At 40.1% G+C, this 125,313-nt stretch overlaps 4 protein-coding genes across 5 annotated transcripts in view; 1 reads left to right on the forward strand and 3 right to left on the reverse strand.

The window, feature by feature from the left end:
* The window catches only part of camk1a (calcium/calmodulin-dependent protein kinase Ia), a gene marked incomplete at both ends in the record, with an annotated part of 13,645 nt that extends 7,247 nt beyond the window's left edge, over positions 1 to 6,398 (forward strand). Inside the window, 10 exons of one of the 2 annotated variants that reach the window (XM_083939514.1) lie at positions 2,116 to 2,247; positions 3,187 to 3,261; positions 3,772 to 3,910; positions 4,014 to 4,140; positions 4,546 to 4,621; positions 4,702 to 4,814; positions 4,913 to 4,991; positions 5,337 to 5,424; positions 5,562 to 5,755; positions 6,338 to 6,398. In XM_083939514.1, coding sequence (XP_083795640.1) covers positions 2,116 to 2,247; positions 3,187 to 3,261; positions 3,772 to 3,910; positions 4,014 to 4,140; positions 4,546 to 4,621; positions 4,702 to 4,814; positions 4,913 to 4,991; positions 5,337 to 5,424; positions 5,562 to 5,755; positions 6,338 to 6,398 — 1,084 coding nt within the window. Of the gene's footprint in view, positions 1 to 2,115; positions 2,248 to 3,186; positions 3,262 to 3,771; positions 3,911 to 4,013; positions 4,141 to 4,545; positions 4,622 to 4,701; positions 4,815 to 4,912; positions 4,992 to 5,336; positions 5,425 to 5,561; positions 5,756 to 6,294 lie in introns of both variants that reach the window. The other variant, XM_083939513.1, reaches the window with a different exon arrangement.
* A 3,623-nt stretch (positions 6,399 to 10,021) lies between these two features.
* Positions 10,022 to 15,226, reverse strand: LOC310965803 (actin-associated protein FAM107A; the record flags this gene model as incomplete). Its single annotated transcript, XM_083939556.1, has 6 exons — positions 10,022 to 10,126; positions 11,672 to 11,828; positions 11,916 to 12,099; positions 13,586 to 13,628; positions 14,755 to 14,816; positions 15,178 to 15,226. The coding sequence occupies 6 exons, from the start codon at positions 15,224 to 15,226 to the stop codon at positions 10,022 to 10,024; spliced, it is 600 nt and encodes a 199-aa protein (XP_083795682.1).
* A 376-nt stretch (positions 15,227 to 15,602) lies between these two features.
* On the reverse strand, positions 15,603 to 18,871 carry LOC310965633 (protein FAM3C). Its single transcript, XM_083939337.1, has 9 exons — positions 18,792 to 18,871; positions 18,611 to 18,709; positions 18,469 to 18,510; positions 18,250 to 18,373; positions 18,090 to 18,148; positions 17,212 to 17,262; positions 17,005 to 17,089; positions 16,798 to 16,924; positions 15,603 to 16,672 (listed from the first exon to the last, which is right to left on the reverse strand). Exons 1-9 carry the CDS (start codon positions 18,802 to 18,804, stop codon positions 16,565 to 16,567), a joined length of 708 nt encoding a protein of 235 aa, XP_083795463.1. The 5' UTR covers positions 18,805 to 18,871; the 3' UTR covers positions 15,603 to 16,564.
* A 1,885-nt stretch (positions 18,872 to 20,756) lies between these two features.
* Positions 20,757 to 79,589, reverse strand: cfap20dc (CFAP20 domain containing; the record flags this gene model as incomplete). The annotated part of the gene is made up of 19 exons (XM_083939557.1): positions 20,757 to 25,235; positions 25,360 to 25,471; positions 25,562 to 25,668; positions 26,853 to 26,884; positions 28,817 to 28,841; positions 28,998 to 29,107; positions 30,041 to 30,135; positions 35,960 to 36,021; positions 58,814 to 59,062; positions 61,474 to 61,833; positions 69,430 to 69,752; positions 71,387 to 71,491; positions 75,950 to 76,096; positions 76,936 to 77,083; positions 77,210 to 77,324; positions 78,278 to 78,350; positions 78,441 to 78,534; positions 79,376 to 79,465; positions 79,569 to 79,589. 19 exons carry the CDS (start codon positions 79,587 to 79,589, stop codon positions 25,221 to 25,223), a joined length of 2,283 nt encoding a protein of 760 aa, XP_083795683.1. The 3' UTR covers positions 20,757 to 25,220.
* Positions 79,590 to 125,313: the final 45,724 nt, after the last annotated feature.

A 125,313-nucleotide genomic window follows, 5' to 3' on the forward strand; every position in this document is an offset into this window, starting at 1 on the left:
AGTCTTGTCTAATGATCAGACTTGCACATTAGCTGTAACTGTAACCATACAGTTCAGATTAACAGCTACAGTAGCTTCCTGTCTTCCTCTTTCTGTTGTTCCTCTTCCCAAACCCCAGGAGAGCCCACCCCTACTACGTCTCCAAGTAGAAATTACCAACTGGGTGCTAAATTACAATGTGTCTCACAGCAACAGCACATAAGTGTGTGCCCAATTTTTTCCTTTTGGGAGCAGCATAGATAAAGCATGGATCGGTAGACGGCAGTCAGCACTCCCACAGTTTGGAGAAGCAGGCGGCAGTCCTGACAAGGAGGCTAAAATATGTAGGGGGCAACAGCTAAACGTAGCCGCCTAAAATATGGGTGACTTTGGTGAACCCGAAATAACCCTTTAAAATACGACACATAGTCAAGTCAAGTCACAATAACATAAACAAACTAACCAATCAGGGCAGCAACTCGTAAACAAGCAACTCCAGAGTTCTGGGTAAAATCATGTTTTTGTCTAAGGAGTCTGGTGGCTTTGAAGAGAGCATAGATGTATACCACACCCCTCACAAAGGGCTGTTTGAAGGCAGGGTAAAGCAGTGAAAATATTCTAAATATAGCATATATTTAAACAGATTTTTTATACTATGTAGTCACCTCAAACTGTTCCTTTAATAGAAATTAATTTAAATAATAAGTAGTTGAAGCCCTGTAACTAACAAAGCTTTTTTACAGAAACAGATTGTTTTTATTTCCCACTATAAATTCACATGTCAATCACAACCTCTATCTGTTTGTCTCCCTGTCTTGGCCCATTGAACCTTCTATTTTAAACAGCCAATGACACTAAATAGATCAGTAATTGATGCTCCTGACCCTCTGAGGAAACCATGGCTGTAAACTCTGCAGGCTTAAAAACATTAAAATGCTTTTATGGGTCGATGCAAATTGGAGCGTTATGTGATTTTGCACTGAGATTATTTTAAGGACTTTTAGAAAAATGAAACGGTAGATGTGTGTGAGAATCGTCTCTCATCATGTGCATCAGCTTTACAATGCAGACATTTCTGCTGCACTGGTTCGTTGAACACAAGATGGCCATGGTAGAAAGCCATCTCAAGGATTATCACAGATCCACACTGGGTATTTATTATGACATGATGGGAGGAGGTGCACTTTTAGGGTTGCACAATAACTATTCTGCTCTGTAATTCATTGCTAATAACCATTAGAAGCATGAATAAACAGAAAGTGAGAGAGATTTGCATGTTTGTTGTTTTCAACAGAGCTGTGGAGCATGTATCCTTTTATTTAAGGTTGCACACTTACAGTAAGTGAGGTAAAAATCCCTCACATGCGTCATAGTGTGACAGATGGAAAAGAAGAGGGAATAGCTGCTATAAACAGGAACATTGAACTCCCATTGTGTATTGCATGACGGTGCTGTTTCACACGCATGTAAAGGATCCCTGTGGTTGCTAACAATGTTTGTGTGTTCAGGCCTCCTCTTGAGCTCCCTCCCACACTCATGTGGGAAGACTGTGTAAATACACTCTATTCTCCATAATGCAGACTAGTCTCCCTCAGAAACAGCATTTACTTTATCTATTATTGAATAGAATAAAAAAAGTTTCTTTTTTTTGAAGCAAGTAATATTACTATAAATGTATGTATGTGACTGTTGCTTCACCTCATGAGAATTTTCTTGGCCCCAAAACTCTGAGTAATGTCACTATTTTGAATTATTCATCTCAATGCCACTCTCTCTCTCTCTCTTCCTCTCTCTCTCTCGCTCTCCCACTCTCTCTCTCTCACACACACACACACACACACACACACACACACACACACACACACACACACACACACACACACACACACACACACACACACACACACACACACACACACACACACACACACACACACACACACACACACACACACTCACACACACACACACACACATACGTTAGCTCTCCTATCTTGTCTATTTACCCCCACACTCCTACAGTACACATTTCTCCTTCATTCTCTAACGTGTGCATCTGTGTGTGCACGTGTGTGTGTGTGTGTGTGTGTGTGTGTGTGTGTGTGTGTGTGTGTGATTTCATTGCCTGTGTTTCAGGGGAGCTTTCTCAGAGGTGGTTCTAGCAGAGGAGAAGAGGACCCAGAGGCTGGTGGCCATCAAGTGCATCCCCAAGAAAGCGTTGGAAGGCAAAGAGAACAATATAGAAAATGAGATTGCGGTACTACACAGGTGAGGTCACCTCAGCTCCTCGCGTCAGCTGGTGGTTTGTGTCCAGCACTTGGAATGCATTCCAACAATGCATTCAGATGCAAAATATATGCAGGGGGTCAATTGAATGGGTGACTAAATGCATGGTGTCAGTAGAAACAGTAGGATTGTGCACCGGAAATGTCAGGAGTAATGAAGATAGACCTATTTTTAGTGTCCCTGTTGCCATGGCAACAGCACACAGAGGCAGAGGTGGTGTGGAGTTCCCCGCAGCAGTGTACTGAAGAAAGAGAAAGAGACATAGAGGGTGGAGAAGCAGAGAGGGGGGTAGGGTAAGAGAGATATGGTAGAATGGGAGGAGTGGAGTTCAGCTCAATACTTAAAGTCATCATTAAATAGATTAGAGAGTCACAAGAGCGAGAGACGTGAAGAAAGTTCATGTGAAAAAATACAGAGGGATTCTCTGTTTCTAACACATATCACACATCTCAGCTGCTGATGTGTTACAGCGATGGTGGTTCATATGCTCTCAACATGACTTGTGAGCCAAGAGAGATGCTCAATTGTCTGTTGGTCGGTTAACGATCCAGTTCTATCTTCATTTTTTTTTGTGTGTGAGAGAATAGTATTTGTTATTCTTTCAAACAATATAGCCATAATTTCTAAAGCTGTTTTTTGTTATATTCCAGCAGCATAATACTGGTCATTATTGTTCTCAGCATTAGGTTCTTACTGTATCCAAAGCGGTTTGATCTGAAAGGGACGAGGAGGGCAAACAGTTTTCATCCTAATTCACTGCTGGGCTTTGCATAGAAAAGTGAGAACAGACAGCTCTAAACTTGAATTATGCAGCAACAATGCCATCTGGTGACCAACTTACAGTAAGCATGAGAAAAAAATGGCTCAATTGAATATGCAACATATTCTAAGTTACCTGTTTTGTCCATTTTTCTTTCTCAGAATCAAGCACCCTAATATTGTTACGCTGGAGGACATCTTTGAAAGCACATCCCACCTATATCTTGTCATGCAGCTGTGAGTTCTTCTTCCTCTTTATTTTACACAAGGGCCAGTTATATTACTGAAGGTGTGCAATTAGCATGCATTATTACTCTAAAGATTCAGTTTAAATTTAAAATTGATTAATCATTTGGGGGTTTGTACTGTTTGTCAGACAAAACAAAACGCCTTGTGATCTGAGAATTTGTGACTTTTTAAATATTTTAAGTAATTACATTAACAGTTCAGTTAAGACACAGTATTCCTGTTCAAGATCAGGATCATGTTTTCCACATTCTAGTATCATATTGATTTATATATATCACATGACATGTATCATAAAGTCTGTATCAATTGAAATACTCAAACTAAACTATTTTATACACAATTCGTTTAAAATCCAGCCTGACATAGTTGGTAACTTATGTATACAGAATTTAAAACAAAGTTCTGTGGTTTGAACAATATTTGGCTGCACAGCATGAGCCCAAATTCAATACAAAAACTAGCGCGGCTTAGTTGTTTTCTATGATTCTCACCTGGCAGGGTATCTGGAGGTGAGTTGTTTGACAGGATTGTGGAGAAAGGCTTCTACACAGAGAGGGATGCCAGCCAACTCATCCACCAGATCTTGGACGCAGTCAAATATCTCCACGATATGGGGATTGTCCACAGAGACTTGAAGGTATCGTTGCTCAGGGAAGACAAAATATAACAGCTCAATCTGGCTTTCTGTTTTTCTCACGTTTGAAAATCCTCCCCTTTTATCGCTCTTCTCGTCTTTGCAGCCAGAGAATCTGTTGTATTACAGTATGGATGAGGACTCTAAAATTATGATCAGTGACTTTGGACTGTCAAAGATCGAGGGAGCGGGCAGTGTCATGTCCACAGCCTGCGGTACTCCTGGATATGTGGGTAAGGCATTTATTTCGCTGGTCAGCCAGGCTCTCTTCCCCTCCCCCCTCTCTTTCGTGTGCACTTAACACTTGCTTTTTCAACTGATATCACCTCTTTATTCATTGCGTTGTGAGAGGCTCTTTCACCCACTCCTGAGTCTATTGCAGGTGTTTCACAAGTGCTCTCTACCTGTTAAAACTGACCTACCAGAACACATGGTATTACCCAAAGGTCAAGATTACTTGAATTCCCCATTGCTGCTCTGAATGTCTGCTGTGTGTGTGTGTGTGTGTGTGTGTGTGTGTTGTGTGTGTGTGTGTGTGTGTGTGTGTGTGTGTGTGTGTGTGTGTGTGTGTGTGTGTGTGTGTGTGTGTGTGTGTGTGTGTGTGTGTGTGTGTGTGTGTGTGTGTGTGTGTTTCACAGCTCCAGAGGTGCTCGCTCAGAAGCCTTACAGCAAAGCAGTTGACTGCTGGTCCATAGGAGTTATTTCTTATATTCTGTAAGTCTGAGCTCGTTCGTCACTGAGAATGATGTAAAGTGATAGTTTTCTATTACTGAATATATACATCGCTCCTTCAGGTTATGTGGATATCCTCCTTTTTATGATGAAAATGATGCCAAGCTATTTGAGCAGATCCTGAAAGCAGAGTATGAATTTGACTCTCCATACTGGGATGACATCTCAGATTCAGGTACTACCAATTACTATAAATATGTACATCAGGTTCAACGGTGAATACGAACACATCCGAGTGGACTATTACACCATGAACTTTATTTTTGTTTGCAGCCAAAGACTTCATCTGTCACCTGATGGAGAAAGACCCTTTGAAGAGATATACATGTGAGCAGGCCCTCCAGCATCCATGGTGAGAAAGTAAAAAAAAAAAAACTTTAATTTGATCATTATGTAAACTCACACTCATCCCTTTGGATAGGGTTTGTAAGGCTGAAATCTTTTTGGCAATTAGTTAATTGAAAAAAACTGAATTTTATTCATATTGTAAACCATTAAAGTAAGCAATGGTGTTGGTTGCAGAATATCCTTAAAGTGGCCTTAATGCCTTAAGATAAGAGGGTGTGTATGTGTGTGTGTGTGTGTGTGTGTGTGTGTGTGTGTGTGTGTGTGTGTGTTTGTGTGGTGTGGTTGTCTGTAAGCCCTAGTCTGGTGCCTCCACTGCCTGTAAATTCTCCATATCGTGCTGACTTTGCAGGATCTGCGGAGACACAGCCCTGGACAAGAATATCCACGAATCTGTCAGCGCTCAAATCAAGAAGAACTTTGCCAAAAGTAAATGGAAGGTCAGTGCCTTGGCCTGCTCAAAGAGCAGCATTTAGATTGGCAGGAGCACATTTTGTACTCCTTTGCTGTTTTTCTCCCTTAGTATCTGTCAGACACAGATGGGTTTTTTCCTTCCTCTGTCTCTCTTTTCATATAGCAAGCATTTAATGCAACAGCGGTGGTGCGCCACATGCGGAAGTTGCAGCTGGGCACTAGTCTCGAGGGACCCAGTCAAATTACTCCCACCAGTCCTTGCCATGGACATCTGCTCCCAGAGGAAGAGGAAGAGGAAGAAGAGGAGGAGGAGGAGGAGGAAGACGATTTGGGAAATGGGGAGGAGGAGAGCTGTAAGTTATCAGTTCATAGTGGATGACAAAACAAGCCAATGAAAGGCATTACCATGGACTTTAAGAAACTGTGATGGACATTTTTTTCTTTTACTATTTTCTGACGTTTTATAGATTAAAACTGCAGTATATAAAAATCCAAACTCAAAATAAAACAAAAAAGGCTTTATTGGCTAAAGTCTCCCATCAAAGCCTAAAATAGAGCCAAGAGGAGGTGCAGAAGTCAAGTTTTCTCTCAGAACACACACACACACACACATATATATATATATATATATATATATATATATATATATATATATATATATATATGTATATATATATACATAACATGTTGACAGATTATTATGGATTTTTACCCACCACAGGTTTGATTGAATAATCCCAAAAATAAAAGGTAGATTAATCAAGAATGAAATCGTTGCAGGTCCAATTTAGAATGGCCACAATTATGGGAATAATTGTGATAATAACACCCTAGTTGAAAAATACCAGAATTTCCCTTTTACTTCATATGTTTCTGTTGTTTTGCTTAATCTCCAGTGTCCCACTATGAGGACGGTCGCCGTGGAAGCAACGAGGGCAGCACAGATCGGGACAGTCTGAGAAGCTGCACCTACTGCTGTAGGCCAGCCAGTCGTGTCTGAGCACAACCTCCCGTTGTCATGGTGACATCGTATCCTGGAGCGCCCAGAGCCCGTCCGCTCAGAGCCCGTCCGCCCAGTCTGGCCAGGAATGCAGAGTAGTTGTCAGACAGTGTCCACCAGAGTGCATCCACAGCTAGCAGGTCAGTGTCACAGTGCGGAGAAACATGCTGTAAGTCTTTGTCCAAAAGAAAAACAAATGGAGTCTTAATCAAAGAAGAGTCAGAGGCCTAAAGGCAGTCTTCTCCATTATTTTTGTTCTCACATTATCCGTCACATCTATGTCTTATCACAAGTATGGCCTGTCTACATCCATCTGACTCACACACTCTACATTACTGGCAGCCTTCTCACAAAACCTGGTCAGACAGGGCACACAAAGAAGAGGGGAATGATTTCCAGAGGGAAATACTGAAAGCTACTCCTGCATGTCTGTATACCTCTTTCCCACCTATGTGACTCGGCCCAGTCACTTCCGATGCCACTCGTCCATTTGTTCTGTGTGATCACTCTGTCTTTTTTCTCATATTAGGTGTTTCTGTGCTAGAAGTATTTTTGGTTCAATCCTTTTTCAGAAAAGTGGAGGGTGATTCTGGGGGTTATGGACTCTATATTCTGGCTCAGACTGGGTTCGTGAAGAACGGTTCTGACCTGGAGCGTCTGCATGCTTCTGTTTGGGAAAACATTGAATTGTATGAATCTCAAAAAGAAGACTTTGGTTTTGTTTTGTTTTGTTTTATGGCTGTTTTGTTAACCGAGGCTCAAACTGAGATCCCAGAATGTCTAAATCACAGGAATTTGGACGTTCCTTCGTGGGCTCACGTTACGTTAGGAGGAGTTATATTGAAGGCGCGATTATATCGAGAATCCACTGAAAACGATCATATTAATATTCTGCTCATTTTCGCTCGTGTCTATTCCTGCCTGCTGTTAGTCTCTGAGTCTTATACAGAGCCGGAGGGATCTCAGTCTGGGTGCTCCGCCTGCTCTGTGCTGTGCACCTCTAGTGGAAGAAGTTTTGGTCTACTGTTTGCATGACCTGGTAAATATGTTTACATGAATGATGATCAATTAGTATAAACACACATGATTATTATTACTCTGTTGTATTGAAAAAATGACGTAATACTGTAATTTTGAGCTATATAATGTGAAGTGAGTAACACCAGAAGTAATGTTGTTGACAAAGTACAACACAGCACAGTGGATTTATCATTTGCATTGACTATGATGGCCAAGTTTCTACCTGAGTGACATTTCTCTTGTACTATGGTTTATTTACAACTCAAGTATTTTTTTTTCAGTCTGTTTTCTTGGCGATGCTTATGTGGAATCTGTTTATTCCTCTCTAATACCCAGGCACAAGCAGAAAAAATATATACATATCCTAATTTTACACAGGTGCCAGCCGCAGTAAAATAAATATCACAGTGCTGGAAGCATCACCTGTAGGCAAGCCTTTAGTTTGCAAGCTGTAACTTTGTCCTCCTTGGTAGATGAACTACGCTACTAAAGCCATACAGTGAAGTGGTGACGTTTTACTGTTGATTCAGATATGTTGCCATCTCATATATAAACGCCTCAGATGACTGGTGGCCATGTTTTGGGACGATATTTAATGTTAAAAAATAGCCTCCCTGAAAATACTTTTATCCAGATTAATTAATTATACCATACCATTGTTGATTTAAGGTATGTCACAATGACACAGTGTCATATTATTACTTAGCTGTAGAGATAGATAAAAACTTTTGTAGCCCACATAAAACCAGTTCCCTCGATATGTCAGTGATATTTACAGGTGTATAGTACAATAAAAGAAGGCAATCACTCTGGATTTTAATTGTGCAAAATATGCAAACTGTGTGTGAAGGGCTTCATGTTAACTGTAAGATAGCCAGTGTTGATTACTTTGATAACCTGGCTATTCTTTGTTTGGTAATGACCTTATATTGAACTTTACCTGGAATTTATTTCCACTTTGCTGTGTTTTTTTAAAGCTTGTTTTACCCGTTATAAACACATCTAAATGCATAAAGAAACACGTGTATATTATATATATATATATATATATAAATATAAGTATATATTGTATATCCTTTTTTGTAAAAGCTGTTTTGAGCTACAAATGTATGGATGCAATGCATCATGGGTTATTGAACAAGATGTAAGAAAATACAATGATTTGTACCCACAAAGATACAATTGCAGGAAACTAAATAAAACTTCCCTGTCTATGCATCGTGTGTTCTGTCATTATACAATAAGTTTACTTTTAGATGTACGAGTAAAACATTGTGTTCCAAACATATACAAACTGATGATGAATTTGAAAATGTGAATGCCAATTATTTTACCACTACATAATCCTTCTATTGACAAACTGACTGAGCAATATGCAAAACCAGTGATTTCAAAGAAATCATTGGAAACAATGAACATGTACAATGCAATGAAACCCAAACAGCAGCTCTGTAAATTATAGCCTCGCAATAATAAACTAATATTATGGATTGTGTTGCTTAGTGTTGATGGCTGTCCCTATAGAGATGTAGAACCCTTTAAAAGTACCCTCATTATTTACCCTCACAGTTTATGTTCCCTAATTGCCATAAATATCAGTCTAATGATAGCCAGATACACCCATTGTTAAAACCAAGGTATGACCACACTAAAACCATTTTATTACCCAGCTGTAATTTAAAAACGTGCTGTCAAAGTCTTCATTTCCTGTCATTCACAATCAAATAAATATTCACAAGAAACTGGTGTTTGGGAGAATTTGTCACAAGAAAATATTTCAACGTATCCATTTCATGTTGTTGAATATCTATTAAATGTAAATATTATTGAGGGGCAAACAAAGATTTTATTATTAGTCATCTTGGAATTACATGTGAGTTGACATCAGACTAATGCCTGATTGTTCAATACACTGGTGATACTACACTCCCGAACATTTTTCCCAAACATACAGTAGCTAACGTGGCTGTATAACACATTGACTTGCAGGGGAAAGCGAATACTCCTAAAACACGTGGTTCATCAATAACACTTTGTGACTCCATATTATACTGACAACATAAAAAACTAGAAAAATGTGTGTCTTGTTGAGAATTATAGAAACCGTAACGAGACATATCATTACAGACACATTAAAATTACATGAACTATTGACACATATTATGTTTGTGTTTGTGTTTATATTATGTACTATGCAAAATTCTGTTTGCATAGTGTGAGAAAACCACCACTTTTCAGCTGTTATCATGGTACATCTACATCATCATCCAGTAGTCTAATTCAGCCATGTAGACTTAAGGACTTTACCCAAGATGAATTACTAATTTATTTTTCTATCCATGTGCACTTTGATTTCTAAAATGAAAAAAAACTGACTACTCTTTTAGTACCTCTTGTGCACCTTTGCTAAGTTAATCCCTGGGATGATCTGCAGCCAGATGTCTCGCTTGTGTTCATCATGAATGCTGTTCGGCATCATCTATTTGCTATTATCCTAAGGTGTAATAGGGAAGATCAGCCTCTCAACCCAATCACTTATTCCAAACGGTCCATTGTGCTGACCTCAACACAAAACATGCACATACAATGACAAATCACAACTGTCACACGTTTTTTCCTCCTGCATCCAACACTGCAGTTCTTCTAAGCGTCTCTTTTACTCTGAGGAACTCTGGCCCCTCTCCCTGTTGTCCTTTGTCTCTCTCCAGCTGTAGAGAATTGAAAAAAAATTGAAGTTCATATGTGAGGCCCCAGTTAACAAGCACAATCTTCACAAATATTTTACGAATTTCTCAGCTTGGAGCTAATTCCCTAAAATAAAAGTTTTACAGTTTCTTTGGTACATTTCTAGAACTTCGAATTGTGCTTTTCTCAAAATAACTCACAGCACGTCACAACGGAGTACCTGCAAAGCCTCTCACTTAAATATTTGTTAATAAATATCCCATTGTCATCAGAATCACAAGATATTGTGTCACTGTTTGCAAACAAGACCGTCCAAATTCTTAGCCATGTTGTCAATATACAGTTTTTTTCATTAGCTTTGGCTTGATTCTTGATTGAGAATTTAATAAAGATATTTCAGTATTTCACATTCTTTGGCTTACATGTGAAAAAGAGTAAGTACAATTGTCTGCAATTTACACAATTACCACTTGAAGATGGATTGTTGATCAAAACAGATGAGTTGATTCTGAGTGAAATTGTCAATGTCTCAACTAACTAAAAAATTATTTCATAATCTTAGCCATCACATGGAAAATAATCCATGCAATATACATGTAAATAAATATATATTCCATAAATATATATATGGCCTTTGCAGTGCAAACCATGTACACACTGCCCTCTACTGGCTGACTTCAGAACAACACGACATCAATCATCTGTGAAGAAATAATAGCATTTTTATATGACTCAGAACCGTTAAGCGGAGACACAACTGGCAAATTGGGTAAAAAATGGAACTAATAGATAATCACAATTAAACTTCCCCAGTTTACTACTTGCATTAAGGCAATTGTTGTTGTTTTTTTTTTTACAAGTTTTCTGAAATTTAATGTTTAAATAAGCAAATTATGTATGCCCTAATTTGCATACATTCCAAGAAAATAAATCCTTAAATTGGTTAAAGCCAGGTTCAAATTTCTTTAATTTTGTTTACAATTTAGAGTCAAAGGTTATTTACAGAGGGCTGTTTGTTTTCTTTGATCTCTTTTCATCACTAAATAAATCAGAAAATGTTGTCAACAGCCAAATAAAATCCATTTTCAACATGTTTTTTTAAAGGGACAAAATACGAGGTTATGAATTATGTATGAACAAACTACTCTGTAAAAAAAAGTTTGTTTATAAGTGCTGCTGAAATGGATTTCTGGCTCAGAGTGAGAAAAAAACTCATTTTGAAAGACACTGCAGGTGAATAGGGTAAACATTTTTAATAGATACTGCCATGAAAACATTTCCACAGTTGATTACTGTTTTAATATTTTTTTCAGAGATGTTTTCTAAAACGTTTTCTTTTAATATGCAGATGATGCATTATCTAACGCTAACAGTTTGGTGTAATATAAAAAAACCTGAATGTGTATTTGATTGTTTTCTTACCAAAAGTTTGACAGAATTATGGAAGCAAAATAGCCTCATTTTTGCCTGTAGCGTGTCACTTTGTCAACCAGTACTATGATTTGTTAGTCAGCTGTGATGTCATCTTGTGTGAAAAGGGGGGAGGGGGGTGTCTCTTTGTAGCAAACCTTTTCTAGCCTCTGCTGTCTCTTCAACAGTTCCTGATGAAGTGGCGATCTGTTTGTCTTTGCCTCCTCCTGATCCCTGCTCGCCTTCATCCTTTGTTGCCATCTCCTCTTTTCTAAAGCCCTCTGGAGTTCATTCTTTCCTTCTTGAGACACTCTCCTAGCAGACACACCAAAGGACTTTATGACTCATATAAACACTGAAAGTAAAGTGAGTGTTTACGAGTATATGTGGGTCTGTTCCAACCTCTTGTGGTTCATCTGCAGTTCTTTGTGGAGCTCCTGATGACTCTTGGAGGCTGTTAAAGGATTGAGAGGTTTTTGGGGTCTGATGAGATTACAGCTCTCCTCCTCACTCTGTAGATAGGCCGGAGATTGAGCCTGAAGCTCTGAGTATCGTTCTTGGTGTTCAATTTGGTTTGTCTGCATTACTGAGAAAATGAATAAACAAAAAAACATATTTACAGTATATATTTTCCTACGAATATCATTTAAGCTTGCAACTTTATCTGAGGTTTTCTGCTAAAGTTTCAGTATTATAAACACATACTATATAGCAGCTTTCAGTGATTCTGCAGTTAAGATAAAGGACGCAACCCACATCTGAGAGATCATATTAGAACAGAGACAGTGGTTATGACAACCACCCATAACCCCCTGTTTGTATCAATTGCAATCAATCAGATGCAGCTGAATGCTCCAGAAAGTGTCCAATAAGTGGACCCCGAGCTTACAATTTAGCCAAAATTATATCTTTAAGGTCGATATAAACTTCAAGGTCAAGATAATTATTATCTTGGAACACTCTTATCATACTCATGCGGCATGTGGTGGAGTGGTGGTATACATGATGCTTATTCGTCTGACTTAAACTAGCTTCTTTCTAAGCCCCAGTTAACTGAGAACATGCCACATTAACACGTGGAGGAACACTCACACTTCTATGAAGGTATTTACAGAACTCTCCCTGATATTAAGACCTCTGGAAGTATACGGATGACATGACTTTAGTGCAGAATCTGATATCACAAAGTGCAGCCTCAAATAGACTTGAAATGACCTGGGAACCCTGGTGTACATTCATATGAAGAAGCTACATGAACAGAAGTGCAGCTGAAGTGAGTGTTGTCAAAACAGACTAGTGACCTGGCAATCTTTTGTGAACAACAAAGTTATTTGACTGTCAAGATGTATATGTAGGGACATGGCTTAGGGACCAGAGGGTGGCTGGTTCAAGTCCAGCAAAGCCCAATTGTCAGTGGTGGAAGTAGGATTAAGATATTTTACTAAAAGAGATATTTTAGATTTTTTTGAAGGGGGGTTGTACTGTATGAGGCACTGTAGGCCTTCTTATCGTAGGAGTCCCAACACGGAAGCAAAGCGATGTACTGCTGTGGGTGGGGGCAACAGCAAAATGTATTTTAGCTACCTAAAAAGGCTTGCTTAAAGAAAAATCCATATCAGCTTAAGAGTACACCATATTCACAATATTTGACCTTGACGTCAGACTGAACTGAAGCCGTTATCTATGTTCTTGTTAAAGGCTCCATTGACAAAAATAGTAATTTCACCCCGCAGAACACAGGAGCAATATTTGCGAGAGGTTTGCTAACATTAGCAATTATTAGCCACTAAAAGTTTTGTGTTTTGTTTCAATGTCCATAGTCTTGCTTTAAAGACTTTTTACAGACTTGAATGTTGAATGTCATAGGCAAATGGTTTATTGACAGCCACGTAGCAATATATCGACTAAACATGTTGTGGCTGACCCTTTTACTCTTTAATGACAGTTAGAATCAATATCAATGCTTCTTCAACAAATACTACTGTGAACACCTGTGCTTTAGGTTATAGAACAGATTCACCTATCCTGCTACCCCCGCCTCTTTATGATAACAATTATAAATAATCTCTCACCAGACCAGTTCAGGTGTGTCTCTGGATAATGTTGGAGATCTCTCTGTCAAGAGACAAAGTCAACGACATGTCAAATGGAATATTAACAACATAACCCTATTATATATATTGTTTTTTTTAGTGTTTAGAAATAGTTTAGACACACAATAGCTCTCCAAATAGATAGAAATCTCTCAGTCCCGTCACCAATGCAGTTTCACACAGATGGAAGCTTGAGCAACACAAAGCCGTATTATGATACTGACAGACAAATGAAGTGACAGCTCTAGTTCCACATGTCCAGTGAAGCGAGTACCCTCACTGGTGAGGTGGAGGACTGCCACCTCATTAATGACCACGATGAAAAAAAAACACAGTTTAATTCCCACTGAGATTCGTATTTGCTGGAGTTTGAGCAGAATTAATAGTAGAGGCAAGAATTAGACTAGACTGCTGCAGTGATTATTTCTGTTCTGTTGTTGATTTATTGTGAAGAATGTGAGGAATATTTGAATGTAGAAAAACTAGTGGCAGACTATCAATCCGTGCATGTTACATAATGTTTGTTGTAGACTTGGCATTAGTTGCAATTCAGCTGCAGCATGTCTGGGCATTTTCAAACCCAAAACAAATGTAGTAGCAGAAGAAATGCATTCAATATTCAAATAAAGTTCAAACAAAATGATGACAACTCTGCTGCTGAGGGAAGAGTCATGCTGTTTGGCTAATGCTCAGACAGTGAATATGGTGCAGGGAAGAATTAATTGGACATGACGGGGTAAACACTCTCCAAGGCCCACTCTCCAGTGTTGGCAAGGCTTTTTTATTTATTGGATAAAGACCTGTGTTTGGTTCAAGTATTCGTTGTTTTGGGGAAATAAAAGGTAGATATAACAGTGATAGATAAATCTACTACAGGAAAACTATTAGGTCCTGCCAAAAAAAAGCTTAAATGTGATCAAGAGTACACACTTTATGTATCATTTACAACACAAAACATGCTGTAACATTTGGTTTTTCATTATCTTCCAGTCTCTTAATCTTCTCCAACACACAATGCATGCCAAGGAAGTATTTTTACCACATGGATGCTTCTGCAGGATTATCTTAACACGACTCAAGTAATGATTTTTGTTATGTCTCACAGAGAAAGACCAAAGACAATGAAGAATAAAAATCAACTAATTTACCTTCTTTCCATGGGTGACACCCATGTCCTCAGTGTGAATCCAGGTTTCTGCACAAACACCTCCTAGACTTTCAGTGGACAGAGTTTCAATAATAACTTGAGCTTACACTCTCTCTCTCTCTCTCTCTCTCTCTCTCTCTCTCTCTCTCTCTCTCTCTCGCTCTCTATCCCAGCAGCCAAGGACATCAGAGAGAGGAACCCGTTCGGTGTTTTTGACCAATGATGATTATCTCAGAGAAGAAGCAACCAAGAGGAAGACAAACCCTACAGAACAGGACAGAAGTCCTGGAAAAATATTTAGTGTACAGTACAGCAGTGATGGAAAGTTAGTGACTAAGATCATGAAATCAAGTACTGCATAGAAAGTACACTGCAATGTAAATAATGAAACCTGTTGTTCCCAAACTTTTTTTTTTTTTTTTACCCTTGCTGTTATTATTCTCTACTTTCTCTATGCTCATGTCCTTTGGCATTATTCTAATTTTATTGTCCTATTTACTTTTCTTTCGTAAGCACTTTGTAAAATTGTTAAGGTCAAGTTATCCAATATTTCACAAGTCAAATGTGCTTCCATTGAACGTAAAGAACAAAGTGAGAAATACGAGATAAACTGTAAGCACAAATAATCCTCCACCCAGAAAAGTATTGTTCCTTTATCCCAGAGCGACCAAACTGTTGGCATATTCTATTACAATTAACATGTCAAGTCAAGTCCAGTCAATTTTATTTATATAGCCCAGAATCCCAAATGACAAACTCACAATCCATACAAAATTCTTAAACCCTTGATGTAGGATGGGGGAAAACTCAAGGAGGCTCCAGGAAGAGCGACAGAGAGATCAGCTAGAGATCTTCCAGGAGGAACAGACATGCAATGTATATTGTTATACCAACCAACCACTCTATCAGGTACACCTGTTTAACTGCTCATAAACTCGAAAGAAAATCAGCCAATTAAGTGGCAGCAACTCAAGGCAGCTAGGAATATAGACCTGAAAGGGCAGGGGCTTTCACAACATACTTTCTGAAAGTTCCTGCCCTTTTCCCAAACAGTTTACAATGACACCTTCTCAGATGGTTATGTGTAATAAAACCATCTGCCTGAACAAATGTGGTGGAACCATAGACTGTATAAAAACTGGACGTAGCCTCACCATCGAGGTCCGTTCTCTCAACTTGATACAATCGTACTTGCCTACAGGAGGACGTATGTCCCTCCCCCAACGTCGGGGGACATACGTCCATCTGGCTGACATATATATCCGAGGAGAAATGAGGGCCAGCTGCTTGCTGTCATTCATAAAATTTAACCTCCAATAAAATAAAAACTAGCCTGGTGCAAAAATATTCACCCCCACCCTCAGTGTTGTCATGGAGATATGACCTAAAAATACAGACTAGAATGTTTTTTATATCAGGCCTTAAATTGGTTTAATTATGCTGTTAAAACTGCCTGTTTAACATGGGGGTCAGTGAGAAATTGCTCTATTATGAAACCTGCCCCTAGTGGCCACTCGGCAAACTGCAATTTTTGGTACTTCGGTATTGGATCAACCAGGAAGTCGCTGTGGTTGGAGCTTGGGTGGAACAGGAGATTTGCATCATGGATGTGCAGCCAACAAATCTGCTGCGACTGCGGGATGCTATCAAGTCAATATGGAGCAGAATATCTGAGGAATGTTTCCAGCCCCTTATTGAATTCATGCCATGAAAAATGAAAAAGTTCTGAGTTTCAGGAGGAGTGTAAAACCAATCGGCGAGGCATTATTTTTTTACAGGGAAGTCTCATATAAGTCATATTCTTCTTTTCATCATAAAAGCCTTTGTCCGTCAGGTAGGATCCTTGGGAAACAGCCGCCCACTTCCACCATCTCTGGCCATCCTTCATAAATGTTGGTCTTCTGCTCATTAACAGCTTGCTGATAGGTGATCAGGGCAGAAGACATTTGTTTTGCCATCAATTATCTTGTTTTTTTTTCTTTTACTTCTAGCAAATTTTAAAATAGATGTTCTTTTCTGACACAAATAGAACAGGCTCACTAACCTTCTCAAAGAGGCTTTTGTTTTCAGTCCCTGATCTCCCAGCAAACACCCAGCCGTCTCTGTGTTTCACAGACTTGATCAAAGTGCTTCCCATTCCGATGAACACCTCCCTCATTTCATTTGTCATTCTGCCAAAAAGTAGTAGAGAAGGGTCAGGTTGTGTGACAGAAATGGTTTTATCTGTTGAATTGTTGAGATTGAGACTTACTTTTTGGTCACATCATCAAATGAGGCCACCAACACAATCATTCCAGGTTTTATCTCCTTCAGGTACGCCAGGATGTCTTCAGCATCTTTCGTTAGAGTCATTTGAAAGAAAAACAAAACAAAACAAAAAACATCATTATGAGGTTTCAGTTAACTTTAAATTGAAAACAAGATTGAAATTAAAAACATTAAAAAAATAAGCTCTTACTTCCATCTTTCATATTAAGGTAGCCAAATTTTTCCACAATTCCATTTTCACCTGAGGTGGAAAAAAAACACACACAAACCGAACAAAACAAGATTGACTTATGCAAAGTGCCTCAACTATTCTGGAGCTTTTGATCATATGATATGATAATAATAACTTTATTTATATTGGCCAGCACCTTTAAAAGCAGTGCTTTGACAGACAAAGCAGAGCAAAAGCAGGATATAACAACAGAAAAGCCAAACAGTAAGGCCAAACTAAATCAGGACAAAATACAAAAGACAAAAGATTCAAAACATTGTAGAGAGGAAGAGTAATATAAAAACAATGAATAAATACAAATAAAAGAAATAAAGGTGATAAAAAAACATAAAAAGAGGACGTCATATAAAAGAAAGTCTGTAAAAATGATTTAAAAGAGTTCACTGATTCAGCAAGTCTTATCTCCTCAGGCAGGTTGTTCCAGACTTGTTGTCAAAGGCACGGCCTCCTTTAGATTTAAGCCTCGACTTTGGAAGGGCATCGTCTGAAGATCTGAGGCTACGAACTGCCTGGGGTCAACTTTTTCACTATACAGCTTGGAGCCAGTCCCAGTAAAAACTTTAAATCAATTCTAAATCGAATAGGGAGCAAATGGAGAGAAGCCAGGATTGAAGTGTTGTGATGTTTTATGAAAGTGACTTTTGAAATGTTTGCTTTCATTAGCACTTTAACAACTTCCTCCCAGATTTCATCTGCTCATGAAGATCATGTAGTTTGACTGAAAGCTCCAGAACGACTAATTAAAGGGCCTCAAATCTATTAGCAAATGTGAATCTTTTAAAGGAAGTCTAAAATTAATTACAGTAAACAGAAAAAAAATCTGTATTTCCACTCACCATTTATCACCACAATGTTCAGTCCTGGTCCCACATTATTCAACACGTGACTCATAATGCTGTTGAGATACCAATAAGGTTGAGTTTCACACAGTTAAGTAAACAACAGTAAACATTTCTATCCTTAGTTAATTCAGGTACCACCATATAAAACACACACATTTTACCATCAAAGCAGATCTTTGGTCCGACAACATTAGCTGCTCCACTGCGGATGTGTAAAGCAAAATGTTCAGGGGGACAGACTCTGGAGAGGCTGCACTTTGGCTTGGGTGCAGTTGTGACTGAAAATGCAGATAGAAAAGCAGTACTGATCTTGCAGGAAGTCACACATAGAGATAACGTAGAAGTCATGTAATGTTAGAAAGACTGAATTTACCTGTTTTGAATGTTGGTTTTATTTCATCTTCGTCATTAAACCCTAAAATAAAAGAATGAGGGCCGTATTATTAAAATGTGAAAAAAAATAATGTTGGACAGGAGCTCATGATTTATGATGGAAAAAATAGTAATGAGCTCACCAAGAATATTTCTTGCTTTCTTCTGCACATCAAATGAATTGATGGCCATTCCCAAGGTTATTAGGAGGACAACAATTACAGTAGCGAGGTGCAAAACAGCTGTCGACCACAAAGAGTTAATAGATTGGCACACATAAAATCAAAACGACTAAAATGTTTTTGAAAGAAAGTTAAATCTCACCTCGATATCTCATATCTGCAATAAGCTTTTCAGCTCCTAAAAGGAAGCACTAAACCTTTGAAATGCACTTCAAGTATTTCCTGTCAATAAGAAGTATCGTAGAAACAGCAGAGCTTTGGTGTCATCTGCTAATTCCTACAACCATGTCTTGTGGGACTTGCGTGTTTGGATATGCAAAAAAAAAAAAAAAAAAAAAAAGGTGTCAGCTCTCCTCCTTCTTGTGCTACAAACCAGGATGTGGTATTATATATATATATATATATATATATACACACAAACACACCCACTGTGAACTAGATTATCAAGTTTCTCTCTTTTACAGAGTCATACATGTGACAGTATCCACCTGTAACAGATACTGTTTGTGGTGGACAATACAGCTTTGGAAACAGCAGATTGTCTTTAGCTGGTGTGCAAACCAGAACCTGAAACCTGGAGAGGGAATGACATAAAGAGGAGAAAAAAAGGCCACAAGCTTCATATTTCAAATTGGATGCGTACGTCAAAAAAAAGTGTAACGAATCGTGAATAATGAATTCAGTTTTCTATTTGTATGTTAATCCCATTTGATGTCTGGAGTTATCTGTAAAACTGCTGACATACAAAAAAAGCCATGGAGGATTAAAAAAAAGTCAAACTCTCACTAAAAGGAAAGCATGAAGAATCTAAAAAGAAACTAAAAACAGCATGTTACCCTTATTTTACCTGTGTTTATACAGGTTAATGTCACATAGATTAAATCTTGTTTTCCAATGGAATTCTGGTCAAGAGGGAGTCGGTTATTTAAAAAAACACAACATAAATGTAGTCTATGTTGCACGTGTCAAGACATAAGGCATTAAAGTCTATATTTTTGATGCATAAACAACACTCTTGGCACAAGATTCGCTAACGTTCAAATAGTGAAAGGCGTGGTCACCCCAGAGGCCAAGCCCTTGTGTCAGTAAACATTTGTCCTGCTGATCCTTGAACTGTAGCTGAGTCCGAGCTTTCACCTGCCTCGAGGCCCTCCAAACTAATATAGCATTTCCCTGCAGTAATGGCAGTAATGTACTGATGTTATGACTGCTATCAAAGTTACTGTCGCTGGATCATAATAAGGTCATAATTTATCCATGAAGAAACAGTTGGGTAGCTGATCAGGGAATTAAAGCCTCTGCGTGGCTGTATTTTGACAAATGAACCACACATATACAGAAGGCTGACAAATTACAGAAACAGCCAACATAAAATGTATTAAATATAAGTGTCAGTGCACCACATTAGCATAAAACTAACTGAAATAGTAAAGTATTAAAACAGGCTCAAGATTATTTCATCTTAAACCCCTTTAAATTTGAGTTTATCTCAATTAATCAAACAAATTGCCTCACAATGAACACAGGGCCTTTGGGGCCCCTAAAGGTATGGGGCTGCCCAGTCGGTCCAGCTTATGATAACTCAAGTATACCGAGAGAACAAAAGGCCAAATTTGAGATCAACAGTAAATGTGCATTAACATTAGATGTTGCTTGGAAACAGTGGTGTCAGAAGTAGTCAGATCTTTTATTTAAGTAAAAGTAAAAATGCCACAGTGTAGAAATATTTACAAATCAAAGTCCTGCATTTAAACTCTTACTTAAGGGGATACATACCCATTTTACCCATTTTTGCTACAGAGACAGGCAAAACACCATTCATCTGAACACAATGCCCACATCCCCATGCCACAGACCTGGGTTAAAAGAGACAGAGTATCTCTTTAATTAAATTTGCATCAGAGTGTACTTAATGTACCAAAAAAAAAAAGTATATGGCCCATCTTAGAACAAAAAAGGTTGTTACAGAAGGGATTTTGCATGTTATCACTCCATAAATCCTAAAAAATACTGCCAACCGCCTGAAAAAAAAAAATCAATTTTGCCATGTTTTTAGGAATAAATGTTGTATAAATCAGGCTATGAATGATATATGAACAAACCCCTCTGTAAAAATCTTCAGAGCATAGATAGGAATGCAGCTGGAAACTCTGGTGTGTGTAAGAGCTGCTGAGATTTGGAGATTTTCGGATCAGAGAAAACAGCTTTTAAAGACATTAAAATTATAGGGTAAACATTTCCGTCTACACTTATCATTTTATATGCTGCTGGGTAGTTTAATATATAATATTTTATAATTCATGAATTGATTTTGACACATTTTGGATTAATAATCTGAATTTGTAAAGTAACTAAACTAAACTAGTAACTAAACGCATACAATGGAAATACTCAAGTACTTCACACCACTGGATACATTGAATGCCATGAAATATTTTCCATTCTGTCATCCATCCAAACCTTGTCAGTGACTCACTTGTTTTTAGTGGTCTTGTAGGGCTGTTAGTGTTGACAGGGTTTACATATAATTTTGCAGCATCTTAACGCCTTGATTCCTAATATGGTGTAATACTAAAGAGGACCAGCAGAGGGTCTATGTGTACCACTTGTAACTGATAAGAGGGAACATGATGCACTCAGAGAATCTTGACTAGTGAACATCTTAGAAAGAAAAAAGAACATGTTTGTTCCTTTTTTGTAAAGAATATGCCTGTCCACATAGAAAGGAATAAGAAAAGAAATTATTTCCTTTCTGATAAAGTACAGATGCTCTTCAGAAAGGAGAGAGAAAGGAGTGTATAATGCAGGTTCATGAGTTTTACAGAACAAGACAACCCAACACCTCAGCCGGTCCACAGGATGAATATATTTAATAAGCAACATATTTTTCAAATGTAGACCCACGATATAAAGGTATACACCGTAGTCATCATTGACATCTTTTATCCCATCATCAGTAACTTTAGAGCAACCCTTTCATTAGATGTTTGCAAAATCTACAATAACATAAACAAAGATAATAAACCCATAAGTGGACTGATGGCAACATATTCCTCTGCTTAATTTGTTGATCAAACAAACAAGCACACATCAAAAGAGACACCATAGTGAAATAATTTTCTTATCAATGATTAATACGTCTGAGCTGTCACCACCATCCGGTAATGTTCAGTCTTGACTCTCTAGATTTGTGCTTTCTTTGACTTTGTGGCAAATGTGGCTATTAAAAGAAAACATCATGCAATCACTCTTCCTAGGAGCCATTAAAGAATCAGTGGACTCTGAACTCTACAGCAAATTTACTTTAACTGGGTTAATGTGAGCATGAAAAGGGAAATATATTTCAAAGGGTACTGGCCAACTGGCAGTGTTGCTGCAAGTCAATTACGGTGTTTGAAATATCTGAAATGTCAAAGCTCCATGTGATGCTTTGTAGCAACTGCTTATTTCATAACTGCTGGATAATGATACTGAATGAATGCAAAGGTCTCTATTCTCTATAATGCAACAACTGCCAATGAACTGCATGTATAACATTACCCGCGAAATAATGCTACAACAAACAAATCAATTGGAGGTATATGAACATGCTTTACTTGAAATACTTCTCCACGCCGATTATAGACCCCTTGTCGCAGCCTTCTGCGTCAGATACTGACGTAATCTCTATGAGCAAATTCTGCATGTGAAAGTAGAATCTGTAGGCAACGGTACATTTGTGTAGCAGAAACGGTCTAGTTTCCATTTGTTGTCTGAGTTGTATTTACCAATCACGTGTAGTCAAACTATTAGCGGGATCCAAGACTGATACTGATGCACAACATCTGTACAAGGCACTCACTCTGAGAAACTCGGATTACAACACACACAGGGAGAGTGACTCTTAATTCTCAGGACTACATTACTCCACTATATAAATACATATTAAATATTAGTTTTCTATATTAATGTTCAGTGAGTACAGCTCCTTCTTTCCTCCCCCAAAAACACCCCCATAGATCGTTTCTATACTAGCAGTTCATCACGACTCAAATTTATGTTTATAGTGGTGGCTATAGACTTCCAGCATACTAATTATGATGAGGGCAAAGGAGGAAGTCAGGTGACGTAGTATAAGGAGCAAAAAAGTCTGCAAAGGGACAAGGTCAGGGTGGATGGATGGCGGGTCAAACAAACACAGGACTTTCACCGAGGAGACAGCTGTTCGTCAACGTTAACTTATTTTAACTCATGTATGTAAATTAACTTGAAAATCATGTAATGTATATAGGTTGAGTAACGTAACAGACTTATTTTAACACAAGTCTTCTCCGAAATCTAGCCAAGTAGGTTTGTTATCTAAACCTAACCCAACGGCAAACTTTCCACAACATTAACGACATGTTTAAAACTGCGTCCGTACATGTGAGAATGTGTCAATCTGCTGCCACGAGTAGGGGCGCTAATGTAAGAAAGGCTCCAATGGGCAGTATTGGAGGGTAGGCATGAATAACCGATGTGGTCGCGGATGGGTTGGAGGAATGTTTTTGACTTTTGTTTTTACCTCGTCAATCTTTAATCTTGCGTGTATTAATTTGCAAATAATAGCAGTAACATTTTAATTCATTAGATTCTGGGGATTTTATCAAGACAAAATGAATCATACATTTTTATTCTTAAGTTAACTGACTTTTATTTTATATGACCAGTGAAATCGTGAAAGATTTGGAGAGAGAAGTGTTGATTCTCTGTGGGATCAGCAGTGCTAGTCTGCTTTTCACATAAACAGAAGGCATTTGATCAAGGGGCGTATGGGTTTGGTTTCTGTGAGGAGGGCAGAAAAGTTACTTCCAAAAAAAAGTTATCTGAGAGGTGAAACGCAGGGCAAATGAAGTCCCATATTATTTACAACTGCTCCATAGGCTTATTGCTGTCAGTATAGCATATTATCAGCTCCTCTTTAATAACAACTGGATTTTGACAGCTGTGACAGTATTGCACGTCCATAAAGCTGGGGGACTGCAGCAGAGGCCAAGATACAGTATCCTCACTTTTAGTCCTGAAAACACTCAATCCTACATTTCCCCGAAAAGCCTATATATTTATGTGTGTGTGTATATATATTAGGGGTGTCCCTGACTTTTTTTTATAATCGAATCTGATATATCACGTCTTGCCTATAGTCGACTAATCGTCAAATAATTTATTTATTTTTTGCTCTTGAAAAACCCTCTGATCCAGGCTGGTGAGCCATGGACTTGAAGCAGACAGCGGCGGTTGCACGTGAGTCCAGCGCTGCACGGTCACGCGTGTCAGGCAGAGGGTTACTGAGAGATATGATTTCTGATAGGAGCATCTTATTAAAAGTATTTGTTGTTGGAACATAAATGTGTTTTGTTTGTGTCTTTCTTTGACAATAGCTGACGGTATATTTAGAGCTGTAGTTTCACTTTCACGGTGCTGTGTCAGACTGTGTCGGATTGAACGTCTATAATGAAAAACAACAAATGGGCAAATATTCAAATTAAATTATGCTGATGGTCAAACAGTAGCAGACTGTTGTACTTCTGGCGCACAGATAGATTTAAAGCCCAGCCAAGATGCGCTCTGACGGTGCAGGATCCTGGATAGAACAATTTAGTCTAAGAGGGGGAGGGGGTTAATTCCGCACACAAAGGAAACAGATTAAAAGCGTGAGTTATTTCTACGGAAGCCCTAAACGGTCATACATAACATACATTTTAATTCCTCATTCATTAATAGGCTTATATTCATACCCAAATAGGCTATTCATCATGGTTTTTTGGGAGAAACCAAGCATCTATATGTAAAATCAGACATTCAGCACCCACAGAGCCAGAATGGAATAATTCCTTATTTCATAACCACATTTTGCGACGATTCGACTGTGAGATTGGCAGTTGAATCAGGCTCCTCGGAGCGAATCGTCGAATATTCGGGATCACCCCTAATATATATATATATATATATGTGTGTTTGTATGTATATACCTGTATATATGTCTATGGCATATATTTATTTTGTCAGATTTAAGAAACTCGTCCATAGTCACAAAATAAATTATACAACTGTTTTCACAAACTGTGTAAGAACTTTAACCATCATTGACACGTGACATCTTCAGTGTCAGTAATAATACAGATTAAACACAACATTTCACATTAAGCATAAAGAAATAACACTCAGACAATGTGCACAAATCCAGAAACATAAACCACACTACACTAGCTGATTAATCAATTGGTCAGTCATCAGAAATTTAAATAAGGTATTTTGGAGCTGATTTGATCGTGGTTACAGTTTCTAAAATATGAGTATTTATTGCTATATTCCTCGACTCAAAATATATCAAACTCAAGATTTGGAGGTTTTGCACTGCTGTTTGAACAAAACAATACTTCTGATGACATGACCATGGGTGGTGGAAATTGTGATGGTTTATTTTTCTGAAGTTGTGTGGAGCAAATGATTAATCTTTTAGAAAATAACCATCAGCTGCAGCCCTAAAGCATGCAATTCACCCACAGTAAACTCTATTTTAGTCAGTCCAGAAACATCCACATCTTGAGATTTATTCCAGAAGATCCTGTCACAAGGAAAAAGAGAGAATTACAAAATGACATGTGAAGTGATGAGGAAAGTTACAGCTGTGTCTGCCTGTATTGTGGGGCGTATGAGAGCTACAGTCAGGGAAGCCATGATGCACTGACCTCATCTGACTCATCTCCCACAGAGGGGGGCCCCCTGTCACCTCCCCCCTCTGTCACTGCCGAACCCTCATCCTCCATCCTCCTCAGCTGAGAGTATCTGTATGTTGCCTCACTGAAATAAAGTTACGTGACAGACAGGGATGATGATTTCCTTTTTTACTGCAAATAATATAATTTAAGCTCATTACCAAAGTCTGCTTACTTGACTGGGAAGCAGTATTTTCGGATGATCAATACAGCAGCAACTATTGCCGCTGCAGAGACAAAGATCACGGATGCAATTATCCCGGGGTGAAGCCTTAAGCGGGCCTAAAAAGACAAATGAATCCAATAAGATGCAACAGTGTGGTAGTTAAAGAGACCATAAACCTTACAGCTCAGTTCATGATGTGTGGCTCAGATAAAAAAAGAAAGAAAAGAAAAACTTGCAGAATATGACAGCTGAGCAGTGTGTGTGTGTGTTTGTGTGTATCACACTGGTGTTCGACCCAAAAGCTCAACAGCAGGGGTGTGAATCACAGACCAAGCAGGAAAACAATTGTGACAATAAATGATAACTCACATCAGAACTATGATCACCAGCCAATATCTAAAGAAAGTGCTATGCATGAGATCATAGGTAGGAGTAGATGACTTTAGTCTTTGTAGTGACAATTAGGATTCACACAGCCCAAATGCTATGATTCACAATTAATCACACATGTGAGGAGGTGCCAGATATGACAATTATGAAACTTTGATGAGATATCAACACTTGTAACATATCCACATTATATTGTTATATTAACACGTTTTTGGTCAGTGTCCTTCCCTTATGATACTTTATATTTCTGTAAATTGCAGTTGAAAGACACCCTTCAGTGCCTGATCTGTAGCTGCAGAACGTACCTAGACACTAAGGTTGTCATGGATACCAGAATTTAAACTTTGACACAAGACTAGTGTAAAAAAAACACAACTTGATACCTCTTTTGATACCACGGTAAAAAAAAGTTCTTGGCACACAAAATAGGATAATCAATCAATAAAGATAAACAAAGAGCACAATTCAACACAGCTGATGTTTAATCTGTGCTAAAAATCTGACTGTAGATCTGCTTTCTTTTGAAGTATGATACTTTTGTTACCTCGCATGAACCCATAGATACATATGACAGGTGCTTCAATGGTGCAATAAACAAGAGACCCTATCACATTAAGTGTAGCCTATTTTTCCTTCTCTGAAATGCATCCATTTAATAAAAAAAAACGCCAGCCTACGTTTGATTCTTCGAAAAACTAAATAAGAAAAGCGTCGCCGTATTTCTCCTTGACTACTGTATGTCATCAAGCTTCACGTTTAACATAATGGACACACTGTGGGCTTCTGACACCACGATCATTTTAATTATTTGTATGTATTTTGGCATTTTCTGAGGTATGTCTGCAAAACAACGACCATTGCAGCAGCAATTTCACGGATCTAACCGCCACGTCTTCACAGACTTATTTACCTGTTGTGTTGACATCCTTGCGACTTTAGAGCCTGTTTAACATACTTTCATCACGGGACATTAAAGCTCACAACAGTATGTCCTGTTTAACTAAAATCAAGCCCTAAACTGGTGGGGGACAATTGAATTATTCAATACAAACGTTTTCTGCCTGACTGCGCTGGGCCAAACGGCCATGGTTGTTTACTTCCGGGTTGCTCTCACCTGTTGAGACGCTCAATTTCCACTCCCCCTTTCAGAAAGTGTCATGAGGGCTGCGTATCGCGTGGCTTTCAGGCTTGAAGTTTCTGCTGCACAAAATACTTTTCAAGTTGCCAAAGACACTTAAGCATCAAGTTCGACTTCTTTTGATTTTCAGAAACAGGAGCCCATTTCAGTGGATGATCCCTTTGGCAAAATTCCTGGCTCATACATAAGATGAAGCACAAATATCTTGTTAAGTGCAAGACTGTGTAACATATGACAGGTGCTTGAATACAGCATGTGTACTCCTCAAGGTACAATTTCTAGACCATGTTTATGGTGGCATAGGTTCAAATGTTTTATTTGGTCTCTAAATAGTTGATTTCTATGCACAAGGTCTTGATTTGACAAGTCATAGCTCCTGTGAGTGGAAAAAAACAGTGTGTTGTTTACTTCAAGTGTTTTTCTCCAATTATTTTGTGATTAAATGCAGTCCTTGTCACTGTTTTGATTTGCTGAAGGCCACCTGATTGATTTTTCTCACTGGATCATAATTGTCTAACCCATCAGATGTGCGATTGGGGTCTGGCCTTTATACTTTATACTTAGCTGACACTTTTATCCAAATTAACTTACAATTGGTGCATTCATCCATTAAGATACCAGCCACAAATCGCAAGAATCATGCAAATACAAAAATAAAAAATCATCTAATCAGTAAAAGCTGCTTCAAGTGCGCAACTTTAGAAACAAGACAGAGAAAGTGTTTCTTTTCTTTCAATATTTTTATTGATGCATGGGCCAAGGTGCAGTCTGAAAAGGTGAGTTTTCAGTTTGTGGTGGAATAAGCGTTGGCTTTCTGCTGTCCTGATGTCAGTGTAGGGAGGTTGTTCCACCATAGCACAACATAAATCAGTGTGCCTGAGGGCCAAAACTCATAAAAACTAAAAATGCATAGTGTACAACACTGCTTTCACAAATAATGAACATTTCTCTAAAAGCTCATAATTGTGTAAACTGTCCATATATCAGACAAAAAAAAAAGTGAGCCCTCTGACCCGGGCCGAGTATGCTGGCTCGGCCAGTGAAGTTTTTGATTAAAGCTACTCGGAATCACAATGTGATGAATGGATATAAGCTTTCTCTTCTTTAAATTTCATTTATTTTTCCTGTCACGCTGAAGAGACAATTAATCTCACTCAGGCTTAAAATGATGAATCAATCTCGTATCAGCAGCTCATCAGGTGTGATCAGTGTTTTGGCAAGACCGATAAAAAAACCTGCCAGTCCCATGAGCTCCTCGTCTGTTGTTACTGCTGGTTACATTAAAAACAACAACAACTGTGAATCCAGTTATTACAGCAAGGGATAATTGTAAATTCAACACTTCAAGTATATTCAAATCAAGCATCTTTAATAGTGTTGCTTGTTGGGCTGTTAAAGTACAAGTTGTGCAGCTAGCCTTACGAGGACACTTGAATTACAATCCACACATTCAATCTAAGCAATTTATACACAAATCAACATATTTCATACATATTCTTTTCACAAGTTCTGATAAAGAACAAGATTACCTATAGTATCATACTATTTAAATATCAGAACTATTCTTAGCAAAAAGAAGCAGGATGTTCTTTTAAAGGCTTACATATTTATTTTCTAGCCAAGAAAAGATTATTTCTACCATTAGATACTGAATCGGCACCAACTCAATGTCTTGTCAAAAGCATGTATCTGATTTATTGAGTCCGACTCCCTTACACATTAACATGACTACTTACAGAGACACAAAGCTCCAGTTTGTTGCTCAAAAACAAAAGCAGCAACATATGAAGGTTTTTGTGAATGGGGTATTCATTGCTGATCAACAAGATAGACCTAAAATGATGAAGCCATTCATCCAGTGTCAATAACATCTGATTTATTAACGTAATTTGGAGTATCTTGAGCTTTAAATCAAGCTAGCTCATAGTACTTCCCCGTCTTTGGATCAAAATAGCAGTTCAGGCAAGGATCATAGAGCAGATTCAAATACTCGTCCTCCATCTCTTCATTCACTGACTTATCCCGTCCTGTAAGAATGCAAGAAGATTAATGATTATTAATGATAATTAATTTAATGTTTAAGGTCTTCCCCATCTGTGCTGCGGATTCATTTATTAGCACCTCAACGTGCTTTTTAATAATAATAATTAAAAAAAAACATCACTTTCTACAATACGGGACTTTTAGGTTTGCACAGATAAAAAATAGATAAATGTAAAACATATATTATAAATTACATGTACAGTAGCATAACCATGCCAGATATGATTAAGGGCCTACTCTGTCAGCTGTTACTGGAATGAAATGAGAAGTGCGGATGGTAAAGTGACCTTCAGACTGGGGTGGATTGGAAAGTTTTCTGTTGCTGCCATTTTTTCCCTCATCAATCAGGACCCAAGACACCAGTCCCTGTACCTATTATGAAGCTGTAAAGAGATTCCCTGTAATCCCCACTACTTTCAAGTGTGAGAATTTAGCTGTTAAATTGACAGGCAGTTAAATGCTAAAAAGGTTATGGAATGCTCCAGGAGGAACATTTTATCTTATCAGAACTTCGGTGACGATAATGAAAACTAATTATGAGACACATTGTGTAAGAGGTTTAAAAATGATGTTGTAAACTGAAAAGGTTTCATCAATTAACCTTGTCGATGTGTCTTGGGGGCACAGACCTGTAATGAGCCTGTCTCTTTTGACCTATGAAGTTATGTGGAGGACAGGGAGCTTCACTCTCATGGGGTTTCACCCTTAATTAAATACAGTTTCACATGCTTTCCCGCCAGGTTGAGTGCAATCTTTGGGTGGACGATTTGACACCAGTGAATGTTTCCATTAGGTCTATGCATTTGCGCAATTAGTGTGGTTAATGTTAAGGTATTGTATTGTTTGCTGCCTGCCTGATTGTAAAGGACATAAAATGAAGTCTGGGGGCAAAAGGAACAACGTTAAGGTTATCGTACCTCCGATTACATCTTTCAAATCATTCCATGTGTTTCCTGACCTTCTCTGCTGGCTGGCAGGCATAATGGGAGGGCTGAGCACATCCATCCACTCCCTAGGGAAAACACCATAAAAGCACACAGTCATGGCAACACATGCCATTACACACACCATCCTACTGTACAGTGCACATCAAATTGCCTTCATATGACATTTTAACAATGAAGTCCTATCATCGTGTGCTCTCAAAAGCCCATCTAAGCCTCCATTGTCCTTGAGCCACTTCTCCCGCACACTTAGCCTCGCCGCCTCACAGTTTTACCTGAAGGATCATTTATTAGATTCTGACTCAAGCTGCGAATTCCAAGTGTCCACATTCTTGCCCAGAGTAGGGGTCTTAACCTTGTCTGTGTCTGAGAGAGCAGGACTTCCTTTCTCTTGAAATGAGTTTATCTTCCCCATCTGAGAGCTACAAAGGCTACAATCATACATCAATCATTTTCCAGAAAAGTGCAACATTGCTCTTTTAGTATGGAGCAACAGATTAGAGGGGAAGAAAAAAGGCCACAAGATGAATTATTACTTGGAAGCACTGCAAGATTAATTTCTTAAACAGAATTCATAATCATTTTAGGCTATACATCAGTTGCACAATTATCCATTTACATCTTTTGCCTCTGGATATCTCCTAAGTGCACATCATATAACATTTAATGAGGTTCTATAATCTTCTTCTGTACAACATTTAGCTGACAGCAGACAACTCAAGCATTCATTATCAATGATTGATAATGTCACTCTCTCTGATAATGAAGTACGTTCACTGACCACATTCTAGTATGTTCACTAACTAAAATTGTGATAAAGTAATTTTTTCATCAGGCCATGTTTAAAACATTTACATTTCTAGTATCATCTCTGATTAACTATTGTTGTAGACTTAAAAATATTTTGGTTTTAATGGATGCCAATGAATCCTTCATGTCATTATCACAGTAAAGACACATAAATAAGGTATCTTAAACTAACTGCACCAGTGAAGTACAGATTCTAAAAACAACAACGATACCTCAAATAACTTTTGATATTATGTCAAATAAAGGATATGGGAACAGCTATATGGAATAGTAACTTGTGCAAATTTGCAATAGCTGCGACGATTCAGGCACATGCATGCTTGAACTGTGTATTCACATATCCTCCCAAACAATACTCTCACTCCTACCACTCTCACTGCTACACCTTACACTTTTCATCAGTTGGTATGAACATTTCATCTACCTTTGGGTTGTGATCAATCTTTTCAGAAAGTCGGTAGTAGTAGTAGTAGTTGTTCTTAAGCCTGATGGATAGCTCAGGGCTTGTGCCCTTTTCTATCCAGAAAGTCTGTAAATCCAATTGGAATTTATGTACCTTTTTGCGATAGGTCACTCACAATACCAAAGCCCCATTTTAGCTAACTGGCATGAGCACAAGCACACACCTTTACACACATCCACTTGACCTTCTTGACAAATTTCAGCCTCCAAGGGTTAAAACTGTGGCCGCCAAAAAGTGTTGAAATTTGTGTGGACAGTCCAACTGACCAAAAGAGCAAACTATAGAGCTACTGGTCAAAGCTTAAAAGTAAAACGCACAACTTTCAATTAAAAAACATCTGAAATAGGCCAACACATATCTGTTCAAGCACTGAGTTACATAGATTGAATTTGTCTGATGAAAATAAAAAAAGCAATACAAGGATTAACACCTACATACAGGCCATTTCATTTATATCTCATCTTTCCATGCATTTAAGCCTGAATCAGAGATTTCTTCATTTCTAACCTCATGCATTTAAAGTGATCAAGTGCATTATCTCTATTGAGGCTCAGATTTTTCTTTCTAACAAAGGCGCTTACGCCAGTCTAACACCCCTTTGACTGTGTGATAGGCAGAAGCATAGTACAAAAGCTAATGGAAGCAATTTTCAAGGACAAAGGTCTTTGCTACAGAGCTGCAAATTGGACTTCAAATTGTTAAAAGGAACTTGGCAATGTGATTAAATTCTCAGATCTTCAAGTCATTATAATCCAGATACGGAAGAACCTGTGATAGGGAATAAATTAGTTTGATTTAATTTGAGTGAGTGCACAGTGTTTTTGCACAGCAGTGAAGTATAATGAAATTAAGTTTTCTAAATTCTGTTTGTCTGACATCACTGCAATTGTACCAAATTCAACAATTGTCTTTATTGTAAAAACAATTGAATTGCTACTCACAGTCTTTGTGACAACCTGATTTGTGGTTTCTCATTTGGTATGCCAAGGGTATAGGCAACTATCACAAGCAAAGAAACATGTTAAAAAATGCTAGAAAAGCTCTGGCAACATTAAGCACAGCAACAGGAGCATTTCAGCTGTCAAGAAAACTGTAGCTCTCAACAGCGAGGAAGCCTTGCAGTGATGCCAAGATGCTCAAATAATGGCATGATAGAATTCACTGTAAGGGTGTCTCAGAATGCAATGCCTAAAAGAAAAGGAGCGAAAACGACAAATCCTGTGCAGCTGCTCTTCCGATATGTAAATCAAGGCTGGCTTCAAAGTCTTATTTCAGTAGTACAGCTGCGGATGCTGTAGTGCTGTGTGAGATAAGTAAGGGAGTATGTTTGAGGTAGCTGGCAAAAGTAATATTCATTTCAGTGGACATTCAATCAAACAGCATAACCTCACTGAATATTTAACCAGCTCCCAAAACATGTAAGAAGTATGAAAATATCTAAATACATGAGAGTCTACACATGTCTACACAACAGGCTACCGCGCTTTTCATCAATAAATCAAAAGTGTTAGACAGGAGGTGGTTGCATAATTTGAGTAGCGGACCTATGAGGCAATCCCTTTGTCTTGTTTTGCAACATGCCGCATGGTTATGTACGTCCATTCAGAGGGCTCAGTGGGGTGATGCAGGGTCTCCAGAACCCTCCGAAGGGACCCAAGGGATCCACTCATACATGCCTGGTCGGCTCTCAAGATAGATCTATAGTGCATGTAAGCCTTCAGAAACTGCCCAGATGGTAATGTGTGATATTGTATTATTAACGATAGTATTGAAGAGTTTCTTCTACCTCGTCCTCAAAATATTAAACCTGCCACCGAGAGCTATTTGACTCATGTCTTAAGTCTGAGCTATTTCCCTCGCATGAACATTTCTGATCTGACTGAAATGTCAATTAGGGTTACCCTGTACATAATTCTATTTCATCTACTCTTGAAAACTACAAAGCCCATTTGACCTATTTAAAAAAAAAATCCATTCTCAGATTCTCTTCCAGTGCTACATAACAATGCTCTACACAAAGAGTATATTTTCAGATGAAGTAATTTACCTTTTTGGTGTACCTAGCTCTCTTATTTCACTTTGTTAACCAGTAATGTAAGTGTATGCCTGAAGTTGATATTGGATGCACTTTCCGAAATTCAACAGTTATAAATTATGCTGCCTCCTCCAGTAATATAAGCCTATCCATCAATATTTTTTCTTTTTGAGGTTAGAACTTTACTCTGGTTTTAACATTTAGGCAGTTAAAATGAGGTGAAAAATGTCTCCTGGCTGCTTTGCATTATGAACTACTGAAGCTCCTGCCATGCAGAAGTTGGCCTTTGCTTCATCAATGATGAATTTCTCCTTGCATGACTGCTGAAAGCCAGTTCTAAATAGTCAGTATAACCCTTGCATTTGATTTTTAAGGACTTAAACTAAAAACTCTCAGACTAACATTTATTATCTAGAAGATAAAAAGTTTCTAGTGATGAATCTAACAAACACAGTAATAAGTTAGAGTACACATTCTGGAGAATAAAATATGTTGAATATGGTATGGTTTAAAAAGATTATGCTAAACTGAACTACTCACTTTTAAAACTAATTCATGCCCATAATGTACGCCTAACCAAAAGTTTGAAGTTAAGTAGAAATATCTACATTTTGTTCATGTCTGTGGCATATTCTACATATATACACATCAAAACTGTAGTGACAGTGCTGTTATGATGTCAAAATGACTGTCAAGAGTTAATTCCCTGTCTGTTTTTGCTGCAAGCTGCTCACGTGTCGCGTAAAAATAGTTAAGAACTCTATTCTCTCGCTGATTCGCAGCTAACAAGCGGCCAAGCCATGCTGCTCAGGCGGGCAGTGTGGCTGCTTTAACCTGTTAACATGGATGCGACAGGTTCAGCGACCCACATGCGCTGCTGACACGTGCAGTCTGGCTTGGCCATTATACTCCTGCTCCTCAAAGATTTCAACTCCTATTGTTTGAATTTTAAACAGTAAGAGATTGGAAACCCCTGCTGAACACACTGTGTTAAATTTGTGTATGTAGCGTCAAAAATGTGAGAATTAGAGCAGGTTAGAAAAGTCCCTGTTTCTGCTTTCCCACTGAAAATTCTCTCAGTTAATATAGTGATATAATATAGTCGTAATATAGGTGTCAATGCAGTTGTTGGCTGTCACTCCTGTCACTTTATGTTTCAAATCACTATGTGTGTAAGCCTGTTGGCTTTCATAGCTACATTGTTTGAAAAAAATCCTACGTTTTGAAGTGATCTATAAAGGATGAAATTGTGGGAATTAGAGCAAGTTGAAGAGAAATCTCTAAAGGCCTTTAAACATCAGGAGTAAATGCAACATCATTTTATTTTCCGGATAAAAGGTCAATTTTCTGAGCTTTCGCACTGCGAATATACTGTATGTGTGTTGTATATTTATGAGGATCATATGACAACAACATAGTAGTTCTCTACCAAATCACAAACTTTATGACTCCTTCAAACTTGACAAAGACATTGACTACCAGATCCACTCCTTCTGTTCTTACCTTTCACAATAAAAAGTATACACTACACAATTAACTACCAGAGGGAACTCAAATTCAACTTTGCTAAAGAGACTCAATAAAATAGCTTAAAGTAGCTCAGGCTACATAGCAACTGACCTCAGACAGACAACCAGACACTGCTCAATAATATCCCAGAATGCACAAATTTCAAACCATTTATGGAACAAGTGTCGCTAATTTACATCACTGCCAGTATGAATAATCTGCTGGTGAGTTTTTCGCTTTTTCATTTACACTCTGAAAATTGCATGAAACTTGAACTGTGATTGTGTAAAAAGTATGAAATATAAGAAAATGTTGAATTAATGTGAGAAAGTCCCAAGTGTGTTTGAATGGAGTTTCTATGTGAATGTATGAATGATTTGGAAGAGGTTGAAGATGAGTGGGTTTGAAGGGATTTCTAAATGACTTCCATTATAGCGAAACTATGTTGAATGCTTTTTAAAGTTTTAATGGGATTTGAAAGTTTAGCAATACCCAGAATGCATGAAATTTTGAAAGTTTCTTCTTGAATGTATAAAAGTATATAAAAGCTCAAAATGCATGAAAACATTTGAAACAGTGCCATATTTGAATGTCATGTATGAATGATTAATACTAAAAATATCCTAATTGCTTCCAGCATTCACATCCAGAAATCTGTGGGCGACTTGTGAAAATGACAACAGCAGTTAAGGAAGAGAAAAACTACAGCACACCTTCAATTCTTTCAAGTGTGAGAGAGAAAAGCCCCAGTTTGCACATCCGTCTAACAGTATTAAGCCTCAATTCTGTGGCCACTGGTTATCATCTGATTATACATTTCAGGTTGAGGCTATGTACATGGAATCAAAGGAATCAAATACAAATACAGACTATCCATCTAAGGTAATTTTCTCTCATGCACTACATGTGCCATGATGTACAATACATGACATTGTTACTAAAAGACCCAGTACCCAAATAAGTTAGGTTTCTGGAGATAGAAATGTAAAACTGGAGTACAATTTATTATAAATTTACAACTTTGGAGCTCAGCAAAGTATTTATGCTACCCATTGTGTGGCATATGCATACTTACCTGGGGTTTGATTGCAGGAGGGGGTTCATTTCCTTCTGATAGTGGTGACCCTGATTAGCTGGCTGGTTCAAAAATATCAAGAAAAAGTCATGTTAAAAATGTTACAGAATATTACTCAAGTCTTACGAAATGTTTCCAAAAAACATGACCAATATTCAGTTATCTCCATTAAGTTTAAAAAAACACTAAGTGATCGGTTGGTTTATAAAAATAATCTAATGTACACTCAAAGATTAAAAATGTCTGTTCTATTTCATTCAATATAGTCAAGTCACTGGTGGAAGCAATTGCCTTCATCACTGGACTCCAGTGATGAAGGCAATTGCTTCCACCACCATCAGACTACGATAGTATACAAGCTTATATAATATATAAGCTTGAACTGTACAGGGAGCAACATGTCTTCTGTGGAGAGACCACTGTCCAGAATATCAACACAGCTGCCCAATATTACCTGCAATGCCTCATTAAATCTACAAGCACACATCAACAACACTGCCCAACCGAGCACAAGCAATAAAAGGAACATTTTCACAAAAACACAGTACAACAACAAAATAAGCTTAAAGCTTCTACAGTTTGAGGAATTTGTATGCAGCCCGTTTAGGTCAAGTAAAATACTCAGTAAAATCTTATGTGTTCAGAAATATAGATGTGCTCTAATTATCATAGGGTGAAATGGAATGGAGCTGGGTTGTATTTGTGATTGGGACCTTTTAAAACGCGAAAAGCCACATTCTTTGTGAGCTGTGAGGATAAGACACCTTTAACTGAGGTAGAGGATAAGAATGGTTTCATATTCAATATATATAAATATTCAGCAGTATAAAACACAAGTGCATTACCCACTCCATCTTGTCAAAGCTAAAGACCATATTATAGCCCCAGGAGGCTATTTAAATCTTGTGCCTGTTTAAAGGCTATTATGTTACATGACGTTGATGAAGAAGCAGTCTTGCTGAAGCTGTAGTCCTTGCTTTGCTTAAGTACATTTTGGCTATCTGTGCGCTCCAGTGCCTTCTTTATGTAATCCTTTTCTAAAAATAAGACAGGACCTGAAATTGTACCCAGTGGAATTCTGCAGGTAATATGTACTGATGATGATGAGTTAGTTGTCAGGTGATGTAGAAAATTATTTTGGGGACGTAGAAGCTGAACCATTTCTGTACTCAGTATCTGTAATATTAAACCTAGCGCTTCAAACTGTCATTTAAACAAAGAATCAAAGGGAACACTTGGGTCAATAGAATTCAAAGTGCATCTGCTGCTAATAGAGGTACATTACTTATTTCTAAAATCTGGTCAGTGAGTGAACACAACAGCACTGGCTGCCTCAAACTGCAGAGTCAATGTGACGACTTGCTACTTGCACTGCCTGCTATACAGCCTTCTAGAAAAACACAAGATAGGTCTTGGCTTAAAGGTTGCTTCACACCAGGCATGGCTACTACTAGGTCCTCAACACAGCAAACTTCTAGTTAGCTATTATAGCTGGCAAATGTATTATTTGGCCAGTCTCCTTGACTGACGCTCAAACATTTAGCTATCCTGGTGATCAAACTGCATTATCCATGCCCCTCTACATATCCACCCCTGTGCATCATCTGTTAGCCTAAAAGCTGAAAACCTAAAAGAGCTCTGCTTGAGCTCTGATCAGCAGTGATGTACACTTAGTCATTTCTGGCGCTTTGCCTGCCCTCTGTTATGGAGACATATACGCAGCAGAAACCATTGGTTCAAAACATTTGTTTGTAAAACTACATTGCACAGCAGTTCTGGGCTACACAAACCTTCTCGCCAATGATGTTCAATGTGCTAGGGCCAGATCATTTCTTTTAAACATGGGAAATCGGCCCCAGTAATGGCTATCATCCTGCCTTTTCCTCTGTATGGTGTATATTATTATACCTAGCAGAAGTGTAGGCTGAGTAGTATTATATTAGCAAATCTTAGACCTGTCACTATACCAGCTATCAGCTATCGCCATGATCTCTATAGTAAGAGATCGGAGATGACGGAGAAACAACAGAACTTTTAAATCCTCCTGCTTCCCTTAAGTCACCGGTGTGGAAACATGTCTTCCTTCTCTGTGAGTTATGTAAACAAACAACAAACGCTAGTGCGCTGACGGGACTTCATTGTGCATTCAGGTGCACTTTTTGACCTGCAACAAGCAAATTCCACAACAACAATAAACAGAAACAGATACAGTGCCTATAGAAAGTCATCATACCCTTTTGAAATATTCACTTTATTTTTTGTACAGCCTGAAATTATAATATTTAAAAAAATATATATATTTCCAGCGTGATTTACACATTTTGCTTTACAAACAAGCAAGTGAATTTTTTTTTTCTCAAAATTTTTGAAAATTAATAATAAATGAATAACTAGAATAGCAGGATTGGAAAAGTGATGAGTCCCAAGATTTAACACTTTGTGGAGGCACCTTTAGTTTTAATTACAGCCATCAATCTGTTTGGATATGTCTCTACCAGCTTTGTGAACCTAGTGTCATGAACAGTACTGGGAGAAACACAGAGAAACCCAAATGCAGACACGGAAACAGGGCCAGGTTTTAAGGGGTCTTTAATGACTAAGCTATGTACAAGTGTGTCCAGTGAGCAGGGGAAAAAGGAGTGGGGTCTAGGGGAAGGTGCTGCTCTCCAAAGCGAGTCCAGTGAAGGTGAAGAAACAAACGACAACGAGATGATCACAGGAAAAAACACAAACGGGTGGTAGGCAAGCAGAGGGGGATGCAGACAGGGAAACAGGATCACGGGTAACTAAAACAAAAAGAAACAAAGAAACAATAAACACCGAAAACATGGAACTGAATATCTCTCTCAAAGCACAAATTGGAGCCAACGAACGAAACAAGATACCAAGTAGGTGATGAAACGATCTGGCGACGAATGTGTCCCACATCCGACTTCTTATACTGCTAGGGAGGTGATTAGTGAGATTTGATTCAGCTGATCATGAACAACCCCTCCCGTCTTCAAACAGACAAACACAGAGAGGGGAGACACATACAGGGAAACACAGACAGAGGGAGACAAACACAAGCACAAAAGGAGTACCAGGACTAGGATCCTGACAGTACCCCCCCTCAACGAGCGCCTCCAGGTGCTCCACCAGGCCTCCCAGGATGAACCTGGTAGAAATCCCTGATGAGAGATGGGTCGAGAATCAGAGACCGGGAGCCCCAACTCCTCTCCTCAGGACCATGTCCTTCCTAATTGACCAGGTACTGGAAGCCACGCCCTCTGCGTCGCTCGTCCAGGATAGAACTGACCGTGGATGGCCATCTGGCGTTCACGGTCAGTTCCGGGGGGGGCGACGGTAGGCGGGCACAGCGTGCTGGTGGTCACAGGCTTCAACTGGGAGACGTGGAGAGATGAGAGATGTAGGGAGCTTGAGTCGAACGGCCTCGACCTCGAAGGGACCAATGAAACGGGGAGCGAGCTTCTTGGAGGTGACATTCAGAGGGATGTCGTGAGAGTTCAACCAAACCTTTTGACCAGGTCTGTACTTAGGGGCCGGGCCGGGACGCGACAGCGATCAGCCATTTTGCGGTTCTGTTCTGCCGTTCAGAGCAACACCCCTCGGACCTCTCTCCAGATCCAACGGACGTTGATGTTGGACTGAGGGAACTGCAATCTTAGACTCCTGGGTAGGAAAGAGAGGTGGTAAGTAACCTAAGGAGGCCTCGAAAGGTGACATACCTGTGGCAGAACAGGTGAGGATGTTGTGGCAGTATTACACCCAGGACAGCTGAGAAGACCACGACGAGGGATTGCGAGCGCAGACGCAGTGAAGGGCAGTCTCCAGATCCTGGTTGGCCCTCTCTGTCTGCCCATTGGACTGTGGGTGGTAACCCAATGACAAATTCACACTGGCTCCCAAAGCCAGAAGGCTTTCCAGACACGGGAAGTCAACTGAGGACCCGGGTCCAAGACGATGTCCAGAGGGATACCATGGAGTCGGAAAACATGGTCCACCAGGAGGGATGCCGTCTCCATGGCTGATAACAGTTTAGGCAGGGGAACAAAGTAAATCAGCGGTCAACTATGGTCACAATAGTGTCATTACCTTGAGAGGCCCTGAGACCAGGGGCAACCGGGCACAGGAAGAGGACGGAGAAGACCAGCTGGAGGACAATGAGAGGCCTTGCCTCTGGCGCAGACGGTGCAGGCCTCCCGGGTATCATTCGGCATGGAATTCCACCAGAAATCACGATGAAGGAGAGACAGGGTCCTGGTGATTCCGGGATGGCAGGTGAGTCGAGAGGAATGACCCCACTGGAGCACCTGGGAGCGAACACTGGCGGGAGCAAACAGACGCCCGTGGTCAGGGTTAGTGCGTTGGGCTTGTCTAACCATTGTCTCTATCTCCCAGGTGAGAGAGGCCATCACGCAGGAAGAGGGTAGGATGTGGTCTGGACCGGCTTCTTCCTCCTCGGCTGGTCCAAACTGCCTGGACAGGACATCCAGCTTGACATTTTTGCTACCAGGAATGTAAGTCAAGGTAAAGTTAAATCACTCAAAAAACAACGCCCAACGGGCTTGACGAGAGTTCAGTCTCTTGGCCGTCTGATTGTACGAGAGGTTTTTGCGGTCAGTCCAGACCACAAATGGAGTCTCTGCTCCCTCCAATCAGTGTCGCCACTCCTCTAAGGCCAACTTGACCGCCAGCAGTTCTCGGTTACCTACATTGTAGTTCCTCTCTGCCGGGGACAGTGTCTTAGAGAAGAATGCGCAGGGGTGAACCTTGGTTTCCTTCTCTGAACGCTGCGACAAAACAGCCCCCACTCCGAGGTCCTCCGAAGCGTCCACCTTCGCGATAAACTGGCAAGAGGGATCGGGCTGGACTAACACTGGGGCGGAAGAGAAGCGTTTCAAAGAGAGTAGTGGGAGAAGTCAATCTGGTCATAGGGGAAACAACCTGACTGTAGTTGCGGATGAAACGATGGTAGAAATTAGCAAACACCAGAAAACGCTGTAATTGTTTTCTGGAAGGCACCGGCCACTCCGTCACAGCTTGGACCTTAGCCCGATCCTCCTTCAGCTGCCTGCTCTCCACGATGTAGCCAAGGAAAGTCACTGAGGAGAGGTGGAACTCACAAAAAGTCAGTTCTCTTGTAGGCACTGTAAGACCTGACGGACATGGTTGATAGCTCAGACACGTCCTTGGAAAAAACAAGAATGTCATCCAGGTAGACAAAAGCAGAGCGGTTCAACAGGTCACGAAGAACGTCATTAACCAATACCTTGAGGGTTTTGCACAGGGCATGTTAATTGCCTCCATGCAGGTCCAATGCCAACACCTTTGTATGGGGCAAAGTGTCCAAAAACCCTACACTTCCCTTGACCGTATGTGGAATGCAGGGTCAGTGCAGGAAGGGAAAAACAAATAGTTATTCAAAAACTGGGGCAAGGATCGAGACCCTTTGCAAGCCATACTGCTTCCTGAACTGGATCCAAATTTTAATGGTATTGACAACAACTGGATTAGGTCAGACCTTCTAAGCAGTTGCTGTGAGCAAATCGTAGAATGCAAAGAGCAGGAGGAATGAGCTCCGTATGAGTCAAGAGCGGGCAGACGTCTGCAACTCCGACGCTGAGCGATTAAGCTTTCTCACTCAGCGTCGATCCACAGTAGATCCAGGCAGCAGTTGCTTTTAACTGAAATTGCTTTGAGGATAATGATGACCTGGTCAAATGAGAACATTCACATGCTTTTAGTCTCTCCCTATGACATAGCAACACTGTCTGACTGGTGGGTGCACACACCCTTCTTTATCATGGATATACCTAGGTCCCAAATCCCCACAGCCATTTTTGAATTTGGCAACATTCGCTTTTTTAATAATGTCCCTCAATTCTTCTTCATCTTCCTCATGTGACTGTCATTGCGCATCACTGGATTTCCCGCCACTTCGGCTCTGGAAAATATTGTTTTTAACGCAGTTTTTTGTTTTTATATTTGGGATCACTCGTGCCCAGCTTTTATTGTATTTCATTTTTAAAAACATGGACCAAAGCGGGCCTTTGGTTGGCTCTTATTAGGAGAAGTAAAACACGGAAGTCACAACGGCGACTTTTTAAAGAACTTTTAACTCAGTGGGATCTAAAAGCAACTGGTGAAGTGGGCTGCTTGTCCAGGAGTGAAGAAGGACTCCCTGGTTATTTTGGCTCCAGGGCCGGAATCAAACTCACCTCCCTGTGGTGGTTCTGTGTCCAAGGGTGATGGATCCCCAAAACAGGCTGCAGGAATGATGGCGGTGGCCCTCTCAAAACTGAGGGAGAGCGCCTCTGGCCTGAAGACTGACCTCAAGGAGAGGGACAAAATCCTCCTGGATCTCTCCACCGTCGCCACGACCCAGGCGAAGCTAGTCGCCCATCCTGGGCTTCCGGCGCTGGTGGTCGGAGCATGACGACTGCAGACAACGCCACCCTGCCGTGGACTGGCTCAATCACCACTGGATATCCGGCACCAGCAATCGCCAAGTCCCCCTGGCACCACTAGAGAGCCAAGCCCAAGTCATCCGCATCCCTAACCTCCTGCCTTCGCCCCGCGGAGTGGCAGTGCTCCATCAGGGAGGGTAGAGCGGTGGCTCCAGCTCTGGTGAGCTCAACTCCACTCAAGCTGAGTGAACCCTGGTCTGTGCTGAACAGGGGCATGGGGTTCGTCTATCTCTCCCTCCTCCGGAGGATCTACCACTGGATAACAGGTATGACGTCGTCCTAAGCCTGCAGGATTTCCCTCTGCTGGGTGTGTGCTCTAGCTCGCCCCCGGGATCCTCTCATCCAACCTGATCCCTTCTCTCCGTCTCGGTTAGGAGCAGCCGCAGGCCGGCACACCTCCAGGCAGCCTGTGAAACAGCGCATTCCCTCTGGGCTGGTTGTCGGGACCTCAATGGTCAGGCACGTGAGGATGCGCAGTGGCAAGACCGTCTGCCGCCCTGTAGCCCGGGTCAGGGAGGTCAAGTCTTCCAGCTGTGTTCACAGCACAGCTCGGCCTACATGCTGGTCCTGCAGGCCGGTACAAACGAGTTAAAGAACCGCTAGTCCGAGATCCTCAAGCAGGACTTCAGGTCCATGGTGGACCACCTGCTAGACACAGGGAAGCGACTGATTATTTCCGGCACGCTTCCCCAATCGCGCTTTGGTGCCGTCATGACCAGTCGCCTCTGCCAGCTGCACCTGATTGTCCAGTCCTGCACCACCACCACCTCCTGAGTCACTGCACCCACACATAGGGCCTTTGCACCTCACTCACACTCACCTTCACCCCCGCCTACCTCCACCATACACATCCCTCCCTCAGTGACCCCAGTGGCAAAGGACAATATCCACACCATCAAAACCATCATTACACACAGACAAATGAAACCCAGGACTGTTTTTAGATGAAACTGTGTTTTTAACATTACACTTGAAAAACATGATGAGCGCACATTCAGCACAGACATTAAAATTAGGGATGCACCGAATATTCGGCCACCGAAAATTTTCGGCCGAAAAACTTTTATCACCGAAACAACACGGCCGAAACAGAAAGTTGTGATGACACAAACAAAAAACGCAGTTAGCACAGGCTTTTCTGGATAGGCGACAACATGTCTGCGGTGTGAACGTATTTCAATATATATCTGAGAGGGGGGTGCGTCTGCAAAGAGTTTCTCCAAGTCGGGTTTAATTCATCTGATCCGCGTTATAAAGATCAATACTTGGATGTGGGATTAAAGCAGTGCGCACAAGAAATGATCCAGGCCGTGATGGATGCAGAAGACCCGCTTGGAGACGGAGAAGCGCACAGCGCAGGAGAAGGAGAGCAGAGCGCAGAAAAAAGGACATGTCTCTCTGCACCAGATGAGGGGCATGCACCTTCGTTGTCTGATATGTTCAATTAGATCCTGCAAGAGAGTGAACCAAATAATAGGTAGGCTATTCTGTTCTGACTTTCTTTATATATGACAAATGATTTTATTTTTCTGTGACACATTTTTTATTTTATTTGACAAAAATGTTTATTTATGCACTGGCCCTATTTATCTCTCTCAAATGTCAGGCAGAGGACAAGCTCAACCACTCAACAGATGGTTATCTGTCTGAAGTCCCTATCTCCAGAAGTGATAACCCTCTTGCCTACTGGAGAAATAACAAAATCTGCTTTCCTGATCCGGCAAAGATGGCACGCAAGTACTTGTCTGCTCCATGCACAAGCACTGACAGTGAGAGACTGTTCAGTGCTGCAGCTCATATTCTCCATGAGAAGAGGAACAGACTTTACTGTGATAAAGCAGAGAAGCTACTCTTCATCAAGAAAAACCTGCCACTTTACCTGAAGAAGTAGAATAGGCTTGTGTCTAGTGTTTAAGTGTTTAGTGTTAATTTGTTTTCCACTTTGCACATCTGCAATTCTTGATGCATTTGTTGTTGTTAAAGGCCTACGGTTAACAATCTTTGTTTTGATACACTGTTATGTTGTAGGCCTATGGAGACAATATTGTTTTATCTTCCAGCAGTTGCAGTCTTGTTCTGAATGCACTTTGTTGTAGTAGTCCTACAGAGAATTTTTTATAATGCACTCGACTTAAATGCACTTTGTGTTTTTATGAGAGAACATATTTGATTTTACAATCTTTCAGCAGGCCAGTTACTATAGGCTTGTACATTATTATTTATCTAATGTACATGAGTGGGGTCAAGTTAAACATTTTATTTAGAATTTCTATTTTATATTGTGCATTGTTGTAATGTCAGTGCTAAATAAATATTTTCATATTTGTGTAATTGATTTGGTTTGGTTTTCGGCCTTGGTTTCATCATTTCCGGTTTTCGGTTTCGGACAAGAATTTTAATTTCGGTGCATCCCTAATTAAAATGGATTTGCTGAATGTGCGCTCTCTTTTAAACAAATCTTTTATTATATATGATGTAATTTTAGATAATAACCTGGACAGCATTCTCCTTACTGACACCCCCTGGCACTGATGCACCTGTTCTCACTGAGATTTCCCCACCAAATTTTAACTTTTTATTTTCAACAAGGGGGTGACACTGCTTCAATTATAAAGAACACTATAAACATGAAGAAAGTCTTTTTTAAAAGCTATTCAACATTTGATTACCATACCATGTATTTAGCAGCCCACCTATTCTCTGTATAACAGCCTACAGACCACCTCAGTATTCTACCTCTTTTATTAGTGAATTTCAGAAGTTTTATCAATTATTCATAGCACTTTTAACAAAATTTTAATAACAAGTGATTTTGATCTACACATGGATATCTCCACAGACTCAATGTCCAGAGACTTTTTAAACCTTTTAAACTGCCTTGTTTTTAAAAAACATTGCATGCATCCGACCCACAGCAGAGGGCGCACCTTGGACATGGCAATTTCTTTTGGCCTGTCCATTGGGGCGCCCTCTGTTGTGGACCTGGCAGTATCTTATTGGGTGTTTTTACAATCACCAGTTTTAATCAGCGGGAGGCCCCTATGAGAACACAGAAAAAGCTACCTAACTTCTGAAGTGGCTGCAAATTATATCCAGATCTTACAGTGCACTCCTGCAGAAAATTTTACCAGCACCCTGCGATTTTATCACTGACAACCTGAACAACAAAATAAAGACTGAGTGCCTGAGCGACAGCAGGTCTTTTTTTCTGTCATATTCCACTCTCGTCTCTGTCTGTTGAGTCATCTGCCCCTCAAAGCCTCTCTTTGCGCTACGAGCAGGGAAGAGTCGCAGACTGCTTGGCTCTGCGGGCTGGCGACTCTGCGTTTCCCCGCTGGCCACCTGGAGACTCTGGTTCCTCAGTCAGTCGCCTCCCAAGACGCTCGGGCAGATCTTCTCTCTGCTGCACGCCTTCTCCTTGGGTCATCTCACACGAACAGCGGCTGGTCACTCCGTTGGGGTTCCGTTCCACTCAACGAATCTTTCGTCGAGCCCCACGTTGGTCGCCACATGTTAGATCCCGCGTATTCACGACTGTACAGGTGGTCACGGTCCCGCTCTCCATTCAAAGGGTTAGAGTCCTCTGTGGCTTTACTGCTATTTAACAGTTAAAGGATAACTGATGGACTGATTAAGCGGGTGGCGAGGAGAAATGCCAGGCTTCTTACTACCCTCACACAGACGTCTACCCTGCTTGCTCCGGTAAAGCACCATATTGAACAGCCCTAAACCAGGCTACCGAACTGGCCACGCATGTTATCGGTAGCTTTCCTCTTATTGATCAGTGGACAATTTTGTAGTAGGTTAGCAAGTTGTTCCTTTGAGACCACAGTAATTGATTCAATGTCAACAATGTTAATCTTTAAATTTAGCAAGGCAATCTATCAATATAAAATTAATATTATTCATATAAGAGTATTATAAATAAAACATTTCAAATTTGATTATTTATAATTTTCAAATAAAATCCATTAAACCCAATATACCGAGCTGGTGAACAGTCCATAAATCCTTTCGTAGAGGAAGAGAAGGAGGGGGAAAATACCCAGGCCCAGCTATTCCCCCTATGCTGCCAAACCGATGAAAATTGTAGAAAACCAGTGATCTTATCCATGATCCACAACGTCTCTCACAGTGTCCACAGTTCTTGCTGGCAGGGCAAACAAGGAAACTCAGTTAGTCCGAATTGTAATCCACAACTGTTTTTTTTATCAATAAGCCTGTGAATGTTCTCATTTGTCCAGGTCATCATTATCCCAGTTTCCCGAGATCCTGCTTCCCTGCCTGAACCCTCGCCTGCTTGTCTACCACCCGATCGTGTTTTTCCCCTGATCACCTCGTTGTTATTTCTTCACCTGCACCTGGACCTCATTCCTTTTTTACCCGCTCCCTGGACACTGTTCATTTATTGTTTTTTTGATTAAACACTCATTTACATCTTACTCTGTGTCCGTGTCTGCATTTGGGTCCCGTTCCTCTGAGTTATTCCCTGTACCGTTCATGACAAAAACTCCTGGGAAGGGATGAAAGGGCAGCATTGTAAATTGGAGATAAGTGGTGTCTCAGACCTCCTCCTCTGTTTAGCGATGGATCTCTACTTTTGCATAGATGGTTTCTTTTACTCCTCTTTCAAATCATGTGTCCTCTCTGTCCAGGATGTGGACAATGTTGTCATAAAATGAGTGGGCTTTCTCCTTGAGATGTAAGTGGACAGCAGAGTCTAGGCCTGAGGAGTTCACTCTCCTGTGTAGGTGCAACCGGCACCCCAAAGATGATTGTTCATTTCTGGATTAACTTGAACTTTCATGTTTGATTATGGGAAGGCCTCGGCCTGCTCAGACAAAGGAACGACTAGGCCCAAAGCCTGGCAGCCTTTGTCTCTGAGGGCATGGTCACAAACAATGGCCTGCCATGCACTCTCCCCCACAGGTCACACCCAGGTGTGAATCCTTCAAGGGACCCCCAAACTGGTGATGACATCATCAGTGTTTATAAAACTGTAGGACACCCACTTCCTCTCTCTCTTTCTTGGACTCTCCTCTTGCATTCAACTCAAAGCTCTCCTGCGGGATCCAGGGACCAGCTGCCGCTGTCCCTAGGCCTTGAACATGGCCTGTATTGAGTAGGATCATCAACCGGTTACCAACTCAACTGAGCAGAACAAAGAGGGATTTGAGTCCTCTTTTGTCTAAGGCAACAACCAAGACAAGAATCTTTCTTCAACCAGCTTCCTTCCCAAGGACCAACTACTGGCATCAAGTAACGCAACATATCTTTCCCATCTCATGGACTGGAAACTAATCACCAACTGGGCATTACTACATGTTATAGGACTGTATGAACGGCTAGATAGAACTGTAACTTTGTTATAACCTGATTCTAACTTCTGAGGTCTTCAGCTTGCTGGCTTTTGTGTAACTTAAATGTTCACACCATCCCTGCAGGGGTCCAAGCCCCACACCTCTCCTCTTTGTTTCACACACACCTTTGCTGTTAGCTTTAGTTAGTTTATTGTGTGTTTTGTTTGTTGCATTTATTAATTTGTTCACCATATGTCTGTTTATTTAATATAACACAAAGATGAATGAGCCAGCCTCTACTAAGAAAAGAACTTTTAAATCCTTCAACTGATTAAACTATTTCGTTTATCGGAGTTCAACCCTTAATGAGGAGTTTAATATATTTAATGAGACTTTTATATTAGTTGTCACTCTGTCTATGACGGTGGTGCCCCGAGGAACTCTGGTTTAAAGAGAGTAATTTTTATTATTATCTTTGATAATTATTGGTGATAGCTAATATTTACTTGATTAATGATAAGTTTATTGAGAATACTCAATCTCATAATCTGAACGTGAGTCAAGGCCCTACATTTAATTGGTTCTCCTTGTGAAGTTTTTAATAAATTAAAGTTATTCATTTTTAGTAATTTTTCTTTATTAATTTTCTTTTTAAAATATTTAATTTGATAGTCACACTATTGATCCAATTAAACCTAAAGTACCTACACCTGTGTTGGGCCATGCGTTTATGCAGTGGTTGTTTTGTTTCTCCAATGTAGATATATATATAGATATAATAATAGATTCTTGGGAACAGTTTTGCAGACCGCGTCTCCGTCTGGACGCAACAATGCGGCAATTGTTTACACCCGTGAACAGCTGTTGTCACTAACACCAACGGCGCTAATGCGGGAAAGGCCTGAAATCCCCACAGAACTGAGGAGAAAGCACAGGGGATGTAAGGCTGGACGTAATCACCTGGAAAAGAAGAGGAGATATAAGCCATCTCTCCCTTCCATCACCATGGGGAACGTAAGGTCGCTGGCTAATAAAATGGACGAGCTGGCGGGCCTGGTGAAGACTCAGTGGATGTATCGTGTGAGCAGTGTGCTGTGTTTTACGGAGACGTGGCTCCACGAGGACATCTCAGACTCTAACATAACTGTGGACGACTTTCAGACTGTTCTGGCAGACAGGAGTCACCGTGAGAGTGGCAAGAGGAAAGGTGGGGGACTTGCTATTCTTATTAACAACAAGTGGTGTCATCCTGGACACGTTACTGTAAAGGAGCGTGTGTGCAACCCGGACATTTAGCTGCTTGCCCCTGAGTCTGCGGCCATACTATCTGCCGAGGGAGTTTTCACACGTGAACGTCCTGGTTGTTTACATTCCTCCGACTGCAGACGCGGCGTGCACGAGTGACGTCATCCACACCGTCGTCGCGGGCCTTCAGACACGGCACCCAGACGCATTCATTGCAATACCTGGGGACTTCAACCACATCACTCTGGCTGCAACACTGCCCTAGTTTCAAGCAGTTTGTGGACTGTCCCACCAGGGAAAAGAAGATACTGGACCTGCTGTATGCTAATGTTAAGGAGGCTTACAGCTCCACTGCCCTTCCTCCTCTTGGAAGATCGGACCACAACCTCATCCAGCTGCAGCCCCTGTATAAGCACCAAGTCCAGCGGCTTCCTGTGACCACCAGGACTGTGACGAGATGGTCACAGGAGACTGATGAAGCTTTACAGGGCTGCTTCGAACTTACAGAGTGGGATTTGCTCTGTGATTTACATGGAGAGGACCTTGATGATCTCACGGACTGCATAACAGGGTACATCAATTTCTGTGTGGACAGCGTTGTTCCTACAGTGACTGTATGCTGTTTCCCAGATAACAAGCCGTGGGTCACCAGAGACATCAAGGTCCTGCTGAATGAGAAGAAGAGGGCCTTCAGAGAAGGGGACAGAGAGCAGATGAGGCAGGTCCAGAGGGAGCTGAAGGAGAGGATTCAACAAGGCAAAGACACCTACAGAAGGAAGCTGGAGCACAAACTGCAGCAGAACAATTTAAAGGACGTGTGGAGCGGCAAGAGGAGTATCACTGGCTACAAACCATCTAGTAGCCAGACAGTAGGTGGTGGTACTGAACGTGCGAATGAGCCGAATCTGTTCTTCAACAGATTTGATAAAAGGGCTCTGGACCACCCCCCGACGGCTCCTCCACAACCCTCCACCTCCAAACCTCCAGCCCTGGTGACCCCCCCCTCAATTCCTTCCTGACTTTGCCCTCCCTGTCCCCTTCCCGCCGCCATCACCTTTCTCCACCCCCACCAACGCACACAGCAGACAGACCTTCACTGCAGAGCAGGTGAGGAAGGAGCTGTGCAGACTCCGCCCAGGCAAGGCAGCAGGTCCCGACCGTGTCAGGCCGAGGGTCCTCAAAGCATGTGCGACCCAGCTGAGTGGAGTCCTGCAGTACATCTTCAACCTCAGCCTGAGTCTTGAGAAGGTCCCTGCGCTGTGGAAGACATCCTGCCTGGTACCAGTACCGAAGAAGGTGCGTCCCAGCACCTCCGAAGAATATAGACCGGTGGTGCTGACGTCACACCTGATGAAGTCCCTGGAGAGGCTGGCCCTGTCACTTCTTCGGCCCCTGGTCAGCTCATCACTGGACCCTCTACAGTTTGCCTACCAGCCGAGACTAGGTGTGGAGGACGCTATCATCTTCCTGCTCCACCGTGCCTGCGCCCACCTGGACAGACCGGGAACCACAGTGAGAATCTTGTTCATGAACTTCTCCAGTGCGTTCAATACCATCCGGCCTGCTCTGCTGGGATGTAAGCTGACGGGGATGCAGGTGGACCCTCCCCTGGTTTCCTGGATTACGGATTACTTAACGGGTCGACCACAGTATGTCAGACTGCAGGACGGAGTGTCTGACACTGTGGCAGCAGCACTGGAGCTCCACAGGGAACTGATCTTTCCCACTTTCTGTTCACTCTGTACACCTCAGACTTTCAGCTCCTCTTTGAGTCTTGCCACCTGCAGAAGTTTGCTGACGATTCTGCAATTGTTGGCTGTGTCAGTGAGGGGAAGAAGGAGGAGTACAGGGGCGTTGTGGACTCCCAGGATTACAAATACCTTGGAGTATACCTGGATAACAAGCTGGACTGGTCCAAGAACACTGAGGCTGTTTACAAGAAGGGCCAGAGTCGTCTCTATTTCCTGAGGAGGCTCCGGTCATTCAATGTATGTAACACCATGCTGAGGATGTTCTATCAGTCGGTGGTAGCCAGTGCCATCTTCTTTGCTGTTGTGTGCTGAGGCAGCAGACTGAGGGCAGCAGACGCCAAGAGAATCAGTAAGATCATCAGGAAGGCTGGCTCCGTCCTGGGGGTCAAACTGGACTCTTTGGTGGTGGTGTCTGATTCAAGATTCAGGATTCAAGAAGCTTTATTTATCCCGAGGGAAATTATTTTGCAACAGTTTCAATACAAAGGCGGAAAAGGATCAGAGTAACAATAAGCATAAACATAAATCAAATCAAAATAAAGCGTACAACGTACAATAAATCAAGCAATGAACCAAGTGTGACAGAGTGCAACAGACGTCGTGGTTAAGCGTAGGTATATACAATATACAACAATACGCAGCGTGCAGTTTAGCAGCAGATTGAAATAAAATAAGTACAAACTAGATAAGTGAGAAGGAGCGATAAGTTATAAGTGTTAAAAATGTTAAAAATGTAGCAGCATGTCCTACAGAACTAAGTGACAGTATGGCACAGTGGAGTGTAGCAGCATTTCGTACTTAAGTAAGTTACAGGAGGAGGATGCTGTCTAAACTGCACAGCATCCTGGACAACAACTCTCACCCTCTCTACCAGCTTCTGACCTCCAGCAGAAGCACCTTCAGTCATAGACTCATTCTCCCCCGGTGTAACACTGAACGCCGGAGGAAGTCTTTTCTTCCAGTGGCCATCAAACTGTATAATTCATCTCCCCCAGGTCAGGTAAGGAACAGTGGAGACAATGAGAAAATGTCACTTTGTCACTTTATAACACCAGTGCATCACTTTATTTGGTTGTATTGTAAACTTACTTCATTAAGAAATGCTGCTACACTTTACTGTACTTTACTGTAACTAACTTACTTCAGTAAGAAAGGCTGCTACACTTTACTGTACTTTACTGTAACTAACTTACTTCAGTAAGAAAGGCTGCTACACTTCACTGTACTTTACTGTAACTAACTTACTTCAGTAAGAAAGGCTGCTACACTTCTCTGTACTTTACTGTAACTAACTTACTTCGGTAAGAAAGGCTGCTACACTTCTCTGTTCTTTACTGTAACTTAGTTCTTTAGGAGATGCTGCTACATTTTTAACACTGTTTCAATTATCGCTCCTTATCACTTATTTAGTTTGTACTTATTTTATTTCAATATGCTGCTAAACTGCACAGTGCGTTTTGTTGCATATTGTATATACCTACGCTTAACCACAATGTCTGTTGCACTCTGTCATACTTAGTTATTGTTTGATTTACTTTATGTTAGCTTTATTTTGATTTGATTATGTTAGCTTATTGTCACTCTGATCCTTCCCCACCTTTGTATGGAAACTGTTGCACAATAATTTCCCTCGGGATGAATAAAGCTTCTTGAATCTTGAATCTTTGCATTCCTCGTTGCATTGGACAGCACAAACCAGATTGCTTTTGTGGGTGTGTGGTGTTCTGTCCTTGGGATGTACTTGTCTCTGTGTTAGTGTGTTACTGGGTTTGAAATATACAGGGATGCAGCGTTTGTTGAAGATCCATCTGAGTTTCTCTGATACCCCAGCCACATATGGGATGACTATGTTGTTTCTCTTGTATCCTTTCTCAACCACTTTGGTTTTCTTTCTGGGGCTTGTGTTCTTCCCCTTGGGACTTTGAGCTGGTGGGTACGTTATCAGCTCTGTGTTCCAGGGTTTTGATAACTCCAAGCTTGTGTTCCAGGGGGTGGTGGAAGTCAAACAGTAGATAGTGATCTGTGTGAGGGGGTTTTCTGTATACCCCAATTTGCAGGCTTCTGTCATTCTCCATATGGACGTCACAGTCTAAGAAAGGCAAACTGTTGTCCTTGACTTCTTTACTGGTGAACTTGATGTTTCTGTCCACTGAGTTTATATGATCGGTAAAAGTTTGCATCTTTTTTTATTTGATTTTAACCCATGTGTTGTCCACATATCTGAACCAATGGCTCGGGGTTACTCCTTTGAAGAAGTTCAAAGCCTTGTCCTCTACCTCCTCCATGTATAGATTTGCCACAATAAGGGATACTGGTGAAGCCATGGCACAGCTGGGTTTTTGTCTGTAAAAAGTGCCATTAAAATGGAAATATGTGGTGTTCAGGCACAAATCCAGAAGTTGGCAAATGTGGTCTGGTTTGAGATTTGTTCGGTTGTGTAAGGAGTTGTCCTGTGTGAGCCACTCTCTTACTGTGGCCAGAGCCTCCATGGTTGGAATACAGGTGAACAAGAAAGTCACGTTGTAGGATACCAATGGTTTCATCTGGATCCATTTTTAAGTCTCTGACTTTGTTCACAAAGTCTATGGAGTTTTGGATGTGGTGTGGAGTGTTGCCCACCAGTTGTGCCAGGATATTGGCTATGTGCCTGGCAATGTTGTAAGTGACCGAGTTTATGCGGCTGACAATGGACCGGAGCAGGATCCCTTCTTTATGGATTTTTGGGAGTCCATATAAGCAGGTGTTGAGTCCTGGGGATAGAGCCTGTAATATTGTGATTTGTCAATGACCCCTTCTTGTTGTAGTTGCTGTAGACAGTCTATAACCTTATTTTTGTAACTGCTGGTAGGGTCTCGTTAGTTAGTGTAGAGTTACTGAGTAGTGCAGAGATCTTTGCCTGGTAATCAGTTGTACCGAGAACAACTGTGCATCTACCCTTGTCTGCTGGAAGGATTGTGATGTTGTGGTTTTTTCTCAGTGCTGTTACTGCTTTGTGGATTTGTGCCTGAACACCACATGTTTCCAGTTTAATGGCACTTTTTACAGACAAAAACATGGCTGTGCCATGGGTTCACCAGTATCCCCTATTGTGGTAAATCAATACATGGAGGAGGTAGAGTACAAGGCTTTGAACTCCTTTAAAGGAATAAGACTGAGACATTGGTTCAGAACAGACAGAGACATCAAGTTCACCAGAAAAGAAGTCAAGGACAACAGTTTGCCGTTCTAAGACTGTGACGTCCATATGGAGAATGACAGAAGCCTCGACATTGGGGTATACAGAAAACCCACTCACAAAGATCAATATCTACTGTTTGACTCACACCACCCCCTGGGACACTAGCTTGGAGTAACCAGAACCCTGCAACACAGAGCTGATAACGTACCCACCAGCTCACAGGCCAAAGGGGAAGAACGCAAGCACCTGAGAGGCGCCCTCACAACTTGTGGTTACCCCAGCTGGACCTTTGTAAAAATGGCAGCTGCTTTCAGAAAGACAACCAAAATTGTTGAAAAAGAAAACAAGAGAAACAACATAGTCATTCTGTATGTGGTTAGGGTATCAGAAAAACTCAGGAGGATCTTCAACAAACACTGCTTCCCTGTGTATTTCAAACCCAGTAACACACTAAGACAGAGACTAGTACATCCCAAGGACAGAACACCACACACCCACAAAAGCAATCTGGTTTATGCTGTCCAATGCAACAAGGAATGCACGGTGTTCTCCGTATCTAACCTGTACTAACACACTAACATCCTGACACTTACTCTTCTCTTACACTTTATTCTTGTGTTAGGTTAAAATGTTTTTGTATAGTTGCACTGTCATTATTTGCTGCTGTGTGTGCCCTGAATTGCCCCCCGGGGACAAATAAAGTTTTTTGAATTGAATTGAATTGAATCTACATTGGAGAAACAAAACAACTGCTGCATAAGCATAAACAGATGACCCAACACAGAAGAGCCAACTCCTCAGGCCTGGACTCCGCTGTCCACTTACATCTCAAGGAGAAAGCCCACTCCTTTTGATGACAGACAGGATAGATGGGCCTGTGAATGTTCTCATTTGTCCAGGTCATCGTTATCCCCAAAGCAATTTCAGTTATAACCAAGTCCAGTCACTTTTGACTGAAATTGCTTTGGGGGTGACAGAACAGATGGTTTGAAAGAGGAGTAAAAGAAGCCATCTATGCAAAAGTAGAGAAACCATCGCTAAACAGAGGAAGAGGTCTGAGACACCACTTATGTCCAACTTACAATGCTGCCCTTTCATCCCTTCCCAGGAGTTTCAACAATCAAACCTCAAAGAACAACTGTTCACAAATGACCTCCTGTGACTCCAACGACTGTCGTTATGACCCAATAGAGCACTAACAAAGTTAGACTGAAAATTGCTTTGGGGATGTTTGTTATCAAGTGATCTCCCTATAATTCCAGTTGCAGAATCTTTTAACTGAAGTCCCTTCAAAAGCTCGCTCACTCTGTCCCGTTTCAAACTGCAAAAATAGACAATCCCTCTGTGGTGGTCTGCACAGATGAGAAGTCACTTCTTTGCTCGAAGATCCTCACGGGTGAAAGAACCACGGACAGACTACGCCCTAACCTTTTATACAGGACATTGTCGACAAGTTTTAACATAATTCTGGGAGTGTACAGCGGTTTAGTATAATTTATGAATATGTCTACGTGCTGTTCCACAGCTACATATCCCCGGTACCTTTCCAAATACAGTTTCACTTCTCCTATTCTATCACCGGTGCTTTCCAAAGAAAGTAATCTGTTGCTCAGTTACACACACACATACTAACCATATTGTGATTTACTTCTGCTTTTTTTAACAGTGATTTTCCATTCTTCATGATAAAACTTTATCATGTTATGAAAACATTATCAACTTTAATACCGAATCATTTCAAAGAATCAATACGCAGGTGATCCCATAAACCTTCTACATAACTTTTTGTGTGCTTATCTCCTTGTACAAGAGAAATCGGATATTGAACCAACCAAGCTGGTTCAACTTGTCGCTGCTCTCTCTTGGAGCATGTAACCTTTAAACAAACTTCTTTACTCTCCTGTTACGACAATTAACTAAAATATTAATTCAATATCATATGGCAACTTTAATCATCCAAACAATTTATTGGTTACATACTTTTGTGTGCTCATCATTGGAAATGACCCTGTTCTCCTGTTGCTAAGAATAATATTTCTTGGGTCATGTGTCTTGGTTAGATCATTTAAGACACACTGCTGGCTCAATTTATTTTGACAAGCCTGATAATGACTGGCCGTGGTCTCTGCCGTGGTCTCTGCCCTGGCTTCGGCTTCTTGGCTAGCGTGTGGTGACCCCTGCCACATTCTGGCTGTGATTCCAGGGAGCCTTCGCCAAAAAACCTTCATGAGAAGCTCTGCGAAGAAGGCTGTCAGCCGCGGCCCCTCCACTGCTTCAGGTACACCAATCACACGGAGATCATGGCGCTGGTTGCGGGACTCCAGGTCACTGACTTTAGCCAGCAGCTTAGCGTTACTCTCTGTTAGCGTGGCCTCCAGTGTTAGCAGAAGCTTGTCTTGTAAATTTGCATTTATCTCGAGGTAGCCTATCTTCTGAGCATGGTAGGACACTGTGGCATGGACGTGGTCCAGCTTTGCTTCGAGTGTTGAAATGGAGGCTTTGACAATGACGGAGAGGATTTTGAACTCGGTGGTGAGGGCTGTACGGTGCTCTGCCCAGAGGTGAGCCATAGCAGCCATGCTAATCTCACCATCTGCCTCGTCTGCAGTGCTAACCTCCCCCCTCTGGGCTTTTATAGTCTGTCTGGTCGCATATGTCGGCATATTTTGGTGGTGTATCAGTCAAACGAGACAAATATTACATTTATAGTGACTTTCGTGGTCCTGATACGTGAAATCATCAAAAGTTGCGGTAGCAAGACTTGATGCGTGTCTACTCCATCTCGGCCAAAGCGAAGACCATTTTGACTTTTCACCCTTGATTATAAGACATATCTTGGGCTCAGCTTTACACACCGAAATATATGGAGCTTGCTTCTAAAATTGGATTTTGTACGTGTTATTTACACCAGATGTTTTATCCCCACAGAAACCTGGCTCTATGCAAGTGTTTAAATGAAGACATAAGTGTTGCTGGATATAACTTGTTTAGATGTGACGGGAAAAGTAAAGGATGTATTGATTTAGGTTTTTTCACTGTACAATTACTTAACTTTTCTATATAACATTGACTATGTTGCTCTGAGTGTATAAGCAAGGGGAAAGCTGCAGGAGCTTCTGGCACATGCACTGACTGGCAGAATTCTATACAGCAGAAGAACTGTCTCATCATATTTATACAGACAGCTAAATCTGATAATGATCAAGTCTCATTTTTAGGGTGCCGATTCTGTCATTCGGAGTGGTAAAACATTTTAGATCGGATTTAGTCCTTTACACTGCTCTCGTCAGTAATGAATTGTGAAAGTCCCCCTGTTTCTAACAAAACTGATGTGGTTAATAAACCTTTCATTCCACCACAAGATATATTTGATAGCTCACCTTCAGTCAACAACTATTCAAAATCTCCACCAGAGTACACCGTTTTAAACTCACATTGAAGGAAGAAAGATGAGGTGAGTATTCTATAATAAAGACATTTCTGTGAAGAGTTTTACCCATTGAGGTTTCTCTCTCTTCAATCTGATTACTGTAGCTGCAATCAGATGCCATGGTCCAATAAAAAAAAGAACTGACATGACAGTTCTTATCTCAGTCATGTGCCAACACTGAGACTATGTGTCAAATCTAAATATAGGCATATTAATAAGGTGTCTGACATCTATATTTATAGACCATACGAGCTACAAGGTGGTTATTTTGTGTTTGTGTGCAACCTAGAAACTGAAGCATAGCATTTAATCGTCTGGGGGTGAAGTTACATCTGGGATGGTACAGCAAATTTCAGCAGCAGAGACAGAAGCAGCAACAGCATAGATGGCACCAACAGGATCACTTGAATCACAGCTTCCAGAGACAAGAAATAGCTTGTCAGTTCTTGTGGCGAAGTCACAGCCCCAGATGGTGACTTTTCTCTTCCTTGGTCCCAAAACCATCCCTTTTTAAAAAAAATCTTCAACAGACACTTCTTAGGTCCTTTTTAAAATTGCATTTGTTACAATGTCTCAACAAACAATATTTGTATTTAAAGAAATACTTTTATATCTCTTTCTCTCTCTTTATTTGCAAAGCATTTCATTAATAAGCTGATGGTGGTGCTGTTGCCATGTGTATTTAGAATTGTAAAGCACTGCGGCTGATTCGGAAAACATCACTTCGGGGTTTTATCAAGTCAAACGTAAATCTCATCATGTTCCCTGTTCACTGTACCAACTAGACTGTCTAAAGATACATGTTTTCATTGGTGACCGCATCACTGTATCCTCTATAAGGAACCATTAGATGATAATCCCTGCAGTGATATCCATTGTGTTCTGCTTGAATACCTGCATGTACAGAAATGGTAACAGGCATATAACACCAGCATCTGTAATGACTGTATTCGCTGGGGATCCCACAGTTGGACCCAGTAGGGTCAAGCAGGGGAAGTGTTCTCTCTTCATAAGTGCAATATGCTGCTTTTGCTAATGGACCATAGATCTAAATGACCTTCAATAGCCAAGAGCAAACTAAACCATCTGTCAATTCTAAAAAGACTTCTGGGGATCATTTCAAACGACCTAAATAATTTTTAGTCACTGGGGAGGAACTGTTGATTTTATGCCCATGTGCTTTTAAGTTATGTAATAGGGCCAATTACTGTGTTTCTATCGCCATACTCTTTTGTAATGCAGAGCACATGCTAGAAAAGGAGGTGCATTAGCACTTCATGGTGGCATAAGTGAGGGGCTTGAAATGTAAATTAACAAGGGTGAGGATCAACCAGGGTCAAAAAAATTATTCCAGACGGGTGATTGAGAGAGGGACAATGCACTAATGATTGAAAAGAGGAAGAGCTGCACATAGTGTTGCTCATTATAGTGAAGTATCAACAATAAAAGATCAAGAGAAGCAGAGGATGATAGTACAGACCATGGTGATGTGGGTCCAGGTAGAGGCGTCGTCACTGCTCATGCTGTTGCTGACATTACATTGGTGCATCTGAGATGCACTAAGGCCTGAGGCTTTACATTCATCTTCCTCCTGCTCCCTTTTTAGACTTGCCAGCATTCCAAGTTCATCATCATCTTCCCCTTGTATTTGTAGGCTGCTCAGCAGTTGTAAGCTGTGATCGCTGGAGACAGGTTTCTGAGTGTCATCTTCTTTCTTTGAAATCATCCCCTTTAAAAAAAAAAAAAAAGATTTGAATTATTTGGAACTTATTTGAAATTAATCCCAATGACAATGCCTTGCACTCAGTAACAGTCACACATACTCGCTTCAAAGTTAATGCAATGTTTTGTGCAACCAACAAAGTAGTGTAAATTATAAAACAGCAGACAGTAGTCCTAGACACAGCTTAGACAGGCTGGACATGAATCTTTCTTTTTCCCTCTGAGGAAATGTCCTTTAACAGCGGATCTATTGATTTAGGAGAGTGCTATGCTAACTTGATTTGTGCAAGCTGTTACTATGGTCAATCAATGGCAGACAATAAACCAGGGCTGCAGAAAAGCCAACAAACTCCTTGTCATATTTCCCTGACAGCCTTTCAGTCAAAGCCTTCACTGCATGCTGCCTGCTGGAGTTGGCACCAATCAGCAGTCAAGAGCTGCGCTGATGAAGGATGCTGGGACGTCTGGGATGTCTCAGCAGTGAGTTGCGTAAATGCAGAAAGTAACAACCAAGTGACAGATCCCCTTTTAGGCCTTGTGATCGCTCCAGTTGAATATCTTCCCGATCCAGGAACTTTTCAACTGGAGCAGCAGCCAACCTCAATTTGGAACAGACCGTAGTCTGATTCTTCTCAGTGCAGCATTACAAACCTTTTCACAAGTCCTCCTCCACTGTCCAAACCAGCAGTGATCACACATTATTATGAGCAAAGAAAGACAGCTAGAAAGAATAACACCAGAGCTGGAATTGAACTGAGACAAGCCCATCTACTGAAGACTTTGGGATGCACTGACAGTCACTGCAAACAACTTTCCAATGGAAATTAATCAAATGAATATTTAACAAAGCTGCATTCATCAATTTTGAGAGAACAAACTCTCTTTTTTATTTTGTTGTGATCTCCACCAACTCCTGACAGAAATATCTAAACCTTCAGTCGAGCCTAGATGCTCAACGTTTTTTAGCTTGACCACAGAAAAAGCATTGCCCTATAAATGTGACAGTTACACCATTGGTCGGTAAAATGTTGAATTTGCTCTTTCTGTGGAAAATTCTTGGTGACAAAGTATAGCTGAGAAACCCACTACAGTTACAAAACTGTGGAAGAGACTGCAAGAAGAATGGACCAAGATAAAACCAGAGCAGTGTGAGACACTAGTGATGTCATGTGGGCGCAGATGTGCTGAAGTCATTCAAAGCAAGGGCCTCTACACTTCCTATTCATTTTTAAATCCTATAGCCCTAAAAAAAAAAAAAAAACATTGTTTAAATCTTCTCTTCTGACACAATGGTAACTGTTCTCTAACTTTTTTTTTTTCACAATTTTTTTTTTTTTGTAAATTCCCTTGGTTATTAAAAAAAAACCCATCCTAGTACAACTGTGATAGAGCCACAGCGGATATTCTATCAACTTCTGAAAAATAAAGTGTTTAAGATTAAATCAAGTATTTACGATTTATCTTCAGTGTATGTCATATGAAATAATTAGAGTTGCAATGTGTAATTACTGGCCACAGGCTCCAACAAAATAGTAGGCAGCATTACACCGTGTACAAGAATTCCATGACTCAGTAACACTGTTCAAGATTGTGTACTGTACAGTTAGAAATGCAATAAACCTTGCAATGTCCTCTAAAATGTAACTGAGAGTGTAAGACCATTGCAATGGACAGGTTGCCGGAGAACCTAGTTCCATCCTCGTGGAGATTACAAACTCAGCGAAGCACAGACATCCACAGCCAGCAGAACATAGGCACATGAGGCGATGCAAGCCGGAGCCGGGGGGATCAAGGCTAGGCTGAGAGCGGCCCTGCATAAACCTGCTATACTCAGAGGTTTATCTCTGAAATGCCCGCTCTTTTATTAACAAGCCAGACAACATGACACTGTGGATTACCAACCCCCACATAGCACCTTTAAACTATGTTTGAGTCAAATAATTGATTATATTTAACAATATAATCAAGCTATTTTTAATTATTTAAATTTGTTGTTTTGGATTACTCATCTAAAGTGTTATTGTCCTATTTCACATGCCAATGCACAGTGGAAAGGTGGTTTGTGTTATTTTGTTAAACAGACCTCGGTTGCATCCCATGACAATGATGAACATGCCAGCAGTTGGGAAGCAAGACGCAGGAACTTTATTTGGGTCTTGGGGAGCTGAAGCATTTATTCATGGACAAAATGAAACCAACTCTGTACATTTATTACAACCTGACAACTTTACTGCTAATTTGCTCTCTGTTTCAATCATTACTCTCCCTCTCTCTCACTCACTCGATCACACACTTGCTATGCCCACACTATGCTACTATTTATATGCCTATTTCTGTCACACGAAACCATATACGTATAGAGCCATAGCACTCTGTATGACGCTTGTTGTGTGTTTAAGCTGTATATATAAGCAGTACCTTGTGCTGTGTGGAGAAATCCAATTTCACTTCCTGCAGGAGTCTCCTTGAAAGCGACACATTGCTTTTCTCATCCACAATTTTGTTTACTACCTCAGACCCACACAGGCCACACTTGTGTCCCTGTCTGCTGGGTATAGCAGAGGGGACACAAGTGGGTGAGAGGCAGCGTGTGGGGGCGATCTCAGCTGCTTCAGTTCTCAAACTGGATGGAGAATCCATACTGGCGGTAAGTGGACTGAGCCCTTTTCGTGTTGATTGGTCAATGTTATGGGGTTCAGGATTGACTTCAATTTGCTCATTCAAAATCGGACTGGGAGATCTCGGGGATAGAGGGTTGAATGTGATGTAGCTCTTTTCCTAAAAGACATACAGGAAATACATATTAATTTGAAATGATTGTAAAACACACTGTAATAAATTATAAGTCAAGAGTATATGGTACATTCTTTTTAATGTTACCTGAACAAGACTGATGTGTGCCTAATGTAAAGTGATAATGAGATGGCAAACAGTCATTGGTTTTACCAGGTTGGTGGCTTAGCTTTAAATTAACTTCACATTTAAAAAGGGTAATGATATTCTCTTTAAGTATGCTAATCTTTCCCACCTTCAGATCCCAGGTTAACACTGTTGTGATGTAGTTCACAATGTGGTGAACCCATCCGGTTAGATAACACACTGCACATAAGGACACAGAACGTATATTTTTTTCAATACTGCAATTTGGAAGATTTAAGTTTTTAATATCAAACACTCACCCCTGTAGGCTCGAACGATACATGATACTAGAACATTTGTAACTTCTTCTCAGGACGGCAGCTGGATTCACAACAGTGACAATAGATTGCAGTAGAGAACCAGTTTCACAGTGAAAAAAAAACTTTTCAAAAATATCCTTTAGCAAAAACACTTCTGTTACTGACAACACAGGTAAACCAAATGACTATCTTTTGAACCCCACAGTGATCTTAGTGTAGTAGATGCATAGATAAAGACAGATTAGTGGTACATGAAAGCTGTACAATTAGCCATCACAGAGAAAATATGACAGGTTTGAGCTGAGCATTGTCTTTTGCACTGAAACTGGGTCAAAATTGGAAACTATTTTAACATTTGAATCAAGGCTGACTATCACTGCTGTTGTCCATGAAGGAGAACGCTCCAAAACAGACCAAAACAGACTTGTGAGTGTTGAGATAGTGCAGAATAATTCCATTAAAAGGACACCCTGTAATGGCATTGTTTTTTTTCAGCATCTCGACACTTAAAAATTACACTGACAAGACCAATAATTGATCATTTAATTTAGGATTCATGTTTGACAAATGGGTCTATCACATTTGAGTTATATTTTGGTTAGTCTCGTTTTCAAAGGAATTGAGAAATTCAAATTTAAAACACATGATGCTGTAATATCTTCCCAATTTCCACATCAGCCTTAGTCATTCTAAATGAAATACACATGATCAACACTGCAGACTAACAGCCAGATTGCCAGCACACGTACATTTTTTAAATCCATAATATAGATATTGTTTCTCATGAATTAAACTGTTTGAAGCTTCCCTCAGAACTGCACTCTCTCTCTTTTTATTGCTGCTGTCTCTTTTTGAGGCATTTTCTTTCATCTTTGGGCTTTGTTTTGGGGTGAAAGGCTATCATAGCCCCTCAAGGTTTTTATCTCACCTGCTCAATGTGTTTTTTGTTTTCTCGTTTCTGTCTATGCTTTATCATTTTCATAAGTGCAAGTGAATTAACAATGAACTACATGCATTATTGAAAGTCCTTATATGGGTGTGGTTGTGATGTGAGCATGTGGGTTTGCAGAGTGAGAATTTGTGTGTGTGCGTGTGTGTGTGTGTGTGTGTGTGTGTGTGTGTGTGTGTGTGTGTGTGTGTGTGTGTGTGTGTGTGTGTGTGTGTGTGTGTGTGTGTGTGTGCCTTCCTGTGTGTTGAGGGCATGTAATAATGTGCTGTTTGGCTAGCATTTTAGTATGAGCGTCATGAAAGCACTTTTACTACCACATAGTCCATTCTTTCAGTTATGACTGCAATAAAATAACTGAATTTTCTGAAATTATAAAAAATTGCTCTATTGTATCTCATACCTTTAAAATGGTGCATACATAGACTGCAGGTTCATTAATTTTTTTGCTTTTAATATTTCTCTATGTTTAAGAACAAATGTTAGCTCAAAAGAATTGTATTAAAATGATGCAATACCTTGAAAGATAATATTGCTCCAAGTTGAGAAAGCGACCGGCCATAAATGAATGAAACTCAAAATCAGGTCAAATTGTTTCAGATAGCTAACCGCAGTCTGATTTATTACTATAGCCAGGGTGGCAGAATATGTTGGCTTACAAAGCTGAAGTTTCTCTGCCTGAACCCGATTGGGTCTGACCTGGCCCACCATGTTTGGGCAATTCTCATAATTTCCTCAGGCTTGAACTGGTTTGGGTTTGCGCAAATTATTCTGTGGGCTATAAAAAGCGTAGTCTTTTATTGCTTGTGCTTATTTGTGGAAATCCTTTAAGCATTTTCAACCTATGTTATCCTGTTTGACCATTTTGTTTATTATTATTATTATTACTCATACTTCTTCCGTACGCTTTCAGCCGCCTCTAGCTGTTGCATACTTTCAGCTACAAAAACCATTCAACTATCAAAATGTCAACCTTTTTTCTGCCTTTCATACTTTTTCAAATATTCAGCTTTTTCATATTGTTTTATAATTAAAAGTCTATGGAGATCAGCTTTAAATCCTCTACAACATGCTCCTCTTTGAAAAGCATCATATTCCACATACTTCCACCTACAGACATCATTCCAATTTTAAAACATTTACAAACCTTCAGCTACTCATGAATTACTTTTCATTCTGGTATCTTTGACAGGTTTTAAATGATCGCTGTTTAAATATGATGAACTCAAAATTCTTTTGAGTTTTCAATGGTTGTGTATTGGACGGAAGGTTCAGCCACCGAGCATGAGTCTCAACAGTCAGAGTGAAGAGCAACAGAAGGAAAATATCTCTTATGAGCTTCTCTGCAGAGAACTGTCCAGACACGGAAAAGTGTTAAAAAAATCATGTCTAGATGTAAATCTCAAGTGTTGAAACACGTAGCGTCTCACCACAGACAACTGTATATGATACTGAAAAATCGAAACGAGGAGATGAACCTCTGTTTCATTGTTAAAGTAGATGATTATGTGATTTTGCTACCTCATCGGGCATGAAATGTTTCGGTTGTGGAGAGGAGGGACACACGGGGAAAATGCTCAAATGTGTGTTTTAATTAATTTATTGTTAAAATAGTTTTTAAAAATTAAACGAATAGATGTTTTATTTTTACAAAAAAAACACACATTGAGAAAGGCAATGAACTGAAACCATGCAATCATTTTGTACTTAAAATTAGGTTTTAGACCGAAACCATATAGAGCCACATCCAGCATCCCAGCATGCTCTGAGGCGGCTGATCTCTGCCCATGGCCTGGTGGATGTGTAGGAGGATGCACGCAGATTGCCGACAGTACACATGGTCCCACCTTAGAGAGTGCAGGATCTCCTCAGCCAGATTAGATTGTTTTTGTTGTTTTAAGCATCACTTTAATATTTATAAATCATACACAATTACACCAGCTGTTTTTACTGATCATTCTTTGGTTTTATGTAATGTTTTTATTAGAAATGTAAAGCCTAAAAGCGCTTACTGGCATTTTAACTTGGCTTTGACTTTTGATAAAAAGTTTAGAGAGGCACTTATTTATTTCTTGGATGTTTTTAGACAGAGAAAGGATGATTTTAGCAGTCTTAGGCAGTCTTGGGACCATGGTAAGATTGAAATCAAACAGCACACGCTCAACGTCACCAGAGACATCACTAGGTGTATGAAAGACTTGGAGATAGATATAGTGGAACTTGAGAATTTAAGTGAATCCACAGGAGATCGAGGACATATTAAAGTCCTTAAAGCCAAAAAGCTAGCTTTAGCTGACCTGCTGGAAAGTAAAGCACAGGGCGCACTGGTCAGGTCCCGGTTTCAGGCCATCGAAGAGATGGATGTTCCCTCAAGCCCTTCAGCCTGGAGTGGAAGAATGGGCAAGAGCGAGTAATCCACACATTGCTTTCAGACACCGGGCAGGAGATTGTGGAGCCAGGCTAGATCCAAAGGTGTGCGGTGGAGTTTTATACCTCCCTCTACACAAATGAATATGAGGAGCAGGACACTCTACTGGAGGAGTTCACTGGTGGACTGCCTCAGGTCTCTGAGGAAACCAACACCTGTCTTGAGGGGCAGCTGCAGATGCAGGAGCTACATGCTGCCCTGCATGTTATTCAGCTTTTTAAATATTCTTTTCAAATATTCAGCTTTTTTATACTTTTGCACATATTCAGCTGTTTTAATATTCTTTTCAAATATAAAACTTTTTAAATATTCTTTTCAAATATTAAGCTTTTTTATACTTTTGCAAACATTAAGCTTTTTTTCAGTGTAGCTTCAGCATGTAAGCATTTCCACACATTTCCCGCAGGAAATGCATTTTCTAGTTCTGCCTTTTCTCCTTCTTCCGCCTAAAACTTTGATTCGATTCAGGTCCGACAGCGTTGCCAACACATGCGCAAAACATATACCAAAACATGTGTAATGATCGGGAATGATGTGCTATTATCAAAGATTTGCCAAGCCGTTTTCACAAAAATCGTAAATAACAGTGCCAAATTTCCACCTACGCAACAATGGGAAATCGTTGCGAACAAAGCTCAAAACCACCCCTCTTTTGGGCCACACCGATTCGTCATACTTTACTGCAGCAAAAGGATTAAAACTTCTTTGGGCTGGATGGGCATTTTGATATCAAGCACGGTTCTCATGAAATCATAGTTTCAGTTTTGTTAAATTTTCCGGCCGTTTAAGATTTTATAAAGGTTGTGTATGTGGTTGAATGTTCAGAGCTAGAGAGCGTGACATCACAGCTAAAGTGTGGAGGAGCTGAAAAATATTCTGAAGAAAATCTCCCACAACTTTCACTCTTCTTACACCAGTATAAGTTAAAACATAGGGAAATGTGTGCTGGTCGCAGACATGTTACTATGGGATTAAACAGGCGTACACATTTGACCCTATGAGCCTCCAAGCGACCAAAGTGCCCACCAGTTGCCCATTGGCTGGAATACAAACTGATACAAGAAAGTGTCTGGTTTACAGCAGACATCCAGGTTTTTAACCTGCTCTGGTTCTCACATATTTGACCCCACAAATAATCATATTTAATTAAAAGATGTTGTTTGAGAGGTGTAATCTCCATTAAATGAACTTTCTGACCTGTCAACATAAGTTGCTGTCTACCTGTCACCATGGAAACCAGGGCGGCGACAGGGAACTTTGATTGATGGAGACAGTGACACAATGACTGAACAGTTGCTGGGAAAACAGAGGAAAGGACAAATCTAATTTGACATTTCCAATAGATCTCTGATTGGCCCTTTATATTGGCGACTTTATATTGTATCAGGCTGATGTAAACATCAAAGTCAGTATCATCAGTAAAGTCTCCTGTCGTTCACAGTAAAATAGGTTTTTCGATACAACTTTTGGATTTTGAGCCAAGAGAGTATTGTTGATGATGCCTAACTGCCACAAATGCGATACCATCCTGCGTCCTGATAGATTTCTTAACTTTAAGTCCATTACAGGGGGTGTCCGATCCTGCTCCTGCATGTTTGATCAAGCTTCAGCTGCTTGATCACGAGCACTTAGCATTGGGATGTACACCAAGTATCAGAAAGGTTAAAAGTCAAGCCCACAGTTAAAATGTCTTGCGGAATTATATAGTCTCTATTTATTATGGCATATGAAAGTTTTTGGGCTGTGCTGAACATTCAAGAAGATGCATGTCAAAAATCTTGTTACAAATGTTTGTTACCGCACTGATGACTTGAGTTGACTAAAGCTCATAATACATTTAGTTCAATGAGACCTACCCATGTAAAAACACCTCCCTAGTACTACTAGATGTCAAAAGCTCAACAGAGAACCTTTAAATGAACTTCTTCAGTTAATGTTTGTCAATTTATCCCTATTGGACGATGTTATAATAACTCTAGGTATCCCACAATGTTTCCACTACATCTGGGGCAATATGCAATTTGCCGCTTTGTGCTCCACCACAAATATCTTTGCTCGATCAGCCATCATAAAAATCTATCACAAAAAATACATTTCCGCATAGCCAGTTGGAGTGTAGTGTATTCTCAAAAAAGCTGTGGTTATCCAATATATGATCTCATGGATACCTGACAGAACAGCTATTGTGTCCTTTTAAAAAAAAACATGTTTTGTTTGGATATTACAAACAAGTGTGGCTCTCATTTTCCAACCTAAAGAGTAGATGACCATCTCACAGAAAAGTTGCCGGTGTGAAGGGAAGCCAGAAAGCATAAAATCCCTTCTGTAATTTCAAAATACAGTGCATTGCACTATATCAAATTGCTTACTCTGCTTTCACACAATGAAATTACATACTTCTTTCTCACCCTCAAACTATTGTTCATACCAAGTGATGAAAGCTGATTTCAGATACACTTTCAATGTTATGTCATTGTGAGATAGTGTCATTTAATGTTTTCATGCATTCATTTTTTGTGAACCTAAAGGGGTTAATATGGTTGCTATTAGTTAAGTTCCAAGAGTACTAGTGTGTCATATGATTCCTCCCTACCTTGCACCTACTTTCCTAAGCAGCTACTCAAATTGTCCTCAAATTGTCTTTTTGTTTCTTTGTTTTATTTTGGTAAGTAGTAACAGGAGAAAATGCTGAAGATAACCTACTGTAATAATTAGTTGTAAGCTATGTATATTTGCAGCCAAGGGAAATTAAAAGATTGTTCATGTTTAGCAGAGGTGAATATAGACATAAAACCATTCTCCAAGCCAAAAAGTAATGCAAAATCTAAAGAAAAAGTCAACTCACTCTTGAGCTCTCGCTTTGTAGAGGACAAAGAAACTGCAAGTACAGAACATGCAGTTTACAAAGGTCATCATACAAAGAATCATATCTTCTGAAACAGAACTTGTTTTGTATTGTTTTTTGTTACCAGATCATCTTGGTGTGAATTATATAAATGTACATCTTTACATGCACACAATGTTAATGTATCTTTGATAAATGGTGAGTCTTGAGCGAAGCCTTGACTGATACCAAAACCTGACATTTACTATTGATTTATTAGAGAAGAGTATGCACCTAATTCACATCCCACAGGCTTGCAACAGAAAATGTCCGTATCTGTTTTTCTTAAGGTTTTTGTGTTTTAGGATGGATTTTTTTTCATGGTGAATAGAATACATTAATGCCAAAAATTGTGTTAGAACTAAACTAATCAGTTGTGCAACAAAATTAGGTCCCTAAGTCTGAATTATCAAACATATTATAATGTTTTAAATAAGTAAAATCAATTAGCATATCTTTGAAGATAATAATTTATACTCAGTTCAACAGTTTAATTCCCCTCCTCAGCATAAAGAAAACTACAATTCATTATTATAAGTCTCAGAACCATGCATACATTATCGGATGATAAATAGCCACTGACCTTTGAAGTTAAAGTATTTTGCATCCATGGTAAACTGCAACTAAATTAAATTAAACTGAATCAAATAAAACTGGGGACATAATGATATTATAATGCACTGAATATTTGCTGATGAATTGAGATTAAATTAGATCACACAAAATAAAATCCATAAAATAAAAAAAATCCAGTTTTTGAACCTTGTGTTTGTCCACACTATTAGTGTATGCAGTGTAACATAAGTTTGCTTTTTTTAAGGCAGATTGTCATTAGAAATAAATCTTGTGTCAGAGCACCATACCGTAAGATGCACTTCAAATGTGTGCACATTTAAAGTACAGTGTGCACGTGTCTCTCCCTAAGAGTAGGACATACCTCATCACTTTCACTGCCGATAAAGTCATCCTCAGGCTGGGCCTCATACCGTCTCCCACTTTTCGTCTGAACAAGATCATCTCCCATCTCCATCTTCTCCTGTTCACCCTGGCCTTGCCCTGGTTTGGGTGAGTGTGGCTGGGATGAGAAAGTGAACACCTCCTCTTGCAGAGTGAGCTGGGGCTCGGACTCCTCATTATTCTCCCAGCTGCTCCAGACCTGCAGGTCACAAGACAAACCTGGACAGATCGAGTTGGAGAGAGACTCTGCTGGTGGGGGAGCAGCTCCTGAACTTTCCTTGGCAGGAGTGCAGCTACACTCATCTAAATAAAAGATTACAGAACAAAAACAAAAACAAGACTTTGAAACATACACTGTTGCACATGAATTTTATAAAATAAATGAGGCCTTGAGTGTTTAATACATGAATAAGTTTTTCAGAATACAGAGTAGGGAATAGTGATAGGAATCTAATTACATTGAACAAATTATATATTTTTTTCATCATGTGACTAATACAATTCTAATTTAATTTGATTATATGCACATGCAAATTCATAATAACAATATGCAGAATTGTAATAAATTCCACTGCTTCCCAAAAGAAAGCATTCATTTTTACCCTTCTGACATTTCTGTAGGTTTTGTTAATAGCCTTGCTTTTCTAATACCTTAATGAGAATATAACAATATAAACAACATAATCAGCAGTGAGAACAGCCTTTACTGCAAAGTTGTCACTAGTTAAATGACAGCTCTGTCCAAACATACTTTACAATTACATTTTCCAAGCAAATATCGCTTCCATTCTGCTTGAATCTTTTGAATTTTTCCACTTTTGTTGAAGTAGAAAGGGAAAACCTCACTGCAGTGTTACATTATGTTCCTGAATATATGGGTACAACCTTTTTAAACCTGTAATGAAAGATGCATCCATTCATGTGTGCTTGCAAGACACACTGGATCCTTAAACCCCATGACAGGCCTGAGATCAAAGAAAGAGGCACCTCTATCTGAATGAGTGAGCACATTTGAACCTCTCGACAGTATAATCACTTTCTCTAATTGCCCACTGTGTGGCAAACCCTGGGCTCAGGAGATGTCCCTCTGACTTTTATTTAATGTGCCACATTACCATTAATGAACTAACTACTTTCCGTCTGTGGGCAGGGCTGCAACAAAGGAGCTTACTGCTGTGGAGAAACATCCATAAATGAGCTTTCAGAGCATGTGCACTCATTTTGCGAGGACAATGCTGTGTGTGTGTGTGTGTGTGTGTGTGTGTGTGAGTGTGTGTGTGTGTGTGTGTGTGTGTGTGTGTGTGTCTGTGTGTGTGTGTGTGTGTGTGTGTGTGTGTGTGTGTGTGTGTGTGTGTGTGTGTGTGTGTGTGTACAAAAAAAATCTCTAAATGGCCTTGACGTGGGCTATGCAAAATTTAAAAAGGGGGAACAAAAGCGATGATGTTTGCAGCACAGAATGAGGCTCATTAAAATGCATGCAGTATTTTTGAAGTAGAAGTAGGTATTTCTCTCAAGTATTAAGGACATACTTGGTAAAATCTGAACATGCAAAGAATACACCAATATCACTCAATATGCATAGTATTCTATTTTGTCCCATGTCTTGCTGTCTCTTTTTTACCCATCACTCCATCTGAAAGTGCATGTCTCCATGTTGCTTCTCCCTGCCTATTCACAGCAGATATGAGTCTCACCTGCTGTTAGGTGCTTTGTCTTTTCTGGTAGAGTCAGAGGTTGTTGCCTGCCTTCTTGCCTACTGGGTGGAGGAGTGCAATTCTCCCTGATTTTACTTCTCTTTCTGTGCCTACCAGGTACATCATCTGGAGACGCTGTAAACCAGAATGTAACACTTATACCATATTAAACCACGGCACAATCACCAAACCATACTGTGTATTGCAACATAGAGAACATAAGATGCAGTGCACTCAGCTTACCAGATGATGCTACTCTCTCTCTTCCAGCACTGTAGACCCGTAGCTTTTTAGATCCCTGCTTGTCAAACACTCTGTCTTTTGGGGGGTGGGGCCGTAAAAGTGTCCCTACAGTACATATAGTACTTTGCACATTAGAAAAGCTTTATAAGACAAAACAGTCAAACAACAATGTTATTATATCTTGCCAGAAGCATATATGTGAACTGATTATGCACTGTGAACATCCCTATTAATGAAGGCATTTCAGCAACTGATTTTCTTACATTAATTTAGTGTAGAAAGAATACATCCAGCTACATTATGTTGAGCTTTAATTAATTTTATTTGTGTGTTTTTGCATTCAGTCATGCTCAGTCATGCTCAAAGAATGTATTTACTTACGATAAATGCTATACTCGGTCAGAGCTGTGCTCTTGTTTTGTTGGTTCATATGTAATGATTTTACTGACGCACAAAAATAATCAAGTACATTCTTAAGCCCAGGAAGATTTATAATGAGAGGAATAGAGTGCACTTTTAGCAGTGCACTTTAAGTCACTTGCATTGGTGCACATGATATTCACAAGAAGTGATTTTTCATCTATGAAGATTCTCAGTCACACAGGGCATAAGATATTTAGAGATACTAAGTCAAAGACAACTAGACTCACTCTATCAAGTTTCTAGCTCCTTGTTCTCTAAATGAAATGGTAAAGTCAGTGTCACTGAATTTACCATTTATGTAGTTAAAATTAGCAAATGACATTTTCACTTTCATGTCACCTGATCAGTTGATGACATTTCACTGCATACCAACAAAATCATACCAACACTGCTTCCCCTTGATTTACTTTGTTGGCAAATGAGAAAAAGTGTTATTCGTGCTTTGTACTCGAAACAACGTTTGGAGGCATTATAAATTAATGAGGATTTGGGAAGTGGTGATATTGGTATTTCCATAATAAACAATTAATTGCTGAGCACTTGTGCAACATTGTGAGCATAGCTAGTACGCAATGCTCTTTCTAAATAATGTTTTCTAGCTATGGGACTCGACTGTTATTCTCTGAAAAACTTGTCAGCTATATTTCTGTCCAGGGTTCAACTACTTTTTAGTTTTAGTTTTTAGTTAATTTCACATTTTCTTATTCCTATCAGTCACTTAGTATTTATACTGGTCCAACAACTCATTCCTAGGCAAACTGTTGTACACACCTTACACACGCCTCCCTGTCAGCTCCCTTTCTGGCTCTATTACCCCTCGCTGACTGCTTACCTATTATTGACCATGCTTTTGAAAAATGAGGAAGTAATCTGTCTTTTGCGATAACTGATCCACCTCTGCATCCTGCTCCTGGGTCCACATTACAACATTACGACTATAAATATAACAATTTTCTTTCTTACGGTCTTCTTTCCCATTATCTGCTTCCATGTTAACAGCTTCTTATTGGGGTCCAGGAAGAGTACCAGTTTCCATAATTAGACAGATAACTTGGAAGATGATTGGTATGGCATGCACATGCAACAGAAACAAGAATTTGGACCCATGTATGTGCAGTGCATTTTACAAAAAAGTGATTTGATAATGTAATGGCTGGATGACCCGGGTATGTATATGTGCAGGAATCATGCAGATGAGATAAAACATTATGAAGTCTTATTCCAATCTACCCTCAAGAAGAATGTGGGGAGGTTCTCCGTGTGATAAAGTCTCACTCAGTTTGGCAATGCTCTCACTTTCTGCAATAATTTTTTGCTTCATTCTACTGGATGGGGATACCTGCAGGGAACAGCAAAAGAAGAAAACAAGTTCAAAGACAACATGTTCTATTTTGTACTTATGGTAATGTTTGACAAAAAGGGATATATGAGAGAAAGAGTACACTTCTATCCATTCCGTCTGAGGCTGCACTGCTTTTTCTTCCAGTTTGAGGGGGTGGCCCTGATACCCTGGGGCTTGAGGCTCTGTGTAAATCACTCTGGTGCCTGGGACGTTGATAACTGGTTGATCTGACAGTGGTAGACTGATCAGGAACTGCAAAAGAAGTTGACCATTATTTCTCTTTGTTGTTTGGTCAAGATTTTCTTTAAGGACTTTTCTTACAACGTATGCAATGTTTGTGTTATCACCTTTTACCAAGATATTTAAATCTCTCATAATTTCCAGAGAAAATAAGTGTAAGTGTATGCAGCCTTACTCTGTCTGTAGTATGGTTGGATGATTGGATGAAATTGGCATAGTACATCGTTGGTTGTAGTTTTTCAGGGAAATTTTTTGGGCCATTCTTATCGTTTCATTTAGCTAATTTAATTGAAGACAGCTTCCCATTAGGTAGAATGGAAAAACAGCATTTAGAGCCGTTATCTTCCCCTGTGAATTAACTGATTTTGACCAAATATTACTGAAGTTGCAATTAACATTACAATCCTCTACGCTGAAGTTGCTAAACAAAATTTACAATGTGTTATGGGCTTCATGATCAAAAAAAGTTTTTGTATCACATCTACACTCCAGTCTACATTCGCACATGCCCCGCAGCGATTTCCTTAGTCTGCTGTAAGTCATGTTAGTGATAAAATAATCACTTCCCTAGGTTATGCTTCAGATTTACAAAAGTCACATCTCTTATATAGATGAAATTGCAGGGTTAAAGCCAGTTCAGTGTGAAGGCCTCAATTCAGCAATTTAAAGATCAGCGCGAAGACGCCTCCACACTGGCCACAAAGTCTTTTCAAAGTTTTTTTTTTTTTTGTTTACTGTGAATAGAAAACTTTTAAAACAGGAACTTTTCTACTTTAAATTAGAGCCTATACTGATTACAACATGCAGTTTATGGTTTAAGTTTAATGGCTAAATATAAATTAGAGTCTACTGCTGAAATGATTGAGCTGGTGCTTTTCTTTAATCTTTTAATCTGCTCCATATCATCCTGTAAAAATGATGGGCTGCCAAAGGAGTCGTGATAGGGCCACAACCTGCTGCCAGGGCTCATTAGGACCATCTCCACTGATGCTAACGGAAAAACACACTTTCTGTCTGATCTTCATCAGAGCAGAGAACAGACACTTTCATTCGACAAAACACACCGAAACATCAAACTGATACAGACAGAGCTAAGTTAGAAGAAAAAGAGGAAGTCACAGTCCTTGATGCAGCAGACCCAGGTGATGTAGGTTTGGTGTTAATTTCAGAGTACTTCAAATATGCAGAAGCCCATAAATGAATGTGGTAACAATAAGGAATATAATTTGATATATGATAGTTGATATACCACAATATATTTTGGGCGTTGGTTTTGATCTACGAAAAATCATTGACCTTGAATTAACAGAATTACTTTGTTGTATGAAGATAATCACAGCTTGTTACTGCATGCAATAGAAACTGCTGTAGCTTATGGTTAACAGTTTCTGACAGGTTGGGTACTGAAGCAACAATATTCACCAAGCAACTTCGTCACAGTTAAATTGGATGCCTACTTTAATAGCAATCGTTTTAATTATGATTAGGAATGTTATGCTAATAATGCAGATGCTAATTATGAAAAGCTATTCCTTGTGTGTGGTTTTCTCTCTTCTATGGGCATTGCCGGTTGACTCAACATGACTTAGACAGCTGTCAGAACAAATAAATAAGCACTGATAAAAAAGGCCACAGAGGCAGGGGAACTGGATTACTGGTGCATGTCGTTTTATATGAGGACATAATTGCAGCTCTCTGAGTACAGGTGAGGTGCAAATTAACACAAAAGTGAGAACCACAGGTATTTCACACAAGGAAAATAAATCAATTATTATCTTTTTGTGGAAAACCATTTGTTTTACTGGTAGACAATTGCTGAAATAATAAATATAGTGGGGTAAAAAGTATTTTCTTCCAAAAAGTAGTTGAGTGTAAATATATAGTAGCATAAAATGTAAATACCCAAATTGTATTCAAGCATAGTGTTTAATTTGTAAATCAGGTGGTGCTAAAACACAGAGAGGCTGCTGATCCAGCAAGAAAGTATGCACATAATGCATCAAAACCACATTGCCTTGCACAGACAACACCTAGTTGCTGCTGTGCTGAAGCTAAACAAGAATGACATAACAAACAACACTTTGAGCAAGGCATTGATACAAATTATTGCATCTTCTGGCATAACAATAAAGCCCAGTAAACAGAACATGCCCACACCAATGGGAATTATAATTGATCATACAGTATTTCACTGCACAATGTGGCCCACAACTGTTGGGTGTACAGTAATATGCCAAAATATTGACTGACTGACTGGTTTGAAGAAATTCAACTAATTTGATTGTCTTTTTGAGATTTTACCAGTTTTCTCCTTGTTGCTGAGAATATCCTAATTCAAATTGCAGTAACATTTGCTTACAAGCACAAAACCAACGCTTCGGGCATCACTACGTGACCTCAGTGTTTTACATTGTGAAAATTCATAGTGTTCATTTTCCGACAGGATTCGCCATGAAATAAGCTCTGAGTATTAGAGCTTGAGTAAATGTACAGTTTTTACATACTCTCTACCATTGTGTATTGATCAATTCACAATACTGTGATTTGCTCTTACCTACCACAGTCAGAGCTCAACAGTCCAGTCCTCATATTTGCCTTCCGCAAATTCTCCATGTTCAACACCTGAATGGCATGGTTTACATCTGATGGGAACTGGCAACTGCGAGGGATCAAGTCCATTAGACCAGATCCACTGAGAAACATATCTAGATAATAAAATAGAACAATCTCAGATTTAAACTAATCATAGAATAAACCAAATAACACTATGACTTTCAGTACCATCATACAACAAATACTTTGATCAACAGAAATATACAAATGACAAGCAGTCTTTGATGGCAAGCAGTGTAGATGTGCACTAATAAGCCATCACTGAGTGCAGTTGCTGGCTCTGCTGAGCCATTTTAGAGTTAATCAAAAACTACCACTCATCTCTCAGCCAGCTTACACAAAACAACCAACTGTTTCTCTCTCCATACAATTTCATATAAACTCTACTCAAAATGAAGACTACTGAGTTACTTCGCTTAAATCACCATTCATGAAGATGACTTTAAGGGACACATATAAGTGAGTCTTTTTAAATCATATAGAAGGTTAAGGTGCTGTATAAATACTGTGAAAGTATCAAAACGCTTAATCAACAGAGAAATGCAAAAAGCCTGTATTCATAAATTGAGCCGTTAGGACTTCTGTACGGTTGTGATTTTACAATTATACTATATAGGTATAAAGTGCGGCTGCAGTGCTGTTTCAGTCATGCATGCAATGCTGCAATGACAGTGAAGAGACTCAGAGCGCAGTCCTGGAAGACCCGTAAAAACGCTGACCAAGAGCACACTGTTTTGTTTTGTTTTTCGGGAGGGCGGCTTAAAGAGACAGATGCTAAAAAAGAGCATTTCAAACAGAGGTTGAATACAGGACTATTCAGACAGACAGTATGAGAAGTGTGGTTTTTGAACATTAAGTATGAAACTAAAGATAATAATATGGGACCTTAAAAAGGTAAGCTGATAAAGCTCTTTTTTTACATTATTATTACCATTACCTGACATTCCTGTAGGCTCTGTTTTCATGGTGAAGATTCTGCGGACTTTACAGGTAGCAAACACAGTGATGCCATCCAGTGTCAAAAAACCCTTGAACAGTTCACCGGTGAATGATACAAGGTCGATGCACAAAGTAGACCACTGAGACAACAGAAACAATATGATTTTGTCGTTAAAAGGATCTCTTACACATGCAGCTCAATACATACAAAAAGATAGGAAAACAAATCTAAAAATACTAAAAAAAAGGATGAGTTAGATACTCACAATACTGTGTTTTAATCCTACAAAAGGTATTTTTGCATGCAAATGTGTGGTAAACAACTCTTTATGTACTGTCGATACGTGAAGTCTCCTTTTCAGGTGCTCTAAATCAGTTATCCTGTGAAAAACAGACAACAAAACATAAATTATCACAAGCATCAATGGAAGAAGTCCTAGCCAGAGAGAGTCACAATCTTCATTGGTCTGTAAGGTAAGCTCTTAAAGGTAATTTCACTATTATCTAGTGCTGTGAAATCAGCTGTCATGACACACTCTAATGGAAGAAGAGATATTTACCGGGGTTCTTCAACGTATGTTGTGTGTGAGTAAAAAAGTAGGTAAGTAACTTTTTTAGTGAAAATTTATTTCAACTTCACACATCTCCTTCGCAAAATCTAAAGAGAGCCATATACAGAATACCGTAAACAGTACCACAGCCAGAGTCTGACAAATTGAATTTTATCATGAAATGAATTCACACATAAGGGGTTTTGAGCACAAACAAAAAGACTCCAACTACAACTTAGACTTCTGTAGAGTCTTGATTGCATAATACATTGTGTTGTATTGATCATAAGAACATTATAAACCCACAGTGGCATTCTTCTTTCTATCAATAAAAATCCACATATTGCATTATGTTTTACAAATCTGGCCTATTCTTTTGTAAATAAACTTGAAGAATTCATTGTGGCTGGTATGATAAAAGCCTTCTTTGTAGCAAGTTAACAATATATTTATCATAAATGATGCAGTACATTACTTCATTGCTATTCGAACTAGATGCAAACATGCTGCCTTTTGATATTTTTTCAATGGTCACTGTGATCCAATGATCATTTTCGATATTTCACTGAATATATAACAATATTAATTATTCTTGTATATAACAAGGTGCTAATTTACTCTACCATATTGAGGTGCACCATAAGTAATAAAAGTCCTTGATCGACCAAAGAGTAAAACATTTATGGAGACCTGGAATAGCAAACACTCACAAATGTTGTTCAAGGTGAGTTACCATTAAGTATAAAAAAGAATAAAAAGAAACATTGAGCTTGCTGTACTTACACAAGCTCAATGGAAAAATCTTTGTACTGGGGAATATTCACTTGAAGCACCAAGAATCTTTGCAGAAGTCCAACTAAGAAAAGGTGAAGAAGTGAATTGCCATTAACATGAGAGCAACATTACAAAATGTAATTTATAAATGGCTGCAAATGTGGTTACTTACGAGAGAGTTTCCCATTCTCTGGCATCTGCATCTTTACTGTCTGGCTGCTTCCCTCCAGACAGTAAACAAACCCTTTGACTTCTTTATTGTACTCCTAAGGAAAGAAATAATACAGACCTTGCTCAGTCTTGCTAAGTTATGGTGAACAGTGCTGTTGAGAGCAGACTCCACATGTTTTGGGTGGGCATATATGAGGTTTGAAATGGAAAGGATATATAAGCCTATATGAAAATCTATTATGAAAAAAGAACGAATGAAACTTGTATCAAGTTCTTGGCATTGACATTAAAATGATCACAAAGAGTTACGCTTGTTCTCTGATAATGCAATTTACTGATTACATAGGTTTCCTCATTTTGATCACAGATCTCTCAAACAAATTGTAAAGTGTGCTGGCATCCAACATTTTCAAGTGGTAATCTTTACAGTCCATCTGATTTAAGAGGTTAAATGATGACAGCCATGGGAACTTGTACAATATAGAACAATTGGGATTACAGCTTAAAGTTCAATTATTGATGCACTGTGCTTCATCTAGGGGTTTAAACTAAGCCCTGTGGTAATCATTCAGACCTTGTTAACGGCATCATGTTTATTGGACTGAATTAGATTGTTTTTGTTGTTGTCTAACCAGGCCGGTGCCAGTTTGACTAAAGGACATGAGGCCAGTTCAATTCAATTCAATACAATTCAAGCTCCAATTCAAGGGCACATAGGGAAGTTATATGAAACAGAGACAACAAAACAGAGCAAACAACTGTACAGACTGAAATGATGCCAGCATCAGTGCAAAATATAATACATATAGCCAAGTGTTAGGGGCATTGTGGAAATATATACAGCGGTTGTTACAATTTAAGTTACATAATACAAATCGATTATTTCATCACCATAAGAAGGGGCTAAAAGGTAAACTAGCAGCTTTGAAAACTCACCTTACGTATGGATGACGGACCTCCACACAGTTTCCATTTTGCTACAGGGTCTTGTCCTTGTCCAGTGAAGATCTCAACAACAGCTCCACCCTGCGAGAAACAGCCTTCAAGATTTAGCCTGCAGGTCATGTTATGTTACACCAAACTAAAGCTCATATTAGACAGGTCAAAGTTTAAATCAAACTAACGTTACCTGATAATTATTCCTGAACATTTTACGTCACGTTAACGGTTGGGAAATAATATCGATGTGCGTGTTAGCCTACTACGGTATCTACTATACAGTCTATGGTTACTTACTAATTATGGTTTACCCAGGCCAGATAAAATATTGTTTTACTATTAGTTACATAACCCCAAAGCGTTTGAAGCGTTAACGTTACACTAAAAAGCCAAACCAAGCCATACAATATCGACGCAGTTGTAGGACATACAATTAGCTAGCTAAGTTAGCTAACAAGGAAATTGCAATGAGCTAACACAGGATGTCTCCATGGTTACCTGACGCTACTGTAGCCAGCAGCAACCAATGTCCTCTCAAAGGGGAAATACAGTTTTCATTTCACAGTTATTCAGTTGACACAGTGGGGAAGTGTTATACAATATCATATATTGTTTGTGACTTTTTTTTTCATTTACCAAGTGCTGAATGTATATTTGAAATCAATTTGAGAAAAAAATGAAATTGGGGGATTATTTCAGTATTCTATTTTTGTGGATGAAAAATGTTGCCAGAAATAGAAATACATTACAACAGATCGTTTTGTGTTTTGCAGTATTATACTATATGTAACATTGTCTCTGGAGATAGAAGCTTGAAATTATGAGATATTTTGTTTTATCCATTTGTGGATGTCAAGCCAAAATGTCTGTTTAACCCTAGATGAGAAAAATATATGGTCTGCGGTCTCAATATCACTTTCAATTAATCAAATCAGTAATTGGAGGGAAATAACATTGAATATTCGCACATAACTGTTTAACTGCAAGCCTATCGACATTAGTCTACTTTGTGCCATAGTAATGCTGCTCTAACTTGCATGGGGCTTATTGCAGCACCATGAGTTTCAGTAGGCCTGCCGTGATTTATTTCTATTTGTATACTTTTCCATCACCATTTCCTGCTTATTTTTTTAACAACAGAGTGCATGTATTTTTTATTCAATTCTAGCTGTTTTTATTTTAAAATGTTCCAATCTGCTTTCAATTCACTATTCAAAATTTCCCAATAGCCCTCTTATTTCATGTGCTATCTGCTGTCTTCATCACACTATCTCAAGTCAATCAACGCAGAGTTAGGTGACTACAGGGCAGTGAGCTACTCTTGTGCAGAATGGAAAATTGGTTTTGGCTTAACTCTTCACTCTCCAGTCTCAGAACTGAACTCCTCAAGAACAAAAGCAACCATTTCTCATAAAGAGACAATAATTATGAGGTTCATAGAGTGTGATATGGAATGTTTTAACAAATATCTTAACTAAAGATGCTTGGAAAACAGTTAAAAATAGACCTGTATTAAAGTTGTATCTTCTATTGAAATGCAAAAATCCATTATTGTGTCATTGTCGCTCACTTTGTTTATCCAGGCAGCAGGGCTATTATGAGATCAAAAAGATGTCTTTTTAATTAGCTTCTGAGGGAGGCCACATCCGGAAGTACAACGCTATGGCTTACCGCTTATTAACATTTTTTTGCATGTATCTGACTTCAAACACAATGTGGTCTCAGTTATTTATGGATATAGAACAAAAGAAATCTGTCCAGTCACACCCACTGTGAGTTCTATTATTCTTGAACAAGCACCACTACATTGTTTAATATCACTTGACTGTCCTCATTTGCATATTCATGTTTTTTTGTGTAGTAATACCAAAAAAGCTCTTCTGATATTGTAGGAAAAACTTAGCATTTCTTTCTTTAAAACATTTTGAGAATGAATAATGAAAAGTTTCATAGTAAGAAGAAGCCAAATTTACTATAGTTTCTATAAGTTGGTCACTACGTCTCAAACGTTGTTGGTTGTGTCATATAACAGATGTCTATATGGGAATATGTATGACAGATATAAGTCAAAATTATTACCTATGCACCTATCAAGATGGTTTCAACTCTGCAAAGTATAATCAACCTGAGATAGTTAAACCCAAATCTTGTGTGTGGTTTGAGGTGTTTTGGCTTTATTCAGTGAAGAGTAAGTAATGTCATAGTCCTGGGTTTCGGTTAAGTTTATCAAAACTATTTTATTTTGAAAGTTACTTTACTCTTGCTTCGTGTTTAATGTGTATTTTGTCGACAAAATGCTTTATTATAACATTTAATGTAGAATCGTGACAGAAACAATGCCAGCTGATCATGGCACAGAAAAATTTCATTGAATTTGTGACACTGATTGGGACAGACAGAATCATTAAAAACAAAGTTTGGCATGCAGTGAACACATGACAAAGCCAGTATGGAGAAATCAGTTAATAAATCAGTGCTTGATAGCCTACTTAATTATGACTAATTATTCCCTCATTATATTTGAAAAGAATGTATTCATTCGTGTCAGTCACACCATCAATTAGTGTAGACAATGTTAGTTTTGCTATACTGTAGAGCAACAGTAACACAAGCTGTTTTTGTCTTTGACCACATTTATTTTGCTAATATTCCTAAAACATTTGGTTATGATGAATGCAATGAGTGAATGAATGAGTCCATATTTTTTTTTAAATCGCCATTACCATAACTGATGATTATTGCATTTGCACAGCATTTTATTTCAGCTTTGTTTCAGAGTTTGTTTTCTGGGGGAAGGAGGAAAGCAGTGAGGTACCCTTACAGATGAGTTGTCAGACTAAAATGCATCTCAGAGTATATCAAACATACAGCAGCTGACTTCTACTGTAATTTGTATTGATCCAGTCTGCCTCTCTTCCTAATGCTCATCATCACTAAAGCATAAGCTCATTTCAAAGTAAAAGATTGAATCACTACAAGACAGTGTAGAGAATGGTTTCCCAGAAGGCCATATATACTGTGCAGTATATCAAAGCCACTTACATCCAAAGCTGAAACATTAGTTGTTATGTGCATTGCTTACGTTTCTAGCATGAAATCAAACACATTTCAATAGCTAAGTTATGAGGAATATCAATCAAATGCTCTTCAAAAGACACAGTGGAAAATAAGCTTCATCTGTTTTTTTCCCCCTTTCTTGCTTTTGTAGCTTTTTATATATATATACAGTATATGTATATATATATATATATATATATATATATATATATATATATATATATATATATATATATATATGTATATGTACTGATATGAGTGATCATTTAAGTGAAGAGACCCTATTTCTCTACTGGACCTAAATCCCAGCAAAACCAAAAAAATGCTAGTGAATTTCATGAGGGACCAGCCCACTGCAGAGACTCTGGAGGTAAATAACCAGACAACAAGCCAATACCTTGGCACTACTACTAAGCTCACCTTTAAGGTCAGTGGTGAGCTGATGCTCCCTTAATGCAAGCGATGTCTAAACCTTCAGGAAGATGAGGACACTTCAGGTCTAGTTATCAGTCCTGCAGGCCTTCTACAGATCCTTTGTGGAATCCATACTGACTGTCAATATCATGACATGGTTTGGAGGCATGAGCACTATCATCCTGAACTCCCTATACAGGATGTAATACTCATCAGGAAAATCATCAAGTGGAAACGGGGCACCTCAGCATCATAAGAAACTGATAGTAAATAAGGCCTCACAATTAGCTAAAGACACCACACATGCAATCAACAACTACTACAACTTCATGCCCTCCGGACGTCAATTTAGATCCATACACCTCAGAAACAGAAGGTCTACATCCAGTGTTGTACCTACATCCATCCATATACTGAACTTCAACAGGGACAACAGACTGACTGCTGTATGATTGACATGTTATGTCTACGTTTTACACAATGTCATGATTTTTGAAAATGTTCTTGTTATGCCAAACATTTTCATGCCTTATTGAGGCAAAGATAATTCTGCTACTTTTGTGCTATTTAAAAGGACTAGTTTTAATTGCCATATACTTATTATCAAGTCATATTTGCATTCAACAATCTTTTATGAACCATTTTTGTATCAGTATTTGTAAATGGGATTAGGTCATGTGCTAGGGGGTTTTAACATTATCTTTCCTGCCCCATAAACTATTAACATAAAACCACACTTAGCAGCTACACGCTTGTTTCGCTTTTTCATTTGTGACCTAGTTTACTTCAAATTTAAACAGGTACTGTTCAAGTCACCTTAACAGTGTCTGGACGGATCAAAGTGAGAAGCCAGAATTCAATGTCACCATCCTCCATATTCAACCACTATGACTATTGCCAATAATTTTTTTTTAACTTAATATGGTGATTTTTTTGTGTCTTTTGCATCACACTCAACTAGACTTGGTAGAGAAACTGTGTTAGATTGTATCAGTGCAGTGGATGTTTGAATGGAGGGGCTCACCCTCTGGCCCAATAAAGTATATCACCTTGAAGGCCAATTGTTCTTTTATTTTTATTTTCTGAGGATAATTTTAGATCACTCCACTCTTTGTTGAGTTCTCTGAGGGATAGTATTCAGCTAGTCTACTGTGGGTCAATGTGAGCACGTTCATCCATTTAGCAGTTGTTTAACTAAATACAGATTAGCACTCTGATTCTTTCAGATGTTTTACAGCTTTATTCGGATTTGTTTGACCATGAGACCAAACCTGTACTAAACAGGATTAAAAGCATAGCCACAAGGTGGCCTATGATTCTTCTTCTTCTTCTTCTTCTTCTTCTTCTTCTTCTTCTTCTTCTTCTTCTTCTTCTTCTTCTTCTTCTTCTTCTTCTTCTTCTTCTTCTTCTTCTTCTTCTTCTTCTTCTTCTTCTTCTTCTTCGACAAATAAAATTGTCTGCTGTGTAAAAAGGCCCAGTAGCATTTACTCACTAAAGTTGACATGTAACAATAGAGATAGATACTACCTCAATTATTATTCATATTTTAGTATTTTAAAGATTTGTAAGATGAATATAATACATATTGTTATTGTTTTCAATCTATAGATTTAACATTTCAATTAAATTTTTTTTTTTTAAAGTATTTTAGTTTAAGAATTTTTTTATCAAGAAAAAGCTTTATGGTTTCACACACTTTCTCTCAATTAAAACAAATTCTTTCAAAATAAATTACAATATTTCGTTTAATTTTAACAGTCCATAAACACAGTTAACCCACAAAATAAGGTATTTTGGTTAATTTTGCCTCCACTCTGATCTAATCAAGTATCATCCTGTACTAGAAAGTGAGGTGGAAACAGAGAATGAGCAAGGCACTGTCATTCAGTAAAATTAGCCAGAGGCATATGCTCAAGTCAGTCAAGTGTCTTACACGAGGGAGAGTGTTGATTAATTTGTCAAAGTATGCGATTTCCAAATTACATTTCCTTGCTGCTCTGAAAAAAAAATGGGTCACCTCTATGACAGACAATAATTCATGGTTGCAGAAGCGGGCTGCTTTCAGTATTTAAGGCGCTGAATTTGGATAATAATGTCAGTCATGACAAGGTTTATTGCACAGGCTGCACAACTGTGGTCTGAGTCAAGGCTTTGGAGCAGCAGAGATTGATGAGTGTCTGTGAAATGTAGACACTAAGCTGGTGATCTTTGAATTGGCTATGACCACAAGGCTCATAATGAAAATACATTGCCTTTGTGATCTTTGTAAAGATAATTGGAGAGTTCTGCAGCAGATTAGAGCTTACCTCCAAAAAGGAAATGTATGTATATACGTAGTATTAACTACATAAGCCACCCATGCTCGTCATATATAGTTTATATAATGGAACTAATGTTGCCACAGCAACTGTGACGTTGTGGTGCACGGCAGTTAATGTAGTGTTGCTTTGGTAACGGAAGAGGCTTTTCTTATGCCGGTTTGTTTAGATGTTTGCGCTGTCATTAAATTAAATATGAACAGATCAAGCCGACCCTCGATCCTTTTATAACTCACTTGCAACCCCCCCCCCCCCCCCCGCCCCAGTTTAATATTATTTTCTACCTAGGAGGATGAAAACATGCAGCTTAAGCCATCCATATACCAGGACAATTTTTTATTTTAAATTTCAGCAAACACTGATTGAAACTTGCATCGAAGATCATGTCTCTTTCTACTTTCTCATTCATTTAGGTTGTATCACTGATTCTCATTCATCCATTGCAGCATAAAATTACGCATTAAATTATCCAACTTTCAATGTAGAGCTCTGCCAAAAATTTATTTTTTACTTTTTATACTAGAATGAACCATTTTCTTTTGCCCATGAAGTAAATACATACTATTTTAAGGTAAATAACTAGGGGCAGTGCTGCTTTTTTATGGAGCATTGCCATGTTTGATGAAATTAAAATTATGATTAGTAACAATTGGATTGTATATTATCTGAAATGGGAGTTCTTTTCCTACAGTAGTAATTCACATCTACTCTGACAGCGTTGCCAACACATGCAAAGAAAATACACCAAAATGTGCATAATGATAGGAAATGATGTGCTGTGTCTTTTGTTAAAGATTTGCCAAGCTGTTTTGACAAAAATCGCAAAAATCAGTGCTAGATTTCCACATACACAACAATTGGAAATCATCATGGACCAAGCTCAAAACCACCCCTCTTTGGGGCTACAACAATTCGCCATACTTTAACGTAGAAAACCAGTTCAATCAGTTTTCACAAAATCACAGTTTTGGTTTCGTTACATTTTCAGGCCGTTTAAGATTATAATGGTTGTTTATGTGGTGGAATGTTCAGACCTAGAGTGCGGAGGAGCTGTAAAACTTTCTGAAAAAATCTTGCTCTATCTCCCACTCTTCTTACACCAGTATAGGTCAAAACAATGGAAAATTTGTGCTGGTCGCATACATTTTACTACCTGATTCAACAGGCATACAGATTTGTCCCCATGAGCCTCCAAGCGACAAAAGTGCCCACCAGTTGCCCATTGGCTGGAATCCAAACTGAGACAGGAAATTGTCTGGTTTACAGCAGACATCCAGGTTTTTAACCTGCTCTGGTTCTCACATATTTGACCCCACAAACATCAACATGATATCAACGCATTTAGCAGAGTCATATTTTGGACATTGGACTCATCTTTTTCTCAATTAAAAGATGTTGATGATGATTGCTGTCTGCCTGTCACTATGGAAACCAGGGCTGCGACAGTTGACTCTGATAGATGGAGACAGTGACACAACGGAAGACAATACAAATCTAAATTGGCTTTTCCAATAGATCTCTGAATGGCCCTTTGTATTTTTGCCTTGACTTTATATTGTATCAGGCTGATGTAAACATCAAAGTCAGTATCTTCAGTAAAGTCTCCTGTCGTTCACAGTAAAATAGGTTTTTCAATACAACTTTTGGATTTTGAGCCAAGAGAGTATTGTTGATGATAGATAAGAGCCACAATTGCTATTGCATCCGGCGTCTGGACAGATTTCTTAATTGTTAGTCTGTTACAGGGGGTGTCCAATCCTGCTCCTGCATGTTTTAGGTTCCTCCCTCATACCTGCAGTCTAATGCTCTGCTCGTTATCAAGCAGCTGAAGCTTGTCACAGTTTTGATCATTGTTAGATAATGTTCTCCCTGAGTGGGTTCTCACCAGGTTCTGAATGTGAGTGTGAATGGTTGTCTATCTCTGTTTGTCTATGTGCCCTACCATAGACTGGCGTCCTGTCCAGGGGGTACCTGACCTCACACCCAGTGTCAGGGCGCGCTCACACTATCCTCCCGGACCGAGACCCGGACTTTAGGGTACTTGTCCCCCCTCCCTCTCCCCCCCGCGCCCCAGCCCCGTTTGTACTCACACTACCTGGGCCTCGGCCAATGCTTCTTGCTGTCCATACGCCTTCAAGCCGTAACACGTCACACGCATTGATCGCGTGTGTGTGGCTTTGTTTACAAATCTTTCCGTAGACCTCGGAGTTTTTGTGCGTCTTGTCGACTGTTTTTGAATATTTTCATCCGACCAAATCTGCAGTAAACACAACGTGAACCTTTCACCACCATTGTTGTTGTTGTTAAATGTCCGCGCATGGTCCGTCCTTCTATTTACATGTCCGAACAGGCGGACATAACGCTACTGCCGTAGGGCTCGTGCTCGTGCGCGTACACGTGCGCACGCTCGCGCTCGTACATGTGCAAACGGCTCCGCTAAAGCCCACCTCTTTCAACCGGGCCGTGGCGGCCCAGCTGGCCCCAGTTGAGCGCGGAGCGGGTGCGCTCACACTACTTAAAGGTACTAGACTTTAGCTGAAAAACCGGTTTTGGCCGCGGCCAAAAGGATAGTGTGATCACGCTCTCAGATGGGATCGTCTCCAGCCCCCTGCAACCCTTTCAGGGACAAGCAGTTGCAGATGATGGATGATGATGGTGTTTTTCATAAAAACAAACAGTGACATTTGTATCAACAAAGTTTAATTTAAAGTGTTAAAATTATGATATTTAGTTTTAGTTATGATAAGGACTGATGGTTAAAAAATATATCTTATATTTTAATATTATTATTAGTAAGGAGACATTTTTGTCCCCTAAGCTAACAAGAGTTTCTCTGTTTTTTAATTTGACACTACACAAAAGTATTCAATGCATCAAAATAAATGTTGCTAATTACTGACACATCTCAAACTGAATTTTTTTTTAAATCCCATAGCACTTGGTATACAAAAAATAATTAACTTTTTGTGTTAAACAAACTTTTAAACTGTTAAATTAGGAAAATGAATGACTATTTGGTGAAAGTTGGTTAAAAAGATTTAACTTAGTGAAAGTGGACAATAATATATCATTTTAATTTGGTTTTTTTAATCAGACATTTTTATCCTCTGAGCACATCAGAGCAACTTTTTAAAGGGATGCACAAAAGTTAAACACACTCATGGCATGAGCACTACACAGGGTAAAGAGGTAAAAGCAGAACTTTTGTCAAATGTGAAAACAAAGGGAATTCTTATCTGTCTTAATTTATACTGCTTGTAATAGATGGATATGCAAATAAGGTTATACATGTTTTATATCCACTAATACACATTCAATTTTTGAGAAAGTATTGGAACATGTATAATATTTAAAATATAAAAATATAAGCCCTGGTATTGCCGAACATGCTACACATTTGTGTATTTATTTTTTTTCCCCCAATATGATTTCATTGAGGACCAGTGCTTTAATGCATGGTTATACCTGTAAGTGCTGCACACTGGCACACAAGCCAATTCAAGCAGTGAACATAGAGTCTGTTACCTTGGATTGTAAAATCCTGACTGGCATCATTTAGGTGTCTAAAAAACCAGGACAGAGCTGGAGGATTTTCATGGCAATTACTGCAAAATCTCCCTCTACATGGCAAGAGCTGGCAACACCAAACTTGTACTTTGGCAAAGCTAAAAGCTCATCCTCATCAGGTTCTATTAATGCTTTGGCAAGGTGGATGGATGGTTAGTCAGATAAATGGGACATTTACAGTCCTCAATACTGATTTAACTTACTGGTTGTTTATGTGGAAAAACTACGATCATTTCAGGGATTCTCTTTGTACGCAGTATAGTTCAAATTCATTTGAGTTACATGTTTAATCAAATATCAACTATTCATCTATTTATGAATTGTTTATTTGTGGTTGTTTACCTTTCTTTCAGGTTGTGATAAATAAAACCCCACAGTAATTAGAAGCAAATTTGGAGAGCACAAACTTGTGCCAAGCCCTATTTCACAATGTTAATGCAGTGTGACTTTTTTCCAATCTGAGCTCATTTTTCCAGACATTTTTCACATGAATGCAGTACAAAAGCCCTATCTTGCAATACTAACAAAAGTGAAAATCAACTTGTGTATCTGTCCCGTGATTCGGATCTGCTGCAGAATTTAATGGGTTCTTCCTTGGCCCATGCTATACCTCTCCACCAACTTTCATGAAAGTTTTTTCCGTAATTCTGCTGAGGTGACAGACGAAAACACACTTACTAACACAGAGAGCGTAAAACATAACCTCCTTGGGGAAGGAAGCAATGACTTATGTTCATATATGTTCACTGATCCAGGCAAACAGAAAAATTGTTTCTCACTGGCCAATAATTGAAGGCACGGTGATATGACTATGGCAGATGCAAATGTATGTTAATGGAGAACAGTGCCCAGTTGATTACAATTCTGCTCATCTCTTTATGACCGATAACTCCTCAAATATTTTTGTAATGCATTTTAAATGCAATACATCACAAATGACAAGATTGTGTAACTAATAAGATTTAAAGTTGATTCCAGGATACATGGCCCATGACAACCCATGCAAGCTGAGTTCACAACTCCAGTGGTGGAGTTGGTCATTAAAAGTAGTTTGTCAGTTTGTGTTTGTTTTGTTTCTGTGTCCTCTGTGACACTTTTTTTTTTTTTCAAAATTTAAATCAGGCTTTGAAAGAAATCCACATCAGGTAGACTTGACTGACAAGAACAAATTGGAAGCCTCACAAGAATGCAACATCATGTCCAGATAGTGCTGCAGTTTATGCGCACAGCATGGTTTGAGAAAGGAAAATGATAAGCTGTTCATCTCAAACTGTAGCAGTTAAGGAGGCTTTGTGCTCTTTTAATGAGAGGTAAGCTGCTGCTGGACAGTCAGACAACTGAGAAGCAGTAGAGGGAAGAGCAGTTTTTTTCTAACAAGCTCAATTCTTGTCATATTGTTGGACAGTTCTAAATAGATTCAAGACTGGTTCATTTGAACCTAATTTGTGGAAATTACAAATTTGTTATGTGTGTATGTGTGTGTCTATTGGTTGTAAACGTGTGTGAGTTGGAGACAAAAAGAGACATACAGAATTGCATATATTCTGTGATACTCGCACATTTTAATCGAGAAATCAGCGGTGGTTTTGTTTATCCCTGCTATGGCTCAGTGATGCCGACAGCTGCACATCAGTGGCAACCCAGTACATACTCACACTACCTGCCAGTAAAGACTGCTCTGTCATTCTGAAGCAACAATGTAACCTCTGCACTGTCATTCTTGTTTTTGGTCTATATAGTTCCAGGTTTAATCTGAAAAGACTCTCATTTTAATTAAGACTGAGTGAAGGTGGTCTTATGCACTTAATTCCTCACGGTGTGTGTGTGTGTGCGTGTGTGTGTGTGTGTGTGTGTGTGTGTGTGTGTGTGTGCGTGTGTGTGTGTGTGTGTCTGTGTGTGAGTGTGAGTGTGAGTGTGAGTGTGTGAGAGAGATAGGGAGAAAGAGAGAGGGAGAGAGCATACCGCCCTGGAGGTGGGTTTGGCAGTGTGACAATGTTGTGCTTGTTAGTAGCTTCCTGCAGGTTAAGATAGCTCATCTTAGCAAAAAAAAAAAAGTGCATTTGCACTGGATTGCTTTATGTAATTGTGGTTAATAACCCTCATTGAGTATGAACTATATATATATATATATATATATATATATATATATATATATATATATATATATATATATATATATATACGGTATATACTGTACTGTATATGTACATATAACTTGATATCATAATTAGGGAACAAATTATAATTAATAAAGATTTATTCTAATGTAGTTTTATAACTGAGGTTCAGGAACAGGACCACACCCCTCTTCCACCACCCATGCCTCAGAAAGCAAACCACCTGAATCTCATCAACATAATCACCTGTGCAACATATGAACATGTGTCTTACCCTCTCTCTCTCTCACTCCCGTTTGCCTCAGTCTTTAGTCCTACAGTCCCTCAGTCCTACACCAAACATAATGTTTCCCATCAGACACAAATACATTGAACATCCTCTCATCACTGAAGTGCAAAGTAACCAGGAGAGCTGCCAGATAAATAGAGTGTGTCAAACAATTAAGTAAATTTTCACCAGGTGCCAGGTTAACACCACTAACTGGGAGGTATCTGAAAGTGTTCTCTAATTGTTCTCACTGTTTTGTTTTTCACAAAATAAAGTTTCTGTTGAAGTGCCTTGGTATTTAAAAAAAACGTGCTCTAAACAATTAAAAATAACATTTCAGAATTAAACAAGTATTAAAAACTTCTGTTTGTGTGTGTGTTTATATATATATATATATATATATATATATATATATATATATATATATATATATATATATATATATATTCTTAAGCTCCAGTGTTGTTGTCGTTGTTATTGTTGTTGTTGTCATTAAAGAATTTAACAAGACCATCCTGGTTGGCAAAGTAAACAGCCTGGTATCACCAAAAGGCGTGTGAATGACACGCTATTTCTCTCAAGCCATCTCGCGTATAATTACAACGCATTTCATGATTTTTGCGTGTCATTTCACGCCATGTAGTCTCAATTGACTTGTATAGTGCAGAGATGGCGTTGTCATTTGACGCACAAATGTCATTGAGGGAAAACCCACGTGTTGTGGTGGAGCTTTCTGTCCGAGGGTTGTTTTTAAATCAATATTTCATGTGAAGGATGGCTGAAATAACAGGCGTGAAATGCCCTAACCCTAACCCTAACCCTAACCCTAACCCTGGGGAACTACGGGCGTTAAATGACACGCGGAAAGCTTAATATGCGTAGACATGCACGCGAAAAGTCATGAAAGTCATGAAAAGTGGCGTGCTATTTATAAGCCCTCCCATGAGACCACGTAGAGGAAAATCATAACAACTTATGTGTTTCATGAGATACTTCATGCAAAATATGTCCTTGTAAGGTGCCGCAGCTGTGGTCCCAGAGTATTCTCAAACCATTTGTGTTGCTTTATTCTGTGTTTATTATGTGTTGCAAACATTTATAGTTTCTCCTAAGTATGGCTAAATGCATATGTTGGTTGGATTCTGTCTCAAGTTATCCATACCACTAAAGCTAAATCAAACATGGCCTGAGCTATGATTTGTGAAAAATATTTTTACTTTAAAGGGGACATATTATACTCATTATGCTCAGGTTCATACTTGTAACTTGGATTTCTACTGGAACATGTTTTTTTTAAAAAGCACATCATTTTTCACATACTGTCTGTCTAAATAAACCTGTATTCACCCTCAGACTGAAGCACTCAGCGGTTTTAAACACTGGCCTCTTTAAACCCCTGTCTCCTTTTTTCTCAGTACACTGAAGAAATTCCAAGAGGTCCTGAAAGCACTGATGAAGAACTAAATACTGACTAATAGTAGAGGGAGTAAATCAGAGTTGTGTGCCTATAATTTAAGAGCAAATGTTGTTGTCAAATGGAGTGTGGTTAACGTTTTTTTACTCGCTCTTAATGAGGAGCTGCCAAAATGCTCATCACACCTTTGTTTTAACCCCTTTCAGACCATAACTATAGTTATGTGTTTATGATCTCTGAGTCACTGAATGTAAATTACATGTTAATTAAAACACGATGCATGGTTTGCTCTCATGCTAGAAACAAAAAAAAACCTGTGTTTACCTTGGCTCATGCTATTCTGTAACCCCTATTGGTCATTTTAATTTAATTTGCTGCTGAGTATGAGGCATTTGCTGAAGCGAGCTGCATCTTGAACACATAATAATGTCCAGTCCACAGGGGAAATTTATTCATATATGCTTGCATTGCCACAAGCTAAGATTGTCTAATGTAATATAGTTATTCCTAAGTGGTATAAAGTTGTGTAAGTAAAGCATAATCCATTACACACAACACAGTGAGGTGGGTTGGTGGTTTTAAACACAAGATATGGAAGACCCAGCTGAGTGGTGTCCTGCAGTACATCTTCAACCTCAGCCTGAGTCTTGAGAAGGTCCCTGTGTTGTGGAAGACATCCTGCCTGGTACCAGTACTGAAGAAGGTGCGTCCCAGCACCTCCGAAGAATACAGACCGGTGGCGCTGACGTCACACCTGATGAAGTCCCTGGAGAGGCTGGCCCTGTCACTTCTTCGGCCCCTGGTCAGCTCATCACTGGACCCTCCACAGTTTGCCTACCAGCCGAGACTAGGTGTGGAGGACGCTATCATCTTCCTGCTCCACCGTGCCTGCGCCCACCTGGACAGACCGGGAACCACAGTGAGAATCTTGTTCATGGACTTCTCCAGTGCGTTCAACACCAGCCGGCCTGCTCTGCTGGGATGTAAGCTGACGGCGATGCAGGTGGACCCTCCCCTGGTTTCCTGGATTACGGATTACTTAACGGGTTGACCACAGTATATCAGACTGCAAGATGGCATGTCTGACACTGTGGTCTGCAGCACTGGAGCTCCACAGGGAACTGTTCCATCCCCCTTTCTGTTCACCCTGTACACAACTCAGAATTTCAGCTCCTCTCTGAGGTTTGCAGCTAATCACCTGATTCTAAACGCCACCAAGACTAAGGAGCTAGTGGTGGATTTCCGCAGGAGTAAATCTGCCCCCACACCCATCTCCATCAATGGCGTGACTGTGGATGTTGTCCAGGATTACAAATACCTTGGAGTATACCTGGACAACAAACTGGACTGGTACAAGAACACTGAGGCTGTTTACAATAAGGGCCAGAGTCGTCTCTATTTCCTGAGGAGGCTCCGGTCATTCAATGTATGTTACACCATGCTGAGGATGTTCTATCAGTCGGTGGTAGCCAGTGCCATCTTCTTTGCTGTTGTGTGCTGGGGCAGCAGACTGAGGGCAGCAGATGCCAAGAGAATCACTAAGATCATCAGGAAGGCTGGCTCCGTCCTGGGTGTCAAACTGGACTCTTTGGTGGCGGTGTCTGAGAGGAGGATGCTGTCTAAACTGCACAGTATCCTGGACAACAACTCTCACCCTCTCCACCAGCTGCTGACCTCCAGCAGAAGCACCTTCAGTCATAGACTCATTCTCCCCCGGTGTAACACTGAACGCCAGGGGAAGTCTTTTCTTCCGGCGGCCATCAAACTGTATAATTCATATCCCCCGGTCAGGTAAGGAACAGTGGAGACACTGTATCCTGAGAAAATGTCACTTTGTCACTTTATATCATCACTGCATCACTTTATTTAGGTGATTGTAACTTACTTCAGTCAGAAATGCTGCTACACTTCCCTGTGGTTTACTGTAACTAACTTACTTACTTATTTAGTTTGTACTTATTTTATTTCTACATGCTGCTAAACTGCACAGTGCGTATTATATATTGTATAAACTTACGCTTAACCACAATTTCTGTTGCACTCTGTCACACTTAGTTATTGTTTGATTTATTTGATGTTAGCTTTATTTTGGTTTGATTATGTTAGCTTATTGTCACTCTGATCCTTTCCCACCTTTGTATGGAAACTGTTGCAAAATAATTTCCCTCAGGATAAATAAAGCTTCTTGAATCTTGAATCTTGAATCTTGAATCTTGAATCTTGAAAGAATCACTAAATGTGACCATTTGAACTGAGAAATAAGGTTATGAAGCAAAAAGTTACTAATTTCATATTTTTGCATGTTGCCATGGTTATGAATCTAGGTTGTTAGTGACTTTGTGACTGTCCAATTAATTAGAGCTGCTTTTAAACTATTTTTCACAACTGGCAACAGAAGGGCTGAAAAAAAACCAAACTTGGATGATATGAGTGTTCTGAACAAACTTGTTTTCAAATAATAAATAACAACTCCTAGAAATTGAATTTCTTTAATTCTATCATCTAATTTTCTTAGTTAAAGACAAATTGTTTCATCTGAGACATGAAAATCTCCAAATACAGAATCCTGCCCGAAATATCGTTTTGTTGTGTGATTGACAGGTCAGTAATCCACTTGTTAGACTTGAGAGAATTGCATCTGCTGGACCTTCCACGTAGACTTGATAATGACATTTGGGAGAAACGTATCCATTCGCATGGATTAAAAATTACAAGCAAGTTATTCTGAGTGAAAAGGAAAAAAGGATATTTATATGCAGTGTGCATTTCAGCCAGGACTCAATATAAAAAAACTGGGCTTAGTGAACAAGATTTAGTACAGGACACAATGCTTCCATTGTTGGCATTTTGTAGAGCTCAGCACTAGGTGTAAAGTGTAGCATTAAAGGGCATGTTGGTATCACTAAATTAACTGCTGCTGCTTCCTGCCTCAAATGCACACACACACACACACACACACACGCACGCATGCACGCACGAACGCACGTACGCGCACACACACACACACGCACGCATGCACGCACGAACGCACGTACGCGCACGCACACACGCACACGCACACGCACACGCACACGCACACGCACACGCACACGCACACACACACACACACACAGTAAAATACAGACCTTTTTGCCATTCATTGGGTTGTTGTCTTGGATCGATTCAATGCGTCAATTCAGTTGGTCTCATTTCTCAAGTGTATTGATACTCTGGCAAAAACTTTTCATTGTGTTGCATCTTGGGTTGAGTGCTGTGGGGTTGCTTCTGTAGTATTTTCAGTTTATAGTATGGTTGGTCTGTGTTGTATCTCAGTCAAACATGCAGTTTGTGGATGCTTCTGCTATCTTTGTTCCATGTTGCCATAGTAACCTCAGCCTCTCGGATTTGTTGGTGTGAGGTACCCTGAGGTCAACTCGTTTGCATTAATAATGGATTTCAATTTATTTTTAGATCATAGAAACAGACTGCATATAATATATAGATAAATCAAGTTTCCTGCTTTAAACCAGTAGACATTTTAGTACCATGTGTATGCATTGGTGATTATTTCTTGAACTGAAGCTGACAGCATGTAGCATCTCAGAGGGCTTGACCTCAAACCTCGGTTGTTTCAAACACTTTCCTAACTGAGAAAATAATAATAAATAAAAATCCAACAAGATCTCAAGTGACAAGAACCACAAGTGAAGGCGAATTGGAAGCCTTGAATACAGAGCTGCAGAGAAAAAATACAGTTTTTCTCGATTGCTAAGACATTCTTATCTGAAACTGTCTTCTCTTGTAAATGCATCAACACTTTTTCCCTTGGTTTCACACATTTTCCTCACCTTTCTTCAAAACAATTAACACAGTTCTCATAAACTCTATTTGCTTAACTGTGTTAAACAAAAAAAAAACACATATACTCACAAGGGATTTGTTTTTTTCATAATTATGAATCTCTAATTCAGCTGTGTGATAAATTCTTCAATCAGCAATCAGTCGAGAACAAATGGACTAACTGAGTACTGTATATCTATTTATAACTATCTACTGTATAACTATTTATTTTGTTTTGGAGATATACCCATATGTTTCATCTGCTTTAGTGTTTTTATTTACAGTATGTAGCATTTAATAGGATAGAAACAAATCTATGACTGTTGTGGTCCAGCCAAAACAAATGACATAGAAAAATCTGAAGCAGTACAATTATGGGTGAGTATTGGTGAAATTCTTTCTTGGTTCTTTGGTGAAGAAAGAATGCAGTACAAAAGCTATACCATAATGAATGAATGTGTCTAGTCTAGGAGCTCATTGTAGCTCTTAAATGGAAACGGCAGTTCATGGGCAGAGAAAGACCAGTAAAAGTTATGTTGTTTGATGGAAATACTTGCTTTGACTTTTTGTGTGTTAGAGCATTCTGCAGACAAAATGTTTCATTTTGGCCAGAAACGTTCAGTTTGGGTGTTTTGCAACCTAACTTTTGAGTGGACAAAAGTGTTGGAGCAAATGAGGAAAAACTTTAATACGCACTCAGCTCTTTTCACCAAACTGAACATTTTTACTTTATTCTCAATAACCAAAAGCATTTTTTGCATTATCAGAGACACACTTTATCCCTTTTCTTAAATATATAATATTCATAATAGAACAAAGCTGTCACTTCTTAAAACCTCAGTTACACAATGTAGAGTAATATATACCACATTGTTTTAATTGTAGCTGACTATAAAAAGCCTGGGCCAAGTTATAATCATTGTAGGACCGTGAGTGTTCTTTCAGAAAGTTACCACTTCTCTAGCTCCAAATGCCTTTCTCTTCAAAAATTGAAGGCATAGAAAGTATAGAACTAATAGAAACAGTGGCAATGAAAACCCCCCTTTTAACATGCCGGAACATCATACAGACAAGAGGCTCATCACTGACGACCAGTTGTCTTGACCGGTTGGGGATTAGGACTGCAGAGCCGACCTTTAAGCAATGCTTGAAAAAACACACACATACACACACACACACACACACACAAAGAGATACATTTGATTAACTCATCACTGAAAACGTTTCCTAAGTGTTGAGTCATTTCTGTAAAACATTCATGAGTAATCCCCTGTCTGCCTGTGAGGCACCTTTGCCCACAGACAGTGGCCCTCCTTTCATCATTAACCTTTACCTCACTTTCAAATTACTGTATAATAAAGTAAGGTAATCTTTTGCTCTGCTTACAGAAGACCTTAAGCACTGCACTAAGTTCATCGGTTTCTACAGTCTTCTTAAGATAAAAAAGTAATTTCTAACACAAAGAAAGATAAGACCCCACTGAATTTTTTCATTTTCTTCAGCATGACATTTTGAACTTAAGGCTAAATCTTTACTCTAGTATCTGTGAGTCCAGAGTCTACTTTCCTTGTATATTGTCACTGGCCCTGTTCTTTTTGCTTTAGATACACAACTTTGTGTTTCCCATGAATAACATTTCTGGGCCCACTTCTGCATCGTATAATTGAGGCTACAATAATTCAATAATTTCTGTCCTGCGAAGTCCTACATGTGAACTTCTGTCCTGTGAACAAAATAAAAAAGAGATGAATTCATTGCCATCTAATATTAGTGAGGAAGTGAGTGGGAGACTCCTTCCCGCAGCTCTTCAAGTTTAAGAGCGTGTGGTTGACAATCCTCCAGCCCCTGCAGCCATAACGGTATTCTCAGATCTGCCCCAAAGTGACTCATCAGCCCGAGGGGCCCTCCGACGCTCCTCTTCCCAAAGCAGGTCTTCCTCTGCCAACGTCTCTTCTGGGAATGGAGATTTCTCCTGAGCCCCAGAGCATCACAGTTATTTTACTTCGAGGATGTTTTTCCTTTAAGGTAAGGTCATTCCTCTGCCTGCTGTACACAATACACTTGGAGCTCATGCACGATTTTAAGTGATCCCACAGGCCATTCTGCCCGGCCATTGTGCCTGATTCACATACGTAAGCACAGTGCAGTCAGGCGTTTTAAAGTGCTGCCAAATAATCTGAAGAACAACTTAAAATGCGATTGTCTTTGAAATAATTACCAAACAAGGGAGTACTTAATGAATATAGTTTGAATACTTTGAATTGAGGAATTTAATTGAAATGTTATGCCATTAAAAAAGTACTTGTTCTCACATTTGTGATGTCTCTTTTGTTGACAGTTCAACACTATTTCCAATATCCATATTTCATCTGAATGGAATTGTTCATTGAGCTTAGATCGTCTGCCTGTACCGGATTGGGCCAGACCCGCTGTAATTTCTCAAAAAAAACAACCCTTCTTGACACCTATATCTTGATGAATCATTATTTCTTTTCATCTAAATTTCCATTTGTAAACTAATAGAACACTCATTATATCAAGAAATCTGTCTTGAGAAATGAATGAAATAAGCTTTTGAGATTTACTGCAACATAAACAGACAAAATAAAGAAAGAAAATCCACTGCCGAGGTCAAAACAAAGGGGTGTAATCTGCCTCTTCTTTTCATTATAACACAGTGGACGGAGAAGCCAGGGACAAATGAATGCAAATAAATAAATAAAAACCAGTGATGTGGCAAGGTGAATTAGGCATCTTTTATCGATCCAGTCAGTGTGATGACTTCTGCTGATGAAAAATAACAGTTAATAACACACTTGTTTGTGGAAAAAACAGGTCACTCTTTTCAACAGGATATTACAATGACAGGAATGGATTAAGAGCTATTAAAGAAATCTTCATCTTGAACTGGCCATTTCTCAGTTTTTAAAGCTACAAATTCAAAGAGCAATTTACAAAGTCTTGACTGCAATCTATCTGCAAGTCATGTCTAAAGAAAAGTATATTTTAACACAGATACCTTTTGTTTGTTATTTTCGACTGCTGTTTCCTTTTGTGTCGCATGGTGGATGAAATGTGCCTCTGTTGAAAAACACTGACGAGACCTTGATGGCACTTTCCATATGTTCATCTAAATGATCCCCACAATTATGCAGTCGCTTGAATGATGAAAGACTCCATCAGTGTGAATGTTGTCAATGCCTCATTACAACAAAAACACAGGCAGGAAGCACTCTCACAACAGATGATCCTGTTTTAAGAGAAAGACAAACTTTTCCATGAGATAATGCGTACAGTATAGTATAATAGAGGTCAAAAAGTCATATGCTTGTTATGCCTATTCATCAGCTGACTGGAGCTAATAGATAAAATGTCCACATAAACAAAGGAAAAAGGACACAAATCAATCATTTTAAATACATACCCTCTTATGCTTATGCAACTGGTCCACACCTGACATGGGTGCCCTCATCCAGTTTTTCACTGTATAAACTAAACAGAATAAACAGTGTTGTCCATTTTTTTTCTTGATGCAACTTTTATAATTGGTTTCAAGGAAACTCTAAAACTTGTGAGAAAACTGTGTCAACGTCTTTTCGTTTGAATAATGGCTATGACCTGATAAGATTGAAAAAGACACTACTCTCACTTTAATTTATGAAGCTTCCCCCTTGGCGTAACAGAATGTAATATTTCTCAAATGATTTACTGAAAAACACTTGCATTATAAAATAAAATAGTGAAAAAATGTGACATGTGTGTGTGTTTGTCTTTTCTGGGGAACAGTAAAATGCAATGATGTATTCGCATAAAAGATGATTTTTTTTTTTACATTTGTGTTATAATGTATGTATTATTTAGACAAGTCGGTCTCTACTGGGGTTATTGAAGGACGATAACTAAGACAAGCACACAGTCATAGAGATCTCTTAACTGAATGAAATACTTGGATTGTGTTATGTGCACAGGTGTGTGTGGACTTGAGTTGTTCAAATACAGATACCAGTATACCTCCAATAATGGCCAAAATGGTGTCGGTATCGACAAGTAGATGGATCTATAAAACATTCTTAAGCTTTTTTGCAACGTTATCTAGCCCTGAAAAATATCTACTTTAAAGTATTTTATTTATGTTCGTTTTATATTATGACCGACTGTTGAACTCGATGAAATAAAGTTCTATTGTATTCATTCTCCATATGTATTTGTTAATTTTTTACAAAGTGTTTAACCTAAGCCAGGCCATAAAACAATGATAGCAGTAATATCACATTCATACAGGGTTAGTAGGCTAAAAATACTAATATATACACTGGTATTGGATCTGTACTTGGTATTAGGCGATACACAAGTTCAGGTATTGGCATTGGTATTGGGAAGGAAAAAATGGTATTGTAACTTCTCTAGTGTGTAGAAACAGATATTATGAATGGTAAATGTAAGCACTGTTTACTCAGCTGTTAATTCCCTACTTAAAGCTGTGCAATGTGCTCATTTGAGTCACTAATCACTCTCCAGTCACACATGATGCCTGAAACAGCACCCTGATGCCACATAACCCCACTAAACAGCATGCTGGGGACCCATCCAAACAGTGACTGACTTCCCACCGCCATAATGAGCTGGATGAAAACTCCACTATTATAGGCCAAACCTTCTTCAACAACTAAAGTTCCCATAGTATGCTACTAGAACAAGTAAACATACTTTCAATTTCAGAAAAGCATAATTTTTCTCATACTCTCCGTCTCAATATACCTGTATTCACCCTGAAATGTTTGTTTAAGTACCCCTCTCTTTAAAGTGTAGCTTCAGCTTAAAAACGAACCTTGGCATGAATATATCAAATAAGCCATCAAGACAAGTTTTTTGGGTTGACAACCATCAACAGAGAAACCCCGGACAGTCGCTAACAGCCAGACATGGCTAACACTGAGTAGCTCTTAGAGTGCTAAACCATCCAACATTTGGCTTTTTTTAACCACTAATATTGCTCAAAATAGCACCAAACCTCTGCAGTAGCGTGATAAGAGTCTCTACACATAAAACAAAGCACAAGCAATGTAGTAGGCAAATCCGGAGTTTATTAGATATGACTATTTTGCAGTGCTACAAGCTTTAGCAGCCGAGTATGTCCATATTAAGAGGCAGCCCAAACAAATCGATTACTGAATGCAGAAGTTCAGTTCTACTGAAGTTCATCCATCCATTCATCTTCAACCGCTTGTCCCTCATGGGGTCACGTGGTGCTGGAGCCGATTCCAGCTGACGTTGGGCGTGAGGTGGGGTACACCTTGGACAATATTGAGACAAACAGAGACAGACAACCAGCCACACTCACATTCACACCTACAGGCAATTTAGAGTAATCAATCAACCTTTCACGTGCATTTCTTTGGACTGTGGGGGGAAGCCGGAGAACCCAAAGAAAACCAACGCAAACCAACACAAACACAGGGAAAACATGAAAACTCCACACAGAAGGGCCCCAGCCCGGATTCGAACAGGGACTCTCTTGCTGTGAGGCGAGAGCATTAACCACCAGATCAATTCAATTCAATTCAATTCAATTCAATTCAATTTTATTCATACTGCCAAATCATAACAAATGTTATCTCAAGACACTTTACAGAGTAGGTATAGACCGCACTTGATGACTTATTTATGATTTAGATGGACCCAACAATTCCTCCATAGAGTACGGTGGCAAAATAAAAAAAACCTTCCCTATAACAGCCAGGAACATCGGACAGACCCAGCTCTATGGAGGACGGACATCTGTCTTGACCGGTTGGGGAGGAAGAAAAGAAGAGATAAAGAGAGAAGAGACAGACAGAGAGACAGACACACTTTCAGAGATGCAAGCAACCACAAAGTAACGGTGACTATAGTGATATCTAAAGCAATGTAAATATGGCTTACAAGTTATGGCAGTTAATACAGCAGAACAGCAAGAAACAGGCACAGCTAAAGTGATAGAAATTAATATAATAGATAATAATAGATAATAGATAATAATAATAGTGGTAAACGTGGAGTAGAATTAGTTACATGCATTGATGAGACATAAATGATACAGACAGAGAGGAGAAAAGCTCAGAGTATCAGGAAAAGTATTATCCCCGGCAGACTAGTCCTATAGCAGCATCATTAAGCATGACAAAATCACCTTAAAAATAACAACATAGCTAAGGGTTCGTAAGCCCTTTGTAAGAGGAAAGTTTTAAGTTTACTCTTAAATATGGGGACAGTGTCTGCCTCCCGAATAACACTTGGGAGTTGGTTCCACAGGAGAGGAGCTTGGTAGCTGAAGGCTCTGCCTCCCCTTCTATTTTTGGAGACTCTATGAACAACAAGCAGCCCTGCATTCTCAGAGCGCAGCGATCTAGTCAGGTAATACGGTACTATGAGCTCTTTAAGATACAACGGAGCCTGACCAATAAGAGCTTTGTAGGTAAGGAGAAGGATTTTAAATTCTAGTCTAGATTTTACAGGTAGCCAGTGCAAAGAAGCTAATACAGGAGAAATATGTTCTCTTCGATTTGTTTTAGTTAGTACACGAGCTGCAGCATTTTGGACCAACTGGAGACTCTTAACAGACTTAATGGAGAAGCCTGATAATAAGGAGTTGCAATAGTCCAGCCTAGAAGTAACAAATGCATGGACTAGTTTTTCTGCATCTTTCTGAGACACAATGTTCCTAATTTTCGCAATATTACGCAGGTGCTGGAGGACAACACAACATCATCCAGAGTAACAATATCTTTAGCTATTGAGTTCCGGAGGTCTTTAGGGCCAAGTACAATAACTTCATTTTCGTTTTATCCGAGTTTAACATCAGAAAATTGCCGGTCATCCAGCTTTTTATTTCCTTAATGCACATTTGAAGTTTAGCGAACTGATCGGTTTCTTCTGGTTTGATCAACAAATATAATTGGACCTTGTTATAGATAAGATATAAAATTTTTCAACTTCAAAGTATCAACAACAACAACAACAACAATATTGTCAGTGTTGTTCCATATGCACAAATCTGTAGCTATTACCTGCCAAGGTCACTCCGGAATAGGATGTGAAATCATCGGCTCCTTTGGGTGGAGTTGCCTCACTCCAGGCAGGTGCTGCAAGATTCTACCAGCGCCTCCATCTCTTTACCCAACCCGTGCCAGAACAGTTCATCTCTCACTCTCTGCTTATAATTTTCAATCCCTAAGTATCTCATGTGGATGCTTGAAAGCATTTGTGCTCTGAGTGAATGTGGCACGATGATTTTCTCTCCTTTTAGCAGGATACCATTTGTCTCTGATATCTTGTCCCTGTGGTTCCAGTATGCTGCAATAGCAGATAGAGTTTAAAAGCATTTACCCACTCAGTTGGTTTTGTCACCTTTTGGATAATGTCCATTTTTCATCCAGTTCAACTTTGAGCCTGCCTTGAAGAGCGTATGGGATGCAGCAAGGTGAAGGTTTGAGATCGAGGAGGCAAACTCTTCAGTGATGCCTGTGTGTGTTTCTGAATGGGCTCGGATTATGTGTACCATCTTAACTATGTTCAAATCTAGACATGCTCTCATGCCCAAGACAGCAGGAGCGTTTTCCAACTATATTTTCCAACACATTTTTCAACAATATCAAAGTCTAACATGATTGTTTTCTCTTTGTATCTGCATGTTAGCCTGCAAGCTCCCTTAACATTGAGCCTGTGCCCCCCATATCCTATATCCCCCATATCCCATATGTAACTGTCTGAAGCCTAATAACACGTATCCAAATATTCTGTGAAATGAGCCTGCTGGTACCACATTAGCCTGGGCACCTGTGTCAACTTTAAACTTTAATTTGTGCCTCGCTGTGCCTATTTCTATCTCTGCAAATGCCTGTTCCCTGTCTGTGTTTGCATGGAAATTTGTTATACTGTCAATAAACAGCTCAGGTGGTGACTGCTCTGTGCAGTTAGAAACAGTATGTACTTTCTTGGACTTAAATGTTGCTGGTTTCTGCTGTGTATTTGTCCTACAAACCATAGCAACATGGTTAAATGTGTTGCATTTGTTGTATTGTCATCCTTTTGCTTGACAGTCCTCTGCTGGGCCTTGCCCTCTCCCACATGCACGACACTCTCTGCTCTTAGCGGTACCATCACCGTCTGCTCCGCTGGCCATTTTGCGTCCATGGCGCATGTGTTCCGTTTTATTTGTCCATCCGTTCACTGCATGCACGGACTGGCTAGCAGGGTTGTCCTTAGCTGCTGCTGCTGCGACAGCTCATGTGAACGTGCAACATCCATAACATTGTCAAGCGTGAGGCTTGGACCGTAGCAGAGTAACAATGTGCAATCTTGGCAAGTTTATGCCGACAACAGACCATCTCATCGATGTTTGGGTAGTTGCAGTCTTTTATGAGTACCTTTAGCTTTGTCACAAACTGGTCAAGATTCTCATTATCCCCCAGTTTTCTATAATCCACCATAAGAGTTAATGTGTAAAATACCTTGCGACCCTTCTCACCGACCCAAAGTAGCAAGTAGCTATATTTCTCCTTTTGTTCTTTAGAACGTAGAGGACATGAAAACATTAGCTCTACATGCTGACGAAACTTTCTCCATGCATCAGGCAGGTTCGACGAATCCCAGTCCATCTGTGGCATGGGGATACCTGTGCTGTCCATCTTCCGTCGGCAGGTCGATGAGCAGTTTACCATGTACTATTCACGGCTCAGGACTAATAAATACAGACAACGTGCTTTAGTCTCACTCCAACATGCGTATGCCGCTAACCATTTATTTTGTCGCATGTCTTGTGCCTTGGCACACCTTGCTTACATCATCAACTAGTGAACTCATAACTATGCCCAAACTACTACAAGCAGTATACCCATATTTCTGGTATTTTGATTGGTGGAATAGCTGTGCGGTAGAATATTGCTTTCCCTTTCGTTAGATTCAGCTACACCAGTGGCGATTGCTCCAAGACTGCAAGGGAAGCTCAGCTTCCCCTAAAATGTCACCCAAAAAAAAAGTGGTGAAATATGTACTGCTGGGTCTACATTTCATTGACGCTAGAAAGCCTTCATCTTTTGTTCAGAATCAGCTACTTATCACACGTAACCGGTGCAATCTCCTTTTCAATCATCTCTGCAGCGCCACAGCGCTTTACACAGTTGGATGCTCAGCTTCTACTGACTTCAATGGGGAAGCATAGAGCGGGGTTGTTCCACTGCAGCGAAACTAGACGGTCATTGGATAAATGCTGGGCTTTGTCCCGCTCAGCGTCTCTGGGGGTCTATGGGACAGTGGGCTGGCCAGGACGCTCTGCTTCTGCATTATGATTGGATGTGCTGTCTGAGGCGGAATCCTTGACTGCTAAATGAGTGAATCAGCAATGTTGAAGAATAAACATCCAGCAGAGCATTTTCCAAGTTTTTCATTCTGTTGTTTTGAACTGATCCGGAGACTTTACCGATCCCCAGCGACTTTTTCTGTGCTAAAAACGACTAGCATTGTGTTTGGCGATTCTGTTCTGTCACTTTGCGGTTTCTTTTCCCAACTGCTCACTCCGTCACGATCACTCACACTTACAGGCGATGACACTTCACAGTAGCCTGGGGCTGCAGCTCGAGGTGGGCCGTTTAAGCAGCCTAGCTCTGCTGGCCATTGAGAGGACACTGGTCAAGTCCCTGAAAAAGATGCCTAGTTATCACAGATAATGTTCTTGAAAAGGAACAAAGGGTAGAATTTACATATAAATAAACAAACACATTTATGATGTACGCCGGAAAAATTAGCTTCCCCTCCTCTAAAGAACAGCAGCCGCCACTAATAGAGGTATGCGATTCTTTCATGGAATTCATGCATCCATTCATCCTATACACATAGCTGAAATATCACTGATTGAATAGACAAACCAAAGGTGTATGTGTAACCATTTATCATCTATGTTATATGTTATTTAATGTAATGATAATAATAACGTTGTTATTTATTATCTATAATGCGTGTGATAAAACAGATCTCTTTGTCCGTCAGCCACATTGCTAACATTATTAGCAGCGATGCAACTAACTGTGTAGTACTACTCTATGGCACAATTTTATTATTATGACATTTCAGTGTCACTATAGCTCCTTAGAGGTAGTTGGTAACTTCATCTCATCTCATCTTCAACCGCTTATCCGGGGTCAGGTCTCTAAGGGAGACTCGAGCCACCCTCCTCAGAAAACCCATTTCGGCCGCTTGTACCCGCGACCTCGTTCTTTCGGTCATGACCCAGCTTTCATGACCATAGGTGAGGGTAGGAACGAAGATTGACCGGTAGATCGAGAGCTTTGCCTTCCAGCTCAGCTCTCTTTTCGTCACAATGGTGCGGTAGAGCGACTGCAACACGCCCCCGCTGCTCCGATTCTCCGGCCAAACTCACGCTCCATCGTCCCCTCACTCGTGAACATGATCCTGAGGTACTTGAACTCCTTCACATGGGGTAAGGACTCATTCCCTACCTGGGGAAAGCAATCCACCGGTTTCCTGCTGAGAGCCATAACCTCAGATTTAGAGGTGCTGATCCTCATCCTAGCCGTTTCACACTTGGCTACGAACCGATCCAGTGTGCTGAAGGTCACTGACCGACGATGCCATCAGGACCACATCATCTGCAAAAAGCAGAGACGAGATAATCAGCCCACCGAACTGCAACCCCTCCCCACCACGACTACGCCTCGATATCTTGTCCATGAAAATCGCAAACAGGATCGGTGACAAAGCGCTCCCCTGGCGGAGGCCAACCCCCACCGGGAACAAATCCGACTTACTGCCAAGGATCCGGACACAGCTCTCGCTTTGGGTGTACAGAGATTGGATGGCCCACAGAAGATCCAGATCCACAAAGCACATGTAGCCAAGATGGGCATACTCCCAGGATCCTTGCGAGAGTGAAGAGCTGGTCCGTTGTTCCACGTCCAGGACGGAATCCGCATTGTTTCTCTTCAATCTGAGGTTCGACTATAGGACGAACCCTCCTTTCCAGCACCTGGGAGTAGACTTTATCAGGGAGGCTGAGTAGTGTGATACCCCTGTAATTGGCACACACCCTCTGGTCCCCCTTTTTCAATAGGGGAACCACCACCCCGGTCTGCCACTCCCTTGGCACTGTCTATTCATCACAAACTTTTGCCAGCCTGTCAGTGTCAGTGATGACCAGTGATGCCACTAACACATTAGCATACTTAGTAACATTACTCTAATCTGCTAATCTTACTAATTTTTTTCAGTAACGAGTAGGCCAGTCAAATATGTTACTATTTCCAAATCAGTGGATTGTTAATCATCTGATACCTTGTTTGATTTAATGCAATTTATCTAGGGTAGCCACTTACCGAGGAGAAGACTTTGGCTCTGCAGTGCGCTTTCCTGCAGCTTCGCGCTTACACATTCATTCATTCATTCATTCATCTTCAACCGCTTGTCCCTGTCGGGGTCGCGGGGGGCTGGAGCCGAGCTGTTTTGAAATATAAAAGAATCGTGTGTGTGTGTCCCCCCTGGCCACCACGTTTAAAAGCGATAGCTTGGCATCACAAATCACCTGTACATTTATCAAGTGGTAGTTTTTGCAATTGTTGAATGCGTTATCATTCATGGATGGTGCCTTCAGAAGCACATGAGTACAATCAATTGCTCCAACCAAAATTTCTTTTATATATATATATTTAATTAAATCCGTTTTGATCTGTTCTTAATATATGACTGCTTATGCTTGATGACAGCTGAGGTTTGTTCATTATTTTCAGCCAGATTTTGCTGTGCTGCACCGTAAATCCACAGGCTCAAATTTGCGTACACGATCTCAGACCTGACGTGAGATTTGATCGTAGCTCCTGCTCACGTCCAAATTGATAAATGCCGAAGTTTGCTTGGAAATGGTAGTACGCACGTATTTCTTCCGTACGTTCGTTTGATAAATGAGGGCCAGTATCACTAAACAGCAAACACATCTTGCATCGTAAAACTGAATTTTATATAGAAGGCTGGAATCCACAGCATTTCAGCCAGAGACACTTTCATCAAGGAATTGAGCATTTATAGCAAATGGTTATGCAGTTATATTTAGCAGAGAAGGCAAGCAGCGACGAGGATTCTGCTGAGAGAGCTAAACTCCCTTAAGACTTTCATGAACATACATCTTAATTGAATCAATACCTCATAAGGAGGAGGTTAAGGGGTGTCAGATGGAGCTGGGCAGCAAACGGTGTTGGCATGAGTGTAATCAGCAGAGTAATATTGATAAGTCTGTCTGAACTAATGCTATGCTTCATTAGAATTTGTTCAAAGTCAGAGTCAAAGAAATATGTTCTGGCAACTGATAGCACCATAACAGTGCCAAAGTCTTCTGAGGGGGCAAGGACATTAGCAGGAAAGATCAGGATAGGTCGTTGGATGATTGGCCCCGGCTTAACTTTCTAAGTTACGAATGTTACTCTAAAAAAACCTGACTCACAACAACACGATTGAATGCACAAATGTGACCAAACAATAGACCAACAGAAAACAAAAACATACAAGCAAACAATAAATACTATAATGTCATACACCATACAAAATCAGAAAATCAAACTTCAACAGATCATGAAAATAGATAATTGATTCACTGATGATAGAAAGCTGGCCGGAATGAGGACTCAGATGCGGAGGTTCGCAGATCAAAACTGAAATTTATTCTTAAAGCCAAAACGTGAGGCACAGAGCCAAAAAACCACAACAAAGTCGGAAAAACAGTCTACAAAGTTAACAAATAAAGTACAAAACAAAGTCACTCCGTCCAGGAGGAAAAACAAGGTTGAAAAAAGAGCATTCAAAAAGGGTTAAACTTACTATGAGAAACAGGGAATACAAACACCTGAGTGAGGACACTAAGAGCTCTATGACTTGAACGAGGCTGTGAAAAAGTGCTGGAAACATTCGACGTAAAGGACGAAATATTCTGGCAAAGAGACAGGGGAAGACAAGACTATATACACATGAAGGGAGGGGACCACAGGTGGAAACAATTAAGGATTAGGGGATGACGTCAGACCGGTGACACAAGAGGAAGAGCAAGTGACCTGGAACGAGAGGAGAGTTACTTTTCAAAATAAAACAGGAAATTCACAAGACAGAAACCCAAAGACAGGACAGACCTCACCTCGGCGTGACAAAAGCAATACAAATAATAATGTTGCTGATTGATTTAATTGATTTAGAACTTTCATGTTGGAGGATCTTACAAACATACATTATTTTCTATCACATGGTATCATTTCTAGATAAAAGGGAACCTAAATGCAGCAGCCAGTTCTTGTTAATACTCAACTTCTTCATTATATTGTACCTTTAATTGATGTTGCGTTCAAAATTCTGCATACATCCTCTGAGGACTAAAGTAATTTCCAAATCTTGGATATTAAAATCAAATTGAATAAAAACAGCTTATCCTATCTTAGATCTGCAGTTATGCAAGACCTTGAAATATGCTATTGCTGATTCATCGAAGGCCAACATGAAACTAAAAACTGCAGGTTATTTGGAGCTATTTCATTTCTTTCTTTAAAAATACTGAGAAACCTCTAACTAAAAGTTTTCTTGGAACAGCACTGGGAATTCTCTACCGACGGCACTAATCTGAGCCTTTTTCAAAGTAAGAAACCTGGAACCCAACTTGCAGATGCAACAGCTATATGTTCAGTATTCTTGAATTCTCTTCTGTACTGGCACAAGTCAGACTATAAAGATCTTGTCACACATATAGGTTTCCTCTTGATTAAAATATATATCAGCGCTGACCTGACTTATGACTTATGACTTATCTGCACCAATGCTAAATAACATATTATGTTCAATGTTCACAAATATTAAGATATGATACAAAATTAGGTTGATGACGTGATTTCCAGGTTACTCATAGATAGGGCTGGGGCATATATCGATATTAGGCAAGGCAAGGCAAGTTTATTTGTATAGCACAATTCAACAACTTGGCAATTCAAGATGCTTCACATAAAACATTAAAAGCATTGGGAGAAAAAACACATAAAACATATAAATATATATAAAAGGTCATTTTAAAAATATTGAAAATTTAAAATTCATAAAAGGTCATTTAAAACATAAAAGATCGTTACAGTTACAGAAGTTACAGTGCAGTTTACTGAAAAGCAGCGGCAAATAGAAAAGTCTTCAGTCTTGATTTAAAAGAACTGAGCGTTGCAGCAGACCTGCAGTTTTCTGGAAGTTTGTTCCAAATATGTGGGGCATAAAAGCTGAATGCTGCCTCTCCATGTTTAGTCCTGACTCTGGGGACACGGAGCAGGCCTTTCCCAGATGATCTGAGAGGTTTGGATGCTTCGTAGCTGAGTAGAAGATCAGAAATGTATTTTGGTCCTAAATCATTCAGTGCTTTGAAAACCAACAGAAGTATTTTGAAATCAATTCTTTGACAGACAGGAAGCCAGTGTAAAGATCTGAGGACTGGAGTGATATGATCGACTTTTTTGGTCTTAGAGAGGACTCAAGCAACAGCGTTCTGAATTAACTGCAGCTGTCTGGTGGACTTTTTAGGGAGACCTGTAAAGACACTGTTACAGTAGTCTAGTCTGCTGTAGATAAATGCATGGACACATTTTTCTAAGTCCTGCTGACATATACATCCTTTAATCCTTGATATATTCTTTAGGTGATAGTAGGCTGACTTTGTAATTGTATTAATGTAGCTGTTGAAGTTTAGGTCTCAGTCCATGATTACACCTAAGTTTCTGGCTTGAAGTTGGGTGCTGACTTCTGATCGTTTTTCCTTGGCTCCAAAAATCATCATTTCAGTTTTTTATTTGTTTAATTGCAGAAAATTCTGCTCCATCCAATCATTGAATTGCTCAATGCATCTGCTCAGTGCTTGTATTGGCTTTTAGTCACCTGTGATATAGTTATGTAGATTTGTTTCATCTGTATAGCTGTAGTAATATACTGTATGTTGTTGTTTTTCATGATCTGAGCAAGTGGCAGCATGCAGATATTAAACAGAAGAGGCCCCAGAATGGAGCCTTGGGGAACTCCACACGTAATTTTTGCCCGCTCGGATGTGTATTTACCTATAGACACAAAGTAATCCCTGTCCTTTAAGTAGGATTCAAACCATTTTAATGCTGTGACAGAAAGTCCCACCCAGTTTTCCAGACGGTCTAGAAATATGTTGTGATCGACTGTGTCAAATGCAGCACTGAGATCCAATAATACTAAGACTGAAATTTTGCCATTGTTCATGTTTGTGGATGTCATTGAAGACCTTAACAAGAGCAGTCTTGATGCTGTGGTGTGGTATAAAACCTGACTGGAAGAAATCCAAACAGCTGTTCATTAACATAATGTTGTTCACCTGCTTACAAACGGCTTTTTCAATTATTGGCAAGACTCGGCTCTGTCAGTATCCTCCTCTCTTCCTTTTGTGTGAGTTTGTCTCCCTCTGTCCGTGTTTCCCTGCATGTTTGTGTCCCTCTCGTTTCCTGTCATCTAGGTCCGGTAGGCATTCCCCCAAGCTGCAGCCTGTTATGCTGATCACCTGGTCTACTACTAATACCCTGAGCTGACAGGCATGCAGCGCCGGACCGTTGTATTCCTTCATTGGTAAAACTATTCCCCCCGGATTGGCATTCCTTTTCTCGTTGTGGTTATCACGCTCCCCGTCGTTAAGTATACTCTAATCGTGTTTGTTTTTCAGTTTCTCCGTAGTTTCCCGCGTTCTTGTTTCCCGTCCGTCTCCCTGATCTTCCGTCGTCTCCTCGTTCCTATTTTTCCCTCGACCGTCTTGTCATTCATTTCCCAGTCTGGGATCATTAAAGTAATTCTATTCTATTCTATTCTATTCTATTCTATTCTATTCTATTTGTATTTTCTGTTTACCCTGTAGTGTTTTGCGTTTTGTTTATAGGTAATCAAATATTAGTTTGTTTCTTTTATTCCGTGTCCGTGTCGGCATTGGGTTCGCCCTTTTTGTGTGTTATATCTGTACCATTCATGACAGAACGGTCCGGCCATAACATGGACCCCGCGGACATTGAGCCCCCGGGTTTTTTCGTTAATCACGCGGTCACATCCCAGGGAGTACTGCTCGGTAAACATTCACTGACGCTTCAAAGAATCTTGGAGAATCTTGGTCAGTTGACGGCCTGCTTAGCTCGTTTGGAGTCACAGGTAGGACCTCTCCTTGCTGCTCCAGTGAATGCTGAGTCACCCGCTGCTACCGTGAGTACTCTCTTCCCTCGTGAGCCCTATGTTCCGGCACCAGAGCGCTATTGTGGTACACCGGGTGAATCTAAGATTTTTTTTTTCAATGCTCTCTGGTTTTCGGTCAGCAGCCTCTCACATACGCTAACGATAGCACCAAAGTAGCCTATGTATTAGGTTTGTTGTCCGGTAGGGCTCAGGGAGCTGCGTTTTGGAATAACCCCCTGACTCTGCAGGCTACGTTCCAACAGTTCTCCAGTGAGATTATGTCGGTATTCGATCATCCTGTTTTTAATTGCGATTCCAGCAATCAGTTGCTGGATCTACGCCAGGGTTCCGCTTGTGCTGCTGGTTATTCCGTTGAGTTTCGCACTTTAGCCGCAGAATTTGGATGGGATGATCAGGCTCTTCAGAGTATTTTCTTTAAGGGGCTTAATGAGGAGGTTAAGGACAGGTTAGTGGGTAGGTCTGAGACTGCTAACCTCCAGGAGCTCATTAGCCTCGCTATTAAGATGGACAACCGTCTACGTGAGAGGCGTCGTGAGAGGCGTCGTGAGAGGCGTCGTGAGAGGCGTCGTGAGAGGCGTCGTGAGAGGCGTCGTGAGAGGCGTCGTGAGAGATGGTCAGCTGTCCCCGTAACTCCAGGTCCCATTACCAGTTTCCCCGAGCATACTCCCTGTGTACCCGTGAGCAACCGGGTTCCCCTGTCCTCCGCTCCAGACCAGGAGGAACCCATGCAGCTAGGTCTTAGCCACTTGACTCCCGCTGAACGTGAGCGGCGCTTTAGAAACCGGTTATGTATTTACTGTGGAGCTCCCAATCATCAGATAGGGAACTGTCGCAGATGGTTAAACTGTCAGACTCACCAGTCACAGGCGGGGTCCTGGTGAGTCGTTCGGTTGTTCCAAATTCTCCCCGTCAACGTATTAACTTGGAAGTTATTTTGTGTTGTGAGGGCAGGGAATTTTCCCTTCAGGCACTAATTGACTCTGGGGCTGACAAGAATATTATTGATTTTGAGTTTGTTACGGCTAACGCTATTCCTGTGAACCAGCTAGAGACTCTCTTAATGGTTAATAGTCTCAGAGACCTTGCCTTTAACCATGTCTCTTGAGGGTAACGACTCAGAGTCCATTGCCTTCCACGTTATGCCTTCCACTGATGCTCCCATAGTTCTTGGTCTCCCCTGGCTTATCAATCACAACCCGGTTATTGATTGGTTAGAGTAGAGTAGTGAGTTGGAGTAGCAATTGCCATTCCTCAATTGCTCCTCCTAGATGTCCTGGTGCCCCCAGTTCCTCTTTACCTGATCCTCCTGACTTGTCTTCCGTACCTCCCATGTACCACGATATCGCCGAGGTGTTTAGCAAGGCTAAGGCGTTATCCTTACCTTATCAACGTCCTTACGATTGTTCCATTGAGTTGTTGCCCGGGTCAACGTTTCCCACTAGTCGTCTCTATAACCTGTCAGGTCCTGAACGAGAGTCTATGGAGACTTACATTAATGACTCGCTCAAGTCAGGGATCATTCGTCCCTCTTCTTCTCCACTGGGAGCTTTTTTTTTCCTTTGTGGCCAAAAAGGATAAATCACTACGTCCCTGCATAGATTAACGTGGTCTCAATAATATCACGATCAAAAACAAGTACCCCCTCTCGTTGATCAATTCCGTGTTCGAACCGTTGCATGGCGCAACCGTCTTCTCCAAGCTCAACCTCCGCAACGCATATCATCTTGTGAGGGTGAGGGAGGGGGACGAGTGGAAGACAGCCTTCAACACGCCACTTGGACATTTTGAGTATCTGGTCATGCCGTTCGGGTTACTTCGTGGAGAGTGGACAGGTTAGGGCTGATCCTGCTAAAGTCACGGCTGTGACCGAGTGGCCGACACCCACCTCCAGCAAGCAACTTCAGCGATTTTTGGGTTTTGCTAATTTCTATCGTCGTTTCATCCATAACTACAGCCAGATAGTTTCACCGATGACCAGGTTGACATCCCCCTCTACCTCTAGAAGCGTTTCTCGTCCGCTCCCATGCTAGTCCAACGTGATACAGCCCTTCAGTTCATTGTCGAGGTGAACGCCTCGTATCTGGGAGTAGGGGCGGTTCTATCCCAGCGGGCAGTATCTGACAATAAAGTTCACCCTTGTGCATTATTTTCCAAGAAGCTGTCGCCCGTTGAAAGGAACTACGACGTCGGAAACTGTGAGCTACTAGCAGCTAAGCTAGCATTGGAGGAGTGGCGACATTGGCTTGAGGGGGCAGAAGTTCCATTTGTGGTCTGGACTGACCACAAGAACTTGGCGCATATCCTGACCGCTAAGAGGCTGAATTTCCGTCAAGCCTGGTGGGCTTTGTTTTTTGGTCGATTTAACTTCACTTTGACTTATATTCCTGGCAGTAAGAACATCAAGCCAGATGCCCTTTCTCGGCAGTTTGGACCAGCTGAGGAGGAAGAATCCGGAGTGGACAACATCGTTCCCCCTTTATGTGTGATGGCAGCATTGACCTGGGAGATCAAGACCATCGTCAGACAGGCTCAACGTTCTAACGCCGACCCTGGTGGTGGTCCACCAGGGCGTCTGTTTGTTCCTGCCGGCGTTCGCTCCCAGGTGCTCCAGTGGGGCCACTCTTCTCGTCTCTCCTGTTATCCCGGAATCACCAGGACCTTGTCTCTTCTTCGTCGTCACTTCTGGTGGAAGACCATGGGTACTGATACCCGGGAGTTTGTCCTGGCCTGCACCGTCTGCGCTCGGGGAAAGACTTCTCATCGCCCCCCAGCAGGTCTTCTCCGCCCTCTCCCGGTAACCGGTCGACCATGGTGAAACCCAGTGCTGTCTGCCTGAAGCTCCCGGCATCCCTCAGGATCCCCCCAACCTTCCATGTATCCCAGGTAAAGCCAGTTACCACCAACACGTTGTGCCCACCTGCCGTCGCCCCTCCCCCCCCTCCCGTACCGTTAAGCTTATTTTGCTTCAGTGAAATTTGGATGCACTCGCACATCCCGGACTGCAACTTTGAGATTCCCAGTTACTGTTTAGAACGTTGAGACAGAGATTGTTCCAAAAGTCGTAAGAAGAAGGGTGGTGGGTTTGCACTTTATGTGAGTGAGAGGTGGTGCAATCCCGAACATGCCTGTTTGAAGGAACATCTCTGTACCCCGGTCACTGAACTGCTGGCCGTGGGAATGTGCCTGTATTATTTGCCGAGGGAGCTCCGTCCGCCAATGTTATCACTGTCTACATTCAGTCAGCTGATGCAGCAGTGGCCTGTGAAGTTATCAGCTCCGCTACTGCAAAACTGCATACTGAACATTCGGATGTGTTCATGGTTATAACAGTATTATCAATATGTTGACTGCCCCACCAGAGACAATAAAACTTTGGATTTATTAGATGTTAATGCCATGGATGCATATGATGGCCACCTGGACAGACCGGGAACCACAGTGAGAATCTTGTTCATGGACTTCTCCAGTGCGTTCAATACCATCTGGCCTGTTCTGCTGGGAAGTAAGCTGACGGCGATGCAGGTGGACCCTCCCCTGGTTTCCTGGATTACGGATTACTTGACGGGTCGACCACAGTATGTCAGACAGCAGGACGGAGTGTCTGACACTGTGGTCAGCAGCACTGGAGCTCCACAGGGAACTGATCTTTCCCCTTTTCTGTTCACCCTGTACACCTCAGACTTTCAGCTCCTCCCTGAGTCCTGCCACCTGCAGAAGTTTGCTGACGATTCTGCAATTGTTGGCTGCGTCAGTGAGGGGAAGGAGGAGGAGTACAGGGGCATTGTGGACTTGACTTTGTCGACTGGTGTGCAGCTAATCACCTGATTCTAAACCCCACCAAGACTAAGGAGCTAGGGGTGGATGCCCGCAGGAGTAAATCTGCCCCCACACCCATCTCCATCAACGGCGTGATTGTGGATGTTGTCCAGGATTACAAATACCTTGGAGTATACCTGAATAACAAACTGGACTGGTCCAAGAACACTGAGGCTGTTTACAAGAAGGGTCAGAGAGGTCTCTATTTCCTGAGGAGGCTCCGGTCATTCAATGTATGTAACACCATGCTGAGGATGTTCTACCAGTCGGTGGTAGCCAGTGCCATCTTCTTTGCTGTTGTGTGCTGGGGCAGCAGACTGAGGGCAGCAGATGCCAAGAGAATCAGTAAGATCATCAGGAAGGCTGGCTCCGTCCTGGGGGTCAAACTGGATGCGTATATATTTACTACTGTAAATATTCATTTCTGTAAATTTAATTTGGAGTTTTTTTCTAATATACAGTATGTTTAGTCTCTATAATATTTGTTGTTTGTATATCTGGAGTTTTGTAACAAAAATATTTTCCCCCCAGGAATTATGATTGAAGCACAGGTAAGTATACCTGCTAAGAATTTCTGCTTGACACACCTTGACAGTGCCGAATAGGTCAGGTTGACTGCAGGGTCATCAGCCGGGAGCCACCCTTCTCAGATGTTTCGCTCCATTATTCCCGCAACATCTCTGGGTGGTGGAGCAGCAACAGGGATGTCTCCCTGCCACCCCCTGCAGCCAACCCTAGGATCCTTGCCTTCCCCATGCCTTGTCCTTTCTTCTGAGCCAGATCCAGAAGCTCCCTTGTTCCGCTTTTTCCGCTAGCTCCTTTAGAGCCTTCCTGTGCGTCTTCCATATATCTCTCCAGGTCACGGCTCTGTCCTTTACGGCCTCCCAGGTTGTCCACTTGCCTTGCTTTTGCTGGCTTACAGCTTTGATCTTGTAGCCCTCCTCTTCCGTTTTCACAACCTCCGAGATGACAAGGTCTTTCCTTTCTTTCTTTGTGGTCTTGGACCACATCTTAGCTGGTGTTCCCCATCCAAAGCCTGACCTGCCAGACTGCTTCAGACTGTTAACCGCTTGCTCAACTGCTTGCGTTGCCTTCCACTTGCGCCCGGTGTGTACTTGGACCCTGATATTCTTCACAACAGGGTCGGGAGAGTCTGTTAGCTCAAATACCAGCCTCACCTTCTCCTGTTTGTACCCCAGGGTGAGTGGCCTCAGAGGAAGGCTCAAGGTGTTTCTTCCAAACAGAGCTGTGCTTGACAGGCCGCGAGGCAGACCTAGCCATTTCCGAATGTAACTATTGGCCTTTGTGTCGATCTTTGTGACAGTTGTTAGAGTGATGTCGCACAACTTCAAAGGACATATGAGCCGGAGGTACAAAGCAAACTGTTAGCACCATGACTTGAATTTGCCAGGTAGCAGACTCTGGTCGATTTTGAGCAGGCCTTCTGAGAGCTGGGATGTAACAGAGGCAGCCATGTGTTTGTCTGACATGTCTGCCATGTACAGCTTTCCGAGGCTTCGAACTGGCTGCTCCACTAGCAATGAATTCTCTCATCGGCAACTAAGAAGGAGATGTTGTCATTCCTTTGACCTTGCCTAGTTGAGAGGCTCCTCGAATTTGAGGGTTTTAGCTTCATCCGGCAGTTCCTCAAGTCTCCTCAGCAGTCTGGTGGTACACGCTGCAGTCTGAAGGAGGGTGGTGACATCGTCCATGTAACTCCGTACCGCTGGAAGTCGCTGGCCTGCTGGACATCTGACACCAGGGACCATTTGTCTTCCACCGATCAGGATGATTTTGAAGGCTGCTGTGAATAGAATGGGGGAGATGGAGCATCCCATTGCAATGCCTTTTTCCAGACGATGCCACCCTGATGAGATCTCCTGGCTTGTGTAGCAAACCTGGAAGCTATCAAAGAAGTTGCATATGAGTTTCTGGATGCAGTAAAGTATTTCTGATTCTGATTCTGATTAATGATAGTTTTGCCCTCTAAAATGTTGTTAAAGTTCAAAACATCAATCTGGTGTTTTGAGAGCAAAATTAATTTCTATGTAAAACTTTTGCTGTTGTAAACAATTTAATCATAAACACATTGGTCGATATTATTATCTTGTCATCAACAACTGCAATTATCCATCATGGACATGTATAAGTGAAAGGTATATATATATATTTGATTAGGTTTGTCTTGTTGTCATCTTGTTATCATTTTTATTTACCACTCACTCACTTTTTATATTATTTAATATTCATTTGATATTAATCAATATTCAGACCGTGGCAGTGTGAGTCCCTAGGAGAGTCTTTCAGCCCCTCTCTGTAATGTGTTATTACAGTACTTTTCATCTGTATATATTACCATTGTAAATTAGATTTTTTTATTTGATTTGATCATTGTAAATATATATATATATATATATATATTGTTTTAATATTTCTGTTTTTACAAATATGTTATCCGTATAATGTTGTTGTTAAATGTGTTGTTTGTATAGCTGGAGTTTGAAACAAAAACTATTCCCTGGGATTATTAAAGTAAATCTGATTCTGATTATACATATATACATACTGTACATAATGCTGAAATGTTAAAAAATAATAATTCAGCATTTATTTGAACACATACGGTAGCGCGACAAGGCAAGTGACAGGAGGTTAGATCCACAAAAAATGACAGTAACTTCACAACATGCTTATTCAAAGACTTGATGTAAAAATATGATCAAATGTTATCTGATGGACAAACTGATGCAGCGATGATTTTACACATCAACAGCTTCATTATTATATGTTAATGATTTTCAGAAGTTTCAACACTTTTTTCAAATTTGTGTGATTTGTTGTTACATGAGAAGATAAAATCTTAAATTTTGGATATTGTAATGTTATATAAGTGTTGTCTGTTCCTTGTTCTAAAGTCTGCATTACAGTCAAAAGCATTTCTTCACTTAGTCATTATATCCACATTACTGATTACTATTTATGAAATAGGGCGTTGTGTAAATATTTTGGGAAAGATCCAATCGTCAACCCTGCAATATCGTAGCAATATTGACATTGAGGCATTTGGTCAAAAATATTATGATGTTTGAGTTTCTCCAACGCCCAGCTGTACCCGCAGAAAAGTAAATCAACTATTTTTTTATTTAAAATTTTGTTGCAGTTTCATTATAAAATTAATGTAATTTTAGGGTTGCATTACTTAATTTTAAGTGGATATATTTTGGTGAGCTGTTCCAGCTTAAATCTCAGCCCACCTCAAGTGAGCCTGCCGTGTTCAGATTTTGGGGTTTTTTAGTAGTGTTTTGTCCCCCATCTACCCCCACTGTGTGTTATAGGCTGGAACCTTACCTGGAAGGAAGAGTCAGGGGGCTGTTTAATCCGGGGCCTAATACTTGGAGTGACCTCTTCTTTTGTTACACAGTTGAGTGTTGTTTGCTGTTAGCACCTTGCACTTTATCTTTAGTTTTGTGTGTTTTATTGTGTGTGGCATTTCACCAGCTTTTGTGTATCGGCTCAGAGAGAGTCTTCCCCCTAAATTTCCCCAGCTTGTTAGGCAGCGACTTTCCCTTCGGTTCGTACTTGCCTCAGTGCCCCTTCTGAATGTTTAGGGTTTTTTTTTGCCAATCCTATCTTCTTTTTAAACTTATGTTTGGATTTTATCTGTATATTTAATAAACATTGATGTTTTTTAACTTGGAAACACTGTCTCCGCTATCCCTCATGTTATAAGGTCAAATTCAAATTCTCATCCCTTACTCACACTAAATCCTCTTTTCCAGTCACGTATTTAAACGTCAGTGGAGGAATTTCAATCAAGGATTGAGAGAATCAATCAGGCAAGATGGTCTTTTTCTCCCTTTCGCTTGCTTTTGCTGTGAGGCCCTTCTGCATGTCCCCTGTGGACTATGCCTGTCTAAATGTGGACCCTCTCACTTGATTAAATGTGTCAGATAGTAGTTGGTCTTCACAGCACTGCAGTAATGCCAGCTTCCTGGGGGCTTCCGGTGGGTGTAGTTTCCTGACAGTTTCTGGATCTGGTCTCTGATCCCTATTTTTTACAGACATGAGCACAACATTAGCAGTACCTGATGATTACATCTACCTATCTCTGTATTATTCAACAGGCCCTGGTGTGTCATTCAAAGTGTGGATGGGTGTACCTGCTAAAGAGTCAGGTTTTCCAACCCATCTAATACCCATCACTGGGGCAGGGTAGTATTCCATTGTAGAGAAAGCATCCTCGGAATTACATTCATATTGGAAAACCATTGCCAACATACACTTCCTTTAACCATAAAGGAAATGGTCAACTCGTGCCAAAACTATCTAGATTGAAAAATTGCACTACAGGTAAGAGGAAAAATATTTATTTTTGTTTTTGGGATGAATTAACCCTTCAATCATGCTACAGTTCCCATGCACAGATATCGTAGAAAGCAGGCTTTAACAAAAAAAAATGGACTTTGGACATAGAAAATGCTTCTCACTGAACATAATCCAGGGTTTTGCGGAATTGTCCAATATTGACGTTTCTGTCTGGCGTTACGGTTGAGAAATACTGTAAACATTGCACAGTGACAGTGGGAAGCCCACAGTGACTCATTTCTGTCCCCCTTGCAGCTCAATCCAGCTGTAGATCATCCAAAACATTTTACTTTACTACATAAACTTACTTTTGTTAAACAGAAAGCGAGCACACCCACAATCTTGGGAATAAAGGCTCATTGTAAAGGAAATCTGGATGCACATGCAACTACGTCAACCAGGAGATCGGAGGGTAAACTAAGATGAATATTTGTAACAGAAAGTTTGGGTAATAATTTTACAGCTCACCTTTGTTTTCTCTTCAAATTAAATAACATTTTCTGGGGGTTTGTTCCGTACATATATGACCGTCTAACTGTTTGTGTTGGTGTTTCCTCTGACATCCTTTAGCCCTAGAACACTATCGCTCAAATTCAAAACACTATCACTAACGCTGGGTGATTTTTAACCAAGATAATACACCCAATAAAAAGTTCTTGTCATCAAAATCTATCAAAACATGACAATACATGACAAATTGAGTAGTGTTCTTTTGTTTTAAACTGTGTCATGTCTAACAAAATTGAAGAAAAGCATTATGAAGGGACCATATACAAATGATCCTAAATTACTGGAAAATTAGGAATTTGAGAACAAAAAATTTCCCCCCCCAAAAAAGTATTGAAGGTTTTTGGTCCACCTATTCTTGGTGAAGGCTCGGTATCCTTGGCACACCCTGGGTCGAATCCTCCCAAAACCTACTTTACCTTCTATGACTGTTGCTGGGTGAAAATCATAAACATGTGCAGGGTAGTTAAAAAGTGTGTTTTGGATTAGGAAATCACCCATGCAATCAAAGATGTTAAAGACAATGCTGAAGAGACCTATGACACTCAGATAAATGCAGCAAAATGAAAATCCAATAAATGTATTTACTCGGGTGAAAACCACCTGGCAATGGTGTTCTAGGGTTAGAGATATTGTTACAATTGTATCACCGATGAACAAAACTACAAAAGACCCAAGTTGTAATAATTATCCTTTAACATCTTGTATAACAAGTAATGAACAGTACAATGATGAAATTCCTTAGTTGTCCTCACAGCCTCCAGTTTTATCCAATGCCCACTATGAGCAACACTAAGAAGCCTGAGGCTTAATTAACATGAAGGTACTTGAAAGCTTTGATGTTGAAGAGAATCAGGATATTGAAATTTTCACAACCAAAACATGCCACATTGGCTTTCCCTTTTCATAAATAGATGCATCTAATGTTTCTCATCACAACCCGCCAGACGATTTTGATGCCTGTGTACAGTTTTTTAGTTGGCCCAGTTGTAACTCTCCCAAGGACTGTCTTTTTATTGAACCACAAGAGTATTGTTTGTAATTACAAAAAGCAGGCTTTTCTTTGGTTATAGCAAAGGCCTACTACTGTATATTCATATCGGTGGCCACTGTCCCCTGATGGAGTCAGGCGATGGGAACTGTCACAGGCTGATTTAATTTCCATAGGCTTGTTCAAAGGGACTCTGGGAAATGCCTGCACCTAGCTCGCTCTCTCTCCAACTCTCTCTCTCTCTCTCTCTCTCTCTCTCTCTCTCTCTCTCTCTCTCTCTCTATATATATATATATATATATATATATATATATATATATATATATATATATATATATATATATATATATATATCTTTCTCTTTGTTACACTCCCAATGTACATTCCCCTCATTTCTGCAGACAATTCATCTGCTGTTTTAAACCCTGTTTTGTCAAGAGTTGTTAGCTGCTTGGCCCCAGGGATGAGCACCGCAGGCTATTATTAATCTTGTTTGTTTCGTGTTCCTCTGTCTCGGCGCAATAGCAGGAGTGAATACCCGGTGGACTTTCTCTTTCACAGACATAATCAGTGATGTAAGTAAGTGCAGATTATCATTGAGACTTGTGAAGGAGGGCCGCCTCTGAGGTCTGCATAAGTCACCTTGTGAATGATGAGATATTTGTACAGAAGCAGTTTTGCTTTTGTAGCTTTGAATTTCTACTAACTTCAGTAAAACACAAGGGCAAAGATTAGCAAAAAGAGAGACATGTAGAGATAAATTCTGGCAAAAGGCCCAAAAACTCTTGTGCTGTGTGTCAAGAGTTAAGAATTCTATTCTTTGTTGTCATGTAAATAACTGCTGCATTTGTGTTTACGTGTCATATTTCTGCTTTGTGAATATAATACTGGGGGAATACTCCTGCAAATGAAATTTGTAGCTATTAATTAAACACCCTCGGCTGGTGTGATTTCCACTGAAGTTATGCTGACCAGTTATTAATGCTGTGGAGCCAGTGGTGGGAAGAGCTGACAGAGTCAGATGCCCAATAATCACAGTCTTGCCAGAGAAGGACAGGGCGAGAAGAGAAGGACACTGCTGATTATGGCTCCAGCATCTTTAATCCAGCCAGAGGCACTGAGGATTTCTGAGCACTCATAATCAATACGTTTACATGCATGTTTCTCATGTAAGTGAGATCTGATCTGGAATCAATCCCACTTTGGTTACTTCGATGCCTTGCTGACCTCATCTTTTTTCCATCACATTAGCATCGAACAAATGAGCTGTATCCCCTCGTACCGCCTCACAGTCCCACAGATGAGAAGAAAAATGATGAAAACCGCACCATGGATGTTTTTTCTTTCAATTTAACTAGTGTATAGTTCCCTGAACTCATAAATCTGTTGTCACTATAAAATTGAGTTTCTGCAAAGACAATAAACTGAATAATATAAATTTGAGTGCAAATGATTCACAGCCCTTTATACTGAAGCCAGTTGGAGGAACACTAAACCACACATTTTGAAAGTTACACTATAATTCAAAGACACAGCAAACGGAATTGTCTTCAGTTCAATAATCTATGATAATTTACGTCTAATTTATTAATGATTCATTTGTCAGTATAATGAAATACAGTGCACCATCACTACAGCCTTGAAAAGCCTCAACTAAGATTAACAATCATAACCTCCATGACGGTAGGATTTATTCCAGGACTGTTGTATTAGACTGCATAACTTCTAGCTTGATGATCCTAAAAAACGTAAGTCTGTTAATTTACTTCTTTTACTGACATGCAAGTCGATGCCTTGATCTGTTCAGTTGAGAGTGCTGACGCCCTTGCAGATGAAATGTTGTACAGACATTCATGGTTCTCACACAATCTATACTATTGAATTTCCACTACATGGTATGGCTCTACTCGCATTGACTTGCCCCTTTTTTGGTTTTCCATCAGCAAATGTTGTGGAGAGTTTCTGGCACTTTTTTGTTACCATCTCAGTCAAGGCTCTAAGCGAGCTGATACTAGAAGGTTAGTTAGGAGTTAAAACATTGGCGACACTGATTGGTCAGAGAGAATTGTCACTAGAGTGACACAGGACATCCTGCATATCATTATATTTTTACAGTTACGTGTGTTTTGTGCTAGCATGCAAACATGGCAAACAAAGAGGGAGAACAAGAGAATAGTTATTCCTGTGAAACTTTACCATGTCATCACCATTATCATCATTAGCTTGGTGCAGTGTCTAATTACAACCTCACAGAGCCACTAGCTTATCTGTAGACTCCTATTCATCATATTAAATACAGCATACAAAACTTTTCAGTTGAAATAGTGGAAATTACTTTAGCCATGTTACATTTGTGTGCGCATTTGGATGTATTGCATTAGAAAAGATGTATAGAAACAGCAAAATGTGACAAAACTTTCTAACTTGTGCACAGTCGCATGAGGTGGTTTTTGCCTTTGTTGAAAAATAGTTGATACAGCAAGGAGATATTAATATGCCTTTGCTGAATAAGTTCTGACCTATACCAAAACGTATACAAAACATATAGTCAACGTTTAACTCACTGATTAGCTATCCGCTGTCACCATTTCCAGGATATTCTCCGTCTGATGCTAGCTGGCATAAAAGAACAATTTAATCTTGCCCAATTGAGGCAAATTCCTGAAGACCTCTCTCCATTGTTCTCTTGTAGATGGGTTAGATGGCTAAGGCGGCTTATTTTGTTTCCGGTTTGCACCTTCTACTTCTACTCTGCCTAGTTTATTTCTCAAAACCATTTGATGTAAAATTGCATTTCTTTTTTGCAACATTTCAAAAGTTTGCTTAAAATTCCCTTGATAATTAAATGGAAACAGGACTAGTGAAAGCAATAGCAATTGTTGTACTCTATCACATCTGCATTGAAAATGGAAATTCCAAAATTTTGCCGAATTTACCCAAAGGTTTCCCCACACTGGTCTCCCAGGACTCAAAACAATGTCATTAGTGTGAAAGATGTCATTTAAGATAATTTATGTTGTTGTGGTGTATTAGC

Source organism: Echiichthys vipera, assembly GCF_963691815.1.
Source record: "Echiichthys vipera genome assembly, chromosome: X".
Taxonomy (NCBI): Eukaryota; Metazoa; Chordata; class Actinopteri; order Perciformes; family Trachinidae; genus Echiichthys; species Echiichthys vipera.

Excerpts from the sequence above, each read along its gene's own strand:
- LOC310965633 (XM_083939337.1), bottom strand. Across the intron at positions 18,511-18,610 it reads GAAAGCAAGAAATATTCTTG|GGTTTAATGACGAAGATGAA; the intron begins GTGAGCTCATTA and ends CTTTTATTTTAG. Across the intron at positions 18,149-18,249 it reads ATCTGCTTTGATGGTAAAAT|CATTATGAGTCACGTGTTGA; the intron begins GTGTGTGTTTTA and ends GTATCTCAACAG.